The 144,179-nt window shown below is 41.6% G+C and overlaps 1 non-coding gene across 1 annotated transcript; it reads left to right on the top strand.

Annotated features, from left to right (window-relative positions):
* The first annotated feature begins 121,824 nt into the window (after positions 1-121,824).
* On the top strand, positions 121,825-121,895 carry Trnag-gcc (transfer RNA glycine (anticodon GCC)). The gene has a single exon. It is a non-coding gene; the product is annotated as a tRNA-Gly (tRNA).
* Positions 121,896-144,179: the final 22,284 nt, after the last annotated feature.

The following is a 144,179-nucleotide window of genomic DNA, read 5'->3' as shown; positions in this document are numbered from 1 at the left end:
TTCCATATTTATTGGATTTATATTATTTTTAGGCTTTCTTTCAATTCAGGGCCATTCTATTCTGTTCATTATTGGAAATCATGTTGTCAATGTACAGCAGTCAGATTTTGTTGAGCTTGTATATTGTGGGTAATAAATGAATAGTTTAAGTATGAGTTATCTTTGTCAGGGAAAATTCGGTAGGTTGGTGTTTAGTAAAAAAATAATTAAAGAGATAAAATGAAATATGCTATGTTTGGGTAGTTTTAGTTAGAATGTTGGTTTGCCGGTAATTATATGTTTAAATTAACTTTGCTTTTACTGCAGTTTGGATTGCAATAACAAATTTTGCCTCAGATTATTATGACGCAACAGAAGAATTAATTTACTGAGGCATCATTAATAAGTACTTCCAGTAATGGCTTTATGATTAATTCTTGGTAATGTTCTTCTAATTTTGAGCAAAGACACTCGGTTAATTAATAACACGAAAAGATTTAGAATGTTTGTATGTAACAATGACGTAGCATAATAAATACATTGGCTACCTAAAATTTTAGCGTACAACACTTATTATTGAAGTAAAGTTACTTTCCAGTCATTGGGTAACGCCTCACAATGTTTGAAAAACTGGTCGGAAATGAAACGATCGTAATGTTGAGACACTGTCTTCGCTGTCGTCGACAACGCTCCAGTGGCGTCGTATGTAGCGGGCACGCACGGAGTAGCTACGAGAAGGCTCTTGATGTTCCTGGAACCTCTTGCATCTGCCCGCATTTGTGACGCCCTTCTATCACGCAAATAACAACTTCTCCTTACACTGGCCCGATTTTTTACTGTACACGCAACCTGCGCGTAGACTAACTCTCGTGTCTTACACAGCAGTCCTTGCGCTGCTCACTCGCTCCGACGTTACATTACTTGCGTCTAGTGACGATGCTACACTATGTGATCAAAAGTATCCGGACACCTTGATGCAATAACTTACAAGTTCGTGGCGTCCTCCAATCGTAATACTGGAATTCAAGATGGTATTGGCCCACCCTTAGCCTAGATGACAGCTTTCACTCTCGTAGGCATACGTTCAGTTCAGATGGTTCAAATGGCTCTGCGCACTATGCGACTTATCTTCTGAGGTCATCAGTCCCCTAGAACTTAGAACTACTTAAACCTAAGTAACCTAAGGACATCACACACATCCAAGCCCGAGACAGAATTCGAACCTACGACCGTAGCGGTCGCTCGGCACCAGACTGTAGCGCCTAGACCCGCACGTCCACTCTGGCCGGCCATACGTTCAGTCAGGTGCTGGAAGGTTTCTTGGGGAATGGCAGCCCATCCTTCACTGAGTGCTGCACTGAGGAGAATTATGGTGTCGGTCGCTGAGGTCTGGCACGAAGTCGGCGTTCCAGAACATCCCAAAGGTGTTCTATAGGATTCAGGTCAGGACTCTGTGGGGTCCAGTCCATTACAGGGATGTGGTTGTCGTGTAACCACTCCACCACAGGCCGTGCACTATGAACAGCTGCTCGATCATGTTGATAGATGCCATCGCCATGCTCGAAGGTGCAAGAAGGTGCTTAAAACATCAATGTAGGCCTGTGCTGTGATAGTGCCATGCGAAACAACAAGGGATGCAAGCCCCCTCTATGAAAAACACACTGTAACACCACACTGTAACACCACCGCCTCCGTATTTTACTGTTGGCAGAATACACGCTGGCAGATGACGTTCACCGGGCGCTCACCCTACTCACACCCTAACATCGGATCGCCACATTGTGTAGAGTAATTCGTCATTCCACACAACGTTTTCGCGCTGTTCGATCGTCCAATGTTTACCCTTCTTACACCAAGCGAGGTGTCGTTTGGCATTTACCTGTGTGATGTGTGTCTTCTGAGCAGCCGCTCGACCATGAAATCCATTTTTTTCACCTCCCGCCTAACTGTCATAGTACTTGCAGTGGATCCTGATGCAGTTTGGAACTCCTGTGTGATGACCTCTATAGATGTCTGCCTAGTACACATTACGGCCCTCTTCAACTGTCGGTGGTCTCTGTTAGTCAGCAGACGAGGTCGGCCTGTACGCTTTTGTTCTGTACGTGTCCCTTTCACTTCGCTATCACATCGGAAACAGTGGACCTAGGGATGTTTATGAGTGGGGAAATCTCGCGTACAGACGTATGACACAAGTGACACCCAATCACCTGACCACGTTACATGTCCGTGAGTTCCGCGGAGCGCCCCATTCTGCTCTCTCACGATGTCTACTGAGGTGTACCTGGCAGTACCTCGCAGTAGGTGGCAGCACAATGCACCTAATATGAAAAACGTATGATTTTGAGGGTGTCCGGATACTTTTGATCACATAGTGTAGCTTCATAACTTCACTCTGTGACAAGCGATACTTCATTTCGCTAAAATTCCTGAACGACATAACCCAATAAAATTATATCGTACTACAGAAATATACTGATGTGCCAGACGTCATGGGATAGCGCTATGCGCATATACAGATGGCGGCAATATCGTGTGCACAAGTTGTAAAAGGGCAGTGCATTGTCGGAGCTGTCATTTGTGCGCAGGTGATTTATGTGAAAAGGTATCCAACTGATCATGGCCGCACTAAGGGAATTGGCTGACTTTGAATGCAGAATGAGTAGTTTGTGCAAGACTCTTGCGACACTGCATTTCCGAAATCGTTAAGGAATTGGACATTCCGAGGTCCACAGTGTCAGGAATGTGCCGAGGATACTAAACTGCAGGCATTACCTCTCACAACGGACAACGCAGTGGTCGACAGTCTTCGCTTAACGACCGAGAGCAGCGACGTTTGCGTAGAGTTGTGAGTGCTAACAGACAAGCATCACTGCGTGAAATAACCACAGAAACAGATGTGTGGCGTACGACGAACTTATCCGTTAGGACAGTGCTGCGAAATCTGGCCTTAAAGGGCTGTGGCAGGAAATGATAAGACGCTTTTAATTATTACAACACATCTCCAGCAGCGCCTCTCTTGGGTTCGTGACCAAAAATCGTGGCCTGGTGGAGGTAAGTCCCAATTTCAGTATGTTAAAGCCGATGGTAGGCTTCGAGAGTGGCGAGGACGCCACGAAGCCATGTACCCACGTTGCCGACAAGGCACTGCGAAACCTGGTTGTTCCCTAATGGCGTAGACTGTGTTTACATGGAATTGGCTTGGTCCTCTGGTCCAGCTGAATCGATCATTGAGTGTAAATGGCTGCGTTCAGTTATATGGAGACCATTTGCAGCCATTCATGGACTTTATGTTCCCAAACAACGATGTCACCGAACGGCAGTTTTTCGCGATTGGTTTGAAGAACACTTTAGACAATTCGAACGAATGATTTGGCCACCCAGATCGCCCGACATTAATCCCATCGAACTTTTACGGGACGTAATTGTGAGGTCTGTTTGTGCAAAAAATTCTGCACGGCCAAAACGTTTGCAGTTATGGCCAGCTGTAGAGGCTGCGGGCCTCAATATTTCTGCAGGGGATTTCCAACGCCCTGTTGAGTCCAAGGCCTGTCGAGCTGTTGCGTTGTGCCCGGCGAAACGAAGTCTGACGCAATGTTAGGATGTGTCCCACTACTTTCGTCAACTCAGATGTTACAGTATTTCGATAGATTATGAAAACATTTTTCATTTTCATTTTACAAGTGATATTTTAAGGTTTACGGAAAAATAATTAAATGATACTTACGGTATACAAATTTGTCAAAATTTTTAGGTAGCACATATGTATCGTAATGTTTGGACACTTTTGATCAGATAATGTCGTTGTCTTAAAATTATAACTGCCTTAAATGTTTTCGGTAAACCATTGAAAAACAAAATCTGGATGGCTGGAAGTAGATTTGAATCACCGCTCTCCCTGTTGCGAGTCCGGTGTTTTATCACTACCACTTTGATCTGTGCAGCGATGGAGAGGATGAGAAATACAGCTGTGTAACAGTTTATGGAGGATTTGAGTGTGCGACACTCAAAACGACAGTTTTTCGCGATTGGTTTGATGAACACTTTAGACAATTCGAACTAATGATTTGGCCACCCAGATCGCCCGACATTAATCCCATCGAACTTTTACGGGACGTAAACACACAAATGAGGAATATGAGCTGAAACAGATATAATTGAAGTGAGGTAGTAAATTAGTAGAACAACTCACCATTTTTTTAATATGAGGAAACAAAACTCTTGCTACGAATGTACACAATGCGAAATGGTGTTGACAAATATTTAAGCATTTTAGTAACGTCGCCTTCGTAACCGAGGTCGGTAACGAACGCCTGTGCGGTTGTGCTCAATTCGGGGTAGCTGGTTCGGCTACTGGTATGGAAGAAATTACTTGGGCGCCAGGGGAAAGAGAGGTAATTGTGTAAGGCTCTTGATCGCCAGGCTTTGTTCGAATGCCCTGGATTACCTTTCAGCCCTCTTGCCCGTGTCACGTGAAGTAAGGGCATCTAAAACTATCGATGGGCGGCCCCCTCTGTGCTATTTCAGAGTAGTAGGCTATGTGCCGGTAACGTGGTTCACCTTCTCTCTTCCCTCATCTGTATACAAAGACGACACGGCAGATAAATCCGGTAGAGTCGCCTTCAATCAACAGACGCACTTACGATACAACTTTCGGAGAAAATGGGTCATTCTCCCGGGGAAAGAAAACCGTTTCCGATTAGACAACCTCGCGGTTGTCAAATCAAAAATAGAATACGACACTTGCTTTCTTATTTACTGATTCTACTATTGAAGATTTTCTTCCGTTCAGTACGATAGCTTGCGCTCTTGCCTACTGTACATGCTGCTGTACGGTCCCCGCTGTTTTCATGAAATGGCTAGTTTATTTATTTTTAAGTGAGTGGCAGGATGCCCTTCCTGTCGCCACACTATCAGTTAATCTAGGAGAGTGAAGTGGTGTGCACCACCCGTCTGTGGATCGTGTAAACCTTGTTCTGAGTGTTATTGTATCTTAACAGTTTGTGCGTGGTATTTTCAACTTTCAGAGGCACGAACTGGCGGCCAGTTGACCGTTTGCCTACAGGAACGTGGAAAATCGGCAGAAAACCAAAGTCAGGCTGGCTGGTATACCAGACCAGGAGTCGTTAACCCACTGCGAGGAGTTCATCCGGGTATAGCACACCTCCCAAGCTCGAAAGCTACCGCTGCGGATGAAGCTATAGGAGCAGTTCACTGTAATAGCTGCGCGTTAGGTTAGCTGTTTCCAAATGTCTTGCGTGTTCATGAAACTTTAGATACAAGAGGAAAAAGTAAAATATTGATTTTGGTTCTCTTGGGACCACAGCATGGCAGATGTCTTGTAATGGCATACTAAAATAAAAGACGGTAACTGCTATAATTGTTAACTGCTAGAAGTTTTACAGAAGCAATGGGCCTACTTAGGCATTGTCGCCATCTTCAGGCTGTCTGCAACCGAATACGCTCCGTCATAATTTGTAACATTATAACTAACGACAATTTTGTTTTTACTGTGTGTTAGTACTTATTTCCCTATTACATCGTGGCGTTGTCACTGTCTTTAATCTTACTGTTGCATAGGTCATTTCAAGTATCATCCAAGTTTTTAAATATCTATCTTAATCCCTAATAATTGCTGTTGTTCGCAGATGTAAGCTAGGTCTTTAATCGATTGGATATACTGTTGTGACTATGACAGCTACGACTGATAGCTAATCCAACGATGCTGTTTGGTTACAATTTGTTTATTCATTTATCTATGTTTTTTAATTATCTATGGTGTGGTATTATATTCTTTGCTAAGTTTTTGTATCTAAAAAAAATTATGTTTTAGGTCTGTTTGCTCGTTTAAAATTTTATCAGGATATTTCCATGTGTATATATAGATTGCGATTTCTTCCAAGACTTTCATTTGGGATCCTGTTGGTGGTATACACTATGTGATCAAAAGTATCCGGATACCCCCAAAATGATACGTTTTTCATATTAGGTGCATTGTGCTGCCACCTACTACCAGGTACTCCATATCAGCGACCTCAGTAGTCGTTAGACATCGTGAGAGAGCAGAATGGGGCGCTCCGTGGAATTCAGACTTCGAACATGTTCGGGTGATTGGGTGTCACTTGTGTCATACGTCTGTACGTTTGAAGAACTTGGATTGGTTTATGTCGTTAATTCTTGTCTGTCTGTCCTATACAATGTTTATCGTAGTTTTTACGATTTATTTTTTATATGCGTGTTTGTGTGTGTAATGGTGGTTTTGCATTATCGGAACGGATTAGAGTTTTGAGGTTGTCTGGTTCTGTACGCGAATTTAACTGCTGTCTTCTTTAGTTATATGTTTGGTTCGTTGGACATTTATCCTATGTGCATTTGCGGTATGTATTTGAAGTTTGGTTTTGTGGGTATTTCTCTTGTTAATTATATATCGCTATGGATCTTAGTAGATTTAGGTTTAAGGTGTTTGTCAGATAGTTCCCTCACTATGCTTGGATCAAAGTTATTTTGTTGAGCTACTTAAGTAAGGACGGTCTCTACTTTTTGAAAGGCTGCATGTTCTAAAGGTCGATTTGTTAGTTTGTAAATCATCGTTCCAAGTATGCATATTTGTATCGTTTCGGGTGGCAATAGTTAGCGTTAATATTGTTATCTGACGTTGTGTGTTTTTGATATGTTTCAAACTTCTGCTCATTGTTTCTGTTTTTAATTGTGAGGTCCAAAAAAATTATAGTTTTTTCAGGTTACATAGTGAATCTGATTTTTGCGTGTAGTTCATTTAGTGCTTTATATAACTTGTATGTCAGTGTTGGATCCATCTATTAGCAGAGTATCATCAGTGTACCGGAAATAGTATACTATTTTCTTTGTTAGTGTGTTAGTTGGGAAGATGTCAGCTAAGGTTCCTGCAGTGCTACGTCTCAGCGCAGCACGATCTTCCTGTTTGTATGGTTCAAATGGCTCTGTGCGCTATGGGACTTAATTGGTGAGATCATCAGTCCCCTAGAACTTAGAACTACTCAAACCTAACTAACTTAAGGACATCACACACATCATGCCCAAGGCAGGATTCGAACCTGCGACCGTAGCGGTCGCGTGGTTCCAGACTGTAGCGCGTAGAACCGCTCGGCCACTCCGGCCGGCCCTGGTTGTATATATCATTGTTAAGCTCAAAGTAATTTGTTTTAGTACTAGTTTTAGTAAGTTCATGATTTCTTGTATTCCTGTAGTAGGTAGCTTTCTATGTTTTAGTAAGTTGTCTTCTATGATAGTTATTGTGTTTTGGATTGGAATGTGTGAATATAATTTGGTGATGTACAAGGAAACAAATTTACCATTTTGTGGAATTTTTATCTCTTATTTTATTTGATACAATTCTTGAATTTTTTATTGTTGTTTGTTTGTTATAGGTAGTATTTTTTGAGCCAGTAGTTTAGCTTTTTACTAATAAAGTATATGGGACTATCAATGGAGTTTACTACAGGACGTGTGGGTATTATATTTTTATGTATCTTTGGTTGTCCATGTAGTTTGTGTTTCTGAATTCATTTCCATAGACACTCTTTCTTCAAAATCAGTTTTATTACTTTTTGAATTTGGGCTGTGTATTTGTTTGTGGGATGCCTATTCAGTGTTTTGAATGTGGTTTGCTCTAAAAAAAGGCATGTACTTTGTTAATATAGTCATTTTTGTCTATTATCACTAAGCGATTTCCTTTGTGTGATTTGATTGCTATTGCTTTGAGAGAGAGAGAGAGAGAGAGAGAGAGAGAGAGAGAGAGAGAATTGTGAAGGACAGAGTGAAGGAGAAGGAATGAGTGTGGGTTGGGGAAAATACGTTAAGAGAAGAATGATGAGATACTGGAGGTTAACGTTTCAGTCTACAAGAGTCACTACACGTGGAAGAGTGTTTTAGCTGTAGAAAGTTACATGCATGGGACATAATATTTTGTGAGCTACTTACAGAAATACAGCAACCAGGCACTGTTTATATTATGTGTAGCCAGAAAGCTTAAGGAAATAAAATTAGTTGTTTAATTTGCTGCTTGTATGCGAGTACGTACCTGCAGTGCTGGTACACATTGTAACCACTGCGCCACAGTACCGTAGCACGTCACTGGAGGAGCCAAAACATACTAGCGCAACCCATTGATAAAGTAGGATATCGGCCGTAATTTTCAAAAGCAGCGGAAATGTTGCAGTCACGTCAGGCTATGGCATATGACTTCTTAACAGCCTGTGTTGTTGGCGTGAGACAGCTGCAATATTTCCGCTGCCGCTGGAAACGAATTTTTGATTTGGTTACTGTAGAAGCGAGATTTCAATACGTATCAGGAGTGCAAAACATCTACCTACAAACAAAGAATTAAATAAAAAAATAAATCATTACGAAATTTTACTTTTTCGATGTGATAAGTTAAAATTTTATGATTTGCTCATGCAACTTAATGTATACCAAGATGCGTTTCGGGATTTCCCTCTTTTTCAATTTGCGTAATGCAATTATACGTGGTGTGGAGGAAAATATGGAAACACCAAACACACAACACATTACCATGCCTAGCATTATGTAGGAAACCGCTTCCAGTCGTCCCGGAATGGATATAAATACAAGGTCTGTAATGTGTTCAAGGGAATGTTATATCATAACTCCTGCAAAATAGTGGCAACTTCAGTTAACGACGATAGAGATGATCACGTACCCTTCTCTCCAAAGTTTACCACAGAGGTCGGGGAAGATAACGACAGTTCATTTTCGTCCTCACACAACCAGTCTAGGACGATGCGAGCTGTGTCACCGGGGGCCTTGTCGTATTGGAACACAGTATCACCACTGGGGAACAGACGTTGTACCATGGGATAGACCTGCTCAGCCAAAATAGTCTCATGATACTTGGCAGTAATGACGCCTGTCAGAATAGCTATGTTGCCCATGCAATACAAGACATGGCTGCTCAAACCGTCACCGAACCTCCGCCGTATTTTAGTCACGGACGTAAACTCCGCCAGAAGTTGGAAACAGTGTGAAAAAAGACTGGTCAGACCAAACGACGTTCTTCCATAGTCAGATAGTCCACATTTTATGGCTTCGGTAGCACACGAGCATTTACATCTCTGAGTGGTTTTGGAATTCCAGGTCCCTCTGGAATTCTCTGCTTGTGTTGCTCTCTTCGCCTTGTTTTGGCGCTGACTGCGGCCTTGAGTGCGACATTTAATTCTGCAGTGACTTTTGCAGCTGACGTTCTCTTATATTTTTGTCACAGTCCTCTTCAATGCCTGTCTGTCACAAAGAGCAAGTAGTGACTCAGCGTAAGGTATTTCTTTGCTTTTCTTGTATGCGGCATAAATCTTCGACACGGTGCCCCCTGAAACACCAATGACTTTGGCTACGTCGGTTACGGAAGCAACCACCTACGAACACCAACAATTTGCCCACATTCGAAGTCACTGTGCTCCCACATAACGCACTCACAACTACACAGAGTACTGTTCCGGCAGCCAACTGACGCAGCGCGAACAGGTGCCGTTCGTGCTCAAATGTAACAGCAAGTCTGCAGGCTTCGCTATGAGCTTCATTAATCTTCAAGAATGCGTTTATCTCGGTGTTTCCTTAGTTTTGTACAATCCCTGTGTCTTCCTCAATACAATATTTTATATTTTGTCGAGTGAAGTTTGAACTCTGCACCTTGAGAGTGGAACATAGTGTAATGTTGATGCATTAATTTGTTCTGGTTGCGGTGCTGATATTCAAGATAATAAAAACGGCTTAAAAGCTGTGAGCTGTTTGGGGAAGTTAACCTTGCATTACTGAGCAACTGTTTCACCAGGTATCCAGTCTAGCTTACCTAATTCCCGACCAGACTAACATTAATTACAATTTTTTAATAGTCATCTTACGATAACCGGTGATATATATATATATATATATATATATATATATATATATATATATATATATATATATATATATGAAAAGACAATTTAAATAAAAAGAAATAAATCAGTTTATATTTGGGCATTTATTTTAACATTGATGGTTGTTCCGTTAAAATTTCAGCATATTAAACTTGATTCATAACTAAACTGGTGCCTTATTTAGGATTGTGAAAATGTGAGTTTGTAATCTTACGGAACACATCAAATATGGAGCCAAGATTGGTAGACTGCATACAACATTGCATTCATAAAATAACACACGAAGAACGTTGAAACACATGCAAGAGGAAATTAACCACAACCAACCGATTCAATTTTCACACAAAGAAGTTACGTTCGTAGCGCAATCGTGTCCGTCATGAAATTACCACACACTGGTATACTAAATTCATACTAACTCTCTGTGAAATCTTCCCGAAAAGAATAGCTGAGGGCTACTTTAATGATTACACTACATGCTTCACGTGGTCAACTTGGTTTACACAAAGAGTGTAAACCAATTTTGATGATTAAAATAAATTACATCGAAACACAAATTACAAAACAAAAACTTCGGACTGGTTACTATCGTCTTACTGTTAACCTGATGGGTCAAACAATGGTATAAGCACGTGGTACTGGTCTCACAAAGTACACCCCACGTGGATTGAACATAAAGAAAAGTCGCCGTATTGAAAAATATTGTCAAGACGAGATGTTATAATCTCACGCACATTCGCATTTAAGATTGATGATATTAGTTAGTTACTGATCAACACGTGGTTCCACTTTACTCACAAAGTAATGACAAAGCAACTACTGGTAGATATTCTGAACTTCACACTCGAATTACACTGTGTTGAAATTTAAGAAAACATTAGATATTTTAGATCTAAGCCTGAAATAAAGGTGATTAAATTTTCAATTAGGCTGAACTTAAGAAATCCATTGTCCTACGGGCTTAGCAGAGACGCGCTTAGCCGGAGATCTTACCACTTCTGACGCTCGCCACGGACAGCCTGCCCTGAGCCCCTACTGAGGGTGCTTAACAGATACAAACGGAAGTGACCAGAGAGGCAGCTTCCTATACCCACATGACAAGGGACAGACAGGACCATACTAAGCGTAGCGTAGCTTTTAGAAAGCGTAGCTACCTGTTCCGACGTTGGTCCTACTGTTCTCTAGCAGACAGGCTTGTCTGCTACCATCCAGCATGCAACAAGAAATACATTTGCTCATTCATCCTCTCACACAGAAGAGAAGGGGGATGACAGTATCTTATCATATACAGTATATAAAAGAAAGCGGATGTAGGTTCCGTATGAGACTGTGTGACATGAATTACATATAAACTGTTTTAAAGTCTATTAGTGTGACAGATCGTTCTTGATTATGTGTAAAAGTAACACGTTCCATTGCTCAGTCTCCTCCCAGTTAGTCAGAAACACCACAGTAGATTTAGAAGTGGAATGTATGCCGTAAATGACAACAGTTTAAAAAAAAATTAACATGAAAGGAATCCAACAGAGAGCTTTCAATAGGAGCGCTGTCTGTTGCAGAGACCAATACAGCTGTGCATAACATCATTCGCAGAATTTCTTAGAGAGCAAGACTGAGCCCCGCTCTCACGATCAGATGTGTCCCCTCCAGGTAAACTGTGCCGCGGTGCTGCGGTACGGCGCCCCCCCCCCCCTCCCCCACCCCCGCCACAGCAGTAAGCGGCGCGCCGCCCGTCCAGATTGCAGATCCGCACAGCAGCCGCGGCGGGGCTTCCCCGCAATCGGCTTACCTGCGCGCCGCCACCGGTCCAGCAGTCGATATTCAGCCGCGGCCGCGGCTCCCGCTGAGCCGCCTTCCAGCACTCGGTCGAGGGCTCTGAGGGCTCCCCCACCACCAGCGGAACGCCTTCCTCGAAAATTGCCCGCCGCCTCTCCGGCCCTCTGGAGCCCTGCCCCCAAGGCGACGACGTGCAGATCGGCGCCGCCGGCCTCCCACTCGTTTGTGACAATGCGGGACGTCCCTCGCTATCGTCGCTGGGAACCGCATCAGCTCTTCCACTCCAGTTGCCTCTCACACACGGAATAGCTGGACATTACTAGGCTTGCCAATAAAAGACTTTCCTTAACTTTCCTTACGTAAAATTTGCACTGTTTTCCGAAGTAATACCTTATTGTGTAACGCATCGACCAGAAATAGGTGGAAAGTCCGTTGCTCGTGTTGCTTCCACAGCACTTCAAATTCCGTACGTGACATGAAAAAAAAATTACTTTAAGCACGAAAGCTATTCTCTTACTCTTGGTAAGCCCCAGTTCTTTAAGTAACTGAACTCCCATGTATGAACAAGCTTCAAACATCTTATCATAAATGAGTTAATGAGTTAAATATTTGAGGTTCAGCGTGTAAGAGAGAATACGTTTAGAAAAGGTTCGAAGCTCTGTTTACTTTTTTTTTGCAAGGCGCTAGGTACTCTCATTATGAAACACTAAATGAATATAGTGTGAGTACTTCGCTCTGCATTTTAAGTAAAACCGAGTTGGTTGGTTGGGGTTGTTTTGGGGAAGGAGACCAGACAGCGAGGTCTCATCGGATTAGGGAAGGAAATCGGCTGTGCCCTTTCAAAGGAACCATACCGGCATTTGCGTGGAGCGATTTAGGGAAATCACGGAAAACCTAAATCAGGACGGCCGGACGCGGGATTGAACCGTCGTCCTCCCGAATGCGAGTCCAGTGCAGTAAAACCGACTTTTTCCTTCATCTCAGTGTTTATGACGTCATACTGTCTGAAATAAATGTCGCAAAATGATGTACACTGATGAGCTAACACATTAAGACCACCTGTTTAATAGAGTGATGGTCCACTTTTGAAACAGATCAGGCAATACCTGTAACTTTGCGTGTGCGCACCTGACATCCGATACGTGTTACAACGGATATACACTACTGACCATTAAAATTGCTGCACCAAGAAGAAATGCAGATAATAAAAGGGTATTCATTGGACAAATATATTATACTAGAACTGACATGGGATTACATTTTCACGCAGTTTGGGTGTATAGATCCTGAGCAATCAGTACCCAGAACTACCACCTCTGGCCGTAATAACGGCCTTGAAACGCTTGGGCATTGAGTCAAACAGATCTTGGATGGCGTGTACAGGTACAGATGCCCATGCAGCTTCACCACGATACCACAGTTCATCAAGAGCAGTGACTGGCGTATTGTGACGAGCCAGTTGCTCGGCCACAATTGACCAGACGTTTTCAATTGGTGAGAGATCTGGAGAATGTGCTGGCCAGGGCAGCAGTCGAACTTTTTCTGTATCCAGAAAGGCCCGTACAGGACCTGCAACATGCGGTCGTGCATTATCCTGCTGAAATATAGGGCTTCGCAGGGGTCGAATGAAGGGTAGAGCCACGGGTCGTAACACATCTGAAATGTAACGTCCAGTTCAAAGTGACGTCAATCCGAACAAGAGGCGACCGAGGCGTGTAGCCAATGGCATCCCATACCATCACGCCAGGTGAGACGTCAGTATGGCGATGACGAATACACGCTTCCAATGTGCGTTCACCGCGATGTCGCCAAACACGGATGCGACCATCATGATGATGTAAACAGAACCAGGATTCATCTAAAAAAAATGACGTTTTGCAATTCTCGCACACAGGATCGTCGTTGAGTACCCCATCGCAGGCGCTCCTATCTGTGATGCAGCGTCAAGGGTAACCGCAGTCATGGTCTCCGAGCTGATAGTCCATGTTGCTGCGAACGTCGTCTAACTGTTCGTGGAAATGATTGTTGTCTTGCAAATGTCCCCATCTGTTGACTCAGGGACCGAGACGTGGCTGCACGATCCGTTACAGCCATGCGGATAAGATGGCTGTCATCCCGATTGCTAATGATACGAGGCCGTTGGAATCCAGCACGGCGTTCCATATTACCCTCCTGAATTACTGTTTCCATATTCTGCTAACAGTCATTGGATCTCGACCAACGCGAGCGGCAATGTCGCGATACGATAAACCGCAATCGGCATAGGCTACAATCCGACCTTTATCAAAGTCGGAAACGTGATGGTACGCATTTCTCCTCCTTACACGAAGCATCACAACAACGTGTCACCAGGCAACGCTAGTCAACTGCTGTTTGTGTATGAGAAATAGGTTGGAAACTTTCCTCATGTCAGCACGTTGTAGGTGTCGCCACCGGCAGCAACCTTGTGTGAATGCTCTGAAAAGGTAATCATTTGCATATCACAGCATCTTCCTCCTGTCGGTTAAATTTCGCGTCTGTAGCACGTCATTTTCGTGGTATAGCAATTTTAATGGCCAGTAGTTTAGGTGGAAAGCCCGTTGCTCGTGTTGCTTCCACAGCACTTGAAATTCCGTACGTGACATGAAAAAAATTTGCTATAAAGTATGAAAGCTATTCTCTTACTCTAGTTAAGCCCCAGTTTTTTAAATAAAGGAACTCTCATATATAAAAAAAAACTTCAAACGTCTGATTACAAATGAGTTAATGAGTTAAATATTTTAGGTTCAAGATGTAAGCGATAATACGTTTAGAAAAGGTTCGAAATTACGTTTACACTTTGTTGCAAGACGCTAAGTACTCTAATTATGAGACATTAAATGAATATAGTTTGAGTACTTCGCTCTGCAGTTTAAGCAAAACCCAGTTTTCACGCATCTCAGATTTCATGACGTCATACCGTCTGAAACGTGTCATAAAACGATATACATGGATGAACTAAGACACTGTGACCACCTGTTTAATAGCGTATTGGTCCACTTTTGAAACAGAATACAGCAGCGATTTTGTTTGGCATGGATTCCTTGGTAGGTTTCCGGAGGTATATGACACCATATGTCACCGCTCAGATCAGGCTATTCCTATAAATTGCGGGCCGGTGGTTTGCGTGTGCGCAGCTGACGTGTTAGAACGGTTATAGATCAGGGGCATTTGCTGGCCAAGACATCAACGTGAGTCCACTACCATGCTCCTCAAAGCACTACAGCACGATTCTGACCTCGTGACACAGACAGTTATCTCATCGGAAGATGTCACTGCCATAGGGGAAGATGTCAAGCATGAAGCGATAAAGTTGGTCCTCAGTGTTCACGTAGATCACAGGTGTCATGGTACCTTCGATTACTACCACAGGTGTCATGGAAACCCAACTCAACGTACCCCATCTCGTAATTCTGCCCTACCCAGCCTGCATCTGTGTCACAGTGCGTGTTCCAAGGACCCATTCGCCTGGATGATAGGGTATAAGGACAAACCATCGACCTGGTCTAACAATAAATGCGTTTCATTTGACAGGCGATCCGTGTCTATTTGTAATATGCACGGGAGGAAAGGGCGTGGATATTCAGTACTAAAAAAGCCAGCCTTTAGCACTCGAGACTGCACAGCTTCCCTAGACACAGGAATGGGGCTGGATACTTAACGACCGTGTGCCTAAACCGACGTATCTGGTCCTTCCCGCGGCGGTTGATCTGCTGCTCTCTGCACTGCCTGCTATGACGTGTCCTGTAATAACTACTGTCTAGCAGGGAGAGGAGCCAACCACACCAACAATGCCATGTTGATCTGGTAGAATTCACTGTATTCTGTTAAACACTGGCACAGGGTGGGGGTGCACTGTTCGAATTAACATTATTTAACAATGGATGTGATTAGTATTTGTACCCCAAGCACGTGTCTGTTGCGACGTATAAGTTTGCTGTCTAAATGATGGCATCTAATGCAAAAAAAAAAAAAAAAAAAAAAAAATGCGCATAGAGCTCAAAATAATCACTGTTCAGCGGATGTTTTATCAGTCGACGAGTGGCACAGTACTAAACAAGTTAACAGCCTACAACACGAGCGTACGCGTGACCAAATCGCGACACGGATGCTCCATAAAGTATTCAGCCAGTCAAAACGATATGTGTTTCTGTCACTTAGAATTTGCAATTAGGATAATATCAGTCCACATTATTTTTCTGTAACCGTCGCGAAACGGTTGATTGTTGTTTTCCCGGCACGACACACGAAACCGAGAAACACCACCTTTTAGATAAACACTGATACTCCTTCGTGAACACTGAAATTAAACGCAAAACTTCTGTGGCAAACATTTGCAATTACTTCACCGTAACTTGTAAGATACGTGCTGCAGCCACGGCATGAACACAACACTGTTCACACGCTCCACGAAGGCTACGTCACGACTCCCCACTGTTGCTCTGTGCCAGGCAGAGAGGCGTCTATCGATCGTCAACTACACAATTCTGTGTTTACATTCCCGCAAAGACAAGTTTTCTAATTCTAGTAGAGAGTTGCGGAAAACAAACAAAAATGAAACGCCTGTCGGCTGGCAATTTGGGGGGGGGGGGGGGGGGGGGAGGGGTTGTGGAATACCCGTCCCAAGGATAGTGTCACAGCCGACTGATTACTGCAAAGCCATATCATGACATGCAAACAAATGTCAAGAAATGTAATATTTTAGCACATACAAAGAAATCATAAACACTTATAAACCTACCTACAGTGCAGCCCGCTGTAGAAAAGCATAATTACAATTATAAGATATAAAAAATACAAAAGCGAAATACAATATCATTTAAGTTCCCAAAAAGAAGATATAGGTGCATAAACGTTATGTAAACACAGCGACACCGCTGACACCGACAGAACAAGAAAAAAAAAATTTTTTCTTACACTTCAGCACTTGGTCGTTCACACACAAAGAATAACTTCATTACTCACAGCGCTGCACCCCTAGCGCGTTCATTACACGGCAAAGTGGAGAAAGGGTTGGTCTGCTGCACCGCTGCCAACACTAGATCGCGTGTTATGACTATTAACACTGCAATACTGTACTCGAACAACCAGACATCAGATCCCCCACCTCATCTTGCGGTAATCCGTCCATGGTGTACATGAAACAAACGTAACAGTCCCTTTTAGATGTTGACCGTACTTAACCTACGCATCATATCTTCAGCTTATATCTACTCAAAGTAGCCCTTAAAAATTACAGTTTGCACAACTAACTTTAACGGGAATACATGAATTAAAGAACACACGCGAGACAGATTTAAATGAGCCTGCACACACTGCAGATGCTGTGTTCAATGAAAATATACATTGTCGTGCCTACGCACGGTAGCAGCTAGTCTCCATGTTGGAGCTAGGAAAACAAAATTCTGCAAGTTACCAGCACATTAAGAATCATATTGAGAATTTTGAACACACCCACCTAGCTTTATCATAAAAAATTACACATATGGAACAAACACTATAAAATACTCAAAACATGATCATCATGCCAAACCGCTTACCATGTTAACACTTGTCAGTACCACCCAAAAATATATTGGTGGGTGCTTTGTGCAAAGCCTGTCCTTCACAAGGCCTTGATTGATTACAGAAGGAAGGTTGTGGCGTGGCGGCGACGGAGTCAGGAATTCTGTTTCACGTTTCTCTGGTAATGTATCATGACGCCGTATTCGCCAGAGCGCCAAGTGATAGTGAACTGTGCCAAGGCACAGCTCATATCCCACCCTAGCCACCACCTTGAAGAAGCTATGGTAAGGGCGCGCACACACGATGGGTTGGTACAAGAGCGTCCATATATGCATTATGTCATAGCAGAACGATGGCACTGTCAGAGGACCTTAATTAATCTTCTTACATCCGATGACGGGCAGCGTTTTGATACCCAACGGGATATCGAGTCTGCGCTCCACGCAATTTATGTTATGCTGTACTCTGAACAATGTCACCAGCCTGCCAACATAACAGCAGTCTCCAGACTCTCATTTGGCTCGGTTCCATGGATGTAATGATGGATCTGCTTGCTAAAGTCACAGAGGGTGATATCCATGATGCTCTCCAGGTGGGTTCTACGAACAGGTCGCCTGGCCCTGACTGGAGTTTTATTGGACATTTCGTCCTCTTCTGGCGCCAGTGTGAACGGAAATTCGTCAGGACCTTACGTCATCTTTCATGCTGATTCCAGATGGCGTCCTTGATGGTTTCCCCATTTCCATCCACAAGCCTCAGGGAACCTCTTGATGTTACTCAACAGCGACACAAAGATCTTTCTCCAGCTGTTGGTTGCGTGGCTTAAACTGGCACCTTGGTACGTGGTTTCTCCAGACCAAACTTCTTTGGGAGGTGCCAATAACATCCACACTGTCCTCTGTCGCAGTCGGGACATAATGGCTCTTGCTCACGCTGCCTGGGCTTTTGGCAGCTCTTGGCTTCAACCAGGTGTTCGACGAGGTCGATCACAACTACCTGGAAGTGGTGCTCCACAATACGGGCTACCTTGATACTACTGTCGACAGCGTAATTCGTCTCCTTTGTGAAGCTACGTCTGGTGGCCGTCTCACTCCTCCCATCTCGATCTGTTGATCAGTGCGTCAAGGGTGCTAGCTCTCTGCACTCTTGCATGCTTTCGCCATGGGACCATTGCTTTGCAGCCTCCGTCAGTGCTTCTCTCCGTTGTCTCTCGGTGACCATGTTTTCAGCTGCACTGATTATGCTGACGTTCTTGTGATTGTTCTTCGTAGCGGTGCTGAGGCTAAAGAGTCACTGGCATGGGTTACCACCTACGGCGAAGCTTATGGTAGTTCCCTTAATGCCCGCAAATCGAGTGCAGTGGTTATAGGTGCGGTGCTTCCTGTGGACACCGCTGCTCCTTTGTGTGTAGCTGATACTATCTGATGCTTAGAACTCGAGTTCAAAAGTGATCTGCGGCCGACATTTGCCCTCAACTACTGCCACCTACTTTCCCAATTACGAAAGGGGTTTACAAGTACTTGATCTTCTGCAATGGACACAACATGTAAATGTATATTTGGCGTCACGTATCCCCCATGTGGCCCAGACAATTCCTGTTCCGCCATCCATGGCATGCCGCATGCTAGCAGCATTGGTTTCATTTGCTTGCCAGGGCTTGCTGTTCGAGATAAGGTACGAGATCCTCACCCTCCCGTGGTGCAGGGGCGATTTAGGTTGTATGATGTGCCTGACGGAGCAGTAGCCCTTCTCATTAGCTCTCATACGGCGTTGTGGTGCCGTTATCCTACCTGCCTTAACAGCCTATTGCTGGAGGCCGTTGCACCACGCTCTCTCCCAGCACCTATCCGGCTTTTGGAAGTCCCACCGCTTTCTTTTACTTCCACCACTACTTTTTCCTCGAACTGAGCTACATCCATACTGTGATACTGCCAGCACACTTGACATCCACTAAGGCGATCTGTGGTTTCCTTCAGCAGCACAGGTCACCAAATGTGCTTGAGGGGAAACATCCCCACATCGAGTGTCATTCCACTTGGCGATCAGTGTTTGCTCCTTATCTTCACACTGACGTCCGTTCTGCATGGTACCTTACTGTCAATGGGAAGCAAGTATGCCGTCACCCTTTCACAGATTTCACCGTCCAGATGTCCCATTGAGTGCTGCCTGTGACGAGTGCAGCTGAGCGAGATGGTGGAGTGGCTAGCACACTGCACCCGCATTGAGGAGGATGACAGCTCAAATCCGTCTCCAGCTATCCTGATTTAGGTTTTCTGTGATTTCCCTGAATCGCTTCAGGCTAATGCCAAGGTGGTTCTTTGGAAAGGGTTGGCCGAGTTCCTTCTGCATCCTTCCCTAAACTGATGCGACTGATGACATTGTTTGATTCCCTTCCCAATATCTACCAACCAATAAGCACCACCTCTTGTGCAGATTGGTAAGAGGTGTCTGGTTCCTGGTGCGACAGATGTTGTCTCTTATTCCCCCTACGATTCCTAATCAGATCCCTCCTCCTATGCTCCTCTTTCTGGACGTAGGATACTTCCTGCAGACAAAGATGAACTGTGCGAAGTGCATTTGTGCATATGTAACTCACTACTTGTTTGCTGATGGCGAGAAAAGTATACTTGATATTTAGGAGTTCCTTAATGAACACCATTGTGCAGTTGCCCGCAATCCAAAATACAGACAGTTTTTCTCCAATTTCCTTTGCAGTGTCTTCCTTAACCCACCCCAGAATTGGGGTGTTACTGTCATGAGGAGTTGGTCCCTGCCTCTTCCACATTTAGAACGGATATATTCTCTCGTCATCCGAAAGTTGTTCTCTAAAAAGCTGTACGTTGATGGTCTCAATGAATCTGACGTCTTGCTGTGCCTTGCTCCTTGCGACGCCATTTCCTGCTATTCTTGGTGGTATTATCGATAGGAAAACAAAATAATGAAAAGGAAAACAAATAAATGAAACTATGTTCATTGTACCTCTACTTCACATTCCCTACACGTTCCTTTGTTCCTGAAGGATGGGACTGGGACACGGTGGCCAGGCCTCAGGTTGCGACCCCTTGTCCAATTTGCTCCCACCCCTTCCTATAGGCGCTGGGGAGGTTATTTTTTAAAAAAATAAAGTGTTTGCCTACAATGCAGTGGACCCAGGTTCGAATCCCAGTCGGGTTGTAGATCTTCTGCGCTGTGGACTGGATGTTGTGTTGTCCTTATCACCATTTTATCATCACCGAGATGCAGGTCACCGAGTGTGCTGTTACTTGAAATAAAACTTGCAAATCGGTGACCGAACTTCCCCAGATGAGGCATCTCTGCCACCAATGACAAATGAGCATTTCAAGATCATTACTCTGCAGTGCCTGTGTTTTACAGTGTACTGTGCAATGTGTTTCAGACGTTCTTGCATGCCTGAAAGAACAGATGCTGTTATGATCCACTACTGTAGCTTCAAAATTTATTGGTGACATATGAAAATTTTTGCCGGACCAAGACGCTAGATATTGCAGTATTTCGAACATACTACTAGGTACATTTGGATATTTACTGGCAGTGATTTGATTCTACCTTTTCTTTTCTGTCTCTCCTGTACCGATTCTTCAATCTGTGAAGGAAGTGCAGGTGCACTGACACTCATTCTTCCTGTCCTATCACGTGACAGTTGGTCTCTTACGACTACCCTCGATTCGAGATAGTCCAACACAGCATCATCCGAAATTACGCCTCTGTCTTGATCTGCCTCTGCAAAGTTTTCATCATCAGTTCCTTGATGTGAGTGCCTTGAACTTGTCACACTTTCGTGACTTTCATAACGTGGCATTGTGACTGTCACGTTGTGCTGTTCATGCAGTTGTTCTGCCTTTGACACAAGGTCTATCCCTTCCACCTTGTCTACCACCTGGCTTTGACCTGTCCTATGTTCTTCCGTAATTTCCGACCTTTCCAACGCTCTCTGAACTTAGCACTGTTTCCGCGACTGACTTCGTGTTAACATGCGATCATGCGACCTAGCATGCCTCCAAAACAACGTATTCTAGTTTACAGTGCACACTTTTTCTCAGTTTAACACAAGAATTTTTTTCGACGATGTTTGGAAGAGAATCCAACACACCAACAATGGTGTGAAAAAACCTGTATGCCAGTCAAACACAAGAATAAAATTGTTAATTATACCTAACTACTGCCTTTATTTGAATTCAAAACTTTTTTCTAAATTTAATCTAATTACGAAAGAAGTCACACATTTAATGCTAAATGGCACTTACAGATCTAATGAAATTTGTAGTAACTTAACCTCTGAAGTTCCAACAAGATAATGCCCCCACCTATTACTTTACTCACTCTCTGACATTTGTTAACATAAACTTACTCTTGTTAACACTGAAATATGCAAACAAACTTTTACAAGTCTAAACTTCAACAAGATAACACAGCATATGCACAAATCATTAAGTGCATCTCATTCAGTCTTCAAATTGACCACCAATAGTCTCATGTCTCTGCCACACATGCAATATAATGGTGTCCAATACTAAATTACTGTGATTCTAACAATTTCACTCTGCTCAAAAGTATGTGAACAGTCTGAAATTTCACCTAAAACGTATACTAGCACTCTTCCATGAACTATCAACATATTCTGGCAATTTTCCATTGTGCTAAAAAGTATCCAGACAGTCTGACTTTTCAACCAAAAAGTCCCTGATACTCTCCCTTCAACTACAAATGTATTGAGATAACATTTTCCTGTGCACAAAAATATCCAGACAAACGAATCCTGGCAGTCTAATCTCTCAACCAATAACGTATCCTGACAGGCTAATATCTCAACCAAAAATGCATCCTGGCAGGGTCGCCATTATATAATGTACTCCCCCAGTCGTTGTGACCAGTCTTTGCCACTGGCCACACATGGAGATATCTGACAGAACTAAAGTGCCTGTGAACCCATCATACAGGCCCTAAAATATTTAAGTGAGAAAGGGGTAGCCACTACTCTAGAACACACAAACAACTGTTACCTGAACTAAATATTTTTACTACAGAATCACCATACACATTGGGTTCAAGTGTGTAGTTGGTGATGTTGGGAAATCCTCTATAATTAGGCAGATCCTCACAATGAATTCACAAACTAAATGAAATTAATCGTGATAAATGTGAACACATAACAACCTTTAAAAACCGTTCCTATATGAGAAAAGAATCCCTAGCGTAACTTACAATACAATGATCACAAAAGAATTTACCCTCCACAATATTACACTCACAACACTTGAATATGCCCTACTATATGTTATTTTAGCTGGACAATAACGTATATTTACCGATACCTTTCTCAACTTGTAAGCCCTATGAACACACACGCAATATGTGGCTAGCATGAACAAGAGGGAATGAGAAGAAAATACGTAACACAACTCCAATCTCCAATAGAACTGAAGTGCACATGCAAGCTAGTGACTCCTTTACTGAGCGCCTGACAGACGTGATATTTACTATGCTTTGTCGGCGGTTGCTGTGGTCAGCAGAGGAATATGACGGCGGCGCGTTGACGCTGTGCAGATCTGTAAACATCAATACGATTGTGGCCTTGACTGTATCAGCAGTCGGAAACTGCCCTGAGTATTCATGAGGCGAAAAACTGTGTTTTTCCCTAGCTAAACTGTTGGCAATGTCAACTCGCTCTGGCTTAACGACGTGTACACCTCTGTCCTCTTTAATTGTTCTACAGAAGGTAACTGAATCCGTAATTTCCACTCCAGACATGCTACTAGATTTTCGAACCCTGTGAACGCAAGAGTTCATTAAAAAGCTCTTCTAGGCCGACAGAACAGGAAGTTTTCTGTCTACACACGGCTCTGGTCTGAAGAGACTTCTTTCTATTCACGGCCTGTATATCTTCTGTTTGTTCCCCCACTGTACCTTGTGTTCACACATATCACAATGCTGATTGTGGTACGACTTGCGTCGTTTCTTGGCCCAATAAAGCTTGAGAAGCACATTGGAGTGGAAACTATTTTCCTTCTAGCCTATAGCATTCATGTTTCGCTCCTGTACTCTCAGACTCCGTCCATACATGAGCTGTCCACGGGGTACCTCGTGTTCTCAACGCCCTTCCTCACATGATATGGGAGCATTTGTCAAACATAGCCGTTCTTTCCACTGTGGCTTGTTTTCTGTTTTGAAAAAAAAAGAAACATAGTGACAATGTTTTTCATGCTTTTCAATGACCTCCCATTGTGATTCTGAAAGCATTCCTTTCCTAGAAGCTTTCCCAGGCATCAAGTGCGGTCTTTCTATGCATGTTCTGTCCAGTTGTCTCTGCCCTGCTGGTAACTGTATTTTGTGAGACTCAACATTTTTCATAAAGCCGAATTCCGTTTATTGGTCCACTAAGAGTGGACATGTGGACCCCAGCTATGCTGAGATGTTTCTTTCCGTATCATGCAGGTGTGAGTCAGAGAAGCTCGCTTAATGGCGTATTGTTAGCTAATGGTGCCTGCCTCCCTGCTGTGAAGGGTCGGCTTTTATGGCCTCTCTCGAAATGCGTTCCATGTTCTACTTCTGTTGACAGATGGGAACTCCCTGCACCCACTCCAGTTCAAAGTGGTTAAGATACTACGTGACTATTAACACTCAAAGTACAGAATGCTTGTTAGTATCGAGTTCATGTCGGCCGTGTATGAATGATTACTCTCTGTACTATGGAAATTAGTATCACTTTAATTGATGTAGACCATGTATGTTATCAAACTCCTCGGCTTGCTGAGTAGATTACACTTCTATATTATAAATAGTATGTTAAGGGGCAAAGTTATACCACTACCTTACACTAAGACATCACAGAAGTAACAGATGAAATGGTGGAGTAGTGACATACAAACACTTTGACTTATAATGGACCATGCTTCTCACATCCAGTACTAATGAAGACAAACAAGAGAAATACATGTTCGTAAATATCAAATCCCTTGAAAATTTTTGCCTAATGTGCATCCTCTGCAGATCTCTGGAAGATAGACTGTTTCAGAACTGACCTTTCAAATCATACAAATAATGCTAGGAACAGTATCATAAATATTGTGCCCCTTGTCTGTGAAATTCAAGTGTGCAGTTTCTTCTTTAAGTGCAACCGTATTTCAGTTTGCACCTACCCACAATGCGCCTATAGTCAGGCCCCCATGCATGTATTTGCCACGAAATATACAATCAAAAAATTCATACTTGGAATATTAGGTCACAGTATCATTACCAAACTAACTCTGTTACATAATAAATATGATCCCTCAAGGGCTGGAAACTTGAAAAGAAAACCTGCACCTTGTCTAATGGAAGAGATAAAACAGTCCATGAACATTGGAGACAATGCACATCGGATTCACAAACGACCTTCTATGCTTGAAAATAAAATTGAATACATGCAGAAAGCAAACAGAATCAATCAAACTGAGAGAAACAATAACTATACATGCCAACACATTAAAATAAGACATAAAGACCAGACGCTCTATGGAAAAGCTGTGGTATCTGGGGAAGAGTAGGCAAAGTAGAAGCTGCAGCTATTCCCATTGTCCCAGCCAAACTTATTGTTGATACACTAGTGCTCATAATAACTACTGCTCCCTAGACCTTGAAGCTCTTTCCTGTACAACATAGTAGAAACACTCACTCCCCTCAGAATATGAGTGCTAGAGATCCAATTGCTAATAAGAGTAATGGGGCACATTTCATCTGAGGTGAGAGTGAATACAGACATCAGGAAAGAACTGAGAGTGAAAAACTTAAATGAGCACATTAAAGATTATGGAAACAACTGAAAGGATTATGTCAAAAGAATGGAAGACAACAGATTACCAAAACTGGTGATAATTATTCCCAGTGGGCAGAAGATATTTAGAAAACCCGAGGAAAATCAAAAATTTCAGCCAAGAGGGTGCAACAGGAAAATGCCTACTACATGCAGAGAAATAATTTGAAAATTTGTGGTAAGTTTGAGAGGACAAGTTACTCTCTCACCTATTTTTCGAATACAGAAAATTATTAAGGATTTTTTTACAACCTGATGCACCTTGAGTGAGACTCTAGAAAGTTAATGGCCTGAGCAGATGTTGAACGAGCCTGGTAGGGCGCTAAAAGCATGTTTCAAGTTGAAAGCAATTGGCGGCGAGCCAATCCCTCAGTAAATGTTGCCAGAGAGGTCCACAGCCATACAGGGCAGACAGAGCAGCGCCTCATTCAGACAGGTCTCCAGCAGAACAGTGCTGTGATACCTGCATTGGCACCAGCCAAAGACTGGGCTGGGGTGGCGGACTGCAGGGACACATCTACACAGTGGAGTTGTAAACCAGGCATTGCATGCAGAGCCACACATACTAAAAATTCACAAGTTTTCATGTTCACGAATACTGCTAATAGGCCTGTAACCCACTTCCATCGGCCACCTCAGTTGTATAAGAAACCCTGATGTCTGAGAAATGTATAGGGATAGACTCTTTGTTACACCTCATAGCTAGGACTAACAAGCTCCTAGGCACATGTGATTTAGATAACGATCTTTGAGATTGTATCTGTTTGTTTGTTGCTGTGGGAAGCGACATGACACTGGAGAAAAACATCTTTCCCCTCCATGAAAACTAAAAAAAGCCAGTAATTGGTGGTTTCTTTTTTTTCCAGAAATTCAGGTTTCGTAACTCTTGCCCTGGTTTGACATGAGTTTGTGCTTTCGTGTATGAGGGGAGAGCTAGCGCCTCTAGAGCCCTATGATTAGCTCAAGACAGCACTTTGTGGGAAAACAGAATTTTTCTGGGAGGTTTGAGGCACTCGGGTACTGGACTTTGGTCTGGTAAGAAGACTTCTGGCCGATGCTCTGGCATGTGTGGTTGGCGCTGATTTCACTTGCAAGTGGTTTAGACTGGAGAGCCTATCGTGAAGTTCTTACTGTACCGACAGTGTGACTTCAAATGTCTCTGACTACTCTTTTGCTGAGGGCATGATTATCCGTTTTTGCTTTACCAGTCTTGACATTTGGTGACCTTATGTTCTCTGTCGCATAAGTGAACCAATTTGGTGCTTGGTACAACCAGCAAATGGGTGTGTCACACACAGAAATCTACCGTGATTTCAGGGCTCTGGTAGAAACTAAATTGCGATCTGTCTGCTTAATCGCTAGAATGTGAGATTATTTTGCATCTTTTTCATGGCCACAATCGATTTACAGGTGCCTTCTCGCGTCTCGCCTCTGCTGCACACGTCTCGTCAGCTGCAAGTTACATCGCCACATGAGGGAAACAGGATAACGTATTGCTGCTCCAGCCTTGTCAGGGCCTACAGATGTCAATCGCCACTTGCCCTCAGCTGCACGTATGTAGAGAAAAATCTGTAGATTTGAACAATCAAAGTCTGCTCAGCGTCAGATCAGTTCAGATTGCGTTATCCACATATTTAGGGCCAGAGTGCTTGACTAACTTCTGCCACTCAGGATCGTTGTCCATTGTGGTCTTAAACCATCTGTTAGTTGTCTACAGTATACATTCATAACTGCTTTAGCATAATTTATGTCTGTCTTTGTTTTGGGAAAATAAATGTTGTCAGTAAACTAAATTCTGCATCCTTTCTCGGTCATTTATATAGTCCCCACAGGGTAAACTTTCAATTTCCTATGTGATCAAACTGCTGAGGAAATCGGTCCCTAGGCTTATACACTACTTAATGTGACTTAAACTGACTTATGCTAAGGACAGAACACACGCACCCATGCCCGAGGGAAGACTCGAACTTCCGACTGCGGGAGCTGCGCAAACAGTGGTAAGACACGTCGGACCGCGTGGCCATGCAGAGAGAAGAGGAGATATCATGTTATAAATATTATAGTTTTTTAAGTAACTGTGATTTTAATAAGATTTGCAGTTTCATATAAAACTCTGGTCTGATGTAAGAGGGCTGCTGAGGGCATTAATCTGTATAGGTTAAATGAATAAATAAAAAATTAAAAATAATATACAGGTTATCCAGGATAAATGGTCAATATTCGGGGACATAACAGGATCATTTGAAGCAGAAAACGTCTTATGGACATACACACTCTTCTGAATGGTTTCCAAGATAGAACATATTTAATGTACATTGTTATTTATGTTCTTTATTATTCAGTACATTGACATTGTGTCCAACATACCACAGTAGTGCCGATGAAGTCTAGACGATCAATTTGATACAGGACATGTGGTCTATCAAGTCGAGAAAGTACCTCAAACTGACTTACCTACACCTCAATGCATACACAAGAATTTCCATATTTTCTCGCTCTTTTCACACAACCTAACAGTCCTTGAGAAAAAATGAATAGGAAAGAAAATTTAACGTACAGGGTGATTATAATTAAAGTTAAACTTTCAAACCCCCGTGGAAATAACACCACTGGTCAGAATGACGTCAAATTGCAACGGAATATTATAAAATGTAGCAATAGATGGCTCTGTAAGCATCGTAATTTAGTAGTGGTCGGCTGCAAATGACAAACGAATCATACAACAATGCCTAAGGTGTATGTCTGATGTCAATAAACTGTACTACTCAGCGTGCATGGGTGTACAGGTGCGATACAGTTAGTTACATAAGCCCATCCACCACGGCAAGGTCATATCACGTCGGATGGGAAAAATCGGTTCTTTATTGTCCTGAGACCAACAACAGCATAAAAAGCATAGCTCACATCGGTTTTCAATTGCCCTGAGGGCAAAAACCTCATAACAAGTATCAGTCAAAATCAAATGGGATTATTAACCTCCGTGTGGCTAGCGCAAAACAAATTGAAATCGTGAAACAGCATGTTCCGCAACTGATCGAAGTGTTTCCGGGGTCACGTTCAGAATGTATTGCGCAATGCGTGCCTTCAGTGCAGATAAGTTTTCAGTCGGAACACTGAAGACAACATCTTTCAGATAACCCCACAGCCAGAAGTCAAACAAATTAAGATCAGGTGACTGAGACTACCAGGGTGTAGAGAAATGTGGTTGATAATTCTAGCATTTTAGAAATGGCGCTTTAGCAGCTGCTTAACTGGGTTTTCAATGTGCGGACGTGTGCCATCTTGCATAAAAGTGATCCCATCAACACATCCACGCTGTTGGAGAGCTTGAATGAAGTGGTTACGCAAAAGACACTTACAGTGCTTACCAGTGACGGTACAGGTAACAGGACTGGAAGCACCGGTGTCTTCGAAAAAAATATGTCCCTATGAGAAGTGATGCAGTAAGCCCACACAGTGAACTTTTCAGGACGAAGCAGCACTGATTGATTTGTGTGTGGATTTGCCGTTGCCCATATTCGACAGTTCCTGTCAGATGGAAGTGGGCTTCGTCTGTCCACAAAATCTTCCACTGCCAATCATTTTCCTCTTCCATGCAAGCAAGACATTCTAAAGCAAAGGTATCTCTTGCTAGCAGGTCAACATGGAAGCAAATCGTGCGCAGGGGCTATTTTGAATGGATAGCAAAGAAGGATGTTTCGTAGAATTTTACGCATCGTGTTCACGGGTATGTCCAATGTTCGGGCAATTCTCCGTGCACTACACGTTTGCACACCACCACTCGTCTCTTCCTGCATTGCTTCCACTGACGTCGAATCAATTCGTTTCGTCTCTCTACCAGGTTGCACACGAAAAGAACCTGTCTTTTCGAATTTCCGAATCACTTTCTCCAGACTCACGGCAGTCATCGGACCAACGCCTTTTTCAAAACCCTTCGGTGTCCAGAACTTCTGCAAAGCAACGTGTGCACAGTCATCATTCTTGTAATACAGTTTTACAAGCAGAGCGCGATCCTGCATTGAGGCAGAACGTCGCAGACGCGAAAGGAGGAAAAGCCGTGTACCGATCGTGTTTATGCCAACTTCAGTGGGTCGTGCTCATGACAGGTGTTTTCATTTAGGTATTCTGACACATACAGCATCATCTGTTGACCAATTTTCACACTTTTTTTTCTTCTGTCATATGTCCCTCCCCCCCCCCCCCCCTCCCTCTTCTATAATATTACGTTGCAGTCTGACGTCATTCTGAGCAGCGGTGTTATTTATACAATGTTTTAAAAGTTTAATTATAATAACCCTGTAGTTTAATTTAGTACTTCGACAAGTTTTCGCTGAGGCTGCAGATTTCGTGTTATTCAAGAAAAACATACAAAAATAACTAAACATGTTTCTTTTCAGAAATGTTTTGGAATGGGACATATGCCCATAATTAGTTTTTTGCTTCAAATTATCGTTCCTGTCCTATCTCTGAATATTGACCATTCCTCCTGAGACAACCTGTATACATGGACTACCATGTATATGAAAATAACCGTTACATTTACGATCCTATTCACCGAGAGTAGTTAAAAGGTGCATAAAGTCTACCGACACACCAACAAAAGCAACTGAGGAGCGCCGGAACAAAACCCGATATATCCACTTTTGCTGTATTCGCGTGTTTGAGCTGTAGGGGGGAGATACGGAAGTAATACATGCTACCACAAAATAAGTTTCAGCACAACGTGACATCAAGTGTTTTATGCTGTGTTTCTTCTTTTTATAGCTTGTGGAGCCATTTGTTACTTTCAGTATTAATAGCAAATGCGGATTTATCGGTTTTTGTTCCGGCGCTCCTCAACTATAAGTGCGACAGACCTAGAAGAAGACATAATAACACACGCGAGACAGATACTAACACAACAAGAAAACAGAAGACCAACAACACGAGAAAATGACGATTAGAACAGATCAAATAAGGATACAAAGAATTAAGAGCTAAACTCGGATGGGGACATGCTCAGTCATGAAAGCGAGCTGCAGGCCGTTTCACTGTGCCAAGAACACAGACAATAGATTGACGCCTCATGTAGTCATGTGGTCTGCTTTGTGCGATTTCGTCAGCGAGAGCTAGTTGCCTCGATGGGGAGCAGTGAGCTAGCTTGTGATCCACACTTAAGAATGGCGGGGAGCATTGAGCTGGTGAGCTACCTTGCAGTCGGACTCCTAAGACTGGTGCGGAGCAGTGAGCTAGTGAGACAGCCTACAGCCCGATCGGTGAGAGTGGTGGGGAGTGCTGAGCTGTTGGGAGGGGAGTGATGCCTGAATCGATGTGACCCACTCCGACCACGCGGTGGCCGAAGCGCAGCTTTTATGATCACTGGTAACACATTGTGAGTGCGCTGCTAAGTGAAACGATAAGAAGTAACAAATCACTCAAAAGCATGTAAACGTTTATTGAGCTTCTGAAATTTGAGATAGTCTTTTGAAATCAAGAACGGAAACATGCTGGAAGTCTTTTCTGCGTTAATGTATAGTTCTGAAGAGCTCCATTTTTCGAGAGCCTCTGTAACTGCGTGGTCAGCGCGGCGGATTGCGAATTAAAGGTTCCCACATTCGATTCCCAGCAAAGTCGAAATTTTTTTCTTCACTCACAGACTGATTGTTGTGTTGTGATTACTTTCATATCGGTCATAATTGGCATTATGATTGAAATGGGAGAATGGATACTGCCTGGCAGCCAATGAATTGAAAAAAGAAAACGGAGCTTTCTTTATTTTCTGTTTCCATAGATGAAAGAAGCTTCATGTACTAATAAGGTTTGTAAATCCACATGTGCACGTGGTCTATATCAATTTTTTTTTTTTTTTTTTTTTAGCTTGGGGGACGTTTTCGTAAAGATGTGACGTGAAGATAGAGTACCATCCATTTTTTCAGAATCATACATTATCCAAACTTTAGAAAGATCTGGCTATTGGAATTAATTCAGGAGGGAGTGTCCATCTCCAGTGTGGACAGTGTTTTAAATGTCTGGCACACCGTAAGAAGCCGTCGCCTGATGTGAAGTGGCGGTCCGACAGCCTCTGCACAGAGGCGTGGTTGACGCAGTGCCCAATCAAACCCCTTCATGGTGCTCCACGTTCAACATCTTTAAATAGGATCTTGCAGACCCATACACGGTGCACCTATGACCTAGCAGAGATCGCACAAATGCCCTCTAAAACCGGAGTACACAAGTCCTATCCGCTCCCCATGTAGTGTGGCTGAGACAATTTAAAACACTTAGAGCTATAAGGGACAGTTTTTTTTCAGATCCTTAGAAAATGGTTCAAATGGCTCTGAGCACTATGGGACTCAACTTCTGAGGTCACCAGTCCCCTAGAAGTTAGAACTACTTAAACCTAACTAACCTAAGGACATCACACACATCCATGCCCAAGGCAGGATTCGAACCTGCGACCGTAGAGGTCACGCGGTTCCAGACTGAAGCGCCTAGAACCGCACGGCCACACCGGCTGGCTCAGATCCTTAAAATGTGGCAACCATGTATGTCTACAGTCAAATATGAGGGCCAGAAACGTCACCGTGTCTTTAGAATTAAGATCAATGTCCCTCGTCTTCATTTAAGGGAAGTTTAAAATGGAATGAGAATTGTTAACAAGAATACACTCAGATAACTAGATTGAAAACATACAAACCACTCTTGTGCGCCCATTCACCCAAACGTGAAGAGTTAGTTACAACTGATGTGTTGTCGTTGCAATGCTTGATGAAGAGAAACGCACAGGAAGTTATCCATAAACAAAGAACATTGGACAGACTTTTCACTACAGGCGTGATGCTATTAATAGCTATGGCAAAGACAGTCACATTTAAAACACTATCTTGAGGCACGCAGTTCTCCTGCTGAAAGCGATAAGGCAGGACGTCATAGACTCGGTACCGAAAATACCGTGGCGAGAGAAAAAACAAGTTAAAAATGGAAAGGCAACCACGAAACCCCATTCTTGAAGCTATTACTCTCAAAGTCTTCCCGAAAGGGTCTTAATTTGTTATGAAAACTGAAACGGACTAAGCTAAATCAGAAATAAGTTTATCTCTTTCTCGTAATTATGTGCTCGATGTTTATAAATGCTGATAAGTCCTAATAATAAACAACTCGACAAAAAATGGCATAACTGATAGTTAAAAAATATGTTAAAAGACAGAATATGTAGGAAACAAAAACCAAATAGAAATATGCTTCTAATTTGCCAATGTTGGTTCAAATCTCGTACGATGCAGTATGCAGACTCTTAAAGTTTCTGACTGATAAGGTTCTTTCGATATGAAGCTGTCTTGACAAGCTCACATACTGAACGTTTCAGTTGCTGTAATATATATTTCGCATGTTGTTGTTGTTGTGGTCTTCACTCCAGAGACTGGTTTGATGCAACTCTCCATGCTACTCTACCCTGTGCAAGTTTCTTCATCTCACAGTACCTACTGGAACCTACATCCTTCTGAATCTGCTTAGTGTATTCATCTCTTGGTCTCCCTCTACGATTTTTACCCTCCACGCTGCCCTCCAATACTAAATTGGTGATCCCTTGATGCCTCAGAACATGTCCTGCCAACCGATTCCTTCTTCTAGTTAAGTTGTGCCACAAACTCCTCTTCTCCCCAATTCTATTCAATTCATTAGCTGTGTGATCTCTACGCACCTAATCTTCAGCATTCTTCTGTAGCGCCACATTTCGAAAGCTTCTATTCTCTTCTTGTCTAAACTATTTATCGTCCGTGTTTCACTTCCATACATGGCTACACTCCATACAAATACTTTCAGAAACGACTTCCTGACACTTAAATCTGTACTCGATGTTGACAAATTTCTCTTCTTCAGAAACGCTTTCCTTGTCATTGCCAGTCTACATGTTATATCCTCTCTACTTCGACCATCATCAGTTATTTTGCTTCCCAAATAGTAAAACTTCTTCGCATGTAACACACAAAAAAGATAAATATGTAATCTCAGCGTACAACGCATTAGATAAAGGGAAGACTTAGGGCGTTTCGTTGAGGTAGTTTACTGTGATTATAATTATGAAACGAGTCGGCAAACTTCCAAACATTTACATGCAGTACGCCTTGTAGCAATATCTATCCTTTAACGAAAATCTAACAACATTAACCTCAAGTAATCTGATAGAAACAACTTTCTGATAAGGGCAACCACAGCTCTGAGACATTGTGAACAACAATGAAAAACACTTAGCACTCAATAAGCATTGAAATTATCATAAAAACTATAGCAATTAAAAAGGTCAAGATTGATGAGTTGGTTCTAAATGCCACATAGCTGTATGAAGGTACTTCATTCGCAACAATCTATTTCACGTCAGAACTGACGCACCTTCAGGTTTACAATAGTTTTGCTTTCATATTATAGACCGGCAATTACGGAGTCCCAGCAACCGGGAAGTTATCCGCGTTAAGATTCAAACTACATTGGTGGGTTGTCATCATAAAATTGAGTTCATCTAAAACATACTTGTGAAAATACACAAAGCACGACTGCTGAATGAGCCAGGCCGGATAACACCCAGTACGATATATTACAGGATGCGGTAGACACCAGCTATAGACAACCAATGGAAGTAAACCTTAAGATCCTGGGTGACGTACGTACTTTTGCCTTATTGCTAACTGGTCGACATGGTGTAAGCAGCCGGTGGAGGCTAGCAATACGCCGGAAGGCATGAGAAGCCGTAAACAAGAGAATTGTCGGAAATGAATACAGAAAACGTTTACGTAGGTTAATGAAGGCTTGGCTCCTGTTAGTCGTCGAGAATATGTAACAAATTTAGTAAAACTAATTACTAACAGGATAATAGCCTATTAACAGCCCTATTCTATAATTCAGTAAACATTTTACATGCATTATTTCAATTTCACGTTATGAGCTAACAATTCGCTGGGAAATAAAAAAAAGGTAATTCACCGCGATTATAGACTAGCGTGACAAAGGTCATGCGATACCTCTAATATCGTCTCTGACCTCCTTCTGCCCTGCGCAGTGCAACAACTAGACATGGTATGGACTCAACAAGTGGTTGGAAGTCCTCTGCAGATATATTGAGCAATGCTGACTCTATAGTCGTCCATAACTGCAAATGTGTTGCCAATGCAGCATTTTGTGCACGAACAGACCTCTCGATTATGTCTCATAAACGTTCGATAGATGTTGGGTGATCTGGGCGGCCAAATCATTCGTTAAAGCTGTCCATAATGTTCTTCAAACCAATCGCGAACTAATGTAACTCGCTGGCATGGGGCTTTGTCAATCATGTAAATTTCATCGTTGTTTGGGAGCATGAGGTCCATGAATGGGGGAAAAGTGCCTCTAACTACCCTAACATAACCATTTCCAGTCAACGATCGGTTCCATGTAAACGTAGCCCACACCATTAAGGAGCCACCATCAGATGCACAGTGCCTTGTTTACAATTTGGGTCCATGGTTTCGTTGGGTCTGCGCCACACTTTAATGCTACCATTAGCTCTCACCAACTGAAATCGGGAATCATCTGACGGCGATTTTTCAGCCGTCTAGAGTACAACAGATATCCTCATGAGCCGAGGAGAGACGCTAAAGAAGACATTGTGGTGTTACCAAAGATACTCTCATTGTCTGTCTGTTGCCATAGCCCATTAACACCAAAATTCGACGCACTGCCCTAACCTGCTTTCGTCCTACGTACCACATTAATTTATGAGGTTATTTCAGTCAGTACTGCTTTTCTCTTCGCACTGACAGCTCTACGCAAACGCCGCTGCTCTCGGTCGTTAAGTGAAAGCTGCTGGCCAGCGTTGTCTGAGGTGAGAGGTAATGCCTGAAATTTTGTATTCTCGGCACGCCTTTGACGATGTGAATCTCGGATTATTGAATTCAGCAATGATTTCCGTAATGGAATGTCCCAGGCTTCTAGCTGCAACTACCATTACACGTTCAGAGTTAATTGCCGTCGTGTGGCCATAAACACGCCGGAAACCTTTCCACATGAATAACCTGACTACAAATGACAGCTCCGCCAATGTACCGTCCTTCTGAACCTTGTGTATGTGATACTGCCGCTACATGTATACATGTATATCGCTATCCCCTGACTTGTCATCTCGATTTAGTGGGAGCGTTATGCACGTCAAGAGAAGAGACAGCAATGGCCGCTGAGCCGACCGATCTGCTGCTCCAGGCGTCGTCGGACTGTCCACATGATGTCTTGCTGCAAACAAGCCCATGTCCATGGCCAAGGTACGTGATGCGTGGCTGTTCGACCCTGCACAGTCGACCGAACACTATGTCTTTCCTCTGTTGTTTCAGTCGCCTGGCGTTCTTAAGAGAGAATATAGCCCTACTGAACTCATCGATTCCTTATCCGCACGACAGTGGTGGTATTCTGACCAATGCGAGCAGCAACATTGCTATTGTTTACCGCCATATGCTGGTAGACGTTACTCACTGTTACACCATCTTCTCATACACGAACAATTGTTGCTGTTGTTGTCGTCATCGTCGTCTTTAGTCCGAAGACCGCTTTCTGGCAGCTCTCCTGTGCAGGCCTCAACATCTCCGAATAGCTCCTGCAACCCACATCCTTGTAAATCTGCCTACGTATACATCCCTAGGGCTCCATCTACATCCCCACACTTCCCTCCATTGCCAAACTGACAATTTCTTGATGCCTCAGAGTGTGTCCGACAACCAAATTCATTCTTTTGCTCAAGTCTTGTCATACATTTCTTTTCTCTCTAGTTCGATTCAGTACATTCTCATTAGGTACGTGATATACTCGTCTAATCTTCAGCGTTCTTCTATGTCGCAGTCTCTCCTCTGCTAATATTTTTCGGGTGTGCAACCGGATACTGTCGATATTCTGCCACGATATTTCGGACCAGAGAGGTCCGCTCATCTTCAGATGAGTAGACAACTGGTGAAGAGCCCAGGTGCATGCGCATGTTCCGAAAGACGTCAGCATATTTCGAATGGGCGTCATTCGGCATAAATACTGTGAATGTACCGGGAGATTCAGTAGTTGTCTATTTGCCTGAAGATGGCCGGACCTCTCTGGGCCGAAATATCGTGGCAGACTATCGACGGGATCTGGCTGCATACATGAAACAATTAGGAGAAATACGCTGGGAAAATTTCGGAAGTTACAATCTAGTCTGTTATTGTCTGAACTACTTATCGTCCCCGTTTCGTCTCCGTAGAAGGCTACACTTCAGATTAATAACTTTACAAAAGACTTTTAAACACCAAAATTTGTATTCAGTGTTAATAAATTCCTCTTTTTTCGAAATGATTTTCTTGTTGTAACTAGTCTGCATGTGATATTGTCTCTACTTTGTCCATCACCTGTTATTTTACTGCGCAAATAGCAAAACGCAACTGTAACTTTAAACTGTCCATTTCCTAATTTAAATCCGTTGGGATTGCCTAGTAGTATTTGATTACATTTCATTACCTTCGTTTTTTATGCTCATCTTATAATCCATTTCCAGTGCACTATTCCTTCCGTTCAACGGTTCTGCTTTCTCTGAAATATTTACTATGTCGCCGGCAAATCTCAAAATTTACTTTTCTTACCACTGAACTCCAGTTCTTTCTCCTAATTTTTCTTTGGTTTCCTTTATTTGTTTTCAAGCGTACGCACTGAATAACATATGAGATATGCTAAAGCCTGTGTGCCTCCCTTCTCATCTACTGCTTCTCTTTGATGTCTTCCGACTCTTATAACTGCATAGTAGTTTCTGTACAAATTGTATATAACCTTACGCTCTAGTATTTTATCTTTGGTACTTTCAGAATTTCAAAGGGTCAACAGTATAGAAAACTTTCTCTACCTATACAAATGCTATAAATACAGGTCTGACTTTTTTTAACGTGTCTGCTAAGGTAAGTCGTAAGGTCAATAACAGACAACCACAAATGACGTTCCTAAATAAGAAACCCGGTGCCTAATCTTTCCTTATGAACAGGATGTAGATGGCATAACTCTTACGTACTTTGCACTGAAGTTGTAATCATTTGTCTGTCCAGGCATGTAGTACTACTCACGCTGAAACGCAGCTAGGTCCTTACTCAAGCGAAGTGTAGAGTGCTATTGACAGGGGCTTCAGATTGATTCCGTGTTTCTAGATTTCCAAAAGGGTTTTCAAACTGTACCATACAAGCAAGTTTCTAATGAAATTGCGTGCTTATGGAATGTCGTCTGAGTTATTAGACTGAATTCGTGATTTCCTGTCAGAGGTCACAGTTCGTAGTAATTGACGGAAAGTTAAAGAGTAAAACAGGAGCGATTTCTGGCGTTCCCAAAGTAGTGTTATAGGCCCTCTGCTGTTCCGTTTCTATATAAACGATTTAGGAGACAATCTGAGAAGCCGTCTTCGATTGTTCGCACATGGTACTGTCATTTATCATCTAGCAAAGTCATCAGAAGATCAAAACAAATTTCAAAACTATTTAGGGTGGAGATCTGTATGGTTTGAGAATTGGCAGTTGACGCTAAATATTGGAAAATGTGAGGTCATGCACATGAATGCTAAAAGCAATACATAAACTTGAGTTACACGATAACTCAGTCAAATCTAAAGACCACAAATTCAACTAAATTACGAGCACCGCAAATTGGAAGGCGAACGAAATACTGCGATTTATTAGCAGATCAGCTTGAGAGACTGCCTACGCTACGCTTGTCCGTCCTCGTTTGCAGTCATGGTGCGAGATGTGGGATCCATACCAGATAGGATTCATAGAATACATCGAGAAAGTTCAAATAAGAGCATCACGCTCTGTGTTATCGAGAAATACGGGAGAGCGTGTTACGGACACGATGCAGGATTTGGGGTGGACATCAGAGCTCGCACGGAGAGATATAGGTGTTCGTTTTTTTCTGCGCGCTGTTCGAGAGTGTAATAATGAGAATTATTGTGAAGATGGTTCAATGAAGCCTTTGCCAGGTACCTAAGTGTGATTTGCAGCGTATCCATGTAGTTGAAGCTGTAGATGTAGATATGGATGTAGATGCAGATGAATGTGACGTTCGTAGCATGTTGCACCTGTGGTGTTGCAAATTTAATTATCCAGCAATGTACACTACTGGCCATTAAAATTGCTACACCAAGAAGAAATGCAGATGATAAAGGGGTATTCATTGGACAAATATAGTACAACTGACATGTGATTACATTTTCACGCAATTTGGGTGCATAGATCCTGAGAAATCGGTATCCAGAACAACCACCTCTGGCCGTAATAACGGCCTTGATACGCCTGGGCATTGAGTCAACCAGAGATTGGATGGCGTGTACAGGTACAGCTGTCCATGCTGCTTCAACACGATACCACAGTTCATCAAGAGCAGTGACTGGCATATTGTGACGAGCCAGTTGCTCGGCGACCATTGACCAAACGTTTTCAGTTGGTGAGAGATCTGGAGAATGTGCTGGCCAGGGCAGCAGTCTAACATTTTCTGTATCCAGAAAGACCCGTACAGGACCTACAACATGCGGTCGTGCATTGTCCTGCTGAAGTGTAGGGTTTTGCAGGGATCGAATGAAGGGTAGAGACACGGGTCGTAACACATCTGAAATGTAACGTCCATTGTTCAAAGTACCGTCAATGCGAACAAGAGGTGACCGAGACGTGTAACCAATGGCACCCTATACCACCACTCCGGATGATACGCCAGTATGGAGATGACGAATACACGCTTTCAATGTGCGTTCACCGCGATGTTGCCAAACACGGATGCGACCATCATGATGCTGTAAACAGAACCTGGATTCATCCGAAAAAATGACGTTTTGCCATTCCTGCACCCAGGTTCGTCGTTGAGTACACCATCGCAGGCGCTCCTCTCTCAAGGGTAACTGCAGCCATGGTCGACGAGCTGTGACTGGCTGCTGCTGCTAACGTCGTCGAACTGTTCGTGCAGATGGTTGTTGTCTTGCAAACGTCCCCATCTGTTGACTCGGGGATCGACACGTGGCTGCATGATCCGTTGCAGCGATGCGGATGAGATGCCTGTCATCTCGAATGCTAGCGATACAAAGCCGTTGGACCCAGCACGGCATTCCGTATTACCCTCCTGAACCCACCGATTCCATATTCTGCTAACAGTCCTTGGATCTCGACCAACGAGAGCAGCAATATCGCGATGCGATAAACCGAAATCGCGATAGCCTACAATCCGACCTTTATCAAAGTCGGGAATGTGGTGGTACGCATTTCTCCTCCTTACACGAGGCATCACAACAACGTTTCACCAGGCAATGCCGGTGAACTGCTGTTTGTGTATGAGAAATCGGTTGGAAACTTTCCTCATATCAGCGCGTTGTATACTGGCGTCAACCTTGCGTGAATGCTCTGGAAAGCAAATAATTTGCATATCACAGCATCTTCTTCCTGTCGGTTAAATTTCGCGTCTGTAGCACGTCATCTTCGTAGTGTAGCAATTTTAATGGTCAGTAGTGTAGTTTGGAGAGAACCGTACCGGGATTTGACTCGCGCTCCTGCCTGAACACGAGACGCCTCCTTATCCAGTGAGGCAGCTGCAGAGTGAAAGGTGACCTCTTGTCTGCAGACAAGGCACCCGACGTGCCTGCCCTGCTGCATGCTGCCGCGAGCGTCGCAGCGGACACGTGCGGCTGCGCTGTCGGCCGTGACTCATGTCAGGCGCCAGTCTCGCCGTGACTGCACGCGTTGCAGTCCTCGTCCAGCAGTCGGCTGGTATTCGAATGAACGTAACGGTCCCAGGAGCCCAGGAGAGTTTGCTTCAGGGTTCCAATTTAGTTGATATAACCATATCTCAGATAGTGTAAAAAAGATAAAAGTGATCAGTTACGATACATTAGAATACTGCTCAGAAGTACAGACCAATATAATGGACGTCTCTCTGTTATAGGAACCCAGAGCAAATACTAAGCTCAAATATCATGACCTTCCCGAAGGGAAACAAGCTCATCTCGGAGAGCTAGTCGTCTGAAACACAACTTATTTTACTCGTACGTGACAGCTCGCAAAAAGTAGACGCAGTTGAACTGCTACACTCCGTCTTCTTACGTTTCCGAAAGATGTTTGACCACCGCCACGGCGTCGACTGCTAACCAAGGTACAATTATAAGGAGTATCGCGGCAAATATACATATCAAAAAAAATTTTGCATCACCTCGGTTCCGAGAGTTCCGGAACCTGTACAGAAAATTGGAATAGTGATCAACATAAACATCATTTCCACCCTTGTCATTGCTCTTGAAAGCCACAAATTGCTTGTTACCACCATACAGTGAGACCTTCAGAGGTAGTGGTCCAGATTGCTGTACACACCGGTACCTCTAGTAGTCAGTAGCACGTCTTCTTGCCTTGATGCATGCCTGTATTCGTCGTGCCTTACCATCCACAATTTCATCAAGGCACTGTTGGTTTAGATTGTCCCACTCCTCAACGGCGATTCGGCGTACATCCCTCAGAGTAGTTGGCGAGACACGTCGTCCATAAACAGCCCTTTGCAATACATCCAGGCATGTTCGATAGCGTTCATGTTTAGAGAACATGCTGGCCACTCTAGTTGAGCGATGTCGTTATCCTGAAGGAAGTCATTCACAAGATGTGTACAATAGGGCCGCGAATTGTCGTCCATGAAGACGAATGCCTAGCCAATATACTGCCGATATGCTTGCACTATCGGCCGGAGGATGGCATTCACGTATAGCACAGCCGTTACGGCGCCTTCCCTGACCACCAGCGGCTTACGTCGGCCCCACATAATGTCACCCAAAACTTGCTGCACTCGCTGGACGATGGGTCTAAGGCGTTCATCCTGATCGGGTTGCCTCCAAACACGTCTCCGACAACTGTCTGGTTGAAGCCATATGCGACACATTTCGGTGAAGAGAACGTGTCGCCAATCCTGAGCGGTCCATTCGGCTTGTTGTTGGGCCCATCTGTATCGCGCTGTGTGGTGTCTTGGTTGCGAAGATGGACCTCGCCATGGACGACGGGAGTGAAACTGAGCGTCATGCAGCCCTTTGCGCACAAATTGAGTCGTAACACGACGTCCTGTGACAGCACGGAAAGCATTATTCAACGTGGTAGCGTTACTGTCAGGGTTCTTCCGAGCCATAAGCCGTAGGTAGCGGTCAACCACTGCAGTAGTAGCCCTTGGGCGGCCTGAGCGAGGCATGCCATCGACAGTTCCTGTTTTCTGTATCTCCTCCATGTCCGAACAACATCGCTTTGGTTCACTCCGAGACGGATGCACACATCCCTCGTTCAGAGCCTTTCCTGGCACAAAGTAACACAGGAGACGCGATCGAACCGTGGTATTGACCGTCTAGGCATGGTTGAACTACAGACAACACGAGCTTTGTACCTTTTTCCTGGTGGAATGACTGGAACTGATGGGCTGCCGGACCCCCTCTGTCTAACAGGCGTTGCTCATGGATGATTGTTTTTATCTGTGGGCGGGTTTAGTGACATCTCTGCACAGTCAAAGGCACTGTGTCTGTGCTACAATATCCACAGTCAACGACTATCTTAAGAAGTTCTGGGAACCGGGTGACGCAAAATTTTTTTTGATGTGTGTATGAGTTCGTTGGTTAATACGACGTGTGTAGAAAAGTAATGAGACTGACAACACTGCGAGTGAGTTGACATCGCTGTGTTGTTGAACTTGTATAGAACGGATTGTTCATATCTTCCACATGCTCAGTACAAGTTTCAACCTTGTAACGTCATCATGTGATTTTTGAGAGCGCCGTCAGTGAAATTGCGTTTTTGTCGTGTCTTACGAAACAGTGGAATTTATAGCAACGTCAAATTTTGTGTTGAGCTCGAGGAATCCGCGAATGTGACATTTGAAAATTTGAAAAAGGCCTATGAGGATCATTCCTTATCAGAAGCACAAAATTATCTCTGGCGCAAATCAGCTTTGTAAGGCCGAGAAAACGTTGAAGATGAACATGGCTCAGGCAGGCCTTCGACTCCAAAACCCGACGAAAATGTGCGAACGTCTGCGTATTTTGTGAGATCGGACCGTCATTTAACGATAAGGATGATGAGTGACCTGTTAAATTTAATTTTACTGTGCATCAAAATTAGGCCGAATATTTCCACATGCGAAAGGTTTGTGCCGAAAAACATCACAACAGAGCAGAAGGGCAATCGAAGAAATGTGTGCGTTGACCTTCTTGAAAGGACTGCCAATGATCACGAATGGTTCAGCAGTGTCATCACAGGTGACCAATCTTAGATTTTCGAGTATGATCCTGAGATAAAGAGACCAAGCGAGGAACTGCACATTGACACATCTCCTTGCCCGAGAAATGCTCGAATGAACAAATCAGAGATCGAAACAATGCTAGTTTAACAGTAGATGTATGGTGAATAAATGATTTGTTCTTCCAGGACAAACTTTCACCTAAGTGTTCTACAAAAATGTCACAGAAAGGCTCAGAAACGGGTGAATCGAGTGACCGGACATTATAGACAAGTGGATGCTGCGTCATAAAAGCACCTCATGTCACACGGCCACTTTTTGACCTCAAAAGGCATTCCTGTTGCTCCACCACCACCCATTTACTTGACCTTAGTCCTTATGACTTTTTTCTTTTCCCGAAATTGAAAAACGTCTTAAAAGGATGTCATTTTGGGTCTCTGGAGAACATTAAAAAAATGTGACCGACAAGTTATAGGCTCTACAAGATGAAATCTTTCAGCGCTGCTGCCACGACTGGTAACAACGACTCCGCCGGTGTATGGCTGCCGAAGGGAACTACTTTGAAGGGGACAATATTTTCTTTGAAAAAAATAAAAACTTTGGCAAATAAAAAAGCCAGACTCATTACTTTACTCACACAGCTCGTAGAACCTAGTACTTCATACTGGACGGCAAATGTGCAACAGAAATTAAATGATATTCTGTGTGCTGATAGAAACCGTAACAGGCTACTTAATGTTTTCAAACAAGATTAACGATTCATCAGACATGATTAGAGGTGCTGTTACATTGTTCGCTAACGTCGCTGTTGAAGTGTCTGATTACAAGATTACTTGTAACATCTTGAGAACATCACGTCGTACAAGTATTTTGGGATAATAATAATAGTTGATAGGAAGTGGAACAACAATGAAAAAAACAATATTCGGGAACTCGAATGGAAGACAGATTTGTTGGAGGGTTCTACTAAAGTGAATTTCACAGGTGAAGGAAATGTGTGTAGTTTGTATTGTTGCACATACTGTTTTAGAATAGGGTTCAACGTATGTAGTTCTTGTCAAGTGGACACGACAGACTTCGAAAGAGTATACCGTAACAGGGCAATGTAGTCGATGTAAAAGTGCAACAGAGATGCTGGTTTAATGTAAATAGCAATGCCATTGTTTTGCTGGATTCTTTTGGATAAATTAAGAGAAACTGCAGACATAATGAGAATCCGGAAGTCATTTTCGCTCCCTCAATACGAGAATGAACATTTCACGGGGTGTGGTTGTAGCTGTAACGGTTATAAAGCTAAGTACTGTCAAAATTGTTTGTGCACTATATTCGGATATTAGATTTAGTATTTTTCAATCGTTCATTCAAATATTAGCAGTGTGTTTACGTGTCGCGCCGTGCAGGTGCTGCAGAAGTTCTGAAGTTCTGGCAAAATTATTCGTGCACTGTTATACAATAATAAAATTTAGTTTTTTTCAACTGTATCTCGTGCTGTTTGTGGCGAAATTATGGTTTAATAATCTTCTGGAAACGTTCGCCCACTGTGTTTCTTAGGGTTGTCTGTCGGCTGAAGTTGTTAAGTAAATTTCGTGTGGTAGTTTTCAGCTTATTGCTTCTAGCGAAATATTTCAGGAAAATTTTTATTCACTGTTTTAATTTCGTTGAGTGTAGCAGTGGCAGCTTGAAGTTTTGGTTTCACCTAAGAAATTATGAGAAGTTTTGGTGGTTTTGATATCACAGTACTTGTGAATTAGTAGCATTAATAAATGTTGTTGCTTTCTTAGTAGAGAAAGAATTTCGAGACCACTGTTGTTAGTTCTTTAAATATATCTCCTGTTGTAACTGAACCTAAGTAACGTAGACGTTTAGCTTTTCAGTAAATGTAAAATTTTACGTGAGTGAGATGTGTAGAGTAGTCGTAGATTTATCAGTAGTGAGTTCCGGTGTGGGATTTGTTCAAAGTATTTTCATTTGGGGGGGGAGGGGGAGGATGCAATGTGGAGCCAGTGGGCGTTCTAGTGAGATCCTCTCCTGAGAGTGCAGAATATGTAGCAGAAATGAGTTCGTAGAGGAGCAGGAGTGTAAGATCTGTACCCTTCACGTGCAGTTACAATATGCAAAGCAGGAATTAGACAGGTTGAGGAGGGTGGGTGAAGGGTGCTGGGGAATGGGAACTGACGGTTGGCAAGAAGGCAGCTAGGAGGAGGAGTTATTCAGACGCTTGTACTTTGCGTATATGCAATAGATTTGACCAACTGTCAGAACTGAGTGGAGAGAAACATCTTGTACCTGAAGGTGTAGGAAACATGCAGCAGTCCTCAGCAGTTAGCAAGCCTAACTCGGTTGTACATTCTAACAGAAAGAAGAAGGTTCTGCTGCTAGGTAGTTCACACGGTTGAGGTGTGGGCCAGCAGTTGCAGGAAGTGTCGAGGAGTGAGTACCAGGTCACCAGCATTGAGAAGCCTAGTGCAGTGTTTGCGAAGCATAGGGGAGCTATGAAGGAAATTTACCATAGAGGGTCAGGTAGTGATTGTGGGTGAATCAGGGAACAGTCTCGAAAGGGAGGGGAAGATGATGCAGGTGGTGACCTGGTGAAGACAGCTACTAGAACAGGTGGCGCTAATGTGCACTTCGTGCAGCTGTTTCAGCGTCATGATCGGCCTTATCTTATTGCTGCTGTTAGGCGTGGTGACATGGGTCTGGAGAAGGCACTGATGATAGAGGACATGGCTCACATTGCAGTGGTGCCAGCTGAGTCTATCGATAGATGGGTTTTCACTAGACTTGGTCTGCACCTCAATATGTATCAGAAGTGTAGGCTGGAATAGCTTATAGGTGACAGTGCAGTGGATGGTGTTGGAATCACTCATGGAAAAATTCCAGTAGAAGTTGGTGTTAGAGCTGCGCCTTTTTTAGGCTGAAGTCAGCTGATAGGTATATCTGCTGATAGGAAGTCACATTAACAAAGCGATCACCTTCAGAGTAGAGAAGGAATTAACGTATTTCATGGAAAAATAAGAGGTATTAGAGATAAAGTTAGTGAACTGCTTATAGATGTTGACTCTGAAATTATTGGTATATCGGAGCACCACCTAAATAATTTTACAATTCATAGGCTTCTTTTACCAGGATACAGATTAGCTCGCTGTTTTTCAAGGAGTTCCTTGAAGGGTGGGGTAGTGGCCATGTACGTAAAAGACAGTATTCCATTTGAGTCCACATACGTATCACGGCAGTGCACTAAACAGATGTTTGAATGTTGTGCAGGGGCAGTTGAAATAAGTGAAACTAAACTTCTAATTGTTGTTGTTTATAGGTCCCCTGACTCTAACTTCAGAGCATTTCTGCTCAAGCTAGAGAGGGTTCTTGATTCACTTTATAGGAAGTACCGGAATTTTGTTATATGTGGTGAGTTCGACGTAAATTTTGTATATGATGGTGCAAGAAAAAGGATGTTGGTAGATCTCCTAAATTCATATGATCTGATACAGACTGTATTTTTCCAACTATGGTGCAGGGAACAGTAGCACAGCCATAGACAATATTTTTATTCGTTCTTAATTATTGAAACTTCCTAGCCGATTAAAACTGTGTGTCCGACCGAGACTCGAACTCGGGACCTTTGTCTTTCGCGGGCAAGCGCTCTACCAACTGAGCTACCGAAGCACGAGTCACGTCCGCTACTCACAGCTTTACTTCTGTTAGTATCCGTCTCCTACCTTCCAAACTTTACAGAAGGTCTCGTGCGAACCTTGCAGAACTAGCACTCCTGAAAGAAAAGATATTGCGGAGACATGGCTTAGCCACAGCCTGGGGGATGTTTCCAGAATGAGATTTTCACTCTGCAGCGGAGTGTGCGCTGATATGAAACTTCCTGGCAGATTAAAACTGTGTGCCCGGATACTGGCAGAAGTAAAGCTGTGAGTAGCAGAACTGAGTCGTGCTTCGGTAGCTCAGTTGGTAGAGCGCTTGCCCGCGAAAGGCAAAGGTCCCGAGTTCGAGTTTCGGTCGGGCACACCGTTTTAATCTGCCAGGAAATTTCATATCAGCGCACACTCCGCTGCAGTGTGAAAATCTCATTCTGATTCTTAATTATTACTAGATGGGCATTATGTTAGCAAAAGGGTGAATGGCCTTTCAGACTATGATGCACAAATTTTAACACTAAAAGGGTTATGTACTTAAACAAATGTCACATATAATTACAAACTATGTAGGAAAGTTAATTCAGTAGCAATAAAGAGATTTTAAACATCATCAATGAACAAGAGTGGCAGGATATTTATAGTGCCGATAGCATAGATGACAAATATAATGTTTTCCTTAACACATTTCTCATTCTCTTTGAGAATTGCTTTCCATAAGAACGTTCGAAACGGGGTACCATCAGTAAAAGGCAGCCCAGGTGGCTGACTAGTGGGATAAGGATATCATGTAGAACAAAGCGGCAATTATTCCCAAATGTTAGAAGTATTCACAATGAAGCTACAGTAGCCCATTACCAATAGTATTGTAAGATGCTTAAAAATGTTATTAGGAAGGCAAAGAGTGTGTGGTACGCAAATATAATAGCTAATTCACAGGATAAAATTAAAACCATATGGTTTGTTGTGAAGGAAGTGTCTGATCAGCAGCACGTGGTCAACGATATAAAGTCAGTTCGTGGTAAAAATACTTCTGTTACTAATAAGTCAGATATATGTACAGCATTTAACAATCATTTTCTGAGCATTGCTGGTGTATTAAATGAAAACAGTTTCTGCAGGGAGTCATGTAACTCTCTTGGAAAATGCTTTTCCGACACTTATGTCTGAAATACTCCTCTGTGATACTGACAAGAAGGAGACTGAGTCAATATTTAATCACTGAAGACTAAGGACTCTCATGGTTATGATGCGGCGCCTAGCAGAATATTGAAGTACTGTGCTGCACATGTTAGCCCTGTGCTTAGCCATATTTGTAATTTTTCCTTTAAGAACAGTCAGTTTCCTGAACGATTGAAGTACTCAGTAGTAAAGCCTTTTTACAAAATAAAATAAAAGGATAATGTAGAAAATTTTAGACCTATTTCTGTGACATCAGTGTTTGCTAAATTTATTGAAGAGGCTGTATTTGTATGGATAATTGATTATTTTATATCACATAATTTGCTATCAAATGTACAGTTCGGCATTAGAAGTCATTTTACAACTAAAAATGCTATATTCTCTTTTCTCTGTGAGGTACTGGACAATTTAAACTAAAGGTTTTGAACGCTAGGCGTATGTTTCTGATTAACTAAGGGTTCTGATTGTGTTGACCACAAAAGTTGTACTTAATGGTCTTGAAAAAAGATGAATGTGTCACAGGCATATTTTTGGATCTTTCTAAGGCCTTTGATACAGTCGAACACAAGATTCTATTAAATAAATTAGAAGCATTAGGACTAAGGGGAGTAGCTAATGATTTGTTTCGATAGCAGATAGGGTACAAAGAGTAGAGATAACAAATACTTCAAATAGATCTAAATATATAGAAAAACACTTATCAGAACCAAAATACACTAATATAGGGATTCCTCAATGTAGCTTATTAGGACCAATACTATTCCTGATATAAATCAATGACTTTCCCAGTAGTGTTACTCATTGTGATAAAGTTCTCTTCGCTGATAACGATTATAAAACATTCAACTTTCCACGTAACACCTTCACACTAAGTTCTATTCTTTCTTTTTTCCTTTTAAAAAAATAGCACAATACTAACACATCTTTCTCTTTCTGAGCTCAACATCTCACTCATCACAGGGGGATGCTAATTCAGTTTTCCAGGATAGCAAACGGGAAGTTGCGGTACAGAAAATGGTCCAGAGATCACCAGTGTGTGTGTGTGTGTGTGTGTGTGTGTGTGTGTGTGTGTGTAGTGTTATGAAACAATGTGTGTATAGTGTGTACAGTGACTGATAGTGCAATATGAGTGAACATTGTGTTGTTAGATTATTTAAGAAGTTTATTTGTAAAAAAAGGGTTGTATAGCAGGAGTAAATCTAATGATTGTCTCTGACTAGAAGTCTGTAACTGTATGTGTCTATCAGTTAGCTTATTTTAAATTGGTCTAAACTTGCAAATACTTTGACATGTCCTATACCCTTGTGAAAAGATATTTACAGATGAATAAGTCTTGGAGATTTCCTCCTGAATTTTGGTCCTACGGAACTAGACGTGTAAATATAATAAATAAAATAAATGGAGCATCATTCTGCTGCCGCGACTGTATACCTCGCGTACAACTAGAGTACGGAAAGCGGTTAAAGGCGCTACAGTCTGGAACCGCGCTGCCGCTTGTTCGAATCCTGCCTCGGGCATGGATGTGTGTGATGTCCTTAGGTTGCTTAGGTTTAAGTAGTTCTAAGTTCTAGGGGACTGATGACCTTAGAAGTTAAGTCCCATAGTGCTCAGAGCCATCTGAACCATTTTTTAGTGTACGGAAGTCATTTTCGCTCGCTCAGTATGAGAATGGAATTGCTAGTGTTGGTACGATGTACTCCCCGCCATGCGCTGTACAGGTGTTTGCGGTTATAGGTGTAAGTGTAGCTCAGCATTGCTGCGTACTGAGCAGAAGAAGTCAACTCCTCCAAGGAAGGAAGAAAAATGAAGTTAACTTCACGTCAACGGCGAAGTCTTTAGAGACAGAGCCGAACGTCAGATTGGACAAGGGTGGGAAAGTAATAGACCGTCATATTTACAAAGGAACTTTTGAGGAGTTTACCTTACCCCGTTTGGGAAAAACAAATGTATGGGTCGTCGTACAGGGATCATGACCGCTGAGTTACCGAATGCGAGACACTTTTGTCTACCAGGAAGGCTTAAATATCAAGATTAAGCAGATCAGAAGACTTTTAGAGCCGGACAAAGATATCTGTGTCTTCAGCCGAATTCACAAAGCAAGCTCAGAATATTCCATAATATTATAAAACTTTCCTCCTCTACGTTAGTAAAATGTGGGAGGTCACCAAGAAATATAACCCTCCAACAGCTGTTCAATATGTTATATGTCCATACGTAATTTCAAATGAAGGCCTACGGGGGATTATCGAGCAGGGACCAATCGATCTAGGAACAGCGAAGAGGAAACTAAGGTGATAGGTAGTAGTTATTTTCAACAAAAGACCCAGAAGCTCTTGAAGAAAAGTCGATAATGGTTTGTAGTGTAACAGTTAGAATAAAACATTTGAGTTAGACAGTTTAAATACTTTTTTGTTCCATAAATCAAATTTGTGATTTCGCGCTTCAATATGCAACATCTCAAGTAATATCTTTCATCAATGAAACTATAATTATGTCGCACTGTATGACTTCCCTTTATACTACATACAGCATAACGTTTGCTAACTGATTGTACGTAAACATTCATCAGAGATTTAAACCAGAATTACTTCAATTTTTTCTTAAAACTTTTTACACTGTCAGCCCTCTCTGTTCAAAGAACGCTGTTAAAATATATCTTACAAGTTTAAGGTGGTGCCACTTATATCCATAAGTTGCAAGATTAAGATGATATGAATCACATCCATAAATCGTGAATAAGAGCGCTAAACAATAAATCTACTAAAAACGTAGCTCTGTTTTTTCAGATGTTGTCTATGTCCTTTGCCGTATACAATACAGCCAAGTATGTCCTGTTACCAAGTGATTTGGCAGTGATGCTTTAGAATTGTGACAGGTTGGGAAGGAAAGCGTATGAGTCCTTTTCAAAGTAACCATGGCTTCCATTCATCTTAATAGATTTAGAGAAACCACACATAGCCTAATTCTAGATGGCCGAGCAAGGATTTGGTCCTAGGTACTTCCGAATGTGAGTCCATACGAAATGTTCTAGCACAGTTTTAGAAATGAGTGACTACAAAATATTTTTAAATACTTGAATTACAGGCTGAGTATTTTTATATCGAGACAACGAAATACCTTTTGAACTACGCATCAAATTAAAAAACGAATAACATGGTTTAACATTTTTTAAAATGCTTTCCGGCGATTTCGATGTTGACCTCCACTTCCCCACCTCCAGGGGATGGGACGGCGGCTACTTTGAAATCTGAAATAGGAATATCATGTCTTTATTGTAGATTCGGATTCTAATGGAAATAAAATACACAAGTTTCATGCGTAACATTTCTGATGTTGCGCGATAAATGGCTCTGTAATCTACAAATAAAACAGTTGACTTTCACTTCAGTATTGTCTTGAGAAAAATGCAATGGATAAAAAACCAAAAACGGAATATATTCACAAACAGTGAAAGAGCTTGTTTGAAGCGTGTCTCTCACCACTCATCTATGCGGTCCTCGTTTGAGGTGTGGCCTTTCATCTCTCACCGACGGGTTCCTTATTTGTAAAAATTATTTTACAGTAAGAGCTCAAAACCCGGTGTGGAGTTGCTAAATCTCCCATCGGGTGCCTCCCCAGGTGGCGCATAGGGGGTCGTTCACCGGATATGGTGGAAGCCGAGGAAATGAAATAGCCGAGGTGGATCCAAAACTAGCCAACTGTTGTCATGCAACTGGGAGTTGGCTTTCCAAAGGCGGAGGGATGAAATCACTGAATAAAAATTAACCTTTCTCCGGTAGAGGTTGGACATAGATTGACATCCCACTCTGTAAAAACTACCTGTTACGAAACTTCAACAAAGAAAAGCCGGATAGATAAGGATGACGGACATAGCATAGACAAGGCTATGGAGGGGGAAACGGAATGATGGAGACAAGAAAAGTAAGAACAGCAAGATTTTAGCAATTGCAGCCTACGTCCTCAGTTATCTGCTGAATGTATTCAAATCTCTGTCTTTCTCTATAGTTTTTGCACTCTGAAACTCCCTCTAGTACCATGGAAGTCATTCCCTGATATCTTAACAGATTCCCAGTCATGCTGTCACTTCTGCTTGTCAGTATTTTCCACATATTCCTTTCCTCTCCGATTCCGCGAAGAGCCTCCTCATTTCTTACCTTATCAGTCTACCTAATTTTCAAAATTCTTGAGTAGCACATCTCAAGTGCTACCGTTTTCATCTGTTCCGGTTTTCCCACAGTCCATGTTCCACTGCCATACAATGTACCAGTAGATTTTTCTTGGCAAGGAATGTCCTTTTTGTCATTGTTAGACAGTTTTTGATGTACTCCTTGCTCCGTCCGTCATTGGTTATTTTTCTGCCTAGGTAGCAGACTAATGGTTCAAATGGCTCTTAGCATTATGGGACTTAACATCTAACCTAAGGACATCACACACATCCACGCCCGAGGCAGGATTCGAACCTGCGACCATAGCAGGGTAGCATACAGATTGCTCAACTAGGTCTACTTCTTGACCATCAGACCTGATGTTAAGTTTCTCGCTGTTCTCATCTCTGCTACTTCTCATTACTTTTGTCTGTCTACTACATACTCCCAGTCCATATTATGTACTCATTAGACAGTTCATTCCATTCAGGAGATCATGTAATTCTTTACTTTCACTCAGGGTAGCATTGTCATAAGCGAATCGTATCATTGATGTCCTTCCTTTTCGAAATGTAATTCTATTCCTAAATGTTGCATCTTTGCTTCTTCAGTGTACAGATTGAACAGTAGCTTACCCCTATTTTTCTCAGAATTTCGAACATCTTGCACCAATTTGCACTGCTGAACGCCTTTTCCTGGCAGACAAATCCTATAAACGGGTTTTGATTTTTCTTTAGTCTTCCTTCCATTATCACCCACAATGTCAGAATTGCCTCTCTGGTGCCTTTGCCTTTCCTAAAGCCAAACTAATCGTCATCTAGCACCTCCTCAATTTTCTTCTCCATTCTTCTATATATTATTCTTGTCAGCGACTTGGATGCATGAGCTGTTAAGCCGATTGTGCGATAATTCTCGCGTTGTCAGCTCTTGCAGTCTTCCGAAAAACTTTATCGTTTCGTTCGTTATTCATGCTTTTTCTCATGGTCACCTCTCCATTGGCAGTCCGCTCCCTGAGATCTGAATGGGGAACTGTTCCGGAATCTTTTGGCGATGGAGACATCATCATGACACTTCTTCAAGTACAGGCCACATGTCCTGTGGATACACGTTACGTGTCTTCAATGCAGTGGTATCCATTGGCTTCTGCATTCTCGTGCCGTTGATCATTGCTGATTCTTCCGTCTTTTGGGGCAGTTTCCCACCTCAAGGACAAGAGAGTGTCCTGAACCTCTATCCGCTCCTCCGCTCTCTTTGAGGAGGCCGTTAGCAAAATTAGGATGTCTTCTTACGCCGGAAGTCTTTGTCAATGCTTAACCCGGATTTATTCATCGCTACTTGAGCTGTGAGATCACTATATCCCCCAGAAGCCCTCACAGTGATACCAGACCAAACAATGTTCAAATGTATGTGAATTCCTATGGTAGCAAACTTCTGACGTCATCAGTCCCTAGACTTACATACTAGTTACACTAACTTATACTAAGAACAACACGCGCCCATGCCCGAACGAGGACTCGAGCATCCGGCGGGAGGGACCGCGCAATCCATGACATGTCGCCTCAAACCGCGCGGCCACTCCGCGCGGCACCAGATAATGAATCTCAAGCAGAACATCATGACATTACAAAAAGTAAGATGTAACAAGAGTGGAACCCTAGAAAAGAAAGAACCAAACATATTTTGCAGCTATAGCGACAGCAACCGTGAGTTCGGGACAGGATTTGTGGTGCATCACTAGTTAAAGTACTTAGGATTCAGCCCCGTAAACCTGACTGTCAACACCTAGGGTAAAACGGAAATTTTTCAATTACTACAAAGTTAATGCCCATGCACCAACTGAAGAATGAGAGAATGAGGAGAAAGAAGCTTTCTACGAATCTCTGGAAAAAGCTTCCTCAAACAATGTTCGATATTTATCACAGTTTAAAGTGCCATCGATGAAGAAGGAACTTGTGAGTTTGTCACTAATTATTGCACACCAAACATTCACATTTCACGGACGCTTATGTTCAACTTTTCATAACCAATATGAGTTTTCCACATTCCAGCAATGCATGTTGTGTCGATTAATTGTACCGTGTATATCGTCTCTCTCTCTCTCTCTTTCTGTTTCTTTCTTTCTTTGGTTTTGCAGTGTTTTGCTTTTGATGTAAGATGTTGTCTGGATTGTCTGCAAAAAAGGCAAAGGATATTTAAGGCACTACTGGGGAAGCTTATATTAAGGAAAGGCAAACCTTATGTTCCTAGAATGTGTAGACTTAGAGAAAGCTTTTGACATTGTTGACTGGAATACTCCCTTTCAAATTCTAAAGGTGGCAGGGCTCAAACACAGGGAGCGAAAGGCTATTTACAAGTTGTGCAGAAACCAGATGGCACTTATAAGAGTAGAGGGGCACGAAAGGGAAGCAGTGGTTGGGAAGGGAATGAGGCAGTGTTGTAGCTTATCTCAGATGTTATTCAATCTATACATTGAGCAAGCAGTAAAGGAATAAAAAGAAAAATTAAGAGTAGGAATCAGAATCCAAGGAGAATAAATAAAAACTTTGAGGTTCGCCGATGACATTGTAATTCTGTCAGAAACAGCAAAGGACTAGGAAGAGCAGTTGAACGGAGTGGACAGTGTCTTGAAAGGAGAAAATAAGATGAACATCAACAAAAGCAAAACGAGGATAACGGAATATAGTCTAACTAAATCAGGTGATGCTGAGGGAATTAAATTAGGAAATTAGACACTTAAAGTAGTAAATGAGATTTGCTATTTGGGGAGCAAAATAACTGATGATGGTCGAAGTAGGGTGGATATAAAATTTAGACTGACAGTGCCAAGAAAAGCGTTTCTGCAACAGAGAAATTTGATAACACAGGGTTTCGATTTAAGTGTCAGGAAGACTTTTCTCGATGTATTTGTATGGAGTGTAGCCATGTATGGATGTGAAAACACGGACCGTAAATAGCTTAGACAAGAAGAGAATAGAAGGTTTCGAAATGTGTGCTACAGAAGGATTCTGAAGATTAGACGGGTAGATCATGTAACTAATGAGGAGGTACTGAATAGAACTGGGAGAAGGGAAATTTGTGGCACAACACGGACCGTAAATAGCTTAGACAAGAAGAGAATAGAAGCTTTCGAAATGTGGTGCTACAGAAGGGTTCTGAAGATTAGATGGGTAGATCATGTAACTAATGAGGAGGTACTGAATAGAACTGGGAGAAGGGAAATTTGTGGCACAACTAGTCTAGAAGAAGGGATCGGTTGGTAGGACATGTTCTGAGGTTTCAAGGGATCACCAATTTAGTATTGGACGACAGAGTGGAGGGTAAAAACCGCAGAGGGAGACCAAGAGATGAATACACTAAGCAGGTTCAGAAGGATGTAGGGTGCAGTAGTGGCTTGGAAATGAGAACGCTTACACGGGATAGAGTTGTATGGAGAGCTGCGTCAAACCACTCTCTGTACTGAAGACCACAACAACAACAATATTCTGTACGGTCGGAACAAGGTTACTACACAGGTAAAAATATTAGTAAAATGGGTAGAGTTTTGCTTGCAGTGGTTCAATTATGTTATACAAATTCGTTGCTGGCTCAAGGATAATCAGTAGTAGCACGAAGCTGTTCCTGTTATTGCCCAAAAAATTAATTGTTTCGAAGAGAGAGACGATGTAACCGCCTACGGAGCGTATGTATTTTACTCACTATAAGTAATTTCAAAAACAGAGACAAAAATAGTATTAGTTCTTTGAAACAAGGTGAGATAGGGTTTCCATCGTTACAACGAATGTCTTCACATTGTATCTTTATTCTTTGATAAAAAGATACAGATTTTATTAACATTTTTAACACGGAAAATAACCTAGTAACGAGTTGTAGTCTTACAATTATCTGTCGTACTAGCTACGGTTTTTATCGACAGAAGTACTCAGTTTTGGTACTTTCTTTACACGTCACATTTACACGACAGGTATAGGTTTAGATTAATTTTTACAATGAACTTTCCAGAAGGCGTGGTTCTTGAAGGTGGATTCATCAAAGAACAATACTCGAGCAAGAAACTGGGGTAGCTGTGTATTTGCTGACACGACCACTGGAAAAATAATACTGGGTTCTGGAAATCACTGCTATGAAGTTCGTGGTGAAGGGAAGTACGAATCGGATAATATTTTCTACATTTCACGATTCAGCACACAGTAGTGTGACTAATTCCCAGTTCACGACTTAGCTGCGGCGGTAATATGCAGCTAATACCGCATTTCATTGTTCTCCACAGCCCTGTTCTTCAACGGTTCCGTTTTCGTGATTGTACAATTCCCTCGGTCGTGAACTGTCAGAGAACCAGACAAAAATAAGCGCGTAGCCACACCTTGTTTGGAAAACGTTTATCATATATGGGTACAGCATTATCAACACTCCTGCTACTTTTTCCATTAAGGTACGTTATTTCAATTTTCTCTTCTAGCGTAATAACTTGTATTGTAACTAATAACGCTGCAAGGTTATGAATGAATATAAGTGAGATCAAGTTAGATAAGGAACAAATATTTCAGAACAACTAAAGCGAGAACACTGCAAAATACCTTACCGTTTTCCACACATGTCTGTATTTATGTATTTAGTCCAATGCATTTTTCCAGAGAAAATACCAGTTTGGAATTTAACTGTGTTACTTGTCTTTTACAGCGCCTTTTGTTACGCAAGGACAAAAATGTTACATACAAAAGTTACGTTATTTTTGCCGTACAATATGGTTCTACAATAAAACTGGGATGTTCCTATTTGATATTTCGAAGGTATCCCCCGACTCATTCCTGGGGGTGGGTCAGGGGGTCAGCATTGGTATCGGCGGACAGTATTTTTGCTTTTTCTAACCCGATGCTTAGTTTTTGAAATGTTTCGTTGGGTCAAGATAAAAAAGAACCCTGAATGTTATGACAGATTGAAATAAAAGTTTGATTTGCGCTGGATATATTTACCGAAACTCGGGTTACTGTCCTGTAGGCCTACAATAGACGTTACCCTCTTGGTCGCCAAAAACGGCATAATCTTACTCATCGCTCTGTATAGACCTTCATGCATCCACTGGGTGACGTCACAGCCTTCAGCTACACTGCCCTATTACAAGGAAAGATATGTCTTAGATAGTTACTACGTTTTACTAGAGGTACTGTCATATCCAGTGCCTAAACCACCGTGATAATCCGCTCGGTTCATGCACAATGTTTGACACGGATGGAGAATATTATTAATATAAAGTATTTAGGGAAACCACCCGCACGCACTTTCGAATGCAAAGTATTTGCGACAACGGGTGTAAGTCGCCCTATTATTGTTCTAGATCTCAGTGCTTCTTTGTAGATTCTTGAAAACCAACAGCCAGGGAGCAGTGCATAGGACTACTTAGTAATAAACTAGCAGTAATTATAATTTCCTTATATAAAGGAACTGATGTAGTAGAACGAAACCTCCAAGCTTGATGAAGTTAGCTACCATTCGCACCAGTTCAATTTCCTAACAAGTAATCGATGTTTCTTCTGATGAAAGTGGATCTCTACTGTTTCCGTGATATTTAGCTCCCTGTCCTTCTGTTTTACTTCCAGCACGCAGACTATTTGTTTTGTCAACATCGTGGTGTCTGTACGACCGTGCGGTTTTTTTTATATCCAACTTCAAAGGATTTCTCTGTTTGGCCGATGTAAAAAGCAGTGACTGTCGAATCACCTGTAAACAATTGTTTGAAGTTGCTGTGCTGTGTTCAGTTTCGTGTGAATTTCCGGCCTTGTTTACACATTGAGCCGAATGGTAAATGCCGATAAATTCCATTGGTTTCAAAGAATTCAGCTTAATGCAGTTGTGTCGATGGGTGGTCAGCGTTTCTGGCTAGCATATAGAGGAGTCGAGTTCGATCCTCCATATCGCAAAGGGAGCCAGAAGATCGGCTCCACTCTGCCTCTGGAGGACAAATGAGAGCCCAACTGAAGGTGTTAGCAAATGCTCTTCAGGACAGGTATTATCACACCAACATTTTATACCAGTTACATAAACATCAATGTGTTGTTATTTTCGTATCCTTTCATATTTGTGTATTTATTATTATTAATGTTTTTTGTCTTTGAGACGGTGTTTAACTCGATTGTTACATGATTATTGCATTTTTTTCTTGTTTTCTTCTTTTTCTCCTCCCAAAATCGCTTTATTCTTTGGCTGGGTACCTGTTTCCTTTGGTGTGTCCATACGTTTAGTTTTCTTCTTCACTTACAGTTTCGTGTTCATATTTTTGTTTCTGAATTTGTCTCCCCCATTCATCATTTCCCTACTGATTCCTGCTAGTTTTAGTTCTTCTTTTTGTTGAAACCAGTTGCCTTTTCTTTTTTGCTGAGTTGTTTACTACATAAAAAAAATCCTCTTTGCGAGCCTGTTGTTGCTCATTCTGTGTATGTGTCCACAGAATATTAGTCGCCTTTTTCTAATCATGTCTGTGAGTCTGTTAGTATAGTTTTTTGGTGGGTCTCTTCATCCACATATCATTTCTGTGTGTTGCTGCGAAATATTTTCTGAAAGTTCTACGTTCTACTTTTTCTGTCTCTGTGAAGCCTGATGCTCCGATTGTGGTCGCTTCCGATGCGTGGGGCCCTTCTGGTAATACAACGCTGTTCTTGTGCCTGATGCAGGCTTCAGCTTCTGCACGTGCTCAGAGTTAAGGAAGCGCATAAAATAATGATTAAACTTCCTTGCTTTTAGCAGGATAAGTGTTGGAAAGTGTATTCTATGTGTCATAGAATTCCTAATATGATAATTGTTTAAAATATGTATCTTAAGGTCTCTCAGGTTCTAGACACTGTGTAGGTCGCTAATTCATCAACTTTCATCCAAGAGTATTGTGTTTATTGTGGTACATATTTGTGAATAGCAAAATTGCTTCTAAAATTGTCACCTACTAATGTAACAGTTTTAAGGTCCTCATATACTAGACATTGATGGTCAGCAATCAACTGATTTGTAGCATAGAGTATTATACTTGTGAAACTGCTCTGCTGGTAAACGTTAGTGTGACATAATTTATTGCTTTATTAATGGTAACTTATGATGGTAGTAAGTGCCTCATACTGCTAGTGTGATCTTGTGAGACCACTTTTATTTTGCATCCTAAAGACAGAGAAAGTTAAAAACTAAGATTTCATTTCTGAAATTTTTGTTTATTTATTATTGTCATTAAACATTAAAATGCAATCTGTATTGTCTTTTGTGCATTACAATTCCGTAAATAACATGTATGGTGTAAAAGATATTTTAGACCATTATTTTCTATAAAAAGGATACAAAATTGCCCATCATACTGTACATGACTTATTTAATGTATTTACATGCATAATTTTAATTTAAAGGAAAGTATTTTATTGTGTAAGATCTTCTTTAGAACATATTTTGAACTCTTCTGTTGTATAAAATGCTTTTTCTAAAAGCCATTTCTGTTTGCCGCTTTCAGACATATTCAGTTACACATTGTGCGTCTGTAGTGGCAACATGTAACTATCTTGAGTTTTCTTGAGTCTAGCAACTGTGACATGAATCTGCTGTTTTAGCAAGTGTCGTGTTGATGAACAGATTGTCGCAGTTCATGACTACGTTGGTTTTATTTTGTATGTACTGGACAACTTAGCACAAAGAGGGATGTAAGTGTTGGTATTTTTAGTTTTTTGAAATATGTTCTACAAGACTCATACTTCCAGCTCACTTCTCTTGCTAAATAACTTTTCTTCCTCTAGGGGAATTCCCTTATTACAAAATGGCATATGTCAAGCGGCCTTGGAAAAAGGCATAGTACGCATTGAAAACTAAACTTACCACTAACACAAGATCTTAGTTTACCTAACAACTATATCATACTCATACATACTAACTCAGTATGTATATAATTGGTGCGATTCTTCCATGTTAATTTTAATTCAATATGGATCCCAAGTAGTTTAGCTGAAGCAAAATAGTCATTTTTAATACATAAGATGAAGAAGATATTTACAGTGTTTTCATGATTTATATGGAATTCATTACTTATTTCTGTGAGCTGATCTCTACTTTCCTGCGTTAATGTTCCTAATTCTTTCCTGGCTGTCACAAAAGTGGTATCATCTGCATAGATCTGGACTTACGCAGCATCGTGCTGGACAAGTCAGTAGCATACTCGTATGTTATGAAGAGTAAAGGTTTAAAGTCAGAACCTTGTCGACACCTTGCGTCTGTAGAAAGTTATTTAAACTTACTATGAAATTATCTGCTCGATTTGGAGAGATCACCTACTTGTTTATCTAGGTGCAAACTTAATGTTGCCTGAGACACGTTGATTCTCTCTTTTTGTACAAGGCTACGCCAGGAAACGAAGTTTACAGCCAGATTGCTTTAACGTTTTAGACGCACGGTTGAAAACTTCCCTTCGAAAAATTTATGAATTACTGTGCTGGTAAACCCCTTACGTACTCAGACATTTCTCTCTTTACTTATTCTGATCATCACTAAACTGACACACAATTTTTTTTAGCGCAACGCAGTCTGACTTTCAATAATCCCCACAGAAGAATGGCCCTGACTAACAATAACCTATACCTTTCATGAATCACTTACCTCACAAAAATCTTCTTTACTCAAGTTAATGTAATACAGCGTGCGCCAATACTTCCAGCTGAATAAAAGATTCTAACTACTGAAGGCACTCACTACTATAGGCATAGTTAGCAAATGAAAGATTTTGATAGAGGACAAACAATGTATTTACCTTAATAATGTTCAAAAGTCATCATATATTTATCAATTCATGATATGCAGTGTTATAAATTTACTCTTTCTGATGGACACACGTCCAGATCGCCCGCTCTCAAAATTCTGCCAATTCTCTCCCCATATCCACCACTGCTGGCGGATCACCTCCAACTGCGCAAAGCTACGTGCTGTTCACATCCAGCTGCCCAACACTACAATAGCAAATATTCCAACAATGCAAACCAGCCACAGACTGCAGACAGCACAGTCAGCGATTTTCATACAGAGCGCTACGTGGCGTTACCAACATAAAAACCTAAATAGCCTACTTGCACGGTAATGGTCAACTAAGTCCTCTGAAAAGGGTAACGTTTATTTTGAGTATGGTAAACAACAGAAGTATTATTCTGCTCTTCTGCACGTCTGTGTTTAGTAACTTAAGCCAGACTGCTATACGTGGTGTTACCGCGACACCACTGTGATATACATTCTGTTACAGTGGCGGAAACTGTGCTGTAAATATATTTATATAGTGTTATGTAGGAACGGAGGCGGATTTAGTGTCGACAGTCTAAATTGACGGTCTGGGTGGCTGTGTGGTCCAATGACGCCTTATGTGTAACTGTCAGTAAGAAATGGGCCTGATAACATAGTAATTTTTTAAAATTTTTGATGACTTTGTGACGAATGCTCCTTATGATGTAGTCGTTATCGTCTTGTTCTTAGAAGAAACTTCATTTGTCTTCATGTTGATTAACCATAGGTTAGTAAACCCTCGAAAAATTTGTGAATGCAGTTGGTACCAGTTCGAGGTTCTCGCTAATCTGGTATTGGTAGTATAGCGTGTACAACAGGTCACTTTGTGCTTATTTTATACGTGAAATGTCATTGGATACCTCGTAGTGGTAATTAACTAGTTCACAAACTGTAAGTTATGCCTTTCTTTAAATAAAATATGTAATAGTAAAATTTACGACGGTTTAGTTAAGATGGAACATTCCCGCCCCTGTGGTGTTCTAGGTTTAAGACCTATTTTGTGGTAAAAAAGTCAGAGTTTTGGAAGAAAAAAAGTTGTACTTTGCTGTTGACGTTGTGTTTTATCAGAGACGGCGAAAAACTTGCAAGAGCAGTTGAGTGGAAGAGAGGCAATACGATTAATATGAACAAAAGTAAAACTAGAGCAAGCGAGGGTAGTCGAATTGAATCAGGCGTTGATAAGGAAATTAGGAAATTAGATTAGGAAACGAGACAATAGTCTAAGATGAATTTTGATAAAATAATAGATGGTGCTCGATCTAGAGAGGATATAAAATGTAGACTGACAATACCAAGGAAAGCGTTTCTGAAATTGATAGTTTTGTTAATGTGAAATATAAAGCTGTACCAGAATCAAAAATGCTCACACCCCCACTCTCGGATACTGCCCTGTTGTACCTGTTGTAGATACAGCCCACTCTCTAGATGCAAATAAATTTGTGTCTATTTGTGCTTACTCAACATACATGAAACAGGGGGTTTTAATTCAGGTGATAAATCATGCCTCCAGAGATAAAATCACCCGCCTCCTCCCAGAAATCGAAAAACTGTTTTAGCGAACCAAGCTCCTGCACCAGGAAGAAATCCACTCATAGAAAAATCTTTTTAGATACTACATGTATATTCTTCAGCCATATGATATTATATATTGTTTACTAGGGCTGGCGAATCGTTTGGATTCAGGATCAGGGATTTTTAACCTATAAATTGCAAAACGCGGATTTGCCAACATCTTGCAGCTAGAAGAGCTGACTGCGCTGGAGAAGTAGGGATAATTCATTTAAAAAAAAAGCAAATATGTGCAGATATTTTGATTTAAAGTCGACATGCTAGTTCTCTTCTTTTACATTTTTAACTCTGCCCACAACATATTCGTCTTTTTGTGGTATGATAACAGCATTTTACATTTAGGCTCTCAACTTTTCTTTTTGAGTCATCAATATTCTGCCAGGTTTGATGCAGCTCTCCACGAATTCCTCTGTGCCAACCTCTTCATCTCAGAGTAGCACTTGCAACATATGTCCTCAATTATTTGCTGACTGTATTCTACTCTGTCTTCCTCTACTGGTTTTACTCTTCTATAATTTTGACACTAGACTGCCACAGCTTTATCAATCGATGTAGTTTTTGTTGGTTCCGGCGCTGACTGATCATCCAATACAACCTACTGTGTCCTCAGGGCAGATGCCTCACCGTCTTGTCAAAGTCATATGCCCGTAGATGACTTTGTTTCATATATCTGTTTTTAGTTTTTTGTATAATTTTTATTTTTGTTACTTTTTTAATATATTTTACATAAAAATTCTTTATTTTTTACTGTTTATTTTTCTTTTATACTTTCACAAATGTTATTCATATATGGATGCAACTGTATATGCATAGAAAGAATAACCATAAATACTTACTACTGTGCACAAAAAACAACAAACATAAATACGATACCGAACGAAATATTAAATATTGTACGAAGTTTACGATAATAAAAGCTTATTACATCGCAAACTGAACGATGTGCACCACAAATAATTAACTATTGAAACACATACACCTTGTTATTATCTCCTATCTTAAAATTATTGTCATTGTTTATTTAAAGTATGCAATAACAAAAACTTAAAACTAAGATACCGCTACAAGAATAACTCACGTGAATAATTGTGGTACGAAAAGTCGCTACAGCCAATCCGTGTTAAGTATGAGTATGAGTCGAAGTGAGCAGAAGAATTGAGAAACAATGTATGCACTACAAAATAACATCAACTTTTCAGTCGTGTAAGAACTTTCATGAAGTTAAGTATGTTTTGTCCCGAAATAAATTTTCTACGCGACAGCAAACTAGTTTTTTAAAAAATAAAAAAAAGCAGTAAATCATTTTCTGTTAGAAATACAGTGAATTTTCTGATAACTTTTATAGCAATTTTCGGGTTTGTTTAGTTTTCCACCTGGTCGTCGATATAGCTTTTAAAGCTCATTGAAATAGCATATCATTTTCTACAGGGCTGAGAATAATTCTGGTTACGTAACACCTGCATTGTTTTGCACGTCCAAAGATTTTTCGACGCTTTTAAGTCACTGGTCAATAAACTCGGTAACATATAAACATTGAAACGATAATCGACCATAATAATCAATTCTTAATTATATCCAAATGGAGTGTTCAAAATGCAACGAATTTCTACGAAACGCAGTATTGTGTGCAAACTAATGATTTCCTGCACGTAAAACCCAAACGATTGAAGATTTTTGCAAACGCTTCTTACCATTAGCGAACAACGTATTTTATAAACATCTGTACCACTTTAAAGTGCCTCAACACGTGCGATTTTCGTAAAACCGAATTTTACCTGCACTTTGGATGCAAATTTAGAACGTTATATCTTGGCAACGAATAAGGCTTTCGCGAAACAACTTACAAAATTCGAATCGATTCGAACAACACAGAAGTGGAGCGTAAAAAAACTCACGAAATGATGCTAGATTTTTGAAACTGAGCTTCAATATTATCTTAAGAACGCATTTTTCACTTGATTCACTTTGAACCGCTTGCCCGCCTTTAGTTCACATAAGAACGAATTATATGTGCTACATTTAGCATGACTTCAAACCATTGAATAAAGATTACAGATTCGTTTTGACTATCTACTTTTCTACCTTCGTGTAAAGTCTGAACCGATTCGCCAACTTTAAAGTATAGAAGTGGCGCGCTTCTAAAACATCCCAGAAAAACGTATTTTTTGCAAGTAACACCCAAAAGAAGCAATACTTTTTGAAACGTTTAAACGTGGTCTTAGACCAACCGGTGTACAAAATTTGAACCATCAGTCTCGCTCCAGTTCGGTGTTATTTAAGGGCCGGTCGGCGTGGCCGAGCGGTTCTAGGCGCTTCAGTCTGGAATGCGCGACCCTCACGGTCGCAGGTTCGAATCCTGCCTCGGACATGGATGTGTGTGATGTCCTTAGGTTAGTTAGGCTTAAGTTCTAAGTTCTAGGGGACTGATGAGCTCAGATGTTAAGTCTCATAGTGTTCAGAGGTATTTGAACCATTTGTTATTTAAGGCGACCTTTTTTTTTTTACGTAAAATGAGAAATAGCGAGACTAATTTTGCACTTACAAATCTAACGGTGCACATACAAATGGTGCCATTAGTTGAACATTAATTTCGGCCTAATTAAAATCTTTTACAAAGGAAATTAATCGATAAGCATAATTTTCCTGGACACCAGCTCCCGTTCGTCGTTCAAAGATTGCTTCATATACCATGAAAGGGTATATGAAAATTGACATTGAAAATAGGTACAACATACTTCATTATTCTTGTCAGAACATCATATTTTTTCTAATAATAACTCAATTTTAATCAATACAGCAAAGCCAGATACCAGTGTTGGAAAGAATGACAATTTATTTATTTAATTGATCACATGTGCACTCCTACAAAATAAATCCCTACATCCAGTTTGGTGAGATCTGTGAAATGAATGAATGTATGGTCGTCTACTAACCGCAGATAGTGAATGTGAATATATAATCATCTTTGAGACGATCGTTTGGTGGAACCAAAGAGATGAAATTTACCGGAGTTTTGAGCGCCTGACCAGTACGGTAGCATGGTCTTCCCCCACCTCGACAGAGGTGCGAGATGACCTGAAGAATGGCCATGCTTCAGCGCTCTGCCGCTGGATCTAGTGTTGGTAAGACCTGTCTTAGGTGTGCTACATAAAGACAAAAGAGTGGAGACATGGTATGCATGTGACATACTTAAGAGTATCTTGGAATAATAATTTCTCTATTTCAGGAACTTTTGTGGAGAGAATTAAATGTCAGGCAGGTAATATTAAAAGGATCGTAGTAATCTTCGGAAGTGACCAACGGTCACAATGAAACCACGTGTAGCAATAAGTTGAAATACTTCCGAGTGCTTAAGTTAAGCTGAATTACTAGCGTGAGTACTATAAGTTGAAAATATTTAAGAAATGGCGTGTACAGGACTTGAACTTAGACACGAGTACTTCCACGTGGTGAGTACTGTGTGAGTCTCAATCTGTGTATGAGACAAAGGATAAAGAGATGTACTCATCCATGGTATCAGTTGAGGACTCGCGTGTGTGATGAATATGTTCTTAATATTACTTTGCGTGTTATGTTTCCGTGTGACGCTTGATTCAAACTACAATATTCTGAGAGAGAAGCAAGGTGAGTCAACCGTTTATCCAGCAACGCCACTTGGCTTGCATTGCACAGGAAGACGTGAATATATCCTCCAGAGTTCATAGTAGGAAAGAAAAATTACGAAGTGGGGCAGTGTCGTGTGAAACTGGGATAAATACTAATTGAAGTGGGAAAGTTGAAAGCGATGTGATTATAACGTTGTGTCTATTCCTTGTTTTGTATTGTATGTTGCCAGTGTGATGTATTTCATGAAATTTAAGTATGTGTGGTTGGCATGGGAGAGTAACAAGATAGTTTCAGAGGCAGTGGGTTATGCATGTTTCTTTTTATACCGCTCGGTCTGGAGGAAATTTTCGTAATGATGGGTGTGAGAGTTGAAGTGTGAGATATAGCAAAAGATCCACCATCCTATCCAGAAAGTGCACTGTAGCGTTAAATAATTACGAGACCATAAGATAGAGAATCACCAATGTAAAGCCATACCCACTGGGTGGAATTTCTCATGTGTTATTGTCGTAGGTTATAGAATTTGTGTGTTTAGGTTATAGAATTTACCGGAATAAATAACATAGTGAAAAGAAAAAGATTGATGGCCTTTTCCTTCGAATTGTATGTTGTCATGATATCCAGAATTTATAATGTGTGCGCCATTCATATTCAGTGCGATGACCACGTGTTGTTCAAAGCCGTTGAATGAGAAAGAAAATGTGGTATTGCCAGTGCGTAGTGAATAGTCAGAGTTGTGTAAATTACTAACAATCAGATGTACGTTATCCGTTGCGTAATATTCATACAGGAAAATAATTCGTAACTTAATTGTGAGTACTAGAGCTCATGTTACTCGATAAATAAGAACGAATCCACTCGCTTGGCAGACCACTCATCTTGCAGGTCTGACTGCTTGATACCACAGTATGAGCAAGGCATGTGGGTGCCTCTCAACCGTAACGTAGCTGCGTTAAGAAAGATGTTCGGATGGATATGCAAATGGTCACTGATCCGGCGCTAAACGTTTTTACCTATGTTCCTGGTTCAAAGGGGAGCCTTGCACCAACACTCCCTTCCACGTCTCAAACCGCGATTCTGCGAGCGGCCTTTTCACACCTTTGTTACAGCGTGGAAGCGCTGTAACGTTGAGGAAGTCTTTTCTGTAGGTACTTGTCTATTGAAACGTGAACGATAAGCAGTTGAGAGAAAATGAATTGGAACTTGGAAATGTGATGTGGGACATCCGCGACCCTAGGCTCACAACTAATTGGAAATAGTTTTCGTGTCTGAAACATATCTTGGTTTTAAAAGAAACGAGTATAATAAAACTGCAACTGCTGCTGTTATGCGTTTCCAATTGGGTACCCTGAACCGTCCAGTTAAACACACTGAACAACAAATCGTGTACTCTGTCTCGCAGGTCAAACCGAGATCGGAAATTCTTATTTAGCCTGTTTTAATATTGTATCAGCTGTAAATGATTAATCCGGATCGGCCAGTGAATGCTTCTGTATAAATATGCGGAGTGGTTCGTCTTGTGCGGCTGAGACCAAGCCTCGGATTTCTACCCCTGCTCGCCCTGCCCCCTGAGCCCCCAACGGTCCACTCACAGAAAATAAAGAACGAAAGATAAGTGGTAGAATGCTCACTTGCCCGGCTCCTATTACCAACCGATGCATTTGCTTTATTGTTCTGTTTCGTATACAAGGAGCAGAATCAGTGCTGTGATCATTTCTGCAAACAAGCAAACAGAACCTTTTTCTTTTCAAATTGCTTTTGAGTTTACATATGGTATACTTCAAGTTTTCGGGCCAAATGATTTCCTTTGGGCAAAAAGAAAAGAGAAAAAGAAAAATGAAGTCGACTAGTTTATCTTTATCCACAGCTTTTAGAATATCGTAAGTGACCTATTGTCTGGAAGTCAGCCCTCATTTAATCACATTTTGTTGTTGTGGTCTTCAGTCCAAGGACTGGTTTCATGCACCTCTCCATGCAACCCTATCCTGTGCGAGCCTTTTCATTTTCGGGTAACTACTCCAACCTACATTCTTCTCTATCTTCTGACTGTGTTCATCTCTTGGTCTTCCTCTACGATTCCAACCTGCCCTCCCCCAAGCACACACACTTCCCTCCAGTACTAAACTGATGGTCCCTTGATATCTGAAAATGTGTCCTGTAAACCGATCCCTTCTTTTAGTTGTGCCACAATTTTTTTGTTTCCCCAGTTCTATTCAGTGCCTCACTAGTTACGCAAACTGCCATATAATATAAATCACTTTTCTGTAGCAAATCATGTGAAAAGCTTGCATTGTCCTTTAGTTTAAGCTGTTTATCGTCCATGCTTTACTTCCGTACATGGCTACAATCTACACAAATGCCTTTAGAAAAACACTTCCTAACACATATGTCTATGTTCGATGTTAACAAATTCTGTTTCTCAGAAACACTTTTCTTGCCATTGCCACTGTCCATTTTATATCCTTTGTACTTCGGCTGTTATCAGTCAGCTTGCTGCCCAAATAACCAACAAAACCTGTCTACTACCTTAAGCGTTCGGTTTCCTAATTTAATTCCCTCAGCATCACCTGATTTAATTCGATTACACTCCTACACCTTTGTCTATTTTTGTTGATGTTCATCTTACATCTTCCTCTCAAGATCCTGCCCATTCCGTTCAACTGCTCCAGCAAATATTTTGCTATCTCTGACAGAATTACAATGTCACTGGCAAACCTCAAAGTTTTCGTTTCTTCTACCTCAACTTTAATTCCTTCACCACATTTTTCTTTGTTTACTTTACTGCTTGCTCAATGTTCAGATGGAGTCACATCGGTAATCGGTTAGAACTCTATCCTCCTCGCTTTTCAATCACTACTTCCATTTCGCTCCCTGTCTTTTACTCCTGTTACCTTCAAAATGTCAAAGCGAGTATTCCAGTCAACATTGTCAAAATCTTTCGGTAAGTCTGCAAATGAATTTGAAACCATTTTTACTATTTTTCGATCGTGACTATCTCAAAAAATACGTAAAGTTTTTGTTTTTTTTTAAATTACCTCTACCCTTCACAAACTTTGTCAACTTTTGTATTACTTATTTATTTAGCGACATGTTTCGAGGTAAACCTTATTTTCAGGCTAAATGGCATTACAAAAACAACTTTAAAATAAGGCCACACTGATGTTACACAGTCTTTTCGTAAATGCTGGGGGGGGGGGGGGGGGGGTCATCCTGTGGAAGAAGACAAAACTTAGTAAGCGGTGATGTCACTTTGCAAGCTGGACTGATGTTTGCACGAAAATGTTTTGTAACAGTCAATCACTTTTTTCTTCTGGCGTGGCAGTCTCGTATTGATGCGCTGGGGCGCCTCCATTTCCGTGCCTCTCCGGGTCACTGTTCACAAATTGTCACTAACGTAGCAGTAACCTGGAAACATAATCACAAACGGTTCTGTAGTGAAGTGGACCCTTGGCGGTCGACATACAGCTGGTTTCGATTTGACTAACGATTTGTCGATGTGTGTGGTGTCGGATATTTACCTGCTTTTGCACATCTTGTTATCGTGTTACAGATGTAGGTTGACGAAATACGTTACAAATAGAGCACCTGTTACAATATTATTGAACACATCATGATATAAACTGTTTAATTTACAAATGTTTACCTGTCTTAACAAGACGGTATGTAATGTATTTCGTCAACCTACATCTGTAATGCGATAAAAAGAAGTGCAGAAGGCTGGTAAATATCCGACATCACATAGATCGACAAATAGATAGTCAAATCGAAACCAGCTGTATTTCGACCACCATCTTGTCCACTGCACTACAGAAATGTTTGTGATCGTGTTTCCAAGTTACTGCTCTGTTAGTGACCATTTGTGAACATTTACCACGAGAGGGATGGAAATGGAGGCACCCCAGCGCATCACTACGAGACTGCCACGCCAGAAGAAAAAAGTGAGTGACCGTTACAAAACATTTTCGTGCAAACACCAGTCCAGCTTCCAAAGTGACATCACGCCTTACACACCGAGCGAGGTGGCGCAGTGGTTAGCACACTGGACTTGCATTCAGGAGGACGACCGTTCAATCCCGTCTCCGGCCATCCTGATTTAGGTTTTCCGTGATTTCCCTAAATCGTTTCAGGCAAATGCCGGGATGGTTCCTTTGAGAAGGGCACGGCCGATTTCCTCCCCAATCCTTCCCTAACCCGAGCTTGTGCTCCGTCTCTAATGACCTCGTTGTCGACGGGACGTTAAACACTAACCACCACCACCACCACGCCTTACAAGTTTTCTCTTCTTCCACAGAATGACCCCAGCATTTACGAAAAGACTATGTAACTTCAGTGTGGCCTTATTTTAAAGTTGGCTTTGTAATGCCACTTAGCCTGAAGATGGAAATGGTTCAAATGGGTCTGAGCGGTAAGGGACTCAACATCTGAGGTCATCAGTCCCCTACAACTTAGAACTACTTAAACCTAACTAACCTAAGAACATCACACACATCCATTCCCGAGGCAGGATCTGAACCTGCGACCGTAGCAGTCGCGCTGTTCCGGACTGAAGCGCCTAGAACCGCTCGGCCACCGTGGCCGGTAGCCTGAAGATGAGGTTTACCTCGAAACATGTCGCTAAATAAATAAGTAATACAATAGTGGACAAAGTTTGTGACTGGTGTGGTAATTTAAAAAGAAAAAAAAAACCTTTACCTAAGTCTGCAAGTGCTACAACCATAGGTCTGCGATTTAACTAATCTAACCTTTGTCAAGGTCGGCTTCTACCAGTGTTTAATTACGTAGGACATCAATTTAAGGGTGTCAGTGTAAGTCCTTGATGGTTTTCTGACTTCTATGTCTGTCAGTTGTCGCTCGAGGCGCGTGAGATGATGGTATTCCGCGATCTGCTACGGGCAGCCACACAAAGGAAGTCGGCCGAGAGCTTGGGGTGCTTTGTGCGATTGCGCAGGACGTGTCCCGATAGCGGTTCACCGTAGGGTCGGCGGTGGCCTGGCCGCTTATCGGCGGAGGTAGCTGCGCTGGCAGACATCCTGGCGGCGCCGGCTTCCGGCACGCGGCGGCTGCAATCTCGCCAACATCCGCAGCCCGCGGCCAGCCAAAGCACCAGCACTCACAGCGGTTCAGAGCCCAAGGCTCTAAATGAAAGACTGCACCTTGTTTGTTTCCTTTATTTCAAGTGCTTCTTAGCTGGAAATAAGAAATACCACTCTGTGGTATATGAATTGACGCTGTCATGTTTACCCTGGCACCGTCTGTCAGTAAATACCAGACCAAAGGGCTCACGTTAAATCCACAGTCGGTCCCACAATTTCGTCTTGTCACTTACAGTTTCTTTCGATTCTGACAATGAACTATCTGTGTGAAATTTGCCAAATTATGCTATGGTTCCTCATTAAAATGTTGGTTAGCTAAATACATCACTGGCCATTAAAATTGCTACACCACGAAGATGACGTGCTACAGACGCGAAATTTAACCGACAGGAAGAAGATTCTGTGATATGCAAATGATTAGCTTTTCAGGGCATTCACACAAGGTTTGCGCCGGTGGCGACACCTACAACGTGCTGACATGAGGAAAGTTCCCAACCGATTTTTGATACACAAACAGCAGTTGACCGGCGTTGCCTGGTGAAACGTTGTTGTGATGCCTCGTGTAAGGAAGAGAAATGCTTACCATCACGTTTCCGACTTTGATAAATGTCGGATTGTAGCCTATCGCGATTGCGGTTTATCGTATCACGACATTGCTGCTCCCGTTGGTCGAAATCCAATGACTGTTAGCAGAATATGGAATCGGTGGGTTCAGGAGGGTAATACGGAACGCCGTGCTGGATCCCAACTAGCAGTCGAAATGACAGGCATCTTATCCGAATGGATGTAACGGATCGTTCAAATGGCTCTGAGCACTATGGGACTTATCATCTTAGGTCATCAATCCCCTAGAACTTAGAACTAGTTAAACCTAACAAACCTAAGGACATCACACACATACATACATGCCCGAGGCAGGATTCGAACCTGCGACCGTAGCAGTCACGCAGTTTCGGACTGCGCGCCTAGAACCGCGAGACCACCTCGGCCGGCTAACGGATCGTGCAGCCACGTCTCGATCCCTGAGTCAGCAGATGGGGACGTCTGCAAGACAACAACCATCTGCACGAACAGTTCGACGACGTTTGCAGCAGCATGGACTATCAGCTCGGAGACCATGGCTGCGATAACCCTTGACGCTGCATCACAGGTAGGAGCGCCTGCGATGGTGTACTCAGCGACGAACTTGGGTGCACGAATGGCAAAAACGTCATTTTTTCGGATGAATCCAGGTTCTGTTTACAGCATCATGATGGTCGCATCCGTGTTTGGCGACGTCGCGGTGAATGCACATTGGAAGCGTGTATTCGTCATCGCCATACTGGCGTATCACCCGGCGTGATGGTACGGGCTGCCATTGGTTACACGTCTCGGTCACCTCTTGTTCGCATTGACGGCACTTTGAACAGTGGACGTTACATTTCAGATGTGTTACGACCCGTGGCTTTACCCTTCATTCGGTCCCTGCGAAACCCTACATTTCAGCAGGATAAAGCACGACCGCATGTTGCAGGTCCTGTACGGGCCTTTCTGGAATCAGAAAATGTTAGACTGTTGCCATGGCCAGCACATTCTCTAGATCTATCACCAACTGAAAACGTCTGGCCAGTGGTGGTCGAGCAACTGGCTGGTCACAATAGGGCAGTCACTACTGTTGGTGAACTGTGGTATCGTGTTGAAGCAGCATGGGCAGCTGTACCTGTACACGCCATCCAAGCTCTGTTTGACTCAATGCCCAGGCGTATGAAGGCCTTTATTACGGCCAGAGGTGGTACTGATTTCTCAGGATCTATGCACCCAAATTGCGTGAAAATGTAGTCACATTTCAGTTCTAGTATAATTTATTTGGCCCATGACTACCCGTTTATCATCTGCATTTCTTCTTGGCGTAGCAATTTTAATGGCCAGTAGTGTATCTCTTACTAACGGTGAAACACATGGTCACATCATCTCCATAAGATCACGGCAAGTAAACCACTACCGTGTTCGAAGTTCCGAATGTGCAAAAATTTACTCTTAAACGGTCTGTAGTGTTTTCTTTTTTCCTGGCCTTTGTCCTGTATCTTCACAGGGCCAACACGTTAATTGCTGGACTTGGCAGTGTGGTAGAGGGTGGCCCAATATGCTTGCCGTCGTCACTCCTCCCTCTGTAAGACGGAATTTTGGTACCGAAAATGTCTGAACGTTCGTTAATTGTATCATTGAGACGGGACGTGGGTATCAGCCCGGCATTCACATAATTGGAGGAGGGAAACCGCCTCTAAGAGAGCACACCGGTCTTTATTGTTAACCCGCCGATGGATGCAATCCGTTGCCAGCGCTCTTTTCCGAATCCCGGAAGAGCACTGCTAGCGCGTGTGACTACGTAGGTCCAGATGGCTTAGCATATTGCAGAAGAACGTCGAGAGCCATTCCTTTCAGGCGAACTAGCAACACTTCACCGGGGAGAAACGTTCATACGGTGAATCTAACACTTGAACAATGGTATGTAGCCTACACCCGTGACGGTCTTTTAAAATAGCAATGTCTTTCTTGTTTTGTGAACATGAGACAATGGACTCTACAGCTGAATGTGACAACCATATTAGATTGATTATACTCGTATGTTAAAAACGAAAATAATAACAACAATAACGATGATAATAACTACTTGTGTAGATGGCCAAATCAAAACATGGAATCACTGGAATGGACATGAAAGAGTTGAAAGATGGGAGTCCTTCCTGATAAAAATCAACTTCAAAAACAAACCGCCGTGATAAAACATGCCTATCACAAAATTAAACTCTTAGAAATAGACCAGGATATCCAGAAAAACGTCACCAGAAATTTCTACAAGATATTCCATGAGGACCTATCTGGTTACACACCACGAAATTTGCGTTTTCTTCAAATTAATGGAATACTAGATACAAACAATAAATGAAACTACATGAAACGTGTTGATTACTTTCAAAATTTGCTAGACTATGATACTCCAGTGGAAAGACTCAATTTTAGATAGCCTGTACCAAACTACCAACAATTCAAGAAACAAATGAAATAATTCAGCCACTCAAAAATAGCAAAGCGCCCTGAGAGAATAGGGTAATTGTAGAAATGTTAAAAGTAGTAGCAGATGACTTCGTAAAGAGAATTCATGCACATTTAGCCGAAATATGGAAAGCTGATAAGATTCCAGGCCACTACAAGAAACCTATTACGCATTCGTTGCATAAAAAAGACGATAGACCCCACCCCAACATCTACAGAGGCATATCTCTTCTGCCAGCTACATACAAACTTTTGTCCAATGCTTTCTTAAGCAGAGTTAAACACCAAAGAGATCAGTCGATTGGTGAATATCAAGTAGGCTTCAGGAAACCTAGATCGTGTGTTGAGCAGATTTGATGTTTGAAGACAATATTACTGATGCGTCGACATTCCGACACATGTATAACCTTTATGGATTTCAAAAAGGCGTGTGATTCTGTCGACAGACAAACACATTTTGTCCCTTTAAAAGGGTTCAGGGTAGACGGGAGCACTACCGAAGTAATCTGCCATACTCTCACAGATACATATTAAGTGAAATTTCTGGGTGCAATGTCTAATTGTTTCTGAGTACTTACAGGAGTTCAACAAAGTGATGACCTCTTGCCACTGCTTTTTATTTATTTATTTATTTAACCTGGCAAGATTAGGGCCATCAGGCCCTCTCTTACATCTAACCAGGCATTCTACTTATTTTACAGTCATAGGTTTTAGTAGGCATGTTAAACTACATCTAATACAAAAAGTGAGATAAACAATTAGAAAGGTACACCTCGAAAAATACATTATTGAAGAGAAAGATTTTAGATAGGAGTGCTGGCAGCAGGGAGTATGAGGGAGACTCATGGTGAAGGGAGGAGAAGAATAGAGAGACATGATGAAACATAATTAAGGAAAATATAAAGGAAAAGGAGACTGCGTGGCTAATAGAGAATAGATGAAGAGGAAGGCATCTCAGGAGCAAGATAGGAGACGCTAGCTTTGCTATTTGACAGATGAGAGGATTGGCCTTGCACATTAATTTTGTGGAGAATTTTATGCGGATGATAGTAGGAAATACTTCAACTTCTTCTTAAAAGCAACAGGAGATTGAATTTTCCTCAAGGTAAGGGGCAATTTGTTCCAGAGGCGGACAGCGGCAACTGAGAAGGAGTTTGCAAAAGTTTTTGTTTTGTGAGTGGGCACAGTTAGGATACCAGATAAGAGTGACCTCGTGTTTCGATTATGATGGCATGACAGGTTTTTAACACTGTGTTAGACAAAACTGTCAGAGAATGGCGGAAAGAAAACGAAAGTATAAACATCGGGACCTCAGGGCAGAGAATAGATGTGAAGTGCCTAGCTCCTGCTGACGTTCTAGCTATCTTCACTAACACTAGTGAAGAAACCAAATCCTCCATAGAGAAGGTACGCAAGATAGCGCCAAAGACATGTCTTCAAATATCAATTTGGAGACGACTCATTTCATGAAAAATTTACATAAAAATGTCATAAAGTCCCCATTACAAACTACGCATAGGAAAATCATAGTACTATCAGGACTAGACAGTGGAGCCAATTTAGAAAGAGCCACCAAACTCCAAAAAGGGAGAGAATAACACAGAGTCACTAAAGTAAACGAGTGATATCCCCTAATGACAAACTTCGTCATTACAAGACAGTTGTCTTGCCTGAACCTCAACATGTATCACAAACTACATCTAAAGAAGGCCACTTATACATTGATGAAATGGCAAAGGAAGAGCGAAAAGTTATAGACTCACTAATGTAAACTGCATACGAATAATAATAATAGAAAAACTTACAGACCTGTAGACAGCGCTAGACAAGTTCACAGATGCAATACGTTGAAGTTCTAAGGTCACATCTACAGAGTGGACAACACTAGACTAAACAAAAATGTTACTTAATGTAATATATTCAAAAAAGGTAAAAATTACTTGATTAGAAGAAGTTAAGGAAGATTTACGAGAACTGAAAGCCACGGACGATACCAGTAGTAGTCCTGTCTTCCTCAGCTGCGTGTAATATGATGGTATATTTAAAATTTTTGCTTTTTGGACCATCTGGATACAACTGAATGAAACACAGTTTTCGTGCCACACGTGTTTCGCCTTTATTCTCTGCAAGACATCTTCAGTGGCAGATTGCTTGGACGATTTTCTGCATATTACGTTTCTGTTCCATTTTTGGTGTCGTTGCTCTTCTTATAATCGCCACTTTTTTCCCCACATTTCACAGCACTAGGAACTGAACATTTGTTTTGATGCAAACCAAGGACGATGCCAATAGAGATAACCAAAAATCGCAGCAGTTAATCCACCATCCTCTCGAGAAACATCAGTTGCTCACCCGCTGTAGCAAAGCCGACAGACTGTGTCGAAGGCTCATCTTGATACAACTATCCCACTAAACATGACGTGTTCGTACCAAAGAGTCCATAATAGTCTTCATGAAGCTCGATTTCGCTTTTTGCCACTGTTCTTTTTGTCAAACTTCCAATAAAAAGGATAATATTGCTGTTTTTAGCCTTTGCCGTAATCTTTCTGTTATCGGTTGATTGCTTCCGCGCAGTCGGACTGATAACAAATTTAAGTGGCAAAATATGTTATTACTGTAACTGCTGAGGTCAGGTTGGTAAATAACAGAAGGAACACTAACGCTACGCAAAAGCGGTTATCAGAGCGCGTTTATCGCTGCTGCCGGGCGGTTTCCGCGCTCGGTCTGGCGGATGTTTATGTGTAGGGCACACTTAACCTCAAGCAACACGTTGGGAAATCCTGAATGCACTATGGCAACGGCTTCTACGTCTCAGTTAAAAATATGTAACAAAGCTAGGGTTTTGATGAACGATTTCACTAGAACTCCTTTGGTCCTCAAATGAAGTCGGAGAATAACTCGTGCACTTCTTTTCATTATGACTCTGAAGTACAGTCTTTGACCTGCTGCCATAGCCCATTATCAACAGATTTCGCAGCACTGTCCTAACGGAAACGTTCGTCATAGGTCTCACATTGATACCTGCAGTCATTTCACGCAGTGCTGCTTGTCTGTTAGCGCTGACAACTCTACATAAACGTCGCTGCTCTAGGTCGTTACGTGAAGGTCGTCGACCTCCACGTTGTCCATGGTGAGAAGTAATGCCTGAAATTTTGTATTCTCGATTCGCTCCGGACAATGTGAATCTCGGAATATTGAATTCTCCAACGATTTCCGAAATGGAATGTCCCATGCGTCTAGCTGCAACTGTCATTCCGCGTTCTAAATCTGTTAATAACCGTCGTGCGGCCATAATCACATCGGAAACTTTTACACGTGAAACACCTGAGTAGAAGTGACAGCTTCGCCGATGTACTGTCCTTTTATACCTTGTATACACGATACTACAGCCATCTGTATATGTCCATATCGTTATCCCATGACTTTTGTGACTTCACTGTACATACATACAAAGACATTTACTGGTTAGTGTTTCAATTGCCAAACAGATCGTACCATTCTGTAATACGTAGTGTGAGTGTTCCAGATGCGTGTTATGGACAGTCCTTCACGCCATGTCTTGTTCTCGTTTCCTCTGCATCTCAGTCGTACGCAGCACTTTCACAAAAACCTCACTTCTTCAAGATGTGACCACATCTCCCAGTTGCGCTCAGATGTGGTTGAGTTTCGACCATTAGCGACAGCGAAGATAAAACGCAGCAACTTTCATCTGGGATTCGAGTTTATTCTAGCATCCGTTTCACTTCACGGTAACATCGAATAAGTCTACGACCCGAAGCTCGGTTCAAAGTGGCTAGCGTGATTTCAGACGTATGAGTGGTCGATCATGGGAACCACTATTTAGAACTAAGTTAATATGGGTTCCTCCCTTCTTAAGAATTTGCAACTTGGCGGCTTTCCCTTTGACATCCGGAGAAGACATATTGGACAGAATAGGGAATCACTACATTAGACTACATTTGACAGCGTGTAGCGGAGCAGCTCTCAAACAGTGTACGAAGGCAGTTCGGAAATTGAGGTCCGATTGGGCGCGAAATGACAACTACAGTGAAAATCAGATGAAATTTGCACAGATGCGCTGGGAAGTGTCTCTAGTACGCTCGTCGAACGCGTCGCTCCTCTCTTTTCAGTTGTGAGCCTACAGTGAGTACTTAAAGATGCCTATAAAACAGTGTCCCCCACCAAGTATGGGCGACTGCCGTGAGGGTTCGCCTACTCTCATGCAATCCCACGTAACGTAACTGTCATCCATTTCCTTCGTCATAACAATTTTCGGCAGCACACTGCAGGGGCAACGAAGGCGCTCCTGCAGCCTTTTCGATGAGAAGTGTTTGATCGCCCACCTTACAATCTGGACGTGGCCCCGTCTCTTGTTCACCCCCGCTCACATTAACCGCTGGCTATAAAGACAACATCTCGTCACAGACAACGAGGTGCAGACCAGCGCAGAAAATGGATCAAATGGCTCTAAGCACAATGGGACTTAACATCTGAGGTCATCAGTCCCCTAGACTTAGAACTACTTAAACCTAACTAACCTAAGGCCATCACACACAGCCATGCCTGAGGCAGGATTCGAATCTGCGACCGTAGCAGCAGCGCGGTTCCGGACTGAAGCGGCTAGAACCGCTCGGTCACAGCGGCCGGGTGAGTAGCATAGAGAATTGGCGGACACCACAGGTGGCTGCTCTCTATCACCAGGATATTGAAAAGATGTTACAACGCTACGACAAATGTTTAAGTCGGAGCGGCGACTATGTAGAGAAGTAGCTGGGAGGTGTACTCAGCTGTTCCAAATAAAACATTTTTTATTTTCACAGTGGTGTTCACTTTGTGTCCGATTCGACCTTACTTTCCGGATAGCCCTCGTATAAAGTACTGTAGGTGCTATACAAATTAATATTGATATTTCTATTCAAAATTATCTCAACTTGCAGTTAATGTAACAAAAGAAAGACCGTGTTGAAATAACGCTAAACTGCCTGAAAATGAAAATATCCTGAGATACTGCCACAACTTGTGAGTCACAATGCTACGACATGCATTTGAATTTCTTTTTCACGGAAAAAAGTTAGGCATAGAATGTAATGAGGATATCGTCTGGACTGGATATAGCTCTGACTTTCACCATTACGTAAGGTCACAGGTCGGGGTCTAATGGTTAGCGTCGCTGTCCGTACATCGCGTGACCCTGGGTTCGATTACATTTTCTTCCCTCGGATGTTCCTGTTGTTTCACATCATCTTCATCACAAAGTGGCGTCAAAAAGAAAGAATTGCACCAGGCAGCGGAAAAACCTCAACCATGGTCTCCTGGCCAATAATGACATATCATCATTTCCATTTACCATCCATTTACCATTACGTAATGGCACACAAGGGCACCAGATATTACAAAATTAACCCTTTCAAAATATTGCGCGCAAACCAATTTTTTAAAATACTGTACTTAAAAATGTAATTTAAAATGAGTAAAAGTCTCTGAAACGCCGATTTACCGACAATGTAGGAATATCACAGCAAATGAAATATGGCAGTAAAGGAAAAAGTAGAAACCCATCACTTTTACATTCGAGTCATCGCGATCACATTATAATCATATGCTCACAGTCATACTACATTGATAATAAGTAATTGGAACAATGCTGCCTACACAAGTGCAACGTAGTTGACAAAGAACAATGCTGTCTCCACAAGTGCAACATAGTTGACAAAAAATATATCGTGATTCTACTGTATAAGTTGCCAGACGCAATGCAGAGGAACATTTCTTTATGTGGTGAGGGGTCCACTTGTATGTGGAGCCTGATTTAGTAATATAATTTATGAAAAATTACACGAAATGGTTATAATATGTAGAAGACATTGTATCTTTGACATCAATGAACCAAAGATTTGCTTGAGTGGTAGAATCGATTGTAAGTAGCAGTGCGCGGAGGTAGGATGTAAGACTTACAGCTGTGAGAATTGAGTTGTTGGTTTATGGAAGCAGCATAATGCAGTTTTTATAGAATGAAGTGATGAATGATATTGTTTGTGCTAACACCGAGCCAGTAAATGTTAGGTAGCAGTTATTTCTATAAAAGTGTAAAGTGTGTAATAGACCTATTAATTTGTGAGGCTATAAGATTAACAAGAAATGATGTGATACCGATCGTTAACAAATATTGACCTTTGTCCATTGCAATTAGACAACAGTAATGAACTGATACTGTAACTCAAAGGGAAAGCAACTGGAACAAATTTTTAAGGTAATTAAATTTTGTACAACCAATTTTAAGTATGCAGAAAAACAATGTGGATTTCGCTGAATTTTATAATACTGACTCTTGAATGTAGGAACCAGGTATTTTCCATCACATTTTATGTATAGAATGATTTGGTATGTCCGATTTGTAATATTTTGTGTGTGTTGTATTCCTGAAGTTAAATTCTGGAATCTATTTTGTCAAATGATAGCAGACGTTTCTCATGTAACATTCCAAGAGTTTTTTAATTATGACGGTAAGTCATAATTGTAGTACAGTCGAGAAGTTCACTGATTTTGAAGGTAATGTAAAATGTTTCATATCAGATTTTGTGAAAGAGAAACTTTATTTTGAAGACAATTTTTAAAACTGAAGTATTCGGTCTATAAATACTTTTTTAAAGGACGTTACGATGTAATTAGAGCCAGAAACTATTTGAATGTATTTTGATCAATTCTTAAATACTGAAACGATAATGGCTCAGAATTATTATTGTAATAATTCAGTGCAGGGGAATAGATTTTAGTTCGGGATAAAATATTCCATATGGTCGAACACACCTGAGTTCATCCAGAGCATTAGATCCTCTATTGTAATGTGTATAAAGTTACTGAGACTACTAAAATGTGGAGCCTGATTGAGGTATAGTAGTTGTTTATAACGATAAGCTAGCTGTTGACGTGTAGAAATGATTTAAGACATACTTAATCGCATAGCTTCTCTTCCAGTAATAGTCTGGATATCTTCTCCATGCAGATGATCCTTTTGATATTACCATTAACTCATACCCAGTACTCCATCAAATTTGCGCATGTATTCGTAGCTAACAATATTCCTACTGCCGCGTTCCGGTCATGCAAACAACAGTTGTTATTTCAGAAGTGCCACAATTTCTTTTTGGTAGCGTTGCCAAGTGTGCGGCTTTAGCCGGACATATCCGACATTTTACGGCCGTGTCCGGCCCAACATACGGAAAGCCGCTCTGTCCCGGTTTTGTTAGACGTTTTGGCAGTTAAGCAGAGAGCTCACAATTAAGGCCCGAGGAACAACTATAAGGAGAAACAAGGAGATATACCACAGAGATTTACAGATATATCAGCCAATGCTATTTTTTGCCCCTATGTTTTCTTCGCAGGCCGAACGAACTTAACACACAACGTCAGAACTATGCTGCTAAAAGAGCCGTTCAGCCGGTGCCTGCCCGCCAGATCCCTATGAAAATTGGACAGCTTTTTTCACATCTCACCGTAACGAAGAATTTTATTCTGAATTACTGAAATTGGTAGAACATTACTTCAGTTCCAGATCATAATGCCAATGTCAAAAGCCTATCCTCTGTCATAAATGCCCTATGGACAAAGGGAACTGAATAAGCTACAAACTGGCACACAAAGATAGTGACGACGATGATGGTGATGATGACCTGTATTTTAAAATTGTCTTTCAACAATTCCACGAAATGATTACCAAGAAAAATAACTTTCTTCATTCATAAGTGGGTTGAAATGAGAAACATTAATAATTAACAAAAGATTAAATTTATTTCTTTATAAGTTTAAATAAGACCAAATTTACTGAATATCTTTTTCGTTTTACGTCCTAGAAGAACAGATAGTTGTTTGTTTTGTTTAACGGAGAACTTCAATTTTTTGAGGTAAGATTATGCTAGGAAGAAAACTGGTCAATTAAGGAGATTGAGCACTTATTTGCTATCATAAATGCAGAATTATAAGGCTGTTTACTCATTGTTGTTTATCGTTTAAGCACGTTTAAGGTTGATCTCGTGAAAAACTGACTGTAATCGATTATTAATAAACGTTTGGAAATATCCAAGTCCAGCTTTTAGGGCAGAATGTCAGAGTCTAACTTCTCTATTTTTGGACCTGCGAACCCTACCTTTAGACCACTTACAAAATAAGTGTTGTTTACAAAGATTTTACAGTTTAAAAGCTCTCATTGCTTTGCGGTACTTCCATGACAAATGCATTCCCAATAAACATAATCTGAAAACAATAATTTACAAAAACTTAAACTTACGTATTTCAACTAGCTACATAAACGGACAACAGATGGAACCAGAGCCTTGGCAAGTAGCACATAAGCGCAGTGAACTAAAGAAATTTAGTTCGGAAAAAAAATTAAAACCAGTATCTACGTGAACAGCGTTATTACGAGTACCAGTAATGGTCCTTATTACCTCAATTAGAGATACACCTCTCTTAATCTATTTTCCCATAAAGGGCTGCAGCATTCACCATCTGAAGACACAAGTGACGTGACATCATCGCGTAGGATATCCGGATTTGCTCCACTGTTGTTCCCGGCTGTTACCGCTGATGGGTGAGGGATTTCATCTCTCTGTCTCCGCCTGGCTTGATCCGCGCGTCAGAAGGGCAGAGAGCGGCTGGCGCGCCCCGACCCTTTGTGCCTTCTCTTCCCTTCCCGTCCCTTCCCTTTCCTTTCAGACTGCTGGCCGCCCTGTCCCGCAATCTGGGGTAAAACCGGCCCTGCCAGCGCCGGAAAACTCCCCACACCACTTTCTTCCCCAAGATTCGCTTACTAAATTTCTCTGACATTCCCACCCCTCTTATCGTTCTGGCTCTGATACAGGCAAAGAGCGTAGTTACCAGAAACAGCGTTATTTGAAAACAAGCTGCAACAAGCCAATTTTTATAACTTTGTCTGTACCAATACACGTTTCGAATTTTCAACCGTATTCAGTCGATTTAATAACTACAATACGAGCACTGAGGAAGGGTGTAAACATCTTGGCATAAATAATGTTAACAGTTGACAGACACGAAGAGTAATCACAGTTATCATGGATAAAATAATGTTAATAAAAATTTTACACCACGTGACGACCTATTCGGATCAGACGTCATTCATTCCACTGTTATAGTGGATATTCGATAAATTTTGAGGATGTACAAAGTATTATTTTTGTCATAATTTATGTAGTTATTTTTAACAATACACGCAGATATGATTACTAGATCTAAGTACATCAACGACAACAGCAGGTTTAATCAAATTATAGTCCGCCCCCTGGTAGCTGAGTGGTAAGCGCGACGGAATGCCGTATCTAACGGCCCGAGTTAAATTCCCGGCTGGATCGGAGATTTTCTCCGCTCAGGGACTGGGTGTTGTGTTGTCTTTACCATCGTCATTTCATCCCCATTGACACGCAAGTCGTCGAAGTGGCGTCAACTCGAAACACTTGCACCTGGCGAACTGTCTACCCGACGGAAGGCCCTAGCCACAGGGAATCAAATTACAAAGCCTGCAGTGAAATGAAAGAACTCTATCTGAAAAACAGTCATAGGGACCCATGTTCTACATGCAAGCAGGGTCGACCATAATTGTAAGGTCACCCCTGGTATGAAAACAAAATATGTTGTGAAGTGCAATAGAAGTAAAGCAGAAGGTTCACAGATGATTCATGGAAGGTAAGCCAAAACTGTAATTTCGGTGACGCTGACAACATGAAACGTTAAACGAAGGAAACTGCAATCAATTACTGATAAGGAAGCTCATAGTAACGAAAATAGGAGAAAGGTTACCTAAAAGTGTGTGACGTGTGTGATGTAAAAACAAGTGGATTACTCCCATAAGTAGTCATAGTGGATTACTCCCATAAGTAGTCATAGTTAAACGCTGAACCTTAAAGCTGTGCAGTAAGTACAAATCTTACCGCACAAAACTATTTGAAAACTTAATATGACCTGGTATGTTTGTAGAAATACTGTCTCACACACGTACTCTACACAAACTAGATTAAGTGAAAGTGAGCTTAGCATAGCTACCATTTGAACATTGATCACTGAACAAATGATTCAACAGAAATGTGATCAAGAATTTAATAAGTGTTTGTCTTCTTCTTATAGCGTCCAGTAGTGTCATTGAGGATGTTTCCTCAGTTTTTTAGTTACTGGCTTTAAGCATAAATGAATAATTGATCTGTTAATATCGCTACACTATTTGTGAATATCGTTTCCACGTAACATCAAAGTCATGTACGAGATGGCTCCGCAACATATTCAGCAACCAGCTATCGTCGAAACAGCAGCACTCGTCAACCTACCTTTTCCGAATCTGCAACCTGACAGCATCCAGAGTCATCATACTTATCACTAATGTTTTGCAGCTGAAGTTCAATAAATTGTCTCTGATTAACCAGAATATTCTAATCCACGAGTTGGAATTTGATGGTGGCCATGCTATGTGGCACAGTATCTGGCATAAATGACAAACAATGGCATGGTTTGGAAGGATGTAATTGAGAAAGAAATTTGTTAATAAGTACATGTATTGTTACCAAACGAAAGGAATACATTTAAAAACCTCCAAGAGTTCTCTAAGCAACAGATATAAAATTCAATGTCTCAAGGAGTGTTAGGTTGTCAATATATGGCTTTAAGCAAGCCACAAGTCTTTCATGATTCAGAAGAGGATGATGACTCTGAAATACAGCACGACAGACTGAAAAGATAGGTGCGTCGCTATAATCACTTACATTTAGCTAAGTTCGAGCAAGCTGTGAGTTTCCATTTAAGGACGCTGAAAGATACAGCCGCCTACCTGATCGCGGAGTAATCATGAACATACTGCCGAAATAAACTAATCACCTCGCCTAAACTTCACCACGGCGGATGACTGAAATGACCTCACCTAGAGGTTGCTCTGTTGTACATAGTTTTCACACGAGTACAGATCACCACCAGATAAAGCCCATCTCCCTCCCAGGCGAGTGGACAGCATCTCCGCATTCGAGCCGAGCGCAGAACAAACAGAATGGGTGTGGTGAATGCTGTTTCAAACAAAGACGCCCTCATGGCTTGTAACCAGCGAGGTCTTTTCATCGATTAAAAGATAAACGAATTTCCCAAAGATGGGATGTCGCCTCAGAGAGCATTCAAAGAAATTTCTGGAAGAGTCCATGTAGACCCCCCCCCCCCCCCCCCCCCAGATTTAGTGGTAAGATGGCCCAGTGGACAACCTGTCAAAAACTGAATACAGACCAAGAATGAAGACGTCGTGGTTAAGTGGTTATGATGGAATGGTAAGTGGTCGAGTCATGTTCAAACCTTGCTCTTGCCTTTTTTTCCCGCTGTTCGCTTCATTCAAATTTGTGTCTGTGTCGTGGTGTAACGCCCGTTTGCAACAGCGAGATGTAAGTTAGGGACCTATAATGACAGCCGATCCTGCACAACTACTCTGGGAACCGCAAACGATTGATGGAAAGGCGACGAGTCAACCGTAACCACCGGAAATCACGTCTGGTGCGTCATGCAAGGTGTTAGTGAAAATACACGTGTCAAGTAGTAGGAATCCCTTATCGGCGCACCTGATTAGTACGACCGGTACGTGAATGAGATATGCCTCCTTGCCTAATATTCACATGAATGTGAACACGATCACTCATAAGAAAATGATGAAAACATAACAGTGTGTCATATAAGCTGCAACAAATGAACGCAGCAGTTTCACAATCACACAGTTTCTCTGTGCACTGTCAGAACACATGTTTTTAGCGTTTTCAAGTTGCGTTTCATTTTGGAAGTCTTGACTCTTGAATGCTTCTTTTGTAACATAGTTCTCATTCTTTGTTGTATTTTTCATTTCTCTGAGACGTCAATATGGTACCTCACCTGCTCTCACGATACATCAAATACAACATATTGCGGCTATATAGGTAAAGAAATACACTACTGTACAGCTACACCACTGATGACACGCAGCTGGAGACAGCGTCTACCGTAAAATATCCAGGCGTACCTATCCAGAGCGACCTTAAGTGGAATGACCATATAAAACAAACAGTGGAAAAAACACTCCAGACTCAGATTCATCAGAAGAATCTTAAGGAAATGTAACTCATCCACGAAAGAAGTGGCTTATAAGGCGCTTGTTCGCCCGATTCTTGAGTATTATTCATCTACCTGGGATCCTTATCAGGTAGGATTCATAGAGGAGATACAGAAGATCCAACGAAGAGCGGCATTCATAAAATTTGATTACATTTTATGCGGTAAGCGTACAAAAGTATATTGTGATGACCAATTCCTTTCATTTTTGTTAACATGCAGATTACTGCACAGGAGACTGGCAAGGTGGTGTCAATATCTGCAAGAATTTAACTTCGAAATTATTTGTATCAAGGACAGTCAGAACATCATTGCCCTATCTCTGTCAAGGTTATCTCAAGGTCCAGTTGAATTTAATGAATTTTTGGAACAGGATTCTGAGATTAGATTAAAATACCGCAGTCTGACTGCAATAAGTTTTGTAAACAAATGAAAAACATGCATCAATAGGACGAAAGATGGAGCATGGCCAAAAAAAAAACTAACACAGGAAGGCAATGAACAGGTAAAAATGTGGTACACTGAATATAAAGGTGTTTTATTCCATTCTGACTCAGAACAGTGGTACGTTTGTCTTCCTCAGAAATGCACTGAGGAATTCATAGTGTTCATCCTTGAAGTGTGAGGACATTATGGGTTAAGTAAATGTACCGAGAAGTTAGGTAAACACTGCTACTTTCCAAATTGACACGACGAATACTTCAAGTACTATGAAAATGTATAGTGTGTCAGAAGGCAATACATTGTAACTCTTCTACACATATCGAGCTTCACCCGATTTTAATTACGAAACATCTACATCTACAACTCACATTTAAGTGCTTGGCAGGGGGTTCATCGAACCACCTTCGCAATTTACTATTATTCCAATCTCGTATAGCGCACGGAAAGAACGAACACCTATATCTTTCCGCACGAGCTCTGATTTCCCTTATTTTATCGTGGTGATCGTTTCTTCCTATCTAGGTCGGTGCCAACAAAATATTTTCGCTTTCGGAGGAGAAAGTTGGTGATTGGAATTTCGTGAGAAGATTCCGTCGCAACGAAAAACGCCTTTCTTTTAGTGATGTCCCCTCAGAAATGCACTGAGGAATTCATAGTGTTCATCCTTGAAGTGTGAGGACATTATGGGTTAAGTAAATGTACCGAGAAGTTAGGTAAACACTGCTACTTTCCAAATTGACACGACGAATACTTCAAGTACTATGAAAATGTATAGTGTGTCAGAAGGCAATACATTGTAACTCTTCTACACATATCGAGCTTCACCCGATTTTAATTACGAAACATCTACATCTACAACTCACATTTAAGTGCTTGGCAGGGGGTTCATCGAACCACCTTCGCAATTTACTATTATTCCAATCTCGTATAGCGCACGGAAAGAACGAACACCTATATCTTTCCGCACGAGCTCTGATTTCCCTTATTTTATCGTGGTGATCGTTTCTTCCTATCTAGGTCGGTGCCAACAAAATATTTTCGCTTTCGGAGGAGAAAGTTGGTGATTGGAATTTCGTGAGAAGATTCCGTCGCAACGAAAAACGCCTTTCTTTTAGTGATGTCCCCTCCAAATCCTGCATCATTTCAGTGACACTCTCTCCTATATCTCGCGATAATACAAAACATGCTACCCATCTTTGAACTTTTTCGATGTACTCCGTCAGTCCTATCTGGTAAGGACCCCACACTGCGCAGTAGTATTCTAAAAGAGGACGGACAAGCGTCGTGTATGCAGTCTCCTTAGTAGATCTGTTACATTTTCTAAGTGTCCTGCCAATAAAACGCATCCTTTGGTTAGCCTTCCCCACAAAATTTTCTGTGTGTTCCTTCTAGTTTAAGTTGTTCGTAGTTGTAATTCCTAGGTATTTAGTTGAACTTACGGCCTTTGGATTTGACTGATTTATTGTGTAACCGAAGTTTGAGGAATTCCTTTTAGCACTCATGTGGATGACCTCACACTTTTCGTTATTTAGGGTCAACTGCCAATTTTCGCACCATTCAGATAGCTTTTCTAAATCGTTTTGCAATTTGTTTTGACCTTCTGATGACTTTATTAGTCGATAAATTACAGCTTCATCTGCAAACAATCGAAGACGGCTGCTCCGATTGTCTCCCAAATCCTTATATTGATAAGGAACAGCGAAGGGCCTATAACACTACCTTGGGAAACGCCAGAAATCACTTCTGTTTTACTCGATGACTCTCTGTCAATTACTACGAACTGTGACCTCTCTGACAGGAAGTCACAAATCCAGTCACATAACTGAGATGATATTCCCTAAGCAAGCAATTTCCCTACAGGCCGCTTGTGTGGTACAGTGTCAAAAGCCTTCCGGAAATCCAGAAATACGGAATCGATCTGAGATCCCTTGTCAATAGCACTCAGCACTTCATGTGAATAAAGAGCTAGTTGTGTTTCACAGGAACGATGTTCTCTAAACCCATGTTGACTCTGCATCAATAGACCGTTTTCTTCGACGTAATTCATAACATTCGAACACAGTATATGTTCCAGAATCCTGCTGCATATCGACGTTAATGATATGGGCCTGTAATAAGTGGATTACTCCTACTACCTTCCTTGAATATTGGTGTGAGCTGTGCAATTTTCCAGTCTTTGGGTACGGATCTTTCGTCGAGCGAACTGTTGCATATGATTGTTAAGTGTGGAGCTAATGCATCAGCATGCTCTGAAAGGAACCTAATTGGTATACAGTGTGGACCAGAATATGTGCTTTCATTAAGTGATTTAAGTTGCTTCACTATTCCGAGGATATTTACTTCTACGTTACTCATGTTGGCAGCTGCTCTTGATTCGAGTGTCTAGATTTAGTGTCTCTGGATGTGACTGGCCCCTATCCAAGAGGCAAGGGTGGAATAAGATACGTAGTAGCACAATATGATGTTTTTATAAAGTATATTAAGATGTGCGCCGCACGTAGTGCAACAGCGACCTCCATCACCAAAAGGGTGGAAGATTACTTGACGAGGATAGGAAAGCTACGAGTGATACTTACTAAAAATACATCATATTTTGTAGGACAGAAATGGAAGCAGTTTATGACATCACAGGGTATAAAACATATCTAGTATCAGATTCCACTCCGAGGCATCGGCTGTAGAAAGAGTATTCAAGGAATTTAATCGATTCTTAAGGACATATACACCTCGCACACAAACAGAATGGGTAGTATACGTCACACCCCTCATGCAGGTCATTAACAGTCTTAAAATTCTTCCACTGATTTCACACCAAATTAATGTTTTACACCAGACAAAAGGACGAATGGGAGTCATCCCTACCAAAAATACCAGGTGTACAAATGACATTAGAGGAGAAAATTAAACAAGCAGTAATCACACTGGAAAAGAGAGCTGAATATAGGAAGAAATTCTGTGATCGGAAACTGAAGCGTGTTATACAGTTTACTGAATGCCAACGAGTTCTGTCAGGAAGTAGGAAATTTAAACGAGAAGTGGTAATTACTCTCTGGAGCTTATATATCGAGACAAAGGTCTGCCCCCCCCCCCCCCTCCCCCGCTCCCACACACACACACACACACACAAGGAGTTTAGGGCATTTGGGTGGGGAATAAACATTTTTGACACAAGTAATTTTACTGAAAATGACTGTACATAGCGTACATAATAGTAATTTAATTACTGTTTTCTTTTGAATACTAATGTTAAGGAAACATGTTTAGATATAAGAGATTTTATTTGTATTTTGATATATAAAGTAGCTGGTAAGTGAAACTGAGAGAAATATTAAACGATACAACGCTTCGCTTGAGGCGAGGAGGGCGAAGCATGGCAGGACTTGCGACACACACGGTAGTGTAATCGCAACGGTGAGCCACCTCAGGAACGAGGTGAAAGTAACGATTCGCGCGCATGCACATGTAAACGCAGCCAAAGGAGATTTAATTCATAGGCAACTGACCTGATAAACGACCGCCAGCTAACGCAATTAAACACTACTCGCCCACACACATGTTTTTTAAAGGATTATTTACACACAGGAAGAAAGAAGGAATCTCTATATTATAACTATAAACATAAGGTGGATTACAACTAAAATATGTATGAACCCGCCAGGGTAGCCAGGAGCACTAACGCGCTGTTTCCTGGACTCGGGTAGGCCTGCTGGCCCCGGATCGAATCCGCCCGGAAGATTAACGACGAAGGGCCGGTGTGCCGGCCAGCCTGGATGTAGTTTTGAGGCGGTTTTGCACATACCCCTAGGTGAATGCCGGGCTGATCCCTACGTTCTGCCTCAGTTACACGACTCGCGGACATTTGCAACACATTCGCACTCTTTCATGGCCCACTTTAAACACAGACAGCTGAGGTACATTAATTCTTTCCCGGGGGATATGGGGTGGCGGCAAGACTGGAATCTGGCCTCCCTTTCAACTTAACATGCCACATCCGATTAACCATGGCCGACACTGCGTAACTGTGGGACAAGGCTCAGACAAAGAAAGAAAGAAGGAAAGACATCTAATAAATATATGCAATGTTGAACAAGGAAATATACAAGAGACTGCGAGTAATATCTACATAAAGTAATAATGTTAACCTATAATGTACATATATGTACAGGCGTTTGCAGAAAGTGAACCACAGGACGTGTAACAGACATTTTAAAGAATATGAACGATGGTAGCTAAGATGAAAGCAGAATACAGAGATAAGGAGCATAAGTATTGTAAGTAGGCTGTTTAAGTATTTTTATTGGTAACGCCAACACCACGTAGCGCTCTGTATGAAAAATCACTGGCTGTGCCGTGTGCAGTCTGTGGCTGGTTTGCATTGTTGTCTGCCATTGTAGTGTTGGGCAGCGGCAGCTGGATGCTAACAGCGGGTAGCGTTGCGCAGTTGGAGGTGAGCCGCCAGCATTGGTGGACGTGGGGAGAGAGATGGCGGAGTTTTGAAATTTGTAAGAATTGGTGTCATGAACTGCTATATATATTATGACTAGTGAGGTAAATACATTGTTTGTTCTCTATTAAAATCTTTCATTTGCTAACTATGCCTATCAGTAGTTAGTGCCTTCAGTAGTTTGAATCTTTTATTTAGCTGGCAGTAGTGGCGCTCGCTGTATTGCAGTAGCTTGAGTAACGAAGATTTTTGTGAGGTAAGTGATTTGTGAAACGTATAGGTTATTGTTAGTCAGGGCCATTCTTTCGTAGGGATTTTTTGAAAGTCAGATTGCGTTGCGCTAAAAAATATTGTGTTTCAGTTTAAGCACAGTCTTGTAAAAATTTTTCTAAGGGGACGTTTCATATGTCGTCCCTTAGCCGAGGATACCTCACTGGAATCTCCTGATTTTTTCTTGTAGTTTGTGTAATTAATGTAGATTTTTTTATTGCTAGCGCGTAATCATAGAGAGAATTTCCTTTGTAGTTGTAGTCTTTCATTGTTGTGCAGTACAACAGTTGTGGCATGCATGTAGAGTTGCACCAAGTATTTCGCAGCTGCGCTTGCAATTAACTAGATATTATTTTCAGTGCTATGTTAATGTGTTCTTTTATTTTTGTTCTTCAAATTGTGTTTTTCTGTGTTGTCGTATGAAAAATTGTGACAATAATGGCGTGTGAAAAATGTAATACTAGGCTCCAAAGTAAACTGAGAAATGACAGTGAAGACGAAAGCAGTGTGTTAACGTCACCATGTAATGAATTCACTAATGTTCAAAGTAGTAATTTGGTAATAGCGCATAGGGAAATGGAGCGAGTTGCAAATAATGGTGTAGGCAGTGAAACAATTAGTGAACAGGGAAGCGTTATCGATCGATCGGTCGGCAACAGCTCGCCTCAGGATTCCGAAATGACAGGACACAATCTTGCAAATACTGTAGATTCAGATTTTGCGTCCTCACCGTTTTCTCAAATAAATCAAGACACATTTTCTGCTTTTCAAAATGCGAATATTGCCGGTTCAAATGCACTGCCGAAAAGCACTGAGGAACATGTTTCAGACACCAGTGCACTGTTATTACAGTTAATGTAACAAATGGGACAAAGGCTACAAAAGTTAGACACAACGCTTGAACAAAATCAGAAACAAATGGGACAAAATCTTCAAAAGTTAGACACAATGGAACAAAATCTTCAAAAGTTAGACACCACACTTGAACAAACACGTGAAGATTTAACTAATGAGTTACATAACATCGAATCGAAATGTCAAAAAGTCTGTAATGATGTAAAAACACAAATTTGTGAGCATTTCCAACCTATTTTTTCGCGGCATGAAAATGCATTACAGAATCACGAAGCAGCCATAAAAGAACTGCAAACTATTGTTCATGAAAATCATGAGACCTTGCAAGCTAAAATTGACTCAGTTGCATCAACCGATTCGGTTACGCAACTTGCAAAAACTCATGCGAACTTAAAGGACACAGTAGATACTCTGAAAATTGGTCTAGAAAGACATACAGAGGAAATAATTTCACTGTCGGATAAAGTAGCCGAACTTTCAGATCAGTTCACTAACTTATCTACGAAGGTAGATGATGATCTGAATGACACAAAACCTGTAGCCTTCACTGACACTGAAGAGTATGAACAAATTAGGAAATTCAAACAGAATCAAAATCAAATCAACACACAGTACAAAAGAGAAATGCGGGAAGTACAAGATCAGTTGGCTCAAGTAATACAAGAATTACATATTTCAGAGGACACTCGCGCCCCAGTATGGGAAGAGGGACATAGCAATACAGAACAACCACAAAATAATAACACAGGGCATTTCGGAAATCATGAAAGTAATTGGCAAGGTGCACCGAATTTTGAGATGGAACCGCCGATACGACGTAACAATGACCGATATGCTACCCGCCGACACGATGATTTTGACTATAAGCTGTTCATTACTGCACGTAAATTCAAAACATTTAAGAATTCTGGCAACGCATTCATCCACAAGCGTGGCTCCATCAATTCTCTCATTGTTTTCCTCCCAACTGGTCATTAGAACACAGATTAGAATTTATGTGTGGCTACTTAGAGAATGAACCAGCTGTAAGAATGCGATCGGTCATTCACGATTGCCACAGTGAAGGAGAATTTTACCATGCTTTCCTCTCAGCATATTGGTCCCAAGCCACAGAAGACCGAGTAAAACATAGCATCATAATGATGAAACATTTCGAACAATCTGAATTTTCCAGTCTTGTCAAATATTTTGAAGACATGTGACATAAGAATCAGTATCTTTCAAACCCATACAGCCCCTCAGAACTCATCCGCATTTGCTTAATCAAATTACCTGAACATTTACGACAGATTATTTTAGCAGGACGATGCAAAGACGACATTGAAGCTTTTCAGGGACTGTTACAAGAACTGGAAATTGACACTGACAATCGCGGAACGCGAAAACAGGAGCACAACAATTACAGGTCACATCCGTCACAATTCCGTGACGACAGAAACAATAACTGGACACGACATGTCTATTCTTACAACGTAAATCGTGACCAAAACAGACACCACCCGTATGACAACCACTGGCAGAGTAATAGTTACAGAGAAAGATCGTATTTCCGTAGTAATGAACATCACAGAGACAATCGTAGAAACAGACAATATGGGAGCCAAAACAATTACTATCAAGGGAGACAGAATAACTTCAGACGCAACGGTCCAGCGCGAGGTTACGATTCAGGGAGAAATTCTCCACCAAGTGGCCGACAAGAAATTGATTACAGAAATTACCGACGAGATGATCGTAACGACAGACCTGAATTGCATCAGAACTGGCGGGATTCAAACAGAGCAGGGCCCTCTCGACAAGGTGAATTTGTAGAAGTTAGGTCTCCTAATCCCATTAACGACGCGCGCCAACAAAGAAACTGACAATGACTCGCACCGCAGGCAGCCATGTGCGCCGGCTGGCTCAGAGAAAAATAACATAAGCTAACCTTGAGCAAAATTCCAGTGTTCCTTACCGACGTAACCACATGATAATTGCTTTTCAGTTGACAGTCTGCGTACTAGGAAGAGTAAAGGTTTACACCACATTTTACATGTAAAACCGTTTATTAAGAGATAGTCTGCTTTTTAAGTTTGTCTTTGCCATAAAACATGTCACTTCACATTTGTAGTATGTTTTGTCACACTGAGAAACTGTAAACACGCAACAATGTTTTGAAGTTAACTATCCAGTCTAGAACCTAGGGAACATATTTAAGCAGAAATTACGAATGCATTGTTATAGTGAACAGACGACACAGTGTTGTTATTTGTACTTTCTTGCTTGTTAGTTGCGCGATTACGTAACGACTATAAGGCTTACATACTTAGAACATATACTGGTACTGCTAATGAGATTTTAATGCAACATTTTGGTTTACTTGAAAATACATTCTAGATTTAAAGTACCTTCTGTGAGATACCAGATGACACAGTGGTTAGTTTATGTGACAGCTACACGATTTTATCACGACGCTACTAATGAGTGACAATTTACAATGTTGCTTTTGCAGTTTATCTGTTTTATATCTGCACAGTTTTTCTGAATTTTTCTGGAAAGTAAAACATGTTTTACTAGTAACTTTGTGGTATAGCTACAATGAGACAGCCTTTTCTGTAGCACAACAATACGTTACAGTACAGTACTTACTTCATTACGGCAATAAGCGTAATAACTACGATATCTATACGGAAAGCATTTCAATTTCGTTTATCATGATGTAAGTACATTGATTTCTGCAGAACTTAGCTTTCGGAGGACAATAACTACGACACTTCCACAGAGATTGTCTTACAGCAAGACGCACATTTAGCGCTACAGGACACGCATTAAACTATTTATTTTTCAACATATTTGAATTACAAAGAAAGTTTTCCGTGATACATTTCATTCCATTGCTGTAATCTGTAACACCTGAGGATATAATTACATTATTCCTCAGAGGGGTACACGCTTACTTTGTGTACCATGTGTTTGGTAAGCACAAGGAGCCCTAGCTAATATGGTATTTGTTTATACAACTTTACACATCGGTACCATATTTCTCTACCACATAAATTACACAGCTATCTGATCATTTAACTGAGAGAAACAAACATTTACTTTACTACATCAGTGACAGATGTTTACGTAATTACAGCATTGGATAACTTCACACTTACGAAGTTGTATTTTGTCTGTACTTTGTGAACTGTTCATATTTTTTCAGAACCATTGTGATACTATGAGAGCTTTGAATGATGTATTTGGTATGGGGTCATGATTTTTAAAGTACGTTTGAGGTAGATGACACTTTTGAAATAAGCAGAGAATTTTGTTTTTAGGTTTTGAAATTATTGCAGAAAGCTACGACGATTTTGAGAATTTAACTGAGGTGTTATGATGTTATTATTACGACGACGATGTGAATTGTGGTGCTGAGGTATGTTTAAGCTGATGCTATATGAGTTATTTGGTTATGCTACGTATCTGTTATGATGAAATATTGAAGAAGTGTCGACGAATATATATATGTGTAATAAGGTAAGAAATAATGAGTAGTGGTTAGGGACTCTGATTTATGAAAAACGATGTTGGAAACCGAGAATCGTACTTTAAGAGTTATGAAATGAGTGTATATGCGTGAATGTATCACTATGCTGGCGAAAATTTTTTGGACACAATTATATTTAAATGATTTTATTTCTACAGATTTGTAACGCAAATTCTTGACCTGTGAATTTTTTTTTATATGAGACTGCCACTGTAGCGGAAACTGGTGTCGTAAATATTTCGATAAGACAGTTAAGTGACCACCTGCATGTAATGCGTTGTGGGCACCCAGCTGCACGACAACCACCTGACAAAAGAAAGCCATTAGTGTGTGCCTGTCAGAGGCACAGGTGGAGAAAAAAAAAAGAAGCCATTATCCTCGCTATTGAGATTCCTTTGTAGAAAGCATCGCAAATACTACACGCCAAACTTGAAAACATATGATTACACTGTGGAGCTCTTAATTTATGATATTTACTAAAATGCCTAATGAAATGATGAGAAACATTTCATGGCTATTGTCCTGCTAGTTGAGAGAAATGCCATGTGGCATGCTTTATGCATTTATTTACTCATTTTGTTTAATATCTAGTTTCTAACTGCACTGAAGCATTGGTTAAAAAAATTTTTTTGGATGTACTAATATAAATATTTTATGCCTACAGATCCAGTAAATAATAACTTTATGATGTACTTAAAAAAAAACGAAGTAGCACAAAAAGACATTTCCCTTCACAGAAATTGCATACAGAATTGTCTTTTCAAGTACATGGTAATATTTTTTTTACAATCAATTTTTGTGGCGCACCACTTTAATTGCACAGACATTAAGATGTGAATAGACATTGTCCTTATCTGCATTGTTGTCTTTAGTGTAACATTTTTTCTGCTTGAGCTTTGTCATGTTTAGGTATAAGTTATAGCATTTGCTGCGGCTGTTTGCCATTCATAGTGCTACTGAATGTCACTTTGTATTACTAGGTTAAGCCAATTTTATTACTGATTTATTTTTCTTGTTTGCTGCGCATTGCCTTATACTAGTTGTAATATTGTTGCCTTTTTTTGCCAATTTCCATTTTTTTATCATTGCTTTTTGTGTAAATTGTTTTGTGCTGCTGCATTGCCTTGTCCCTTAGTTAAGCATGTGAGCTCAGTAGATTTAAGTTAGCTTAAGAGGGGGTAACCTATATAAGAGAATGAGTTGCGATGAATTTGAAGAAGTGTACTGAGAGGTTATATGAGAAAAGTACAGAAAGCAGGTATAGATAGGACTTTTTGGAAATAATGAAGAACGAAGGGAGATCTCCGAGAAGTAAAGAAAGTTTTGTTTGCAAAATACTGCAGTAAAACAAACCCTGTCCTTTCCTTGTGTTATCCCAGTATGTGTTTGTGTACCCTTGTGTATTTATGTTCTTCCTGTCTTTATATGTTTATCTGATAAGACTTATGTTGCAGAATTTTTCTAATACTAAGCTACATTCACTATGATGAGGAATACTGTTATCCTCAAATATAATTTGCATCAATAATATGTTATTTACTTTGTAAAGATGTTTAGACATTATTTATTCCATTTTGTTCTAATGCTCATGTGTGAAGTTGATGTTTCAAAAGTTATTCTGATCTTTTATGTATGTACTTATGTCGTAATTTTTGTAACACTGATATATTTGCTATTTCAATTCTTTTGTAAAGCCTGTACTACTGCAAATGTTATCTGTAGTGTTATGTTCTTTAAAGATGTATTCATCAAATTAAGTAACTTGTAAATTACATTTCACTGCACACGTTTCTGTTGGTCATAGTATATGGACAATATGTGTGAAGTAGGGACTGATAGTGTTTGCACGTGTGTTAATAATTCAGTAAGGGACTGGATAACAGCATTGCTGGTTGTAAGGACATTTCAAAAACAATTTTTGTGAGTCCACAAATGGTGGTTATGGACTTGCTACATTCTCTGCAAGACACTTCAATTGTTATTGTGCACCTGCACAGTCGCAACAGATGGCTGCTGGCCATCTCTACAAGGACTACAGTGGGTCTGCACCTTTGATGACCCACCAATAACATTATTTCTACAAGGACTGCAGTGGGTCAGCACCTTTGATGACCCACCAATACCATTATTTCTACAAGGACTGCAGTGGGTCTGCATCTCTGGTGGCCCACCAATACCGTAATCTCTACCAGGACTACAATGGGTCTACTCTGTGACGACCTACCTACCAATATTCTTGAAAACTTCGACTGACTCTGCTGTGGCCCATTACCTGTCTGAATGTCGAGAGTCAGCACTTTCTTCCGTTGGAAGGACAACACTACTTCTTCAAGACTGCTTAGAAATCCACTACTTCCAAGTGCACTTTTACTACTCAGACTTTGAGAAAAACACTGCAATTTTACAATGATGAATGATCAGGACTGTCTTTATGGACTGTGAGAAAATTTTAGCTTTTGACCAACATTGTATCAATAAGTGTGTGCATTTGATATCTTTGTTATTGTAATTATGAAAAAATTTTTCAAATCTGTATTGGCCACTGCCGAAAACAATTTGTAAATTTTTTTGTGCGGAGCATGGGGGCTATGTAAGTAGGCTGTTTAAGTATTTTATTGGTAACGCCAACACCACGTAGCGCTCTGTATGAAAAATCACTGGCTGTGCCGTGTGCAGTCTGTGGCTGGTTTGCATTGTTGTCTGCCATTGTAGTGTTGGGCAGCGGCAGCTGGATGCTAACAGCGGGTAGCGTTGCGCAGTTGGAGGTGTGCCGCCAACAGTGGTGGACGTGGAGAGAGAGATGGCGGAGTTTTGAAATTTGTAAGAATTGGTGTCATGAACTGCTATATATATTATGACTAGTGAGGTAAATACATTGTTTGTTCTCTATTAAAATCTTTCATTTGCTAACTATGCCTATCAGTAGTTAGTGCCTTCAGTAGCTTGAATCTTTTATTTAGCTGGCAGTAGTGGCGCTCGCTGTATTGCAGTAGCTTGAGTAACGAAGATTTTTGTGAGGTAAGTGATTTGTGAAACGTATAGGTTATTGTTAGTCAGGGCCATTCTTTCGTAGGGTTTTTGAAAGTCAGATTGCGTTGCGCTAAAAAATATTGTGTTTCAGTTTAAGCACAGTCTTGTAATAAATTTTCTAAGGGGACGTTTCAGTATCTCACGCCCTATAGAATTTTGTAGATACTTCCAAATCAAGCGGCTACATACTGATGTGAAAGAATGAGTGATCCAGTGGCTACTGAGATACTATACATTTTGCTTTAAGTTGGTTTTAAGTTTTTGCCCTTCAGCGACCAGTACATCGACACGGTGTGAAAGAAGAGATGATATGCTTCGAGAGGGGTGAGGTACCATACAAGTTTAACGGGCCGCATCTCAAGCGTACAAAATTCAATTGTAAGAAACATTATACTTATATGAGTCATATGAATGAACGATTCAAAATATATGTAGTAGCAGTCCGGAAAGTGATGGAGTAATGATACCGGTTTCATGCGACCTACACACAGGGTACACAGAAACTCCCAACAGCCGTTTTTCTCTTTACAATATGTGTATATACACAAGTACGTGTTCATGATAAACAGGATTATTATTTCTACCCGTCGAATGACAACAACATTTAACATTTATGGGAAGCAAACACACTTCATGAGTACCGTACTTAAGTTACACGTCATCTGAAGTAAACCATGTCTATTTCATGTAGTAGGAACATAACAAGAATCCACCATTAACAATACTGATTGAGAGCCTTCTTGTAACACGATATATGAATTATACGTCTTTTCCTTAGTAATCCGATGGGCCTGCAGTCAAATAGATTTCTTCCTTCATTCATAGAAGTGATGCTAAGAGTAGTTAGACATATACACTCCTGGAAATGGAAAAAAGAACACATTGACACCGGTGTGTCAGATCCACCAGACTTGCTCTGGACACTGCGAGAGGGCTGTACAAGCAATGATGACACGCACGGTACAGAGGACACACCAGGAACCGCGGTGTTGGCCGTCGAATGGCGCTAGCTGCGCAGCATTTGTGCACCGCCGCCGTCAGTGTCAGCCAGTTTGCCGTGGCATACGGAGCTCCATCGCAGTCTTTAACACTGGTAGCATGCCGCGACAGCGTGGACTTGAACCGTATGTGCAGTTGACGGACTTTGAGCGAGGGCGTATAGTGGGCATGCAGGAGGCCGGGTGGACGTACCGCCGAATTGCTCAACACGTGGGGCGTGAGGTCTCCACAGTACATCGATGTTGTCGCCAGTGGTCGGCGGAAGGTGCACGTGCCCGTCGACCTGGGACCGGACCGCAGCGACGCACGGATGCACGCCAAGACCGTAGGATCCTACGCAGTGCCGTAGGGGACCGCACCGCCACTTCCCAGCAAATTCGGGATACTGTTGCTCCTGGGGTATCGGCGAGGACGATTCGCAACCGTCTCCATGAAGCTGGGCTACGGTCCTGCACACCGTTAGGCCGTCTTCCGCTCACGCCCAACATCGTGTAGCCTGCCTCCAGTGGTGTCGCGACAGGCGTGAATGGAGGGACGAATGGAGACGTGTCGTCTTCAGCGATGAGAGTCGCTTCTGCCTTGGTGCCAATGATGGTCGTATGCGTGTTTGGCGCCGTGCAGGTGAGCGCCACAATCAGCACTGCATACGACCGAGGTACACAGGGCCAACACCCGGCATCATGGTGTGGGGAGCGATCTCCTACACTGGCCGTACACCTCTGGTGATCGTCGAGGGGACACTGAATAGTGCACGGTACATCCAAACCGTTATCGAACCCATCGTTCTACCATTCCTAGACCGGCAAGGGAACTTGCTGTTCCAAAAGGTCAATGCACGTCCGCATGTATCCCGTGCCAGCCAACGTGCTCTAGAAGGTGTAAGTCAACTACCCTGGCCAGCAAGATCATCCGGATCTGTCCCCCATTGAGCATGTTTGTGACTGGATGAAGCGTCGTCTCACGCGGTCTGCACGTCCAGCACGAACGCTGGTCCAACTGAGGCGCCAGGTGGAAATGGCATGGCAAGTCGTTCCACAGGACTACATCCGGCATCTCTACGATCGTCTCCATGGGAGAATAGCAGCCTGCATTGGTGCGAAAGGTGGATATACACTGTACTAGTGCCGACATTGTGCATGCTCTGTTGCCTGTGTCTATGTGCCTGTGGTTCTGTCAGTGTGATCATGTGATGTATCTGACCCCAGGAATGTGTCAATAAAGTTTCCCCTTCCTGGGACAATGAATTCACGGTGTTCTTATTTCAATTTCCAGGAGTGTATATTCACTGCTTCGTCCGAGGCAAATCGACACCCCCTTAATGGTTGTTTTAGTGGACAGAACAAGTGATAGTCAGAAAGGGCAGGATCAGGACTATATGGAGGATGATGCAGTGCTCCAAATTTGAGTTTCTGGAGCGTTTCAGTAGTGTGGGCAGCAGTATGCGGGCGGGCACTGTCGTGCAACAACACAACACCTTTTGACGGCAATCCTCGGCGTTTGCTTCGAACTGCAGGCTGTAGCCTGGAAGTAAGCATCTCACTGTAGGGTACACTGTTTAGTGTTTTCCCCCGTTCCCCATAATGTTCCAGTACTGGACTTTGTGTGTCCCAAAAAACCCTAAGCATCAGTTATCCTGCGGACGGTCGGGTACTGAACTTTCTCTTGCACGGCGAATTTGGGTGTTTCCATTCCATACTCTGCCGTTTACTCTCCGGCTCGTAATGATGGATCCAAGTTTCGTTGTCAGTAATGATCCTGTCTAAGAAGTTGTCCCCTTCATTACCACAGCGATCCAAATGATTTTTGCAGATGTCCAAGCGCGTTTGTTTATGCAACTGTGTGAGCTTTTTTGGGACCTAGCTTGCACAAACGTCATGAAATCCAAGTCTGTTGTGGATGATTTCGTAGGCAGAACCGAGACTAATTTCTAGACGATATGCCTCGTCAGTAGTTAATCGTCTGTCTAAGACAATCATATCACGCGAATGCTCGATGGTTTCTTCATTTGTAGCGGTAAACGGTCGTCCGGCTCCTTCACCGTGCGTAAAACTTGCTCAACTATTCCGGAACTTTTCAGTCCATTCCTAGGCACTAAGTAGTCGCAAAACACTGTTCCTGTACTGTACCAAACGTCTTCGATAAGTTTTGCCTCCTGATACGCCTTCCGACCACAAAAAACGGATTACTGATCTTTGGTGCAAAGACACAGCGGAGCAGCCATGATTAACAGCACGGCAGAACCTAGCAGCTTGAAATTGCAAAGATATAGCAACAAATAAACAAAGCATGCGTCATCAACGCGGATAGTAATTGACTTAGCCTCGTATAATGTATCGTTTTAAATATTCCCAATATGAAGTAAGTGTGAGTGGGATGTCATCAATAATATAAAATATACGAATGTATTAAAATTGTAACTATGTAAATGACGATTTGTTTCAAGAGTATCACCATACGAAAGCAGACACCTTATGCAAAATAAGTAATTAATAGAGGTGGTCAGCAGTTAGACAAGGAACCTGTGTAAAAGTGTTTTTTTTTTTTTTTTCAAAAGTGAAGAGTGTTGACGTTAATACGTGTGTGCAAACCTACAAACATTTTTACTAACTACACTCAAATCTGAATAAATGGAGAAATGTTTTATAAGGAACTTCCTTATCATAGGGTACTGATCAACGAATTTCCTGTCCGCTGAATAAGTGCGTTACGACGGGTAAACAATAGGTCCAGGGCCGTAAAATTGGAGGTCTTCTGTCACAGCATCGGAATTACCACAAGCACAAACACCGTTTCCAAGAAATGAACAAATATTTGTGGAGGAATCCACGGTGCAACACACGACGACTTCACCGTTTAACTCCGCATGAAATGGACACGGACGAGTTCCAAGTATTCAGCGTGGGCACAATAATGAAAGAGACTGGACTAAATCGAGCGTTGTTGAACCCGCACAGTATATGATATTTGTACCCCTTTTTTATAGCTTGTTTTCCTTTTAATTATTTGTGTTAACATTTGTAGAAATAATAAGGTAAAGCTGACCTCTCTACTTAACATGGCATAAACCTATCTAATAGACCGAGAAATAAAGGGCTTTGAACACCCCCCCCCCCCCCGCCTCTCTCTCTCTCTCTCTCTCTCTCTCTCTCTCTCTCTATCTATCTATCTCTGTCTCATACACACGCACACACACATCGGTAATAGATAGCAACCTATTAATCATCTGATACTACCTAACACTGTACATCTCGATACACTGCCAGTGTATAGTGGGGGCAATTGCGTAATACCTAAACAACTAACTTTCAATATCATACCGTTTTATTTTTTTCTCGTTATTAATTTATACAAATGTTTTCTTTTGCTCATTAGTAAAAAGAAATTTGCACATTTCCACAGTAAACGGCAAAGATATGCTTTTACTATTGTCTTTCTAACAGAAGAGCAATGTCCCGAGGATATCAAATTCTTTTAACAACTTTAGTTTCAAAAAATGTGTTTGAATTCCTAAGGGATCAAACTGCTGAGGTCATCAGTGCCTAGACTTATACACTACTTAAACTAACTTATGCAAAGTACAAAACACACACACACACACACACACACACACACACACACACACACACACACAAGCCCACACGCACAAGCCCGAGGGAGGACTGGAACGTCGGGCGGGGGGGGGGGAGGGGGGGGGGGGCGCAGTATCCGTGCCATGGCACCATAGACCACGCGGTCACTCTGCGCGGCCAACTTTCTTTTTACAGTCTCGCTTGAGAGTACTTACGTTTAAGATCTCACATAAGAAGGACGTGTAATTTTGAATCGTGCGTCAACAATGTGTGTAGTAAATGCTTTGTGTGTATAAAAATGCAAGAATATATATATATATTGTATAGTAATATATATATATATATATATATATATATATATATATATATATATATATATATATATATATATTGTTTTGCCCTTAAAGGGCGCAGTTGGACTAAACGACATGGCCAATTCCTTTTGCTGCCTTCCTTGCTGCCCAAACTTCCCTCATTCGCTGGCTGTTTCTGTTTAGGATCATCTGTCCATGCTTCTTGCCGGCTTCGTGTCTTCGCCTTCATCTTGATTGCCTTTTTAGTTGCATATATATCTTTCATCTTCCGGCTGTGATCTTGCTTTCGTTCTTCGGTCCATTTTTCGCCTGTTCGTTTGTCACAGTGTATCTCATGTAGTTTGCTTTTCTTAATGATGTTTCTGAATTTTATTCTGTCTTTTATTGTGTCTGCTGTTACGTTGAGTTGGTTCAGGTCGATTGTTACTTCTGCCACCCATTTGTTGTTTCTAGTGGTTACCCAGTCAAAGATCCGTTTGGTCAGTCTGTGTGATGGCACTCTGTATAGATGTGCATAGAATTGTAGTCTGTGTTTTCTAATCTTTTCTGTGATTGTCTCCGTATGTTTGTATAGTTCCTCTGTAGGTTTCTTGATCCATATTCCATTGTTGTTAGTTGCGCCAAATACTTTCTTAAGTATTTTCCGTTATACTTTTTCTAGTTGTCTGAAACGTGTGTGCCCTAGGATCAGTGTGGTCTCTGCTGCATACAGTGCCTCGGGGAGCACCACCGCGTCGTAGTGACGTAATCGTTCCTTTTGTGAGAGAGGTTTCATGTTGTAATGATTCCACACTACTTTGTATGCCTTGTCCAGTTTATTTTTTCTTTCTTAGTTTGAGTCTCTGTTATGTCCGCTCATTTGTAGTGTTTCACCGAGGTATTTGAAGTTTGCTCTTTTGTATATTGTGCCATACTTTGTGTTCAGAGATGAGAGTTTCATTGTGCTCATAAACTGTGTCTTTTCGCAAGAGATCTGTAGTCCAGTTTTGAAAGCGACTTCGTGTAGTTTTTCAATAGCGTCTTTTGTTTCGTTTATACCTTTCGTGACAATCGCCAAATCGTCTGCAAATGCCAGGCATTTAATCTGTAAGTTTCCTAAGGTTAACCCTTGTTGTGATGTTTCCCATTCTTTTATTACCTTATCTAACAGTAGATTGAAAAGGAGAGGTGAGAGGCCATCGCCTTGGACACCTGTGCGAATTTCAAAGGGCTCTGATAGTTCCCCACAGTACTTTACTTTGGAGGTCGTGTTGGTCAATGTTTGCTCTATGGTAGTCCGTGTTTTGTTGTCTATTTTGTATTCTGCTAGAATTTTGAAGAGAGTTTTCCGGTCGATAGAGTCGTACGCCTTTTTGAAGTCGACAAAGATAATGATCAGGTTCTTTTTGTGTTGTAAAATCATTTTCAGGTTCCAAATTTGTTCCGCACAAGACCGCCCTTTACGCAAGCCGGCTTGGTATTCCCCAGTGAAGTGGTCGGTCTGGCATTCTAGTCTGTTTAGTAAAGCTTTAGAGAGGATATTGTATGTGACCGGTAGTAGGGATATTCCTCTGTAGTTGTTCGGGTCAGTCTTGTCACCTTTTTTGTATAGTGGGTGTATCATGTCCGTTTTCCAGTCGTCAGGAAGTTTCATGGTCTTCCAGATATCTTCCAAGATCCTGTGAATGTCTTTGGTGAGTTATGGGTCTTGTAACTTCCAAATTTCCGCGATGATACCGTCTTCTGCTGGTGCTCTACGATTCTTGAGTGACTTGATTGTTTCTTTGACTTCTTCTAGAGGTTGAGGTTCACTATCTGGATTGTACGTGCTCGTTTCTGTCATCATTTCTTCCACACGGCGGTCCGTGTCGAGGAGTTTTTCAAAGTACTTTGTCAGAATGTCACAATTGTTTTTGGTATTGGTTTCTCGGGTTCCATCCGGTCTTCTGAAGCACAAGTTGGGTCGTTGATATCCAGTCATATTTTCTCAGAACGTTGTGTAGAAGTTTCTTGTATTGTTCTTCGATCTCCATCAGTCGCCGTTCATCATACTGTCGTTTCCACTGTGAATGATTTTGCTTGATTGTTTCTGTGTTTTCAGGAAGTTCGTCCAATTCTCTTGGGATTTATGGCTACTAAATTTTTTCCATGCACTGATTCGTTGGTCAATAGCTTGGTCACATGTGTGGTTCCACCAACGGTGTTTCCTTGTGCGTGGTGTTTTCGCTAGTTTCATGGCCTCTCGAACTCTTCCTGAAAGTTGTGTCCAGTCTGTCGTTTTCTCCATTTTAATTTTGTCTAATATTTGTGTCTGGTTTAAAGTAAGGTATTATGAATCTGGTCTAACAATTTAATTCATGGCACCAACTTAATTTCAACAAGATCCATGCTTTAATTTCAGTACTGCAAGTAGTAATTATCTCTCATTACCTAAATTTCTTGCCGATTCATACTCTTTGTGTTAGCTGTTGGGCTGCCTCCCAGCACGGTTATTCCAAAATCGGTCAACAGACTAACACACAACCGACCTGCGAATACGTCAGAGTAACTCCGACATCAACACTTTTGTCTCGCACATGAGGCTCTTTTTTACATTTGTGCTTAAGTAAGGTTCTTGTTGACATTAACTGTGCTGAAAACAGAACAGGAAAGACTGGGAAAATGTCTTTTATTTTTGAGATCTTCGTCACCGGTGGTAGACATGAAAAATAGGTTAACTGGTACGTATGAGTCTATAGACACCATTCCTCCAAATCAGGTATTTAATTGCGAATAAACGTTTTCAACCACTGGATAAAAAAATTATTGTTTTAGGTCCTATCATGTGGTTTGCCAGCCTTTCCGCTTAGAAAGATTGATGAAATGCTTCTCTACTGCTTTGTTTAGTTTGTTGCACAATTTCACTCAATGGGCCATAATTCAATGCTGAAAATGTCGACAAATCGCTTGAGGCAAAAGCCGGAATGATTCCCTAGAATACAATGCCCCCGGTTTACTTGTCCATCCTTCCCCTGTACGAGTTTTCGCTACGTCTCTAATGACCTCGTCGTCGATGGGTCCTTAAACGCTAATATTCCATTTTTATTTCTGAGGGCTACTGTAGCTACAACGTTCATATTTTTCAGACTATGGGGCCTTAGCTGATGTATTAATGCGTTTAGTTGATGTATAACGAATCTGAAAAGGTAAGATTATGTTTTCAGGATCTATTGCCACACTTCGTACGTTATACTTTCACTATTACACTCAGCTTTTGTCAGAGCTTTAAGAATGCTCTCTTTAACCGTACACAGTTGATTTCTGCCAGCGTAGAGCGTTGAATTTGGTGTCTTTATTGTTAACTGCAAGTGCTCACAGAACAACATGTTTTTAAAACCTACCACATCGAAATAGTTTCCAAAACGATCTTTTATTATTTTAACATTACGAAAGACTTCTCTTAAGTGATCGACTTTGCTGATTTTTCACTTTTCTTCCCCATTTTAAATTTTCCTTATTTTTTACCAGTCTTATGTTTCTTTCTTTCCAGAAGCACTTTATCAAGTGGCTCTGAGCACTATGGGACTTATCATCTATGGTCATCAGTCCCCTAGAACTTGGAACTACTTAAACCTAACTAACCTAAGGACATCACACAACACACAGCCATCACGAGGCAGAGAAAATCCCTGACCCCGCCGGGAATCGAACCAGGGAACCCGGGCGTGGGAAGCGAGAACACTACCGCACTACCACGAGATGCGGGCAGCACTTTATCCTCGAGGACATTGCCCGGGCCGTCCCAGTCTACTTCTTTCTTGCTATTATACTTGCATAGTTCCCATAACTGTGGGATTATTATTTTCCGCGTATGCACTTAGAAGAAACAACATACTGCGACGTGACGTGCTTGTCAACAATACAGGAATCTCCGTAGCGGCCCACGCCGTTGCTTAGCATCAGTCTGAGACGAGGCGACTGGCGAGCAAGACGAATGTGTCCAACTCCAGCCATCAACATCTTAAGAAAACTGCGGAGTGCAGTAAGAACACGGAGCTACGACAGCAGTCAAAAGGTAAGCCGTATTAGCTCTGCCAATCCGTGGTACTCAAAACACAGGTGTCAAATCGATTGCACCTTTCTACACAACGCATAACATGCATTCTTACAGGCGCGTATATTTAATAAATATGGAGATCTTCGACACTATTGCTATATTTAGGGTAACCTGATATTGCGAACTAGTCACCCAGGCTGTTTATCACGGTTGCCTGAGGCAGTTTAAGTTGGAAAAGCATGAATTTTATAAATTTCCTACTCTCAGGAAAATTGGAATACTAGAAACTAAAAATTCTACTATGAAGCTTCTTTACCAAATGATATCTGTATTCGCTCCTATAGAAATCGTGGGTGAAATCTAGTGTCCGATACCACCCATCGGCTTTGAGCAATGACGTAATGTGTAATTTTATTTTGTTTGTTCCTCAGATTGCTGTCGATGAACGTTAATTTATTTCTCTCTATTTGTTCGTTACGCACGGATACTAAAAATTCTATGTAGATTGTTTTGTTTTCATCTCGTTATTTGTTTTCGGCATTTTTCGTTAAAAGTAGTCGTGATTTATAAGGTCTTGATTCCTCAAGCTGTTCGTTTTGAATGAGTCAGTTGCTTTTACTGCGAAAATTCTGCTTCAGAAAATGAATGACCGTAAATCAACTATAAAATTTTTGCAATCATTGGGCGTCATTGATGAAGTTTGCAAGTGCAGTATCTGTGGAAATTATATGGTTTTGACGAAGATTGGGTTATCACGAACTTCTGACGAATACAGGTGGAGGTGCAGAAAATATAACATATGGAGATCCATATGCAAGGGGACGTGGTTCGAAAGATCGAGGCTGAATTTAGAAGTAATTGTCATGCTAACCTACTATTTTTCCTATGAATATTCTTGCAAATCTGTCATGCACGAAGAAGGGGTTTCGTGTGGCACTGTAATTGTTCTCGTTTTGTAGAGACGTCTGTGGGGAATTTATAAAGTATAGGGGGTCAATGAGGGGGAGGGGGGCAGGGGTTATAGTTGAAGGAGATGAGTCACATTTTGGAAAGAGAAAGTACGAAAGGGGCCACGAGGTTGTTGGGCTTTGGGTCTTCGAGTAGTAGTTTCTAGAGGAGATTGTGCTGATGTTGTATTTAGGGTTGTACCACATCGGACAAAGCAAGTCTTGACATCTTTAATAGAAGAATATGTGTAATGTGTGTAAAGATTTTCATTGTTTGAAAGTCTAGTCGTATTCTGTAGTTCACAAACAAGATCATTTTTCAGCACGTTTCTGATATGTTATAAAGTTTTTGCCTTACAAACAATAATACTGGAAAATGTAACTAGAAAGGACCTCGTACATAAGTAGCTTCTAGTTACCGATTCCAGCTATTCGACGGTTCATTACGTACATCGTTTTTGCAGTACGTGTGAAAAATATAATATATGCACTCGTAATTGCTCTCGTGTTCTTATTTATTTCGGTCATCTTCAACTCGTTTAAATGAAATTCGAGCGTAAATAATAGTCGCGTTAAATGGCAAGCTACAATCGTTTGTTTACGAGTATGATCCGTTCCATTCATAGATTATCCATTGCAGCATCTTTGCCTTACGTATGACATCAGTGGTCAAAGCAGACGAGTGGTATAGAACACTAGAATTTATCCGAAATCGTTCGGCGAGTCGAGTGTCTCATGGCGATGTCTTGAAACACGTGTTTACTATTCATATAACATAATAAATAATACATTAATAACAATTTCTATTACAGACAAAATACCAACATTGAACTTCATTTTGTTAGAAAATTAATTTTCCTTTTAAATCATGTATGTCTTCATATGGAATGAAATATGATTTGAAATTGTTTCTGTTTACGTACAATTAAGCCGGCTTTCGTCTTTGTGACAGTACAGTTGTTATCCTCAGTCGCAGAACAGTGGGCCCATATTATCTTGGCTTCTCGTCTCCCGAGACTGCTGGAGTTCGAGCTGCTATTATGTTGATTCTTCTCGTTGCCAAGTTTGGCGATCAAGTGATACTGTGCGGAATTGGCCTCAGACTGTAGTTTGTCAGTGTTTAATGGTGTGTTTATTTCAGTGATAAATAATTTGTATCACTGAATATCATATGTACCTGACCTCTAACGCCACTGTGTACCCACTGTTCTGACGGGATAAAAACTGATAGTTCACTCTGGTAATAAGACTTCGGATCGACAGAAGTCCAAAGACTGTGTCCGACTTCCGACTAACATTCATTTGTTTCCAGTCGCTACCAGACGTAGATCTCAATATTATGGACAAAAAGTACCTCCATCGAACGTATCAGAAAGTGTAAACCATTTCAAATTCAGTTACTGATAACGTTTCTGTGATTTGTAACTCCGTGTGTCACGTCTGCTTTCGTTTACCAGTACATAGACACACTGAACACAGCCACATCTGACAAGTAATGTTGAGCCAACTAACTCTTTTATCTTTCGTCATGATTATTTCATTATAATCAACGATTTCACTTCACTGATCGATTTTACTAATTTTTCTGCTTCCGTTTTTCCTTCTACAATCCGCCCCGATCGCTGCGTGGTCAGCGCGGCGGTTTGTCACGCCAAGGAGACCGGGTTCGATTCCCGGTTGGTCGGAGATTTTCTCCGCTCAGAGACTGGGTGTTGTGTTGTCCTCATTATCATTTCATCATCATCAGTGGTAGGCAACAGGAAACCACAACTGGAATCACTTCCCTAGACGCTCATGCGGTGGACCTCTCTGGCGAGGCTTCCCCCGTGACAAGACCTGCCATAAGGCAGAACACAGAGTTTTTAAGTTTCCTTCTTTAATTTCGTTTCTTTCTTCCGGGCGCTAGGGCCCCCTCTTCTTCAGGAGCCCCGAGGCGTGGCCACGGCCTCACTGCTACGCACAGGCAGCACGAAATTTTGATGCAAACTTATAAACCACCACATCTTGTGGATTACACGGAGACAACATTACAGTGTAGAGAACTGAGAGGATGGATTAAAAAGAATGGACACTCTTGAGCAGTATTACATGTCATACAAATTACTTCCGAGCTTTTATAAAATGTGAGTGTTAGAGCTTGAACCAGTGTGAAAGATACAGTTTTTAAGTCGAACAAATGTTCAAAAGGTAAAACTACTAAGGAAAATATACATCACTGCACAGAAATGTGCGTTTAGTTTGAAAAAAAAAGTAACTTCTGCCTGGCGCTGCTTACAAGACGTTTGTTCTATATTTAAGAATAATTGTTAGTTTAAATATTTCCAAAGATGTGTTGCGATTTTCAAGCGATTTCATTCACATCTTTACCTCGAGCATATATCTCATACAGCCAACGGCCTCGCCGCAGTCGGAACACCGCTTCCCGTCAGATCACCGGAGTTAGACGCTGATGGGCTGAGTTAGCCCTGGGACGGGTGACCATCCGGTCTGCCAAGCGGTGTTGGCCATCGGGGTGCACTCAGCGCTTGTGAGGCAAACCGAGGAGCTACTTGATTGGGAAGTAGCGGCTCCGATCTCGTAAACTGACATACGGCCGGGAGAGCGGTGTACTGAGCACACGCCTCTCCATATCAGCATCCAGTGACGCCTGTGGGGTGAGGAGGACACGGCGGTCGGGCGGTAATTGGGCATTCCAAAGCCTGTTCGGACGGAGTTTAGTTTATATACCTCATACAAGCGAGTATAGTTAATGTGATTCCAGAAAATACTTAGACACTTCTCTATCACTTGTGCTGCTCATAATGAGTTCTACATGACATAGGGCCGTGGCGGCGTGGTGCTGTCTTTGGATCCTCTGGCTGACTGGCGTATCGGTAGGAGGCGCGAGTGCCGCACTGACTCGCTCTGTGTATCGCTGTTTGCGAATGGGGAAAAGGCGGGACCCTTGCTGCAGTTGGAGAGTTAGTGTAGGTACGAGGTGGCAGCAGACACTGACTGAGGGGCCAGTCTGTTGACATGGTGGCCGTTTGGGCCTCTTGGTGTACTCGGAGCCGCATACACGGTAGCACCCATTGTTGACTGGTGGGTTTTGGAGAGAGAATGCACCAGCAATTTGCCATCTGGAATGTTCTCGCCGTGCGCAGTCTGAATGTTGACAGCCGCAATAATGCTTGAAAGATGGTATGTGGAGAACTAAGGAAGTTATGGTGCGTATTGTGTTTATTCTCTCAGTGAGCCTCGCCTATGGAGTTTGGAAGATGAGGTTTTCTTGCAGTTACTGTAATCTATTTGAAGCCGCGAGTGTAACTTTGCTGATTCGCTTATTGATTTCGATTTATGTGTGTACAAGAAGTGTTATAAGGGTAGCTGGCCTATTAGAATTCCCCATTTAGTCTCGGGATAAATGTATGTTTATTAAGATGGGCCACTGACTTAAGAGGTAAATTTGTCTTTGAAAGGTTTTGCTCCGATTCAGCCGGTAGTACTTCGTATGCACCGGTGTTTCCTTTTGTTGTTCCTTGGCTGTAAGTCTTTCCATATCTGTTCCAAGTTCTGAGCAATGCTGAATCTGCTTTTTATGTTTTAAACTAATGTTCTTTTCAGTTTGTTTTAGATGGATTTAAATGTTGAGTGTCTGTAACCTGAATCTTATCTGGAAATGTTATGCCTAAAATCCGTGCCAGGCGGGTGAGCTTGTACATATTTTTTCTGCAGTTTCAAAAAAAAATCTACGTTGTCTGTTGATTATTGGCTATCATAAGTGTCTTATCCTTTTATATTAGCAGTTTTAGTACAGTAATTGAAATTTCTGCATATAATTAAAAGGTTTAAGCCCTGTTCAGTTCACTTAGAGGTAAGTAACTGCTTAGCGAACGTTATGTTACTTTAAGGGTTTTATTAAGTCTTGATAGACTTGAAGACTTTATTGCCGGAGCTCTTGACTTAAGTGTCATGATGTCTATGCTATCTGTTGACAGCCTTGGCTTCTAAGCCGTGACGTAATTGACGCGGTGCGAGCGTACGTACTCACGTGTTTCAGCCTGCGAATGTACCCGAACAGCGTCTTCGGTGGCCGTTACCTCTCGCTAGAGTTTTGATTCCAATTACAGCTGCCAAACAGGTTAAGTTTCCGGATATTATATTTGATGAGTAGTTTTAAGTAACTGGCTTTTCGAGCCTGCCCTGTCTTTTGATCTAACGGAACCTAAGAATATGTATTCTGTTCTTGAGTTTATGAACATTCACTGTACTTAAGTTTTTGAACGTTTAAATTCCATCTGAACTTGTTGTTTCATTTAATGTCAGTAACAGTCACAGTAAAGCCTAACCTAAAAATGTTCGCATTTAAAGTAAATTCCATCTGTAATTCACTGCTCTTGATAGACAGCTTGGTCTAACTTGGTTACACATTTCTTGTAACTCAATACAAGATTACCAGACTTGAAGTTGTAAATTTGTCCTCTTTCTCGGAGGACTGATTCTTTTTGTTGGTTGTTTAATTTAAACTAGTAACCTTTATTAATTCCACTGTTATGCTTGTGTGACTCACGGCCGTTTAGAATTTTGCTTTACTTGTTGTATACTGAGTTTTAAAAGTGGCCCCTGCGGGAGTAAGGTTGGCTTCGGCCTACTTTTTGTGCTTAACAATGGTTATTTCAGTTATTGTTATCTCTCCGTTTTAAATTTGCTTGTCTAAGTGAAGCTTGTGTTTAAGCCTTAAAGACTGCTTACGTAAGAGACACTTGCTGTCCATTATTATATATCAGTTGCAAGAGAAGACTGTGGTTTTAATCATTGTGATTATTGGCATACTTGTAAATCTGTAATTCCTTAAGGAAAAAGAGTGTGCTCCGTCTGGGTTCGTCTTCTCTCCTACGTCCATTTTATGTATGGACATTTCAGTCATCAAATAAGTGTTTGAAACAATTGGTATCCTTCAACGACAATTTGAAGTACTGAATCAGATGGTTTCCCAAGGCGCTTCTGTGCTGATTGAGTAAATACACTGAAATGAGAAGAGTCATGGGATTGTGATTTACCCGTATACAGTTGGCATTGTCGCTTACACAAGGTATAAATGGGCAGAGCATTGGACGAGCAGTCATTTATACTCAGATGACTCATGTGAAAAGATTCCTAACGTGATTGTGGCCTCACAACGGGAATTAGAGATTTTGATGCATGGGGCTTTCCATTTCCTAAATGGTTACGGAATTCAATATTCCGAGATCCAAACCGTGCAGAATGTGCAGAGAACACCGAATTTCAGGCCTAATTCCACTGTTATGCTTTTGGGACTCACGGCCGTTTAAAATTTTGCTTCACTTGTTGTCAACTGAGTTTTAAAAGTGGCCCCTGCGGGCATCACAGACAATGCAGCGGCCGACGGCCTTTACTTAACGACCGACAGCGGTGGCGTGTGCGTAGAGTTGTCAGTGCTAACAGACAAGCAACACTGCGTGAAATAAACGCCGATATCAATGTGGGACGTACGAAGAACATATCCGTTAGGATAGTGCAGCGAAATTTGGCGTTAATTGGCTATGGCAGCAGATAACCGACGCAAGTGCCTTTGCTAACAGCATGACATTGCCTGCAGCGCCTCTCCTGAGCTTGTGACCACATCGGGTAGACCATAGACGATTGGAAAACTGTGGTATGGTCAGATGAGTCCCGATTTCAGTTGATAAGAGCTGATGGTGGACTTCGAATGAGACGCATACTTCAAGAAGGCCTGGGCCCAAACTGTCAACAAGGCACTGGGCAACCTGATGGTGGTTCCACAATGGAGTGGGTCGTTTGGTTCAACTGAACCGATCATTGACTGGTAATGGTTATGTTCGGCTACTTGGAGATCATCTGCAGCCATTCATCGACTTCATGTTCCTAAACAGCGACTTCATTTCATCGTGTCACAATAGGTATCTCTTGGTTTGAAGAGCATTCTGAACAGTTCTTAGGTATGATGTCGCTATCCAGATCGCCCGACATGAATGCCATCGAATATTTGTGGGGCATAATCTAGAGATCAGTTCGTGCACACAATCCTGCACCGGCAACGCTTTCACAATTATAGACGGCTAAAGAGGCAAAACCGGTCAATACTTCTGCAGTGGGCTTCCAACGACTTGTTGAGTTCATGCCAAGTCATATTGCTCCACTACGCCGCGCAGGAGGAGGTCCGACAAGATATTAGGAGGTATCCCATGATTTTACTCATTTCACTATATAAATTAATGGGACGCTTGATATACCTGCAGCGAACCTCTCACCGCCAACGGCCTTGCCGCAGTGGCAACACCGGTCCCCGTCAGATCACCGCCGTTAAGCGCTGTCGGGCTGGACTAGCACTTGGATGAGTGACCATCCGGTCTGCCAACCGCTGTTGGCAAGCGGGGTGCACTCAGCCATGGTGAGGCAAACTGAGGAGCTATTTGATTGAGAAGTAGCAGCTCCGGTCTAGGAAACTGACATAAGGCTGGGAGAGCGGTGTGCTGACCACATGCCCCTCCACATCCACATCCACTGACGCCTATGTGCTGAGGATGACACGGCGGCTGGTCGGTACCGTTGGGCCTTCATGACATGTTCAGGAGGAGTTTAGTTTTGATTTAGTTTTAGAACCTCTCACCACCAATAGCAAAAAGTGCTACAGCCATTCGTGAATTTCGATGAGTAATGCAGTACATAATCTCCCATGTAGACAAAAAACATAAGTAACTCTGCCAGATTTCTGGTTCAAATGGCTCTGAGCACTATGCGACTTAACTTCTGAGGTCATCAGTCACCTAGAACTTAAAACTAATTAAACCTAACTAACCTAAGGACATCACACACATCCATGCCCGAGGCAGGATTCGAACCTGCGACCGTAGCGGTCGCTCGGTTTCAGACTGTAGCGCCTAGAACCGCACGGCCACTCCGGCCGGCCAAATTTCTAATTTTCTCAGTCCGCAGACCGTACGTCAGCGTCGTGTCGGCGCCGCCCCCTTCCCATGACTCATACCCTCCACAAAAGGGGTGCGTCTAAGTCGTTAAGGGGAAGAGCTTTAATCTATCAATTAAAAGTGTCCTTAACGTTCATAAGTCTATTACGTTCTCCTTGTTTGCAGCAAACACGTATGATAAACGAAGGTTATTGCTCAATTATTACAATATATATATACCTACATCGATACTATGCAAATCGCACTTTAATGTCTGGCAGAGGGTGCATCGAACAAGCCTCACAATAATTCTTTTATTTCACTTTTAAACAGCGGGCGGAAGAAACGAACACCTTCGTAAATTTTGTGTTTCGTATATAACTGTGCTTTAAATAGAGTGCACTCTTACACACTCTCCCTCCCCCTCTCCGTCTCCCTCAGACCTCTCTTGTCAAACTGAAATCCTGAATGTCATTGCAATGTAATGTCTTTATCTCAATGCCGCTCTTTTCGATACCTTTTGTTTCACATATGTAAAGGTAAAATATTTTTTTCGTGTGATAAATTTCGTAATCAGTTAATGTTATTTTCCATGTACCAATGTATGTTTTTTGTTCATGCAAGTGTATTCATTTTTAAAAATGTGTATAACCCAAATAAGTGTCTCTCTACTTGAAACAACCAATGAATGACAAGAAATGAATAGATTAAAGCATCTAGCCTCTTAAATGCATATACCTCTCTCCAACAGCATTTGATATAACAAATATTCCGGGAAAATAAATTAATAAATTCAGATAAAAGAAAGAAGCAAATTCAGTCAACAAATACAGGATATTACTAACAAAAGATCATATTGCATCACAAAACAACGATAAATTTTGTTTCTTTAGCTTAAAGCAACACAAAACAGTATGTAAACCTCTGTATCTGTTAAAATTTTTTTAAATAACAGTTTTTATACGTTAAAAATAGCGTAAAACAAACTTGTACTGGGCGTTCAAACAAAAATCCAGAAGGAGTCTCTCGGCCAACAATGCCACACGATCATTTCGTTTCATATTTTACTTGTCTGTTGATTACCGTACTCTAAATACGTAACAGACATTCGGCCATGAGGCGTTTCTATAGAACTATTTACTACGTCCCTTACACGGTAGTCCTGACGCAATGCAGATCTCGCTTTAAATATTCTTGTTATTTTCCGGTACTTTTCAGAGACCAAGACCAGAACAACTAACACAAGGGAACATGCATTGAACCTACTCAAAGGGATCTGCATGAAACGCATCCAGTAAGAAATATTTGCAGGCTACAAAAGTGCAAAGACATATTCTATCAGTAATTGTTTCTGTCGTTCTAGTTGTTGTAATAAAGAAATCGTGGCAGGTTAGGTTTTCTGGTATATTTGGAGGAAGGTACAGGTAGTGGTAAGCTTTCTCCAGTGCATTAGCGACTTACAATTTCTGAAGTAATGTATACAGTGTATTGGCTCTTGCATACGATCTCTGAGGCGACACTCCGTCTTATGAGAAAGAACATTCAAAATATCGGCTGCAATCTATGATAGTCCTGAGATTACTGCGAGACTTCTCGTAGAACTCGCCCAAACGCAGCACGCACTTCTTGACGTCACAAGGGCTAGCTCTAAGCCCACGAGAAAGACAGGCTGTGGCTCGTACGTCACAGCACATGACACTGCAGGTCTTACGAGTGCCATGAACAGTCTCTGGCGGAGAGCCGAGAGTTCGTGAACTGCGGCGGACAAGGTGACTCACGGCCGACTAAAGATACTGGCCTGGGCAAGCTTTGATGACGTCAGCTTTGTAGTGCTACGGCAGAGGTACAGCCATCTAGTGACACAACTCTGCAAGCACCAACTCTCATGTACTATTTCTGCTTCACAAAATTAAAAATGATGTTACTGTGCGTCGATTATTTACTCTTGATACTAAAAGATACTACTCTCAGTAATATTATTATCTTTAAAATACTTTAAACGTTTGACCTCAAGAGAATTTAATTAATACAGTTTAACAACACACTGCACTGAATCAGCTTTTTATAAAAAGAAAAGGCATGAGACTCACCTACAATGATACTAATAAATAATTGTTTTATACTTCATTACTGCATTTTGGTTATCAAATTGCGTCGTTTACCAATCACACAAACAACTCTTTAAAGTGGGGTCTTCTGACTTACCTTAGCAGATACTTCATCAAAATTTGCGTCAACTACTTATCATAAAGTACAACAGAAAATGGATAATTTTTTAAGGAAATTTATTTAGTGTTTGTGTAGTAATTTATTGAAACACTACACCTTCCATGATTTTTAAGGTAATATAGTACAGTTACAGATCATGTTTTCTTATAATAGTAGTTTAATACATTATTTACATCAGTGACTGACATTTTTCCACTTTGTATATTGAGTATTATCATGCTAGCTATAAAAGTTACTTTGTAGTGGAAAGTATTGTGACTGTATTAGAAAATTGTGTATATTAATTAACAGTAGACTCTTCTCCACTGATACAGTGAGTTAACAAATTAAAAATGTTGAACACAAAAATTTTCTATGTATTCTGCAGTTTCTTTAACTGCCTACCACATTCATTACTGCATACAATATCATTAGATATTTAGTGACATTGTTTATAATTGCTTTACAGGATTGGATTTAATATTCTGCAGTATGTCCTTCAATGTTTGAAATTTCTAAATATCACTGAAGTCAGTGTCAATAAGATCACAGCTCTCCAGCTTTAAGCAACATATTTTGTGCAAGACAGAAAGTTGATGTGAATTACCAATGAAACTACCTGAATACAAATCTGATATTGCTTTTAGCATGAATGAAGCTAGGCCAGTCACCAAAACAGCAGTTTCTGTGTGAATTGTCAACTACCCACGATCCTGTTCTGTTATGTTGGACGGATATTTCAACTTATCAGATAATACCCAAGAGGTGCTAATGTCGCAATTCTTTACAGCATAACCAGAAATGTAGATCAGCACTGGCAGAAAATTTTATGTTATCTGTAACACTTCAAAATTCTCTGGTAACACTGCAGAATATTTGTCATCATTCACAGATTTATCGAATATTCCACAGCAAGGAAGCAATGTACACAGAGGAATATTTTTATTTATAGAATTTAGTACTACCATATCGTTGAATATCAATTTCTTTTCACTCTCAAGTGTCTGAATGTAACTTACATAATAATTTGGCCCACTCATTTGGCAGTAACTACTAAATCTACCTTTCAGACTGTCATTCTGAAACTTACTCTCAGTAATATATAAGCTGGCTTGTAATATTCAACTATATATGGAATCAGTAGTAAAAACCCATAAAGGGTATTGATTAAGTCCTGAAAAGTTTGAGAGCTCCAGGTATGGGAGTAATAAACACTGTCTTCAATTTTTAACCACAAAGACATTTTTCTTAAAAAATCTGTATACCCTAATAGGCTGCATGTATGGTCATTAAACCTTTCATTTTCATATTCACCTTTTACATTAACAATTTGCCACCATTTACAAATTGTTTGTATGAAAGTCGAAGTATGTTTATACCCTGTAAAATCTGTTTCTCTTGAAACTAAGACCTTTAAAGCAGCAACATTTCTATCATCAAATATCTTGAATGCAAGGTTAACATTTTGCTTCTGAATAGTGGAAGGAAATGAGGTCGTAAATGACAGTAAATGATTATTGCACCAATCTGGTTATTCTAGAAGCGTTTCAGTATATGTTCTGTGTTAGGAACAAATTTCTAGTGGTGTTATTAGAATGCTGAACACAAGGCCGCAAAATACCACTAGGGGTAAGTGACTCATAAGGTTTTCGTTTTTCTGTATTATTATCTGCAATTGAAGTCAACACTGGAAAACCAACTATTTGTACTTCAGTAATCATGTGGAATAACATATTTCTTAGCTGTTTAGCATTTAAATTTTGAAAATACACCGGATATCATGAAAATCTGAGCTCTTTTGGCAAGATCATTGCTATCAGTGTTACTGGCACCATAAATTGTACCTTCTTTCAAGATCAAACGAGACTCGATTTCAATTTCACCGAGGAGAACGTTTACCACTTGTTCAAGATCTTTCAAAAACGTTTTCTTAACTTTCAAATTATCTACACTGCCACCTGCATTTATGCTACTTAAACTGAACTTATTTATCAGCTTGCTGACAGTGCATAGGCGTGGCAAATATAAGTAATCACTATTGTCCACTGCAGTGTATGCTGATGGTGAATGAACATATATAGCAGTTGCCAGTGATGAAGTATTCCCACAATATCTACAGCTGTCGTCATTTTTTTTCCCTTAGGAATTGAATTTGCCCAGTTATCATCTGCAGCTGTAAGCATGTCTCATCTCCATATTTATCTTCTGGCGCTTTCACTGTGTTTTCAACCACCAAACACTTGTTTAAAGTGTCCCTGCAGAAACTATTGACTCAACATATTTCGTAATCTATCAAATATATGTTTGGTGTTTACTGACTTATATTCAGTGGGTACTTTATGCTGGGGAATTTTGTATCTGTTTACAGAAAGTAGGATGCTTAAATCAGTATTAATAGTTACAAAACCTGCAATATCTGGTAATTCATTAGTGACATCAATAAAAAACAGCCCTATCTTCTGTTCAAACTCAATACAACACCACTGTTATTACTGATACAGGTTGCACTTAAAAAGTAATAGGATATGTCCCCCAAATTTTAATAGCTATTTGTTCTTCAGGTTGTCTGCAATCTTCCAAACTTCTTGCCACTCCTTTCTGAAGATTATCACGTTCTACATCCCATAATATTCTATATGAGGGTCCAGCTGTTGTCAAGTATTCAGGTAAATTTGGAAAACTAAGGGTACTCATTTGGTTTCAGCTTGGGATATCTTCTTTCAAATGTGTTTATTTCTCCATCAACTACTAACTTTTCGGTTTTGATCATCGATCGGTGACATTTTCATTAGCAAGTTCTTCTTTAGTTTCTCATCACTTAGTAAATAAAGTGTGCTGGCAGCTTCGTTTTGAGATCTGTAATTACTATTGCGGCCAGCCATGCTACAGCACCTTGGCATTACTAGTACCAGCATCAGAAAACAGAAATTCAGTTTAGCTTTTTCAATGTAGATGTATACATCTCTAAACTTATTTGTACACATTTAGTTAGTTTACAGTGCAGCTCTTAGCATAGCCTCTCAGTCAAACACAAGTGTTCTCTGCTTGCTAAGTGGTCGGAAAAAGTAATAATATTAGCATTTATGAAGCACTTACTGTTCAAAGAACTGCAGTTTCTTTGGTAACAGAATATGGTAGCAGCTAGCACTTTATCCACAAGTCAATTCATAGTTCATCATGCTGAGCAACACATCACGAGGCGCACGGCTCACGAACTCTGTCTACGTGACAAACAAGATACCTTCCAGTGCCCAGGGCGGTATCTTGAGTCGGCCGTGAAGCCGACTAGTGTGACGTCACAAGTTCGTGGCAAGGCCCGTATAACTTGCTGGCTCCGTCTAGCTGCGGGACCAACGAGATGCATGGGACCCCGCAATGAACTTGTGACGTCACACTAATCGGTTTGCCGTGCAGGGTCCACGAGAAATCAATATGTAATTGAAAATGTACACATTAAAGGTCTTAACTTTGTAGGGTGCTATCGAGAAATTGCATGCATTTAAATACACAATCAAGGATTATTAAACTCGTCTGAAATAGACACTCGCTCCCAGACGGAGACGGCTCCTGGCACTCGTAAGATCTTGTAATGGTACTTGAATTACGTAACCATTGCGGCACCTCACCTCAGCCTCCCGATACAAGCAATATTCTACTGTGTTTGTGTAAAGTAATTAACATATTTCTGAGACAACATTCAGATTTGATTTCATTAATGTAGAGGTACTTTGATACATCGATATGTTTATATTGCAATGATATTATTCTTATGTGAATTCTTTCTTTTGTCACTATGATCTTTGACATATTTGTAACTTTGATTTTCGGGCGCGCAAGCGGTTATTAGAGAGTCAAGTCTTGGTCGTTATGTTGAAAAGACGAAAATTGTTGCCAGTTTGTGAAATGTGAACTTTAATAGTGAGGAAGACATTTTCAAGTATGTTTTATATTGTGAAGTGATTTTTTGTGAGTTTCGTGATAATACAACAAAAATAATAAAAAAGAAGTGTAACTTAAATTCGGAGTGATGATTACTTTTTTACATCACCATTGTGCTAACTTGCAAAAGTTTAATCTTCAAGAATGGTTTATGAAACACATCTATTAAACTTTTGAATATCGCAGAATAACACCTAGGCCTCTTTGCATCCGAGCTTGGAATGATCACTACCTAGATTTTCGACGATTGAGCCATGAGTTCACAACAAGACCAGCGTGGGAAACACGAAAAGATGAGTGTCCAGTTTATCCATTATTTCATGAAATGGCTTTATTAACTGTGCTCCAATGACACCTGGCACATAATACAACTTTGTTGTTGCCCGAAAATGCAATATTTAGCAGCGTGAGCAACACTACAATCATAAGTAATTTTTGACCTTTGTTGTGGCAGGGTTGTTAGAACCTGCAGTGTCTCGTGCTGTGCCGCACGCGTCACGACCTGTTTCTCTCGTGGGCCTCGCCTAGCTGTCACTTGTCGCAAGCCCTATATCCCGTTGGCTATGCCCAGGGCAGTACCGCGGTTGCTATAGCCCAACTGCTTTCCTTTCGCAAGGAATGTACTCGTACGTCTGAACTATGGGAAACACCAGGCAGCGCGCTACTAGTGCATGTTTTGCGTCTGCGTGTATGTGACCAAGCTTAAAGTAGCGTAAACCGATTTAAGTTATTGAGAACATGTGTTACGAGAGAACCAAGAAGAGCAAAGAGCCGCAAGTGTTTCTCTGCAAACGAGTACTCTGCCAGAAAGGAAGAAATTGCCTCAAGAAGACTGTTATACGATAGGCGAGTGCGTGGCACAAGCCGCTGTATCATCTGCGCCACCGCGGCGTCAGCCGGAGTGAAACGTGCGGGAGCGGTGACTCATCAGGAAGGGAAGATAACTTTCTCGTCGGCATCGGTGGTTCAGTGGTAGAATGCTCGCCTGCCACGCGGGCGGCCCGGGTTCGATTCCCGGCCGATGCAACGTTTTTCATAATTTTCTTTCGAATCGTTCCAGAATCACTAGTGAACCGATGAAGAGATATTCGATCATTTCTTGACAGTTTCATTCAAAAAGAAGTCTGTGTTTAATTCAGATCAATTTATTCAGAAAGTGACTTTCTACCCATACATGTATTTGTAGTCCACTCTTCTACTCGTAAAACTGGAACGGTTATTGTTGCAGTCTATCCTCTCTGAAGTTACTAAAGATTTAAGAAAATGTTGTTAATGTTGTGAAATCAATCCAAGGGTAACTATGGCGTCAAGTGAGCGGTTCCGGGCGCTTCAGTTCTGAGCAGCGCTGCTGCTACGGTCGCAGGTTCGAATCCTGCCTCGGGCAGGCATCGGCTGATCAGCTCTTTTACAGCATTGTTGTGACGTTGTCTGTTAAGTTTGTTCGGCCTGCGAAGAAAACATAGGGGCAAAAAATAGCATTGGCTGATATATCTGTAAATCCCTGTGGTATATCTCCTTGTTTCCCCTTATAATTTTTCCTCGGGCCTTAATTGTGAGCTCTCTGCTTAACTGCCAAAACGTCTAACAAAACCGGGACAGGGCGGCTTTCCGTATGTTTGGCCGGACACGACCGTAAAACGTCCTATATGTCCGGCTAAAGCCGCACACTTGGCAACGCTACCAAAAAGGAATTGTGGCACTTCTGAAATAACAACTGTTCTTTGCATGACCGGAACGCGTCAGTAGGAATATTGTTAGCTACGAATACATGCGCAAATTTCATGGGGTACTGGGTATGAGTTAATGGGTAATATCAAAAGGATCATCTGCATGGAGAAGATATCCAGACCATTATTCGAAGAGACGCTATGCGATTAAGTATGTCTTAAATCATTTCTACACGTCAACAGCTAGTTTATCGTTATAAACAACTACTATACCTCAATCAGGCTCCACATTTTAGTAGTCTCAGTAACTTTATACACAGTACAATAGAGGATCTAATGCTCTGAATGAACTCAGGTGTGTTCGGCCATATGGAATATTTTATCCCGAACTTAAATCTATTCCCCTGCACTGAATTATTACAATAATAATTCTGAGCCATTATCGTTTCAGTATTTAAGAATTGATCAAAATACATTCAAATAGTTTCTGGCTCTAATTACATCGTAACGTCCTTTAAAAAAGTATTTATAGACCGAATACTTCAGTTTTAAAAATTGTCTTCAAAATAATGTTTCTCTTTCACAAAATCTGATATGAAACATTTTACATTACCTTCAAAATCAGTGAACTTCTCGACTGTACTACAATTATGACTTACTGTCATAATTAAAAAACTCTTGGAATGTTACATGAGAAAAGTCTGCTATCATTTGACAAAATAGATTCCAGAATTTAACTTCAGGAATACAAAACACACAAAATATTACAAATCGGACATACCAAATCATTCTATACATGAAATGTGATGGAAAATACCTGGTTCCTACATTCAAGAGTCAGTATTATAAAATTCAGCGAAATCCACATTGCTTTTCTGCATGCTTAAAATTGGTTGTACAAAATTTAATTACCTTAAAAATTTGTTCCAGTTGCTTTCCCTTTGAGTTACAGTATCAGTTCATTACTGTTGTCTAATTGCAATGGACAAAGGTCAATATTTGTTAACGATCAGTATCACACCATTTCTCGTTAATCTTATAGCCTCACAAATTAATAGGTCTATTACACACTTTACACTTTTATAGAAATAACTGCTACCTAACGTTTACTGGCTCGGTGTTAGCACAAACAATATCATTCATCACTTCATTCTATAAAAACTGCATTATGCTGCTTCCATAAACCAACAACTCAATTCTCACAGCTGTAAGTCTTACATCCTACCTCCGCGCGCTGCTACTTACAATCGATTCTACCACTCAAGCAAATCTTTGGTTCGTTGGTGTCAAAGATACAATGTCTTCTACTTATTATAACCATTTCGTGTAATTTTTCATAAATTATATTACTAAATCAGGCTCCACATACAAGTGGACCCCTCACAACATAAAGAAATGTTCCTCTGCATTGCATCTGGCAACTTATACAGTAGAATCACGTTATATTTTTTGTCAACTATGTTGCACTTGTGGAGACAGCATTGTTCCAATTACTTATTATCAATGTAGTATGACTGTGAGCACATGATTATAATGTGATCGCGATGACTCGAATGTAAAAGAGATGTGTTTCTACTTTTTCCTTTACTGCCATATTTCATTTGCTGTGATATTCCTACATTGTCGGTAAATCGGCGTTTCAGAGACTTTTACTCATTTTAAATTACATTTTTAAGTACAGTATTTTAAAAAATTGGTTTGCGCGCAGTGTTTTGAAAGGGTTAATTTTGTAATATCTGGTGCCCTTGTGTGCCATTACATAATGGTAAATGGATGGTAAATGGAAACGATGATATGTCATTATTGGCCAGGAGACCATGGTTGAGGTTTTTCCGCTGCCCGGTGCAATTCTTTCTTTTTGACGCCACTTTGTGATGAAGATGATGTGAAACAACAGGAACATCCGAGGGAAGAAAATGTAATCGAACCCAGGGTCATGCGATGTACGGACAGCGACGCTAACCATTAGACCCCGACCTGTGACCTTACGTAATGGTGAAAGTCAGAGCTATATCCAGTCCAGACGATATCCTCATTACATTCTATGCCTAACTTTTTTCCGTGAAAAAGAAATTCAAATGCATGTCGTAGCATTGTGACTCACAAGTTGTGGCAGTATCTCAGGATATTTTCATTTTCAGGCAGTTTAGCGTTATTTCAACACGGTCTTTCTTTTGTTACATTAACTGCAAGTTGAGATAATTTTGAATAGAAATATCAATATTAATTTGTATAGCACCTACAGTACTTTATACGAGGGCTATCCGGAAAGTAAGGTCGAATCGGTCACAAAGTGAACACCACTGTGAAAATAAAAAATGTTTTATTTGGAACGCCGGCCGCGGTGGTCTCGCGGTTCTAGGCGCGCAGTCCGGAACCGTGCGACTGCTACGGTCGCAGGTTCGAATCCTGCCTCGGGCATGGATGTGGGTGATGTCCTTACGTTAGTTAGGTTTACGTAGTTCTATGTCTAGGCGACTGATGACCTGAGATGTTAAGTCCCATAGTGCTTAGAGCAATTTGAACCATTTGAAGTAGAGAGGAGGCAAAGTTTGCACACCAAGCGGCTAACTGAGAGCAGGGAGCGAATGTCACTTGTGATAAGGAACTCCTTCAATTGTGTCGGTTTCCTGGGATGGAAAGGCGCTCTCTTTTCTTCGGAGTGGAACTGCTTCTTAGTTCACATGAGCCAGCATGGTCGGCGGCATAGCATGAAGACGACCAGAGGAAAAATACTTCGCTAAAGATTCACTGGATATGTCTTGCTTCGCAGCAATGATGGCGAGCTTTGTAACTAAATAATATGGTGGTAAAATGAACCCCAGTTTAGATCTCTAGATGGGGGTCATGGACAATCCTTGGAATAAATGAAGGAAGTAAAAGATTTGTTATATAAGAACTTGAAATCTATGCTTTCTTAGCATTTGTGAAATGCTGGAAAATATTTAAAAAAATGAGACAGCTATAAGTGGAGTGCTAAAAATAAGCGAAATAAAATGGTCTGAGGAAATCGAGTTTTAGAATAGTAACTTCATAATCAAATGCCATGTTGAGAAAAGAACTTATTATATAGATGTAAGGAAAATAATGAGTAAAAAGCTTGGCATGCAGATACGCGTAGTACAATGACAAAACAGTTATCATGACAGTACTTAATGAACGAGTTGAGAGAGTAATTACTTTTAGCCAAGTTAGGTAGCGCCGGAAGGTCTGAAAACATAATAAAATTCTGTTAAACCCAAATGAGTTTTATTGTATTTTTATATATTTTCTGCATAACTTGCCTAGAACTTTTTAAAATCTTGTTTACTGGTTTGCGAATATAGATGCGTGTGTACTGGTTTGCGAAGACAGATGCGTGTGATGATTTCACAGATTTTAACCGGTAGTAAAGTGAAGGAAAAGGTTTCCGGTGAACACCGTATTGAATTCCACTAATTTTAAACATTGGCTCACACTCCATCATTCTTTGTCACCGGTGCTGCTAACACATTGTTTGAGTTGCAGTGTACCATCTTATCGGAAGAATCGTTAATGTGAATTCTGTAGTGCAGCGTTCTGAACATTGTGTTGACGACCAACAGCCGTATTTGATTAAGAATGAACTAGAAAGTTCCGATTACGGTTGCGCATCAGCTGTAGAATACTTCAGAGCAAACGGAAATTCGTAATGTGAATACTGTGGACTCTCAGGTACACGTTGTGAGGATTGTGGGAGTGGAGTCGGCGATAAGGGGTTGGCAGAGCATAAAAGGCGCACCGACAACTTATAATGCCCTTGCAGCCAGTCTGCTGAGGATTCAGACAGTTAGGAAGGAGCTCAGTGGGCCGCATTCAGCTCTCGGAACTTGCTAATCACGCTGAAAGCCTCGCCGCTAAGGGGGTTCATTACTGGCGGAACTGGAACAAGAAAGAAAGGCAAAATATGCGTGAAACGGAAACGCAGCCAAGTGATTAACGAGTGAAGACTGACGGTAAGCAAAACTGTAGGATTTTCCATCTCTGTGCACTAACAGAACAACAAACAATAACATGTAATGCTCTGCAGCTCAGTTGGCGTCCTGAACACTGCCTGTCACTTACTACAGCGGATTCTAGCAGACTAAACCGGTATGTTGGCAATATTTTGGCAAAAAAATATCGAACTAAACCCTCATTCCAGCTTTTTGTGCCTTAGCGTCAAAGCGTAGGACAGCAATTAAGGCAGTGAAACTGTATTCAAATCGCGGATGACAATAAGGAGTTAGGCTTTCTATTGTTTCCGTAAAATGCTTCAAAATCGCTGCCATCTGTCTATATGTCTGTCTAACTTAAGTGTTGTGCCTCTAATGACTGTTAGGAAAATCCAACTAAGACATTGATTTCAAAAAAAAGTTTTAAAGCTCACGACAGCATCTCAATTTTGCACGTGTTACATAAAGGTTAATACTTTCTAGTTTAAAATCATTGTTCGGGAATCGTGTAGTCAGATTACGAATCCTTTCTCCTATTTACGCGCAATCCATCATTTATGCCGAGAGTCAGCTGCCGGTCCCGTAAGACCATTTTACATGTGGCGTGCGACCCCAAGCAGCCGCCGTCTGCTGCATCGCTCCATGAGATACACACAAATGCGTTTACACGGTACGTGCGTCTCTAGTCATCTATTCTGAATATCTACTAAGTTTATTGCCAGTTTCCAACAAGCGAATCGACGGCTTAAATTCGCTTTTCGAGATTATCGAGTACTTTATGTACTTTTGTAATAATTACTATATTTAATTTTAGTTTGGTCGGACATTGTGATGCTGTATTACTTGTCTTCATGCAGTTTATGTGAAACTAAATCGCGTACATGTGTAAATAACCTAACCCTAAAAAATGGAAATCATGGACGAACCGACAGGATTGTTACTTTCCTGTAGGGAGTGTTCATTAGTCGATTAAGACGAGTTTTTCGTTTAACGAGAAGACACGTTGTGGCTCATCCCTAACTACATTGTGAATGTTCACGGTAAATGATAACAACGAGATAGTTGCTGGATAAAGATGTATTGAAATCTTTTTCGGAATATCTAAATATACCTTCATCAGAAGCAATAAACACACCTGATCAGGCAGACACCTTCATTAGCAAAACTTTAGGAACATAACTGAGATAAAAGAAAAAACAAACACTTATAACTTTAAGTACCATGAAAATTGCTAAAGTATTACAGGCACAAAAACTTTGTCACTCACTAAAATCACATCCTGCAGTGGAGGAGACTAGAAGATAGTTTTCTTGTCTGTTGATGCTGGTGAGATGCCCCTTTCCTGTCTTGTTCGGGTTTTACGTATTTTTGTTGATTGTTGTTCGCGGTTTTTGATGTGTGTGTGTGTGTGTGTGTGTGTGTGTGTGTGTGTGTGTGTGTGTGTGTGTGTCTGTGTGTGTGTGTGTGTGTGTTTTAAATGATTCTGTTATGTTTTTTTATTCATGACGTCAGATGGTTTCGATTTACTACAACATTTTGCTCGTTTTCGCTAGCATGTATCCTGGTCTTTAATTTGCGCGAGATTCTCGCTAGTAACACTAGTACCTTCTCTTGTTAGACGTATTCCTTAGCGCAAACTTCACCTGCATGACTCTAGGACACAGGCAAATTGGTGTTCATATTTTCTATTGTATGCAGGTGTTTTGAATGGTTCTGATATGTTTTATTTATTAAGACAGAGGGTTTGAAGTAGCATAACCTTTAAAATTTTGACGCTCATACGTATCGCTGGTTTTAATGTGCCCGAGTGTCTCGCGCATACCACAAGTGCCCTGTCTCGGCGAAACTGTCTGCCCTAGTGCTTCCCTTCACACTAGGTCACAGGCTAAGTACTGATAGTATGCCGTGTTCGCATCGACCATCTCTTTAGAAATATGCTGTACAGATGGAGGTGATATTTTAATTTTAACTACTGACGACGCCTTTGGCACGATTGTTTTATTCATCTGCACTGCAGGATGTGATTTTAGTAAGTGAGTAAAAGTTTTTGTGGTTGAAATACTTCGGTAATTTTCATTGTAGTTAAAGTTATAAGTATTTGTTTTTTCTTTTATCTCAGGTATGTTGCTAAGTTTTTTGTTAATGAAGTTGTCTCCCTAATCAGGTGTATTTTTGCTTCTGATGAAGGTACATTTAGATGTATCGAAACCGCGGTAAAGGATTTCAATAAATCCTTATCCTGCAACTGTTTGGCTGTTATCATTTATAGTGAAGATTTTCAACAGTTGCTGCTTCAGCCATGTTTAAAATTTTCAAACATTGTGAATGCATGTAAAAGTGATCAAGAACACCGAGCCAGATCGCAGAATTAAATTCATTTTCTCGGACGAATTATTACTGTTTAAATTCCAGAGCGTCTTCGTAGCGAATGCGTTACTCTTTAACTGTTTATGGTACGAAGGAGCTGAGTTTCGCCGAAAAGGAGACAATTCACAAAGAACTTCGCTCTGTCAGTTCGGCACACCACTCGGTCGTCTACGCATGTGCGAAGCACCTTCATACGCGTGAGAAAAGCATCCAACCTATTTCGTCTAAAAGCGATTGTGCGCGTGAGTTTCGTACTAGTGTCCCCGTTTACACGGTAGAGGCCGGCGCAGCCAATGCATCAAGGGCAGCCTTGCAAGCTCTCAGGCCCCGTGTAGAAAGGGGTTTACCGAAGCGTCTGCGGGTCTTCCTGCATTTCACTACTATTTTTTAGCGTTGCAACGTCTCTACTGGTTAACAGTATGCGTAAACGGCAGAACTACACCATCTCCGTTTAGGGCCGCAGACTATTAGTTTTACTGGTACGATATTTGACTCAATGCAGCAGGCGCCACATTCGTTTTGACATATTTAGCTGTGCCCATTGAAGAATTTCACTAACGCGCCACCCTTATCATTAAATGCCAGTGCCGCGCGTTGTAGCCGCTCGGTCACAGGCGCCTTGCCACGGTCTGCGCGGCTCCCCACGTCGGAGGTTCGAGTTCTCTCTCGGCTATGGGTGCGTGTGTAATCCTTGGCGTAGGTCGTCTAAGTGATATTAAGTAGTGTGTAAGCCTAGGGACCAATGAGTTCAGTTTGGTCCCATAGGAACGTAGCCACAAATTTGCAAATTAAACGTCAGTTAATGACCCATCAACGAAATGAGCCATTGAGAGGACCTGAAGTAACCAATACAAAAGATGAAAATTGATTGGCTGCAGTGTAACTTGACGGATGAAGTCGCGGGTCAGGGAGTCGGAAGAAGAAAGTTTCTGTCCGGCAAAGCGCTTATTATTTTTTCATCTTATCGTTGTTGACGCGTTCCGGAACTTCTTAAGAATGTAATACAAGTATGTTCTGTTACATTAGATGTTACATACATTTATGAATGTTTAGAAAGCGAAAGACGACTTAAAAATTTGGCTATGACATTGTAATTCTGTCAGAGACAGCAAAGGACTTGGAAGAGCAGTTGAACGGAATAGATAGGGTCTTGAAACGAGGATATAAGATGAACATCAACAAAAGCAAAAGGAGGATAATGGAATGTACTCGAATTAAGTAGGGTGATGCTGAGGAAATTAGATTAGCAAATAAGACACTTAAAGTAGTAAAGGAGTTTTGCCATTTGGGGAGCAAAATAACGGAAGATAGTCTAAGTAGAGAAGATATAAAGTGAAGACTGCCAATCGCAAGGAAAGCGTGTCTGATGAAGAGAAATTTTTTAACATCGAGTATTGATTTAACTGTCAGCAAGTCCTTTCTGAAAGTATTCGTATGGAGTGTAGCCATGTATGGAAGTGAAACATGGACGATAAATAGTTTGGACAAGAAGCGAATAACAGCTTTCGAAAAGTGGTGCTACAGAAGAATGCTGAAGATTAGATGGGTAGATCACAAACTAATGAGGAGGTATTGAATAGAACTGGGGAGAAGAGGAGTTTGTGGCACAACTTGACAAGAAGAAGGGACCGGTTGGTAGGACATGTTCTGAGGCATCAAGGAATCACCAATTTAGCATTGGAGGGCAGCGTGGAGGGTAAAAATCGTAGAGGGAGACCAAGAGATGAATACACTAAGCAGATTCAGAAGGATGTAGGTTGCAGTAGGTACTGGGAGATGAAGAAGCTTGCACAGGATAGAGTAGCATGGAGAGCTGCATCAAACCAGTCTCAGGACTGAAGACCACAACAACAACAACAACATTTTCGAATATGTGGAGAGTTCCGAGTGTGTGGCCAGGCTGGAAGCTAAGAACAGAATAGAATAGAAAAACGGAACAAAAATGGGCCAAATGGCTCTGAGCACTATGGGACTTAACATCTGAGGCCATCAGTCCCCTAGAACTTAGAACTACTTAAACCTAACTAACCTAGGGACACCGCACACGTCCATGCCCGAGGCAGAATTCGAACCTGCGACTGTAGCGGTCGCGCGGTTCCATTCGACGAGTTCTCGCTTACAAACACCAAACTTGGTGTGGCCTCACTGCTCCAGCGCCATTTTCCTATGAGTGTCAGACGCCTACTGTTACATTTGCGGCCAGGAGGCTTGCTGCAGCTACGCTCGTGCTTTGACCTTCTACATGCTTGTCGTTGAAACTTCAAGGAGCGTAACTCTGCAACTCGCCACGAGATAACATTGCAGTCTGGAACCGTACACAAACCGTCGTAACGAAACTGGGAGACACTGGCTAAGCGGCTCACGGTTGCACTCTGACAGAGTGTACCAACAGTTAGTTTTGTAGCATCAACTGCGTATCTCAAGACAGGTTCAGATGGCTCTGAGTACTATGGGACTCAACATCTTAGGTCATATGTCCCCTAGAACTTAGAACTACTTAAACTTAAGTAACCTAAGGACATCACACACACCCATGCCCGAGGCAGGATTCGAACCTGCGACCGTAGCAGCCCCGCGGTTCCGGATTGCAGCGCCAGAACCGCACGGCCACCACGGCCGGCTCTCAAGACAGGATCAGGCTTTCTCTACAGTTGCCAACCGAAAGGATGCAACTTGACATTCTACTAGTTATATTAGTCATCACTCACCGGATTCATGACTAGACAAGTGTTCAGAGGTAAACCAGTGATTCACGCTCAAATACGTGGCGGTAATTTATATTTTCTCTTAATAAACCAATGTACATAGATGCTAATTTATGTTGCCCTGAGTTTTCACGTAGTTAGCCTAAATATATTTGGCTCTGTGGCGAGGCCTCGTAGTTGCTGCTTGCAAGCGAGCCGCCACAGTGGCAGCAACTTTCGGCTGTTGCCGGTTCTCTTCGTGCCACATTTCCGCCGAGCGTCAACAGTTTTTGCGAATATAACGTAAAAGAAGCAATCTTGTCCCATTCCCCTATGATACTTGCTCTTTTGCGGCAGTAATGCCCACTTTACCCTTCGCACTCAAGCTTACGAGTCCATTCACTGGTGCTCGAGTCTCTCTCGGGTTTGCTTCTCCGGTGGCGTTAGGCGTACGTTGACTGTGATACATTACAGTACGGATAGGCTTACTGATGAGTTGGCCGATATGATTTCACTGAATACAGTGGAACAGCAACACAACGACGCTACGCTGGCCCGTACCCGGAGCGATGCGAACCGCATCGCAGTAAATTAACATGTAAGCGTTGGTGCGTTACTCTGTCCTATGTTTTTACGTTTTGCCGTAATACAGACTTTCCCTCTGTTGCGGAAGAATTTTGTGAGAAATAGCGGTAACTTTGCTAACAAGCCGAGTAAGTCTTAATTAGCCCTACCGGCTAGCCGTGCGGTCCAACGCACGGCTTTTCGGACGGGAAGGAACGCCTGGTCCACGGCACGAATCCGCCCGGCGGATTTGTGTCGAGGTCCGATGAGCCGGCCAGTCTGTGGACGGTTTTTAGGCAGTTTTCCATCTGCCTCAGTGAGTGCGGACTGGCTCCCCTTATTCCGTCTCAGTTACACTATGTCGGCGATAACTGCGCACACTAGTTCTCCATTTCTCCACGTACGCGTACACGGCTATTACTCTACCACGAAAACATAGGGGCTACATTCATCTGGTGTGAGACGTTCCCTGGGAGGGGGATCGAACGGGGGCCGAACCGCACAATAATCCTGAAAGAGTGGTTCGATGTGGGGCGGTGAAGGGGTGAAGTGGACTTCGGTAGTCATGGTGGACCACTGCGGCTGCGGCGGGAACGGAGCCTCTCCGTCATTTCTAGGCCACCGGTTAACATACAATACAATACGTCTCTTAACTGCATTGTATACCACCGGTCCCTTGTAATAAAAAAAATGGTTCTGAGCACTATGCGACTTAACTTCTGAGGTCATCAGCCGCCTAGAACTTAGAACTAATTAAACCTAACTAACCTAAGGACATCATACACACCCATGCCCGAGGCAGGATTCGAACCTGCGACCGTAGCGATCGCTCGGTTCCAGACTGTAGCGCCTTGAACCGCACGGCCACTCCGGCCGGCTCCTTGTAATAAAATATATAGGCAAATAGCCCTGAACAATTGCTGACGGTTTGTTGCTAGATTTCGGGTTTACCCTGCATACAACGTCAGTCATTCACAGCGTGCACCCCTTTTATTTCGCGACCGGTTCAACATATAAAAATGGGATTTTCGTTACATTACAGCAGGCACGTACTTTTGTTCTATTGGTAATACACTAAACTGTTGTATGTACTGAGGTATTGAAGCCTATTTTAAATACGGATAGATTTTTAAGGGCTTTAGAAAGCGCTTGAAAAGACGAGTACAGTCATATAACGTTAGCTAATGTTCGCGTTGAAAATTTTCGGAAAACTATACGAGAAGTGTACAAAAATCTTAATGGCAAGGTGGTCGGGACCACTTGTTGCGGTGTTCTCATGCCAGGTTTCGCCGTGGCATCGAACCTCCCGACTCATTACTTGTTTCCACAGTAGCTTTACACTTAAACATGAGTGTCTACACACATCTGAAATGTAGTTTTCCTAAGTCGCTTCTGAATCGCTATAGGTAGGCACACAGGGTGATTCGACGATATTACGAACTTTCAGGTATGATGGAGAAACGTAATTCATCAATTTGAGGTAAAGGACTACAATGCTCTGGTAACGATCGAATAGAAATTCAAACGAAAATCATTCTGATTTCTCTGACAGTGGAACACCTGTACCGGTACTGCCGTTAGGACAGTAGGGTATCCAACGCTCAGAGGTGGTAGTATAGAGCAAAACGATAAAGAATGTCTAGTAAACAAGCGCTCTAACATGCGCACCTGAAGAACTATGACCACTAGCTCAGCTTCAATACTGTGAAACATCTCTTCTACTGCAAGCTCTTTGCTCTCTAGATTTTTGAAGGAGGTAGTAGTATGGACCAAAACAAGAAAAAACTGCCCAGAAAATGTAGGCTCTACGATGCATACCTGAAGAGCTACAGGCACTTGTTCAGTAGAGGATATGTGTTTCACAATATCGAAGATGAACACATTCTCATAGGTCTTAAGGTAAGCACCTTAGAGCCCATGTTTCCTGCACAGTTTTTCCTGGTTTGGTCCCGACTACCACCTCTGAACGGTGGCTACCGTACAGTCTTAGCGACATATATTCAACTGTCAGAGGTATCAGATCGAATTTCGCTTGTAACTTTGTCGTTTCCGGGCTAGGGCCCGTTACCTCGAATTGATATACAGGGTGATTCAAAAAGAATACCACAACTTTAGGAATTTAAAACTCTGCAACGACAAAAGGCAGAGCTAAGCACTATCTGTCGGCGAATTAAGGGAGCTATAAAGTTCCACTGAGTTCCACATTTGTTCGCTTGAGGCGCTGTTGACTAGGCGTCAGCGTCAGTTGATGCTAAGATGGCGACCGCTCAACAGAAAGCTTTTTGTGTTATTGAGTACGGCAGAAGTGAATCGACGACAGTTGTTCAGCGTGCATTTCGAATGGGTGTTTGTGCAAAGGGAAAAGTTCTGGATGGCCGAGAACGAGTGATGAAAATGTAGCACGCATCTAGCAAGCATTTGTTCGCAGCCCAGGAAAATCGACTCGCAGAGCTAGCAGAGAGCTGCAAATTCCACAATCAACTATATGGAGAGTCCTACGAAAAAGGTTAGTTATGAAACCTTAACGTCTAAAATTGGTTCAAGCACTGTCTGCAGCTGATAAGATTAAAAGAATCGATTTCTGTGATTTTATCCTTGCTCAAATGGAAACAGATGAATCTTTCGTTTCAAAGATTGTGTTTAGTGATGAAGCAACTTTCCACACTAATGGGAAAGTCAACCGTCACAATGTCTGTATATGGGGCACTGAGAATCCGCGGGAAAGAACTCAGTATGAACGTGACTCGCCTAAGGTGAACGTTTTCTGTGCCATTTCAGCCAATAAAGTTTTGGTCCCTTTTTCTTCGAAGGTGCGACTGTAACTGGACTACAATATCTGGAGATGTTAGAGAATTGGCTGTTCCCTCAGCTCGAACAGGAAGCACAACAATTCATATTTCAGCAGGATGGAGCGCCACCACATTGGCACTTATCTGTCCGTAACTACCTGAACGTCAACTACCCGAGGCGATGGATCGGCCGCCAGGCAGCCCATGACAGAGCACTTCATCACTGGCCTCCAAGAAGCCCTGATCTTACCCCCAGCGATTTTTTCTTATGGGGGTATGTTAAGGATATGGTGTTTTGGTCACCTCTCCCAGCCACCCTTGATGATTTGAAACGAGAAATAACAGCAGCTATCCAAACTGTTACGCCTGATATGCTACAGAGAGTGTGGAACGAGTTGGAGTATCGGGTTGATATTGCTCGAGTGTCTGGAGGGGGCCATATTGAACATCTCTGAACTTGTTTTTGAGTGAAAAAAAACCTTTTTAAATACTCTTTGTAATGATGTATAACAGAAGGTTATATTATGTTTCTTTCATTAAATACACATTTTTAAAGTTGTGGTATTCTTTTTCAATCACCCTGTATATACCGTTTCCCACCATCCCTGAAAGTTTGTTACGTCATGTTTAGTTCCACTGATAACAGTTTTAGGTAATCCGCAACGTCTGACGTGTTAAATATGGACAAGTATGTCAGCAGCGCTGGGGTATCTTACTGCTGGTACAACAACGTAGCCGCGCGGTCTGAGGCGCTGCAGTCATGAACTGTGCGGCTGGTCCCGGCGGAGGTTCGAGTCCTCTCTCGGGCATGGGTGTGTGTGTTTGTCCTTAGGATAATTTAGGTTAAGTAGTGCGTAAGCTTAGGGACTGATGACTTTAGCAGTTAAGTCCCATAAGATTTCACACACACTTGAACACTACAACAACGTATCCTAGTATAAGAGCGCTACTTGGCGGCTTTTTGTCCGCAAAAGCCGAGTGGGATCCCAGTCTGTCTGTCTGTCTCTCTCTCTCGCTCTCTCATGCACGTAGAAGCCAAGCATTACAAATACCACCAACACTTTGAAATCGCGTGACAGACCTCGAAAAGGACACGAAATGAAACAAATGAACACCACACAACTATGGCGACAGAAACCTTGTGATTTGCTGATAAATAATATTTGATGCGTGTGTCAGAAATGACAACAGCAAAAGAAATAAGTACCTTAACGGCTCACAAAAAAGGGAAACAAGACAACATTAAAAAATCATGAGTAAGACCATAAATAACGACATACAAAACGGTTCTCAGCGTGAAATGCACGAAAAACACGACAATAAAAAACGTTTTTCCATTTGCAGATGAAAAGCTGTAGAATGTACGGTACCTCTAAAGTTACTTGCATACACAACTACTAGCGTCATGAGAGGTAGTGAGCAAACATATACCGTATTATTTTCAAATTCAGTATCCTGTACCTAAAGCTTTCATTATACTGTAAGTGACCAACATATAATGCCTCAACTCGTGGCATAGGTCTTAATCTCATACGGTATGTAAAGTAATGTAAAATATGCGACACCTAATAATCGCTCATTTGCAAATGTAAATACGTCTTGTGTCAGTACGTCGTCCATAATTTTTGAATTATAAGTTCTTATAACCAGCACAAAGTTCACATGTAACAGTTTGTCGGACAGAAAATGTACACAAATGCATTGAAGAGAGCAAATACAGTACTAAAACATAATTGGATAATGATGAAAGTATAAAATTGTTTCGAGATCTGCATCTACATCTACATGAATGCTCTTCATTCCATAATTAAGTGTCTGGCGGAGGGCTCATCGATCCATCATCAGCGCGTGGGGAAAATGAACACTTTAATCTCTCCGTAAGACCTCTGATTTCTGTAATTTTTTATGATGATCATCTCCAGCTATATAGATGGGCGCCAACAAAATTTTTCACACACTGAGGGGGAAGTTGGTGGCTGAAATTTCATGAGAAGATCTTGCCTCAACGAAAAACGCCTTTACGCCTTTATTTTAATAATTTCCACCCCAATTCCCGTATCATATCCGTGGTAACCTCTCTCCTATTTCACAATAAAACAAAACGAGCTACCCTTCCTCGGACATCGATATCCTCCGTCCATACTATCTGGTAAGGATCCCACACCGCACAGCAGCACTCTTCTGGAGACGGAGAATCATAGTGTAGGCACTCTCTCTAGGAGACCTGTTGCATCTTCTAAATGTTCTTCCAACTAAACGCAGTCTTTGGTTTACCTTGCGTATGTGATCGTTCCAATTTAAGTTGTTCGTAACTGGAATTCTTAGGTATTTAGTTGTCGTGACAGCCTCTAGATTTTAGGAATCACTCCACTCCTTCGTTGGTTGATTGATACAGCAAACGTTTTCCATGGTTATATTGAAAATAAACCAGTCACGACAGCAAAGTTATTTTTACTGAAGAGCAGAGCGTTTCACCGTAAAGGGAAATAGGAGGCTGATTAAATAAGTATACTATAAACATTATAAGGTCTGGTTCTAATCAGCGCCAATAATTTAATTAAGACCATAAGCAGGTAACATTAAGACTGTCAAATTAATTTCATTACGGCGGCTAACAAAACGCTTTTTCAGTCACACACACAAAAAAAAAAACAGTCTGGATGAAAATCTGGTCGTCAGAGTAACTGAAAGGAAATGTGGGAACTTAGACCAAGAATTTCTCAAATTAACCCATAGATACAACGGAAACGATTTTAGACAAACTATGAAGGAAACCTACAAAGAATTTCAACTACCTTTGAACTATTATAGCAGCAAATAGAGAACGTGGTAGATCCGTGCGTACACTATATAGACCTGGGTGCCAAACAGCTGGACGTTCTAACAGGCAACGGCAATAGAATTACTAAACAGCAGATGGCCACCTGCAGTCTCGCGAATACAACGAAAGCACAAAAGATGCCGTTAGTATCTTTAATTGCGGCCAAGGCTAATATGGAACTGAATAACGTAAACTTGATAAGAATGATTAAATGAAATTCAAACTAAAATCTAATGAGAATTAAAAATTATATAACAAGTAATATGGGCCATGCAAATCACGTGAAATATTTTGATCCTTACTGTACATACTAGTTAAGCAGTATTTCATTCAACGACGGTAAAAATAAAAGTTAGCCAGGTAGTAAAACTTGGAGAAAGCAAACAAGAGCAGCATGCATGAACAATTACATAAATAAACCAAGCGTAAAATGGCAGCAAGACTTTTATACATCTTAAAAACGTTAAAAAGATTTGTATGTCCATGTGAGTGGCAGAATGCTGTCACACTAACCTATTAAATGTACAATCAAAAACAAAACAATAATAGTACATGTTTATAGATGGCAAGAAAAACCTCAACATTTGAGTGTATACACCACTGGCCATTAAAATTGCTACACCAAGAAGAAATGTAGATGATAAACGGCTATTCATTGGACAAATATATTATGCTAGAACTGACATGTGATTACATTTTTACGCAATTTGGGTGCATAGATCCTGAGAAATCAGTACCCAGAACAACCACCTCTGGTCGTAATAACGGCCTCGATACGCCTGGGCATTGAGTCAAACAGAGCTTGGATGACGTGTACAGGTACAGCTGCCCATGCAGCTTCAACATGATACCACAGTTCATCAAGAGTAGTGACTGGCGTATTGTGATGTGCCGTCATTGCGAACAAGAGGTGACCGATACGTATAACGAATGGCACCCAGGGTGATACGCCAGTATGGCGATGACGAATACACGCTTCCAATGTGCGTTCACCGCGATGTCGCCAAACACTGATGCGACCATCATGGTGCTGTAAACAGAGCCTGGATTCATCCGAAAAAATGACGTTTTGCCATTCGTGCGCCCACGTTCGTCGTTGAGTACACCATCGCAGGCGCCCCTGTTTGTGATGCACCGTGAAGGGTAACCGCAGCCATGGTGTCCGAGCTGATGGTCCATGCTGCTTCAAGCGTCGTCGAACTGTTCGTGCAGATGGTTGTTGTCTTGCAAACGTCCCCATCTGTTGACTCAGGGATCGAGACGTGGCTGTACGGTCCATTACAGCCATGCGGATATGATACCTGTCAACTTGACTGCTAGTGATACGAGGCCGTTGGGATGCAGCATGGCGTTCCGTATCACTGTCCTGAACCCACCGAGTTCATATTCTGCTAACAGTCATTGATCTCGACCAACGCGAGCAGCATTGTCGCGGAACGATAAACCGCAATCGCAATAGACTAGAACCCGACCTTCATCAAATTCGGAAACGTGATGGTACGCGTTTCTCCTTCTTATACCAGGCATCACAATAACGTTTCACCAGGCAACGCCGTTCAACTGCTGCTTGTGTATGAGAAATCGGTTGGAAACTTTCCTCATGTCAGCACGTTGTAGGTGTCGCCACCGGTGCCAACCTTGTGTGAATCATTTGCATATCACAGCATTTTCTTCCTGTCGGTTAAATTTCTCGTTTGTAGCACGTCACCTTCGTGGTGTAGCAATTTTAATGGCCGATATTGTATATGGGGGATACGGGATTAGAACGCATTATACACATTTACACACCATTTCTAGTCTTTTTGTATGGTGTATAATGTGTTTTAATCCCATTAATCTAGATTCACACGAGAGTTAAGAAAAGTAGACAAACAACGAAGATACGTGCCACTCTGTCCTCTATCGTTTGCCGAACACCTTGTTTCGATATCGTGAAACGTTCACGAAATGAGTGGGCTGGAGATTTTAATTGATCCACGCTATATGAAACAGTCGTCCGCAGACGGGTTCAGCAGCTTCCTATGCTAGCTGGCCTCCAGTTTGGTGTGATAATGGAAAAAGTAATTTCAATGTTCCCAATGGACTCGAAGCCTAATGAGATTGGAGGGCACTGGCAGATAGCACGCCTGGTCCCTGGTGTCACAGTCTGCGATAGGCAGAGCTGCTGAGAGCGGGCGATTGCAGTGGGCCAGGCCGCTTTCCTGGGCAGGGCGACGGGGAAGGGCCGCCGCCGCCGCCGCCGCATCCGCGGACAGCCAAGATGAATCACCGGCCGACGCACGCGGTGTGTTGACCCTCCGCTGTTCCCGGGAGCCCCCCCCCCCCCCCCCGCCCGCCCCTTCGTTGTTGTTGTTATCGTATCAGCTGCTCGCCGTTCGGTATTTTCCGCACGTCGTGGGCGTGGCAGCCACGCCCTGCCTATTGGTTTCCAAGTACGATGCCTCTCAACATCATCCTGCCTTCGCAGTAGTTGCGAAACATCATCCGGAAAACGTGTCACAGAATTTCATCCCCTTACCTTCTTGAAATCGCGAAGTTACTGTCGTATGTATACTTCCGATGAGGTGTAAGATGTCAAAACATTGTAGTATTTCGTGAAATGGTAACATTCTATAGGTGAAACAGAATTAGAATTACGGCAATAACTCTACTACTGATAGCGTTGGTGTGCACTGGACTTTATCAGCAGTGTGAAGAATCTGAACACTTCGAAGTAGTGCAGATGAAAGAAAGAATGGTGTTAAATGTTGCATCGACTTTGTAGACGTCCACAACAGTAGTCGGGTGAGGTGGAATGTGGCGGTGGTGGTGATGGTGGAGGGGGAGGGGGGGATAATAAGTTGGGGTACACGATACTTCTAGGATTTTAATTCATTACAGAAGTCTCCAGCACTTCTAGAAATTGTTGTTTGTAACTCGTCTAAACTGCAGATTAAACACTACCAAAACCTATAGGAAGTAATATGGCTCCCTAACTTACGCGTTTGTTTCGTTGTCACTCAGTTGACTGCTACTTATGCCAGTACAGAAACCCATCAGGCTGCAACCTCCTGCACAGCTAAATCCGAACAGTAGTCAATCTTCTATCAGTGCACGGCCTAAGCACTTGGTGGCTTTTTGTGAATACCTGCACATATAACGAACGTAGTAGACCATGAGGAACATGGCCATGTTATACCCGTAATTAGATTATGAAACACGATATAAATGGATGTGAGTTCATAACGATATAATTAGCTTTTCAAAAATGGTTCAAATGGCTCTGAGCACTATGGGACTTAACATCTGTGGTCATCAGTTCCCTAGAACTTAAACTACTGAAACCTAACTAACCTAAAAGGACAGCACACACATCCATGCCCGAGGCAGGGTTGGAACCTACGACCGTGATATGAAAACAGTTTATGGATTTGATCAGATGTGAAAGAGGGTATTCCAAATAATATCAAAGGTGAATAACCGATGTCTTAAGTTCCTTTTCTATTGATGCTCTTCGAAGAGTGGTTATCATGCGTCTCTAATATCGAACAAAACTACCTAGCTCTCCAGATTTTTCTCTACTTCAAGTTATACAGTAATCAATGTCACTCTAACATTGTTCGTGTATAAACAAAAATATGTTGTGTGAATAACTCGTGTCACACTTTGGGTTTACTCATATGAGAATGTAATTCCAGCTTATTAACGGAAAGAGGCTTATCCTATAACTAAGTTAGTAAAATAAAAGTATACAACTGCATTAATTATCTTTAGTTACATCTACGTGGAATTGAACAGTTGTAATTTATATTTTGCGAGAAGAGTTTTGCCTTAATGTATTAAAGCATCTGTAATACCTAGAAACACACAGGGGTTTTCAAATGGCTTGAAATGGCTTCAAATAGCTCTGAGCACTATGAGACTTAACATCTGTGGTCATCAGTCCCCTAGAACTTAGAACTACTTAAACGTAACTAACCTTAGGACATCACACATATCCATGCCCGAGGCAGGATTCGAACCTGCGACCGTAGCAGTCGCGCGGTACCGGATTGAGCGTCTAGAACCGCGAGACCACCGCGTCCGGCTAGGGATTTTCACTAAAATATTGCACAGTCAGTTAATTGATATATTGTTGGTAGCCACCGAGCATTAACATATCAAGAATGATCATTTTGTGTCCGAGTTTGCTTTCTAATATGTAATAAGCAAATGTGGTTGAGCAAACATAATTTTTCTTCTTGTCTTACTATACACACATGTTTCTACACGAAGATACAAAAATGCTATGAACTAGTACTACTACTACTACTACTACACTGATGATGCATCGCTAGGCGACTTGAAAGGGTTAGTGGGAAAATAATAAAAACCGTACCACACTTAGAATGTGGGAGCTGACAGCGTTTTGCAATATTTCGGAAGTGTTTCTTTCCTTAACGAACTTTTGTAATGTCCTTTCAGTCGTACCATTCATTTAGCTGAATTTCTCTGTATAATGTCGATAATCGATTTCTTCATTTGATCTATTACACCTTTTGTAGTTATAACTTCTTACTTGATATCTTGTTTTCCCATTTATTAGAATTTTTGACTTTAGTTTGTTTTTATCGTAAAAGCTGATACCCGTAGGTTGTAAGAAGCGCAGATTATTTGTAGTTAATAATAATAATAATGGCGTGTGACGAGGACCTCCCATCGGGTAGACCGCTCGCCTGGTGCAAGTCTTTCGGTTTGACGCCACTTTGGCGACTTGCGCGTCGATGGGGATGAAATGATGATGACTAGGATAACACAACACCCAGTCCCTGAGAGGAGAAAGTATCTGACCCACTCGGGAATCGAATCCGGGAGCTTAGGATTGACAGTCCGTCGCGCTGACCACTTTTTTTTCGTTATTGATCGTCGTGTTCGGTCGTTGCGGACGTCGCAAGACATCGCGTTCAAGTTCGGTGGTTGATCCTTCCACTCAGTTTTGTATTACAGAGACCAACCAGCTCTCTGACCGAACACGCTGAGCTACCATGCCGGCACCACTCAGTTACCGGGGGCGGACATTTGTAGTTGATATGCTGCTATTTGTAGATTATTTTCAATGTTAGCAATAATTATCTTGTCATAACATAGTCAGTATAATTATAGCATATATATTTAAGATTAAAACACTAAGATGATAGTTGAGTTATCGATTCCAAAACTACTTCGTTTATGTAGAAATTAAATAATAAACTGCACCCTTGTATTATGCCAAGACGCCTAGTATTGCAGTAGGGACTTTCATGATCATCTGTATTCACCAAATCAAAATGTTTGGCGTAACAGTCTAATTATCACACGCAGATAACTGCCTTTACCAGACTCTCAAAATGGCTGTCGCCAATGGACAGGTAGCTAACTGATTTTAACGTAAATTGTCTTTGCTATTTTCATTCCCTTCTGCTAGGGATAAGGACGGGCTCTTTTAACGACTTGGATGCTCTTTATGTACCTTGGGACTTTTTGCTTGCATCTTAATTGCCACATCAGTGAATGTGGCGCCAAAAGGGAGGAGGTCGAGGGCCGTGTTTATACCAAGTGGGAAATTCTTCTTGTTTGATCGCCGAAATATTGTGACCGTTGGACACTATAGACCGGCAGTACACCCGTGGATATTTTGATTATCAAATACGCCGGAAGAAACTCATTCTTGTTTTTGTTTTTGCATAATCCCAGACCTACACGGGGTCGCCATGGTTATTGTCAGATTTTGCATTGTTAATGTTAAAAGGTGGTGGTCTCCCTTCCTATTGCCGCCTCTTTACAAGACCCATCCACCCTCCAACCCCGGGATGGAAGTTGTGCACCGTAACTGGCTGCATGTAGCGTTATCCACGTGAAAGTTGAAACGCTTCAGGCTGTAGCCAGCCTCGCATTTCATTCTCCGTTTTACTCAGCACACTTAATCCCTTGACTAGGTAGGTCTAATTAATTAATAAATTACAAAAGAGCGGTATTATTTGTAAGAACAGGTGATGACTTTAAAGTATCTCTTAATTCTAAAGCGCACTTTCTAATAGTTATACGAAAGTGAAAACATGGCCCTTACAATTTCTACTCGCATTGGCCGGCTTCCAGCAGACGAGAAAGGGGGGGGGGGTGGAGGGAGGGAGACGGTAGCATCGTCCACATGAGTCCTGTGATCGGCCCGACCCACTGTTTCGCATTCACCGCGGCAGAGGGTGGTGTGCGCCTTTGACAGGATTAGCCACGCTCGGGAAAGAATGCATCTGCGTGTTGAATTCAGCGGACTCGCACAGTCCTCGCCAACTGGCGAATGTGAGCACAGAGGTTTCTCCGAACGACGGATCACCCAAGCATATGTCATGTCCTTTGCAATAACATCGCAACATTGTGCAGTAGCCAAGGGGTGGACGCCGTTTGATCGGTCGGATCTCGAATCTGTGGGAACGGCGATGTGCTAGACCAGGAAACAGGAGTTCGGATAGG

This window comes from Schistocerca gregaria, chromosome 1 (assembly GCF_023897955.1).
Source record: "Schistocerca gregaria isolate iqSchGreg1 chromosome 1, iqSchGreg1.2, whole genome shotgun sequence".
Taxonomy (NCBI): domain Eukaryota; kingdom Metazoa; phylum Arthropoda; class Insecta; order Orthoptera; family Acrididae; genus Schistocerca; species Schistocerca gregaria.
This window is presented reverse-complemented; position numbering and strand designations above follow the sequence as displayed.